Source organism: Camelina sativa, chromosome 7, assembly GCF_030686135.1.
Source record: "Camelina sativa cultivar CO46 ecotype springtype chromosome 7, ASM3068613v1".
Taxonomy (NCBI): Eukaryota; Viridiplantae; Streptophyta; class Magnoliopsida; order Brassicales; family Brassicaceae; genus Camelina; species Camelina sativa.
Genome location: NC_141886.1, coordinates 23,508,319 through 23,638,585, shown reverse-complemented (window position 1 = coordinate 23,638,585; position 130,267 = coordinate 23,508,319). Strand labels below are relative to the sequence as shown.

The 130,267-nt window shown below is 36.1% G+C and overlaps 28 protein-coding genes, 2 long non-coding RNA genes, 2 other non-coding genes and 4 pseudogenes across 53 annotated transcripts in view; 15 read left to right on the top strand and 21 right to left on the bottom strand.

Annotated features, from left to right (window-relative positions):
- LOC104701840 (cleavage stimulating factor 64-like) overlaps positions 1–3,252 on the bottom strand; it is a 3,337-nt gene extending 85 nt beyond the window's left edge. Inside the window, exons 1-10 of the mRNA XM_087456818.1 lie at positions 2,820–3,252; positions 2,632–2,710; positions 2,322–2,496; positions 1,942–2,202; positions 1,774–1,851; positions 1,436–1,471; positions 943–1,338; positions 509–679; positions 251–410; positions 1–138 (exon numbers count right to left, since the gene is read on the bottom strand). The exon at positions 1–138 is cut by the window's left edge and continues 85 nt beyond it. Coding sequence (XP_087312944.1) covers positions 258–410; positions 509–679; positions 943–1,338; positions 1,436–1,471; positions 1,774–1,851; positions 1,942–2,202; positions 2,322–2,496; positions 2,632–2,710; positions 2,820–2,853 — 1,383 coding nt within the window. The 5' untranslated portion in view covers positions 2,854–3,252 and the 3' untranslated portion in view covers positions 1–138; positions 251–257. The remainder of the gene's footprint in view (positions 139–250; positions 411–508; positions 680–942; positions 1,339–1,435; positions 1,472–1,773; positions 1,852–1,941; positions 2,203–2,321; positions 2,497–2,631; positions 2,711–2,819) is intronic.
- A 41-nt stretch (positions 3,253–3,293) lies between these two features.
- Positions 3,294–5,877, bottom strand: LOC104701838 (F-actin-capping protein subunit beta). 2 transcript variants are annotated; one of them, XM_010417586.3, is made up of 8 exons: positions 5,678–5,874; positions 5,311–5,381; positions 5,028–5,141; positions 4,685–4,767; positions 4,523–4,596; positions 4,223–4,342; positions 4,000–4,095; positions 3,294–3,708 (listed from the first exon to the last, which is right to left on the bottom strand). In XM_010417586.3, the coding sequence occupies exons 1-8, from the start codon at positions 5,804–5,806 to the stop codon at positions 3,625–3,627; spliced, it is 771 nt and encodes a 256-aa protein (XP_010415888.1). In that variant the 5' UTR covers positions 5,807–5,874; the 3' UTR covers positions 3,294–3,624. The 2 variants fall into 2 exon arrangements, with proteins under 2 accessions (XP_010415888.1, XP_087312945.1); XM_087456819.1 differs by having other exon boundaries at positions 3,336–3,708; positions 5,311–5,445; positions 5,678–5,877.
- Positions 5,878–5,982: 105 nt separating this feature from the next.
- On the top strand, positions 5,983–7,590 carry LOC104712745 (uncharacterized). Its single transcript, XM_010429710.3, has 2 exons — positions 5,983–6,434; positions 7,145–7,590. Exons 1-2 carry the CDS (start codon positions 6,057–6,059, stop codon positions 7,352–7,354), a joined length of 588 nt encoding a protein of 195 aa, XP_010428012.2. The 5' UTR covers positions 5,983–6,056; the 3' UTR covers positions 7,355–7,590.
- A 1,071-nt stretch (positions 7,591–8,661) lies between these two features.
- On the top strand, positions 8,662–11,842 carry LOC104701836 (polyadenylate-binding protein 5). The gene is made up of 7 exons (XM_010417584.3): positions 8,662–9,260; positions 9,446–10,227; positions 10,307–10,384; positions 10,465–10,554; positions 10,651–10,974; positions 11,085–11,303; positions 11,389–11,842. Exons 1-7 carry the CDS (start codon positions 8,918–8,920, stop codon positions 11,620–11,622), a joined length of 2,070 nt encoding a protein of 689 aa, XP_010415886.2. The 5' UTR covers positions 8,662–8,917; the 3' UTR covers positions 11,623–11,842.
- LOC104701835 (uncharacterized) lies at positions 11,815–13,118 on the bottom strand. 6 transcript variants are annotated; one of them, XM_010417582.2, is made up of 4 exons: positions 12,990–13,118; positions 12,564–12,882; positions 12,281–12,475; positions 11,815–12,176 (listed from the first exon to the last, which is right to left on the bottom strand). In XM_010417582.2, exons 1-4 carry the CDS (start codon positions 13,041–13,043, stop codon positions 11,914–11,916), a joined length of 831 nt encoding a protein of 276 aa, XP_010415884.1. In that variant the 5' UTR covers positions 13,044–13,118; the 3' UTR covers positions 11,815–11,913. The 6 variants fall into 6 exon arrangements, with proteins under 6 accessions (XP_010415884.1, XP_010415885.1, XP_087312935.1 ...); XM_010417583.2 differs by having other exon boundaries at positions 11,815–12,164; positions 12,990–13,116; XM_087456809.1 differs by having other exon boundaries at positions 12,564–12,918; positions 12,990–13,105.
- A 3-nt stretch (positions 13,119–13,121) lies between these two features.
- On the top strand, positions 13,122–14,536 carry LOC104701833 (uncharacterized). The gene is made up of 3 exons (XM_010417580.3): positions 13,122–13,582; positions 13,849–14,013; positions 14,221–14,536. The coding sequence occupies exons 1-3, from the start codon at positions 13,283–13,285 to the stop codon at positions 14,320–14,322; spliced, it is 567 nt and encodes a 188-aa protein (XP_010415882.2). The 5' UTR covers positions 13,122–13,282; the 3' UTR covers positions 14,323–14,536.
- On the bottom strand, positions 14,528–15,181 carry LOC104701834 (uncharacterized). Its single transcript, XM_010417581.3, has one exon. It carries the CDS (start codon positions 15,041–15,043, stop codon positions 14,642–14,644), a length of 402 nt encoding a protein of 133 aa, XP_010415883.1. The 5' UTR covers positions 15,044–15,181; the 3' UTR covers positions 14,528–14,641.
- A 163-nt stretch (positions 15,182–15,344) lies between these two features.
- Positions 15,345–16,269, top strand: LOC104701831 (embryogenesis-like protein). Its single transcript, XR_015560991.1, has one exon. It is a non-coding gene; the product is annotated as an embryogenesis-like protein (transcript).
- LOC104701832 (protein PIGMENT DEFECTIVE 338, chloroplastic) lies at positions 16,215–18,709 on the bottom strand. 3 transcript variants are annotated; one of them, XR_015560990.1, is made up of 8 exons: positions 17,673–18,609; positions 17,455–17,529; positions 17,286–17,362; positions 17,099–17,179; positions 16,928–17,025; positions 16,709–16,834; positions 16,572–16,620; positions 16,215–16,474 (listed from the first exon to the last, which is right to left on the bottom strand). XR_015560990.1 is itself a non-coding variant. In XM_010417578.3 (8 exons), the coding sequence occupies exons 1-8, from the start codon at positions 18,552–18,554 to the stop codon at positions 16,307–16,309; spliced, it is 1,551 nt and encodes a 516-aa protein (XP_010415880.2). In that variant the 5' UTR covers positions 18,555–18,709; the 3' UTR covers positions 16,215–16,306. The 3 variants fall into 3 exon arrangements, 1 of the variants encoding a protein (XP_010415880.2); XR_015560989.1 differs by having other exon boundaries at positions 17,265–17,362; positions 17,673–18,608; XM_010417578.3 differs by having other exon boundaries at positions 17,291–17,362; positions 17,673–18,709.
- A 12,794-nt stretch (positions 18,710–31,503) lies between these two features.
- LOC104701829 (type IV inositol polyphosphate 5-phosphatase 3) lies at positions 31,504–39,737 on the top strand. Of its 6 annotated transcripts, none has more exons than XM_010417573.3 (11): positions 31,625–31,858; positions 34,444–34,738; positions 36,394–36,440; positions 36,558–36,702; positions 36,787–36,930; positions 37,107–37,179; positions 37,334–37,438; positions 37,563–38,571; positions 38,654–38,838; positions 38,925–39,033; positions 39,127–39,737. In XM_010417573.3, exons 2-11 carry the CDS (start codon positions 34,696–34,698, stop codon positions 39,469–39,471), a joined length of 2,205 nt encoding a protein of 734 aa, XP_010415875.2. In that variant the 5' UTR covers positions 31,625–31,858; positions 34,444–34,695; the 3' UTR covers positions 39,472–39,737. The 6 variants fall into 6 exon arrangements, with proteins under 6 accessions (XP_010415876.2, XP_010415877.2, XP_010415875.2 ...); XM_087459177.1 differs by having other exon boundaries at positions 36,360–36,440; XM_010417574.2 differs by lacking the exon at positions 34,444–34,738 and having other exon boundaries at positions 31,504–31,858; positions 36,360–36,440.
- An 82-nt stretch (positions 39,738–39,819) lies between these two features.
- Positions 39,820–39,890, bottom strand: TRNAG-GCC (transfer RNA glycine (anticodon GCC)). The gene has a single exon. It is a non-coding gene; the product is annotated as a tRNA-Gly (tRNA).
- A 23-nt stretch (positions 39,891–39,913) lies between these two features.
- On the bottom strand, positions 39,914–42,135 carry LOC104701828 (putative choline kinase 1). 2 transcript variants are annotated; one of them, XM_010417571.2, is made up of 7 exons: positions 41,438–42,135; positions 41,123–41,244; positions 40,839–41,034; positions 40,642–40,759; positions 40,498–40,545; positions 40,311–40,411; positions 39,914–40,214 (listed from the first exon to the last, which is right to left on the bottom strand). In XM_010417571.2, exons 1-7 carry the CDS (start codon positions 41,807–41,809, stop codon positions 40,116–40,118), a joined length of 1,056 nt encoding a protein of 351 aa, XP_010415873.1. In that variant the 5' UTR covers positions 41,810–42,135; the 3' UTR covers positions 39,914–40,115. The 2 variants fall into 2 exon arrangements, with proteins under 2 accessions (XP_010415873.1, XP_087315305.1); XM_087459179.1 differs by having other exon boundaries at positions 41,123–41,231; positions 41,438–42,115.
- Positions 42,136–42,735: 600 nt separating this feature from the next.
- LOC104701827 (carboxypeptidase SOL1-like) lies at positions 42,736–46,611 on the bottom strand (annotated as a pseudogene). Its single transcript, XR_015562247.1, has 15 exons — positions 46,337–46,611; positions 46,041–46,107; positions 45,838–45,933; positions 45,653–45,683; positions 45,481–45,537; positions 45,200–45,295; positions 44,952–45,074; positions 44,722–44,826; positions 44,523–44,569; positions 44,292–44,417; positions 44,109–44,211; positions 43,969–44,031; positions 43,716–43,799; positions 43,553–43,616; positions 42,736–43,243 (listed from the first exon to the last, which is right to left on the bottom strand). The product of XR_015562247.1 is annotated as a carboxypeptidase SOL1-like (transcript).
- A 1,540-nt stretch (positions 46,612–48,151) lies between these two features.
- On the bottom strand, positions 48,152–50,908 carry LOC104701826 (peroxidase 12). Its single transcript, XM_010417570.3, has 3 exons — positions 50,275–50,908; positions 49,029–49,223; positions 48,152–48,888 (listed from the first exon to the last, which is right to left on the bottom strand). The coding sequence occupies exons 1-3, from the start codon at positions 50,542–50,544 to the stop codon at positions 48,274–48,276; spliced, it is 1,080 nt and encodes a 359-aa protein (XP_010415872.1). The 5' UTR covers positions 50,545–50,908; the 3' UTR covers positions 48,152–48,273.
- A 3,416-nt stretch (positions 50,909–54,324) lies between these two features.
- On the top strand, positions 54,325–55,541 carry LOC109125596 (uncharacterized). Its single transcript, XR_002032715.2, has 3 exons — positions 54,325–54,592; positions 54,699–54,760; positions 55,191–55,541. It is a non-coding gene; the product is annotated as an uncharacterized LOC109125596 (long non-coding RNA).
- Positions 55,542–64,898: 9,357 nt separating this feature from the next.
- On the top strand, positions 64,899–67,910 carry LOC104701825 (agamous-like MADS-box protein AGL12). Of its 2 annotated transcripts, none has more exons than XM_087456807.1 (7): positions 64,899–65,713; positions 65,812–65,917; positions 66,771–66,832; positions 66,938–67,037; positions 67,133–67,174; positions 67,313–67,354; positions 67,550–67,910. In XM_087456807.1, the coding sequence occupies exons 1-7, from the start codon at positions 65,532–65,534 to the stop codon at positions 67,649–67,651; spliced, it is 636 nt and encodes a 211-aa protein (XP_087312933.1). In that variant the 5' UTR covers positions 64,899–65,531; the 3' UTR covers positions 67,652–67,910. The 2 variants fall into 2 exon arrangements, with proteins under 2 accessions (XP_087312933.1, XP_019082794.1); XM_019227249.2 differs by having other exon boundaries at positions 67,289–67,354.
- Positions 67,911–69,309: 1,399 nt separating this feature from the next.
- On the top strand, positions 69,310–71,619 carry LOC104701824 (GDSL esterase/lipase At1g71691). Its single transcript, XM_010417565.3, has 5 exons — positions 69,310–69,670; positions 69,818–69,939; positions 70,564–70,806; positions 70,895–71,144; positions 71,232–71,619. The coding sequence occupies exons 1-5, from the start codon at positions 69,349–69,351 to the stop codon at positions 71,453–71,455; spliced, it is 1,161 nt and encodes a 386-aa protein (XP_010415867.1). The 5' UTR covers positions 69,310–69,348; the 3' UTR covers positions 71,456–71,619.
- LOC104701823 (glucuronoxylan 4-O-methyltransferase 3) lies at positions 71,618–73,086 on the bottom strand. The gene is made up of 2 exons (XM_010417564.3): positions 72,606–73,086; positions 71,618–72,358 (listed from the first exon to the last, which is right to left on the bottom strand). Exons 1-2 carry the CDS (start codon positions 72,903–72,905, stop codon positions 71,777–71,779), a joined length of 882 nt encoding a protein of 293 aa, XP_010415866.1. The 5' UTR covers positions 72,906–73,086; the 3' UTR covers positions 71,618–71,776.
- A 281-nt stretch (positions 73,087–73,367) lies between these two features.
- LOC147941610 (uncharacterized) lies at positions 73,368–74,110 on the top strand. The gene is made up of 2 exons (XR_015560822.1): positions 73,368–73,524; positions 73,794–74,110. It is a non-coding gene; the product is annotated as an uncharacterized LOC147941610 (long non-coding RNA).
- Positions 74,111–74,192: 82 nt separating this feature from the next.
- On the bottom strand, positions 74,193–76,989 carry LOC104701821 (lysine histidine transporter-like 5). Its single transcript, XM_087456805.1, has 8 exons — positions 76,808–76,989; positions 76,346–76,527; positions 75,871–76,254; positions 75,374–75,770; positions 75,176–75,281; positions 75,011–75,102; positions 74,856–74,924; positions 74,193–74,752 (listed from the first exon to the last, which is right to left on the bottom strand). The coding sequence occupies exons 1-8, from the start codon at positions 76,832–76,834 to the stop codon at positions 74,654–74,656; spliced, it is 1,356 nt and encodes a 451-aa protein (XP_087312931.1). The 5' UTR covers positions 76,835–76,989; the 3' UTR covers positions 74,193–74,653.
- Positions 76,990–77,365: 376 nt separating this feature from the next.
- LOC104701820 (putative serine/threonine-protein kinase At1g09600) lies at positions 77,366–80,275 on the bottom strand. The gene is made up of 7 exons (XM_010417562.2): positions 79,642–80,275; positions 79,269–79,553; positions 78,870–79,187; positions 78,568–78,795; positions 78,376–78,476; positions 77,927–78,299; positions 77,366–77,840 (listed from the first exon to the last, which is right to left on the bottom strand). Exons 1-7 carry the CDS (start codon positions 80,104–80,106, stop codon positions 77,634–77,636), a joined length of 1,977 nt encoding a protein of 658 aa, XP_010415864.1. The 5' UTR covers positions 80,107–80,275; the 3' UTR covers positions 77,366–77,633.
- Positions 80,276–80,634: 359 nt separating this feature from the next.
- On the bottom strand, positions 80,635–81,440 carry LOC104701819 (ethylene-responsive transcription factor ERF020). Its single transcript, XM_010417560.2, has one exon. The coding sequence runs from the start codon at positions 81,356–81,358 to the stop codon at positions 80,909–80,911; it is 450 nt and encodes a 149-aa protein (XP_010415862.1). The 5' UTR covers positions 81,359–81,440; the 3' UTR covers positions 80,635–80,908.
- A 1,245-nt stretch (positions 81,441–82,685) lies between these two features.
- On the bottom strand, positions 82,686–84,393 carry LOC104701817 (Rieske (2Fe-2S) domain-containing protein). Its single transcript, XM_010417558.2, has 3 exons — positions 83,754–84,393; positions 83,164–83,424; positions 82,686–83,078 (listed from the first exon to the last, which is right to left on the bottom strand). The coding sequence occupies exons 1-3, from the start codon at positions 84,162–84,164 to the stop codon at positions 82,890–82,892; spliced, it is 861 nt and encodes a 286-aa protein (XP_010415860.1). The 5' UTR covers positions 84,165–84,393; the 3' UTR covers positions 82,686–82,889.
- A 260-nt stretch (positions 84,394–84,653) lies between these two features.
- Positions 84,654–87,038, top strand: LOC104701818 (pentatricopeptide repeat-containing protein At1g71490). The gene has a single exon (XM_010417559.3). It carries the CDS (start codon positions 84,654–84,656, stop codon positions 86,721–86,723), a length of 2,070 nt encoding a protein of 689 aa, XP_010415861.1. The 3' UTR covers positions 86,724–87,038.
- Positions 86,768–88,205, bottom strand: LOC104701816 (uncharacterized). The gene is made up of 5 exons (XM_010417557.2): positions 87,668–88,205; positions 87,473–87,587; positions 87,297–87,378; positions 87,128–87,179; positions 86,768–87,033 (listed from the first exon to the last, which is right to left on the bottom strand). The coding sequence occupies exons 1-5, from the start codon at positions 88,019–88,021 to the stop codon at positions 86,971–86,973; spliced, it is 666 nt and encodes a 221-aa protein (XP_010415859.2). The 5' UTR covers positions 88,022–88,205; the 3' UTR covers positions 86,768–86,970.
- Positions 88,206–92,486: 4,281 nt separating this feature from the next.
- LOC104704827 (uncharacterized) lies at positions 92,487–93,095 on the bottom strand. The gene is made up of 2 exons (XM_010420855.1): positions 92,966–93,095; positions 92,487–92,749 (listed from the first exon to the last, which is right to left on the bottom strand). Exons 1-2 carry the CDS (start codon positions 93,093–93,095, stop codon positions 92,487–92,489), a joined length of 393 nt encoding a protein of 130 aa, XP_010419157.1.
- A 3,591-nt stretch (positions 93,096–96,686) lies between these two features.
- On the top strand, positions 96,687–98,003 carry LOC104701815 (putative F-box protein At1g71320; annotated as a pseudogene).
- A 3,736-nt stretch (positions 98,004–101,739) lies between these two features.
- LOC104701814 (pentatricopeptide repeat-containing protein At1g71460, chloroplastic) lies at positions 101,740–104,165 on the top strand. The gene has a single exon (XM_010417554.3). The coding sequence runs from the start codon at positions 101,842–101,844 to the stop codon at positions 103,954–103,956; it is 2,115 nt and encodes a 704-aa protein (XP_010415856.2). The 5' UTR covers positions 101,740–101,841; the 3' UTR covers positions 103,957–104,165.
- Positions 104,166–104,219: 54 nt separating this feature from the next.
- On the bottom strand, positions 104,220–105,448 carry LOC104701813 (ethylene-responsive transcription factor ERF021 pseudogene; annotated as a pseudogene). The gene has a single exon (XR_015562904.1). The product of XR_015562904.1 is annotated as an ethylene-responsive transcription factor ERF021 pseudogene (transcript).
- Positions 105,449–107,401: 1,953 nt separating this feature from the next.
- PFI (tubulin folding cofactor E / Pfifferling (PFI)) lies at positions 107,402–110,611 on the top strand. 3 transcript variants are annotated; one of them, XM_010417550.2, is made up of 15 exons: positions 107,402–107,808; positions 107,909–108,079; positions 108,173–108,219; positions 108,331–108,477; positions 108,567–108,641; positions 108,837–108,946; positions 109,057–109,175; positions 109,246–109,307; positions 109,433–109,540; positions 109,615–109,649; positions 109,723–109,785; positions 109,862–109,953; positions 110,035–110,111; positions 110,195–110,272; positions 110,343–110,611. In XM_010417550.2, the coding sequence occupies exons 1-15, from the start codon at positions 107,499–107,501 to the stop codon at positions 110,439–110,441; spliced, it is 1,593 nt and encodes a 530-aa protein (XP_010415852.1). In that variant the 5' UTR covers positions 107,402–107,498; the 3' UTR covers positions 110,442–110,611. The 3 variants fall into 3 exon arrangements, 2 of the variants coding, with proteins under 2 accessions (XP_010415852.1, XP_087315301.1); XR_015562246.1 differs by having other exon boundaries at positions 107,429–107,808; positions 108,567–108,746; XM_087459175.1 differs by lacking the exons at positions 107,402–107,808; positions 107,909–108,079; positions 108,173–108,219; positions 108,331–108,477 and having other exon boundaries at positions 108,615–108,746.
- Positions 110,484–111,084, bottom strand: LOC104701810 (uncharacterized). Its single transcript, XM_010417551.2, has one exon. The coding sequence runs from the start codon at positions 111,082–111,084 to the stop codon at positions 110,575–110,577; it is 510 nt and encodes a 169-aa protein (XP_010415853.1). The 3' UTR covers positions 110,484–110,574.
- A 338-nt stretch (positions 111,085–111,422) lies between these two features.
- Positions 111,423–113,900, top strand: LOC104701808 (Tetratricopeptide repeat (TPR)-like superfamily protein). 2 transcript variants are annotated; one of them, XM_087456804.1, is made up of 2 exons: positions 111,423–112,118; positions 112,196–113,900. In XM_087456804.1, exons 1-2 carry the CDS (start codon positions 112,102–112,104, stop codon positions 113,820–113,822), a joined length of 1,644 nt encoding a protein of 547 aa, XP_087312930.1. In that variant the 5' UTR covers positions 111,423–112,101; the 3' UTR covers positions 113,823–113,900. The 2 variants fall into 2 exon arrangements, with proteins under 2 accessions (XP_087312930.1, XP_087312929.1); XM_087456803.1 differs by having other exon boundaries at positions 111,447–113,900.
- Positions 113,901–113,990: 90 nt separating this feature from the next.
- On the top strand, positions 113,991–119,144 carry LOC104701807 (SCY1-like protein 2 B). Of its 2 annotated transcripts, XM_010417548.3 has the most exons (14): positions 113,991–114,748; positions 114,875–114,979; positions 115,074–115,181; positions 115,274–115,456; positions 115,624–115,750; positions 115,848–115,909; positions 116,016–116,102; positions 116,200–116,286; positions 116,374–116,487; positions 116,846–116,974; positions 117,144–117,206; positions 117,349–117,510; positions 117,630–117,748; positions 117,855–119,144. In XM_010417548.3, exons 1-14 carry the CDS (start codon positions 114,257–114,259, stop codon positions 118,747–118,749), a joined length of 2,733 nt encoding a protein of 910 aa, XP_010415850.2. In that variant the 5' UTR covers positions 113,991–114,256; the 3' UTR covers positions 118,750–119,144. The 2 variants fall into 2 exon arrangements, with proteins under 2 accessions (XP_010415850.2, XP_087312928.1); XM_087456802.1 differs by lacking the exons at positions 113,991–114,748; positions 114,875–114,979 and having other exon boundaries at positions 115,146–115,181; positions 116,374–116,680.
- A 74-nt stretch (positions 119,145–119,218) lies between these two features.
- RLP12 (receptor like protein 12) lies at positions 119,219–122,059 on the bottom strand. The gene has a single exon (XM_010417547.2). It carries the CDS (start codon positions 121,910–121,912, stop codon positions 119,402–119,404), a length of 2,511 nt encoding a protein of 836 aa, XP_010415849.1. The 5' UTR covers positions 121,913–122,059; the 3' UTR covers positions 119,219–119,401.
- A 1,012-nt stretch (positions 122,060–123,071) lies between these two features.
- Positions 123,072–125,510, bottom strand: LOC104704826 (receptor-like protein 30). The gene has a single exon (XM_019227115.2). The coding sequence runs from the start codon at positions 125,130–125,132 to the stop codon at positions 123,231–123,233; it is 1,902 nt and encodes a 633-aa protein (XP_019082660.2). The 5' UTR covers positions 125,133–125,510; the 3' UTR covers positions 123,072–123,230.
- An 877-nt stretch (positions 125,511–126,387) lies between these two features.
- Positions 126,388–128,998, bottom strand: LOC104704825 (receptor-like protein 11; annotated as a pseudogene).
- Positions 128,999–130,267: the final 1,269 nt, after the last annotated feature.

The following is a 130,267-nucleotide window of genomic DNA, read 5'->3' as shown; positions in this document are numbered from 1 at the left end:
AAATAAATGCTACACTAATCTTACAATCACTCGCCTCAATTCAGGTGAGAGAGCCTTCTTCTTTCTATGGTGTGATTTGCATGCAAAAAAATCCTTTTTGATCTCTGCAATGAAATCGACCAACCGAGTTGCTTTCCCCTGTGTATAGAAGAGAGGTGAAGACGAGAATCAGATCAGATCACCGAAAAAATGAAAACAACGCACGTAACAAAAGAGAATCGAGAAGGCATGATATTATAAGACAAACTACCTCAAGGCTATGAAGGCTGCATCATGTGGTCTTGCTTGAGTGCTTGTTGCAGCTTTAAGACCTCTTGCTGTTGCTCTGGAGTCAGTAATCTCAGCTGTTCTGGTGTAAGGTTCATTACTTGCTGGAGCAATGTTGACTGAACATCGGGGGAGATATGTGCCTGGAGAAAGAAAAATCAATCAGGAAGCAAGATTTTGCAGATTAATAATTTCATTCGAGGCATTCCCGAGCGAGTCCAAATTATGTGATTGATAATACCTGGGGAGCTTGTACTTGATTCGGAAGCATTGAATTAGAAGCATGACCTCCAGGGAGTGGATTGATTCTCCTATCCTCAACTTTCATCATCTTTAATGGTCTGTTCATTGATTGATGAGGACCCTCGTTTATTCTTTTGCCATAATTTAAAGATACAGTTTGCCCACCTTGCTGTAAAACGATAGAGAAAAGAAAGTACGTGATTAAAAGTGTCATATTGTCCACTAAACACCCTCTGGTGTTCAACTAGGAATAAGCTCTCCGTGTAAGAGATGGCAACTAATATAAAACATTAAACATTCCTTTGGTGTGTGTTTGTGTACTAATAACACTGGAAGTTAACATTCAAATGGCTAAGCCATGCAAAAGCTTTCGAACTAAATTTATGGCTTCATTCTCTAAAAAGAAAGGTATTGTGGAAACTGGAAACTCACCTGCATCACAGAATTTGTTAATGCTGGGCGGGGTACTTGAGATGGCTGGATAACATTATTCGGAACTGAAGTCTGACTACTATAACCTATGTTGGAAGAAGCTGGAACCACGTGTTGGCGTTGAAAAGGAGCGGTTTCAGGGTTGAGACCTTTAACTTGGGATCTAGAAGGAGGATTCACTGAAGAAGGACCTGATTGTGCTACTAGTTGTGGAATCTGACTAAAAGGTTGTTTAGAAGACTGTTGAACGGGAAACTGACTACGGGGAGGGCGACTCTGCTGCTGGGGCCTTTGTGCAAGTGGCGGTAAAAGGTTTTGACCTGATGATAATTGCGTGTCTTGATTTGAAGACCCTGTCATATGACTTGGGGCTTGAACAATATTTGGCGTCTGCAACTGCACAATTCAAGAATGGCAATAGTCCTCTTCAGACATTACAGATAGATAGCAAAAGGAAGAAACACAAAACTGTTCAATAAGATAGAAAACTTACCACTTGTGGACTCACAATCCCAAGCAGTATCTGCGCCTACAACAATAAACAAAGTATAGGTTCAAAAGATGGTGTCAGAATCATAATGATATAAGAAATAAAAATGAGAGATCATAAAATAGTAAAGCACCCTGGAAGAGACGTTTATCAGCTAGTTGAAGGACAATGAAGGTCAGAATATGGTTCATATCATGACACATTAGATGGCAATGTAAAACTAATATTGAAGTGTATAGCATATGCATATATAGATATATGAGCACACTTGCGAAACTTAAACAGATTTTTCCTTCCTCGTGAAATAAAATAATTTGCAGAATCAGGGGATGAGTAAGTACCAGGAAAACAGCTTTTAGTAACTGAGGTCTTGAAACCAACAACTGTCGAGCTTGTTCCTTATTCTGTGTAGCCATTAACTGAAATTAAGAAAACACAATCACATCACACCACTCGCTACCAATAGTATAACAATGCGTCAAAAAAAAAAGAAGAAAAACGATTCACACCTTAATGGACGAAATAATTTCAGTAAGCTGACTTCTAGACATCTTGGCAAGATGAAGAGTCAGGGGATCAGTCGCTGGAACCTGCAGATTACTTTGTGTAAACTGAGAACCGACCTGTGGACCACCTAGTGCACCCGCCATAACAGATGCAGCAGTAATAGCAAGTTGGAGACCAACCGGCTGATGTATATTTGAATCTACAGGCCCTCCAATCTGCTTTTGAGTTTCTGTAGTAGCAGGCAAACCAGGTCCTCCTTGACCCTAATAATATCCAAAGTTAGTTAACCATTGTTAGTTATAACGTCTTGACAATGAAAGCTTAAAAAAACCATCCAACAAACAATGAAAGAAGTTAAGAGAGAGGAGTAAACATAACGAACCTGATCACGGGTTTTGTCAGTGCCTTTGTCATTCTCAGCAAAATCAACTCTTAACTGACGGCCATTGATTTCGTAACTCTGAAGATTACGACGAGCACTCAACGCCGTTTCTTCGTCCTTATACTCACAAAAGCCGTAGCCTTTTGGTTTACCAGTTTCTCTATCCGTAACTAATCTGAAATCAAAGAAAGCAAAACAGTTAAGAAAAAAGAAAAAAAAAAAAAAAAAAAACCAGACTTCTCTGTTTCGTTTTGAAGAAAGGTGTTTCCTTTAACAAAACCCTAAAAAACAAATGGAAGGATAAACTGACCTAAACGAGACAACAGGTCCAACCTCTCCACAAATATCTCTGAGTTGTTCCTCGGTCGCGTCGTAAGGGATGTTCCCAACTAAATTAGACAAAAAAAAAAAAACAAAAAAAAAAAAACAAATTAAATTAATTGAATCCAAATTCAAAGAGAATTGTAGAGTGAGAAGGGAAGAAGAAGAGTAAGTTACCAAAAACGCAGCGTCTTTGGGATGATGAAGCCATCGAGAATTTAACAAAAGATAACGAAGAAGAAGAAGGTGAAGCGCTGCTTCATCTTCTCCCTCGAAGAAACGGGTCTTTAGAAAATCGAATTCGAACCAGCGAGTTTCGTGAAATCCTCAAACAGAGAGAGATCCTTTTTCGTATTGTTGGTTCGATAGGACTTTGCCTTAATTTTATTTTTTTCCGTTTTGCTCATAAAAAGAAATTAAAGACTAACGAATTTAATAGTACCATCGATCGATATATTTCATATTTCCCTTTTTTTTTTTTTTTTCTTCTGTAATTTCATATTTCCCTTTTGTTTTACAACTCACACAACAACAACAAAAGAAAAAAAAAAAGGAAAGCAGAAAATGGAAGTTTAAGTTACATATTACACAGGAAAAGGAAAATGTCTTCTTTGAATTTGAAGTCTATCTATGCGACTATGCCTAAGTCATCTCTTGTGTTGTTTAAAAAACATTTTTATGTTCAGTAGCATGTTAAACGAGTTTGGTCTTAACACTGACCAATGTTTCTGTTATTCTATAGTTTTGGACAATTTTTTTAAAAAACCGTATCATTGTTGCATATCTATGGAAAAAGATGGTTACATGATGGTGTGAAGTCAGAGAAAACACTTGGACCAAGTAAGAGGCATACACACAAACCACACGAGGGGGAAGCGTTTGAAATCATACGAATGCGAAACAAAACAATACAAACAAACAGACAAAAAGTTCCGAGGAGTTATTGAAATGTTCTGACATAAAGTGCGATGGGAGGAGCATATCAGGTGTCAGGTAATCTCATCTGTACTATCTCAGCTGGTGGACGCAATGTGCAAACCATTTCTCTTGTCTTCCCAAAGTATACCTGCGGTTTCACCAAACGACTAATTAAACCTTGGACCAACACACTATCATGACTTTTGAGATGATAGAAAATGATCTGATCTGAATCCTCTCCTAAAATTCTCGCATACGGTTGTTATATGATGACTACTCTATACAATTCGGGGTTTGCCAAGCAGTAACAGAACTGTAAGCACGAGATTAACTAACTAAGCAATCCGGATGCGGGTTATTTAAGCAACCACACAGCATATATGGCGGTTACACAAGTAAAAATAGTTTGTGGAATTGGTACAGGGGTTGGAGGTAGAACCTGATCAAGTGAGTTCCTCAGTTTGCCTTCCAATTCTTCAATCATTCTCCCCATATTGCACAGATGTCCCTCAGCTACTGCTAGATCCATTTTCATCTAGTTTCAACAGTAGCAAAATAATGTTGTCCTTTTAGAGATATTTGGTATTCCACCATTGAATCACTATTCCTACCAGGAGCTATTTATCTATGAAGGCATGTGTTTAATAGAAGCTAATACTTACTTGTCTTCTAATTGATCCAGATAAGCCGAATTTGCCTGACGACTCATCATCTGTGGCCAGAGAGAGCATGATAGTACTCGTTAAGCAATAATGTGCCATTCCCTCCTCCTCTGGACCAACCTAGGTTTAGAACCTCAGGAATTAGAAATATGTAAATCTCATGAAAGAGATGCTTAGGAAAATATGATATGGTTACAAGTGTGGGCGGTGTGTGTTACAAGATGGCCAACATTTGTAACACCATCTCGTAACACATAAGGCGCATGGTAATTTTATGTATAAGTATATTAGGAGAGTCACCTGTATAACATGAATGGCATCCCATGCTCCTTCCTCCAGGCATCCCCTCCGACCATGACCTGACTTTGACCCATCTTCAAGAACCAAAAACCAGAACAGCACAGGTGAAGAGTTTGTATTGCCTAACCTTCGGTGTTATTGAACTCTACAGAAATAAAATACCCTTTTTAATAAGGAAACATGCCACAAAGCCTTCATTATCATCCTCCCACATGTAGACTGAAGATATACCACCTTCATAATACCTGGAAAAATTATACTGATCAAAACAGGTGTTTTTTTGGTAACTTTGCAAGTTTATTCAGTTACCTATCTCATGGATACTTTCTCTAGTTCAATGAATCAATCAAACCTCAGGAGCCGCGTAGAGATTAAATGCATGAAACACCACATATTTTCAGATCAGATGCTAACTATGTCTCCGTTTTAGACAACTCAATCGCTTAACAAACTAGTATGACTACATGGTTTTTGCAAGTTGAACGAGATAGGTGAAGAACCTCACTGGTCACGGTAGATTGCAAAGATATCGTTGGCTTCAACTTCGAGCTTTCTTAATTCTGACGACGGGTAAAGAGCATCCTCTAGCGGAGGAAGGTATTTATTCGACCAAGGTGACCTGCAAAAGTAAAGATCACAAGATACAAACAAATAGCAACTCAGATACCAACACGAAGTAGTGTAGCTTCCTAATTATCACACACTATCTTTTAATCCTATTCAATTTCCAAGCACTAAACCAAAACCATAAAACATTTAATTCTCTCATTCCACAAAAAAAAAAGTACCTGTAGGAATCTGCATCTCTATTGTACTCACACAAGATGAAATCTTTCCCACTTTCAATATCACGTAACACCTGTTGCATTTCATGGATACTCATTCTCCGTCATCAACCATTTACAAAGAACTTACATTTCTTTCTACAAATTAACCAAGGAGACAATTGAATTAGACCCAGAAGAGGTAAACCAGATGTGTAATTTACTCATTCAGACTACATAAACATAATCAACCGAGCTAAAAACCTATCAGATTATCCAAATATCTGAAATTTACATAACCAAACCCTTGTGATTCATACATTGGGAGACAAACAAACACGGCTCAGGGCAACAAATTCACATTTCCAAACTCTCGAGAAACGAGAAGTACCTGAAGAGGGAGATCGACTTGAGAGAGAAGATCGGAAGAATGCTGAGGAATGAGGCTTAAGAGTGCAGAGAGAGCCGTCTCCGACTGCTTCGGCGGCATTCTCCTCAGAAGTCCCAAAGCTGCCTCCATCTCTTCAACCTCTCCGCACGCACGCCGGAGAAATCTATTCCTCCGATAAGACAAACTGATGATAAAACCACATAACCAAATTCTCAAATTGTCTATATTATTATACCAATTAGGCCCATAATAAGGCCCAAACTTAACCAGCCCATTTTCACTAATCAGACGACGACGTTTAACACGGAATGTTTATTTTTTGCTTTCTTGAGGATTATAAGAAGCAAAAAAAGTGATCGGACCGGTGAATCGTGAAGTCATGTCATCGATGACGGAGAACGAGAAGGAGGAGAGAGATCCACAGCAAGAGATTGAAGAGACTACACCGCTGTTAGAAGAGTCTCAACCGGACGGTGAATTGAGATCGAAGACCGCGGCGGCGAAGGTGCCGGAAGTGGAGATCCATCTGTATAAGAGTGGAAAAGGTCCGATCGATGTGTTCAAGTCAAATCTCGGCGGTTATGAGCAGGACCAGCTCGAGGTTCGATCTATTCTTGAGAAATATGGACTCAAATCCATCTTCGCTTTCAACGTTGAGAAAGGTCGTGCTGTTCCGATCCGATTTCACCCTAGGAATGGCCGGTCTGTGCTGCCTTACAGGGATGGTGCCGTCATTTACATCGACGGTGAACCTCAGGTACTCTCTGTTCCTATGTTTGAATCTTGGAATTGTGAGTTTGACTTAGGCAAGAGGAATTAGGAAAAGTGAACGATCTCCTTAGCTTTTAGTTGTAGTTCGCAACTGATTCTTGAATGAAGTCTTTTGAAATTGTGGTGGATTGTGTGTGCTATATGACATAGTAATGTTGAAATCAACACCTATGAAGTCACGATATATAAGTGTCGCTATGCATCAGCTGGACCTGCTTTTATCCGTTCTTCATCCTTGTGGATAGTTGAATTACTCGACATTAGCTTTCTACATTCATTTGTTTGTGTTTATGATTTTCTTTTGCTTGTTATACATGTCATCAATAGTCTAGGCTTCTTTACTCTTCAATTGCCCTGGAACTTTTCAATTCACTTGGATTGGATTCGGACCATTCATTCAGTGTCTCATAGAACCTTAGCTTTATTCTTGCTGTAAGTAAACAATTTCTTGGAATTCCACCTCTATGAACTACAAGACGCGTGTAAAAGACCATAGATTTACAAGATGCATGTAGAAACTAGAATGGATGACATGGTACTCTGAATTCGTTGGAGTAGAAGAAAGTCTCTGGATACTATGGTCGATGGTCGATGGTTAAGAGAAAAAAAAAAACGTTGAAAACTTGCAGCTTTAATCATGTGACTCATCTGATGACACTATGTCTTTGAACACTTTTTATTTTTTTGTTTTTTCAGGATTCTCTAATCAAACCCATCACAAGAATCATTCTTGGAGTCGTGATTGTTACGCTCTTAATAACATTTTTATTGAAAGACCCTCCAGCGTGGATCAAGAACAACATCTCCATTGGGACCTTTCCTCCGTGGGTGCTCGCTTGCATAGTAATAGTATTCACTCGAGCTAGGAAGAGAACCAGAGATTTTTTAAGGAAGTATGGCTGGTGATATGATATCACAGACCCCTAACACTGGTCTCGTTTTAAATGTGGGTCGAAATTGTAGTCTTTTTATCGACCATATATATAGAGGTTCTTTTGTCTTAACCCAACAAGTTCCTTTCTCTGGTAACACTCTTTTGTCTTTGATAAGCCTTGAGGCACCTATTTGCTTGCTTTCAGAACCAAGGAGAGAGCAAGCATTTTCTCAATCTGCATCTTATTAAAATTTAAAAGTTTTATGCATTTTCATGTGTAATGCGATGTGGTCTTTATGGAAGCTGATACTATTGGTTTTTAAAAAAACAAAGCTTTAGTAATGCAATATATGCATTGCCCCTGTCCCCTGGTAATTTAACTTACAAGCCTGATGATAACTTTCTTGTTATTATTTTGTTGTACCTTGGTTATTGGTAAGATGATTTGTCTGCAATTTTAACATGAATCGGTCGACCTCACCCGTATCTAACGTATTTGTAGTAGAAAATAAGTACCTACTAGCTACCTATTAGGAAGACAAAAGTTGGGCATGTGGCATCCATTTAACTCATACGAGGTACCAACAGTACTCCAAACATTCCGACATAAGCTTATGTCGAGAACTCTTTTATTAGCTTTTAAAGAATGATGAATTTCGTACATGCCCTGAAGACTTTTTCTGCATCCAAAATTGTCAATCCGAAAGCCCAAAAAAAAAAAAAAAAAAAAAAAGATTTTGATTAGATTAAATGAATTTTGACATTATTACCAAATGAAAGATGCACACAATAAAGCAAAAAAAAAAAAAAAACTACAATTTCATCATAAAACTATCCTAAACTCATTTTCAGTTTTAGGATATCATATATATGCATTATATAACCAAATAACTATGTATGTATCTGTGTAATTTTATTTTCAAAAAAAACAAATTAGATGATATCAGTTCTTCTTTTTTTTTTTTGGGTACAAAAATCATCAATCTTAAATCAAATAGAAGAGTTTGTCTGTATATAACGTGGTCAAAACTTTTTATAAATTTAGTTCTCTTCCGAAATGTACCTCTCTACGTGTGGGTTTGAATTAAGTTTGGTCAAATCATAAACAACGAAGAAATAGGTTACCATTTGAATAAAGATTAAATGAATATACTCTTCACGTTATTGCAAAAAAAACACACAAAAAACATGAATCTTACGTGGCACTTGTCTACTGGTCAGAACAACAAGAAAAGCCCATAGGCCCACAAAAAGATCCAGATATAATAAAATAAATAAATAAAAAACTCGGTCAAAAAAAGCCACGTCAAATCGAACTCCGATCCGTAGGAACCGGTTCGTTAGCGAATGGTATAAATACAAACACCAAACTCGTCGCACCCTTTCGAGTCTCTTTACTCCTCTCTTTCTTATTCACCGGAGTAACCCAAAAAAGGAAAAAACACAAAAATAATAAAAAGGAAAATATAAAATAAAAAAATCTTCCCCTTAAATTTTTTTTTTTGTAAAACCACACAAACTTGGAAGAATCAATCTCTCTGCCTCTCTCTCAAACCAAAAAAAAAAAAAAAACCTAGAAGTCATCAAGAGACGCTATGGCGGCGGCGGTTGCATCTGGAATTGCCCCGACGACTGCCATGGTTGATCAGGTTCCTAATCAACCGCCCGTTGCTGCTGCTCCTGCTCCTCCCGCGGCGGCTCCCTTCCCTGCTGTGAATCAGGTTGCTGCGGTTGCGGCTGTTGCTGTCGCTGCGGAAGCGTTGCAAACGCATCCAAACTCGTCGCTGTACGTCGGAGATTTAGATCCGAGTATCAATGAGGCACATCTGTTTGATCTGTTTAGTTCAGTCGCTACTGTTCAGACAGTTAGGGTTTGTCGTGATTCGACTAGTCGCTCTCTTGGTTACGCTTACGTCAATTTCTCTAACCCTGAGGATGGTAAACAATTATATAATCCCTCTTTTATTTTTATATTCACTTTTGAGGAATTTAATATTATTATTATGGATTACGACACGACAGGATTGTAATGTATATATTGTTCATGTGTTTTGCTTTTGTTCTTAATTATTTGGTGTTTTGTTATTATAATAAATTTGTGTTTTTTTGGTTGCTTGGATCAGCGAGTCAAGCGATGGAGAGTCTCAACTACACTCCGGTAAAAGACAGGCCTATAAGGATCATGCTCTCGAACCGTGATCCGAGCACTAGGTTGAGTGGAAAAGGCAACGTGTTCATCAAGAACCTTGATGCATCTATCGATAACAAAGCCTTGTATGATACTTTCTCGATTTTCGGGACTATTCTCTCTTGCAAGGTTGCAATGGACGTGGTGGGTCGTTCGAAAGGGTATGGCTTTGTCCAGTTTGAGAAAGAGGAAGCCGCTCAGGCTGCTATTGACAAGCTTAACGGCATGCTGCTTAATGACAAGCAAGTCTTTGTTGGCTATTTTGTCCGCCGTCAGGACAGGTCCCGTAGTGAGAGCGGTGCGGTGCCTCGTTTCACTAACGTTTATGTCAAGAACCTCCCTAAAGAGATCACTGATGATGAGCTTAAGAAGACGTTTGGGAAGTATGGTGAGATCTCTAGTGCGGTTGTGATGAAGGACCAGAGTGGGGTATCGAGGTGTTTCGGGTTTGTGAACTTTGAGAGCCCTGAAGCTGCTGCGGTTGCGGTTCAGAAGATGAACGGTATTAGCCTCGGAGAGGATGTGTTGTTTGTTGGTAGGGCTCAGAAGAAGTCGGAGAGGGAAGAGGAATTGAGGAGGAAGTTTGAGCAAGAGAGGCTTAGCAGGATTGAGAAATTGCAAGGATCCAATCTGTATCTGAAAAACCTTGATGATAGTGTGAATGATGAGAAGCTCAAGGAGATGTTCTCTGAGTACGGGAATGTGACCTCTTGCAAGGTTTTGTCATTATCACAAAATGATATTCATTAGTCTATTCTGCATAACATTGAACGAAAACGTTTTGTTATATTTTTAGGTTATGATGACCGCTCAAGGTTTGAGCAGAGGGTTTGGGTTTGTTGCTTATTCTAATCCTGAAGAAGCTTTAAGAGCTGTAAGTTTCCAACTAAATTTACAATCTTTTAATATATATACAATGTTCATCGGGGATGCTTAACGATTATTTATATGCAGTTGAATGAGATGCAAGGGAAGATGATTGGAAGGAAACCTCTTTACATTGCATTGGCTCAGCGCAAGGAAGAGAGACGTGCGCACCTCCAGGTTCTTAATTACCTCTCTCTTTGAACTATAGATTGTAGATTGCACCCTTGTGATGACACTGATTTTCAAACTCTTTAATTTATATACCTTTTTCAGAGTCTGTTTACTCACATCAGATCACCTGGGACCATGTCGCCAATTCCATCACCAATGCCTGGGTTTCACCATCACCCACCAGGAGGGCCAATGTCGGGACCACACCATCCAGTGTTCATAGGACAGAACGGTCAAGGTCTGGTGCCGTCACAGCCTATGGGGTATGGGTACAACCTTCAGTTCATGGCTGGGGTGCGTCCAGGTGCAGGCCAGGCCAACTTCATGATGCCTTTCCCTTTTCAAAGGCAAACTCAGCCTGGTCCCCATGTTGGGTTCAGGCGTGGTCCTCCTGGTAACATGCAACAGCACTTCCAGCAACAACAAGTAAAGTTTTATCATAAGTTCTTATATGTCTATTAGCAAGTTTGTTATCTTAAAACAATCATACGAACTTGAATTTGTTGGTATTCATTATATATCTTTGGAAATGTCAGATGCTGCAGCAAAACCCAAGCTCGGGAATGAGATACATGGGAGGCGATGGCAACAGGAGGAACGGGATGGAAGCATCTGCTCCTCAAGGCATCCCTTTGCCATTGAATGCATCTGCAATCTCTCACAATGCTCCTCAACACCCGCACAAGCCTGCTATCATCCCCATTTCTAAGCTCACATCGGAATTGGCTTCGGCTAGCCCCGAGGACCACCCACAGGTTTGTCCTTTCTCGTATCTCATTCTGGCCATTGCATTAGAAATAGATTTGTTAACTATATTATTGCATTGTGGATTCTTGACAGATGCTTGGGGAAAATCTTTACCCACTTGTGGAGCAGCATGAGCCAGTTCATGCAGCTAAAGTTACTGGTATGTTGCTGGAGATGGATCAAGCAGAGATCTTGCACCTTCTTGAGTCACCTGAAGCTCTTAAGGCCAAAGTCTCTGAGGCTCTGGCTGTTCTCAGGCTCTCTGCAAATCCACCACCAGTTGGGTCATCGGTCGATGACCAGTTTGCTCTCTCTTCAACTGAGTGAACTTACAGTTTACTCAAGACAATATTCATTTGGCTTTTTTAGACAGTTGCTTTAAAACCTTTTAGGAACTCCTTAACTAGTTTTTTTTTTCTCTCTCTCCTTTGCAACTTCTCTTTGATAGGTTTGTTTTGAGTTTTTTACTCTTAGCATTAAGACAGTACCTTTTTCTAGTTTCGTTTGGAGTCTACTTAATGAGTTAAAACTCTTTTGCATCTCTAAATCGTTTCTTTTTACATTTTGCATCATCTAACAATCTGCAGCCTGGTTAAACATAGTAATTAATACCTCTGATCACATGAAATCTGGATGTACCTCCTCGTCCACTATCTGGCATTCCGTACTCATCTCCATTACTGCTTTGTCCCATTCTCCTACATCATCATCCTTCAAGCCTTTTTGGCCACCAAATCGTGGTGGTGCCTGGCGTTCACCTTCGTCATCGATCAAGTAGGCCTCCCATTTTGAAGCTGGCTTAGTAACTCTTTCTGACTCTGACTCTAGATTTCTCTGTTCTATGTCCTCCTTCCTCATCATTACTTCATCTGCAACACATTCTTATTGAAAGCATCTCTTAGTTAACAAAAAAAAACCATTCATGCTTTCTACCAGAACAGTGTCTGACTGAATACACACTACACAACATTCGTAGCGGCTTTACCTGAATCCCTCTTCCCGGAACAAAAATCTGGCTTTTTGACGCTGCGTCTAGACAAGGGAGGCTTGAAAAGGCCAGAACCATCTCTCTTCTTCCCTCCTCCTGTCACCGATGGTGATGATCCACCAGGACTAGAATATTTGATCAGCTTTGGCCTTTTGAACATGTCGTTGGGCATCTCAGTCACAATCTTAACATCTACAACAAAATTTCAAAACAATTTCACTCTATATATACAAAACATGTCCAATTAACACAACTGATTACTACATCGATTTAGACTCACCATCTTCTTCTTCTCCAGTTAATCTCCGGCAATCATTTGACAAATCACAATCGAGATACTCACTCCAATCAGATCGCTTCTTCTCACGAACATCTAAAACCTCCTCACCATCAACCTCGCCTTTAACATCAACCTCCGAACACGAGTCTACAATAGCAAGTGCCTCGTCATCGCTAACTTTGCGAGACATGTTAAACGATTGGACGAAGAAACGAAGATCCTTAGCCTTAAAACCCTGAGCAAACACTTTTTTCACTGATTGCTTCTGATTACAAACCACACAAACCCACTTGTTGCTGCTCTTCTTCTTCTGCTTCACCTACGAATCCCCAAAACCAAAATCCCTAAAAAAAAACTAACCAGTATACGCAAAATTAACAGAGATAGAGAAGAAGAAGAAGAAGAAAGAGACGAGAGAGTTTGAACCTGCATCGTTGAACACTCGAAACATTGTAGAGCGATGAAGACTGTACTCGCCATCTTCGTCTTCGTCTTCTCTCTAGGGATTTCGATTTTGTGTGTTTTTATTAAAATGGATTTTCAATTTTTTTTTGTTCTAGCGCCAATTTGGCGAAATTTTGTACCGGGTTTGGTTTAATAGATTCGGTTTGATATGTTGGCGATTTCCAGATTATTTTGTACCGGATTCGGTTGAGCTCCCGCGTTTTGTACAGTTAACCCTAAAATCCCAAATCCTAAGATTTTCGTGAAGAAGATTGATGGCGCAAGAGAAGCACATAGAGAAGGTGCTTTTTAGTGCCGAAGTAATAGCGGAGCGGGTGGGTCAGCTTGGATCCGAGATTACTTCTGATTTCTCCGGTGAATCGGAATCGCCTGTATTCGTCGGTGTAGCTACTGGTGCTTGCGTCTTCTTGGCCGATCTCGTTAGGCGAGTGGACTTGCCTATCGCTATCGATTTCATTAGAGCTGAGTCTTATGGATCTGGTACTGTCTCTAGTGGAACTCCCAGGATTTCATTTGACTTGAAGCTTGACATCACGGACAAGCATGTAGTCTTGGTAATCTCCTTCCCCTTCATGTACAATTATGTATGTGTTATGTGTTCTGATTCATATGGATTTTAAAAAGTTTTTGAGTCTTTTACTGAAATTAAAGTCTTATCTATGGAGTTTTTAACATTTAAAGAAGACTTGCAAATTGTGATGTGAATAGCATTTTATTTTTAGACAGTAGACTACTCCGATGTTTTGATTTGATGATAGTATTGTTAATCTTGGAAATTTTACTGCCTCTTTAGATCACCAGCTTATTTGTTTTCTTAAAGGTTGAGGACATTGTGGATACCGGCAATACACTCAACGGCTTGATCGAGCACTTGAAAGCGAAAAAGGCATCATCTGTTTCAGTTTGCACTCTACTAGACAAGCCATCGAGAAGAAAGGTTCATTTTAAGCTGGTTGGAAAGGGCAAATTCTACATTGGTTTTGAAGTAAGCTGTCTCTTGTTTCTCTCCGTTCAAATATGCATTTTATTATGATGCTTTCGGATCTTATTAAATTATTATGGCTATGCTTGGCTAAACCATGGTAGACAGAAGTATTTGTTGGTGTTAGGATAGGAACTAGCCTCACTTAAGAATATATATTTTATGGCTTTGTGTTGAGCATGCGTTGTTGTATCTTTTGAATATGCGCAGTGTCCAGATGAATTTGCCGTGGGCTATGGCATGGACTTTGCAGAACAATACCGCAACCTATCTTACATTGGCGTATTGAAGCCTGAATATTACATGAATTGAAAAAAGTCAGTTCAAGGAGCTCATACTTCTAAAATATGACTGGGCAACACCAAAGTCATGACATCTTTTATAACGTGCCCCTGTATTTCTGTTCAAAGCAGTACCAAAGTTATTCTACACTTTGATAACAGTGATTCTGATGTAAAAGCTAATGCAATTTGGTGTATATGTTATATTATGATTAATGAATTTCTTGAGAAAGAGCTTCACACAATTCATATTTCCTTAAATCTTTTAATAGTAGAAAATCATAGAGCGATACCATACATTCAAGAAATTGATGCAAACAAACAAATAATAAGTAGGTTTCCTTTTTCATTTACTTCCAGGTGAGCAAAGGAAGAGAGTTCTTGGCCGGAGGAACAACTTGTCCATCAGCATCATACAATATAACACCGGAGAAATCTGGAAGCTGGCATTTTCCTCCCATGAGAATGTTCTTCTGCCACAACGGACCTCGTCTCTGATCCCCGCTCAAGAGCATGCTCGGTTCACCTTCGTTTGGCTCATAAATACCACCATTGTTCATCATCATCATAGTCCTGTCGTTTTGGAGATGTATAACAGGTTCATGATACCCAGAGCCATAACATGCAGTCCAACGAAAAAGTTTCCTCTTCGAACGAGAAGCAAGGCTAGCCAAACGGATGCTTGCGGAGGCTAAACCCATCTTGAATATTGTAAGGGGCTTTGTGCCAGATGGTGGAACGGTGGTATCCATTGGATGTGGTCTAAAAGGCAAGATTGTTGGTGTTGCAGCTCAAGGGTTTGTGGGTTGATGATACTGTCTTTGAGCTCAAGGGTTTATGTATGAGTCTGGTTTGCGTAAAAGTCCAAATGGAAATGGAGTGGTTCGCCAATGGAGAGGTCAGTGAGAACTGAAAACCTTCTAGTTTATGGTTCAGGTGCTTCTGTGGTTTGGTTGATTGATTAGTTTGACTTTGACCTTCACCTGTCTGATTCTGACTTCTGGATCTCATGGTGGGCTTTATTATGAAACCCATTAGGCCCAAATCGTATCTTCGTCTTCATGATGCAACCTGAAGTAGTTTTGAACAAAAATCTCACAAATTGCCCCACTTATCTCCGCCGCCGACCTACAAGAAACTCGGAGAAACCTAACCGGCGGATTCATATCAGAAGATACCTAACCATGCGTCTTCACTCAGCAATTACTCTCCGAAACTTCTTCACCAGAAAGCCTCTCCGAATCCCTCAGAATCTAAGCATTATATCTTCTCCGGTCACCATAAACTCGCTAGCCGATGTCTCAGGTCCTTCACCGTCTCACTATTCGAAATCAAGTCTCTCAGAAGCATCATCTACTAGCTCACGAATATTCCGTATCCCAAACGCTTCATTCTCCAAGTCCTTCCTCGAGAATCAGAGGAGTTTCAGCACCGACTCTAGCAGCGGCGGCGGCTCACCGCCAGATTTGAACAAGGTAGTGGACGAGATCAACCTCAAGTTCGCTGAAGCTCGTGAGGAGATCGAAATGGCGATGGATTCGAAGGAGACGGTTTACTTCAACGAAGAAGCAGAGTGCGCGAGAGCCGCCGTAACTGAGGTTTTGGAGATGTTTGAAGGTTTGCTCAGAAAGGTAACAGAGAAAGAGAAGGCTTCTCTGCAGCGATCCATGGGACTCAAGATCGAACAGCTCAAAGCTGAGCTTCAACAGCTTAACGAATGATCGATTGAGGTCAGCTTGGTCACCGAGCCATTGTTTATCATATCTGTGTGGTATCCTTGCATTGTCCCTAAGCCTCTATTGTTCTTTTCTGGATTAGAGAATAGAGCAATGAAACAATTTCTTGTTATAAGTTCAGTGAGCTTCTTTGTGTGTTTTGATCTTTACATAGATACATCTTTTCTATAAAGGAACAACAAGCTTCTTTTGGAGGAAACATTTACTCATAATAATACAGTCTCAAAATTTCAAATACAAAACTCATTGTACAACATGTAACAAGATTTGTGAATTTTGTCACTGACTCTCAAACTTGAACCAGTCCCAGTTAGCATAAATTTCTTCATCCTTGCCCTGAGGGAAACTGCTTGTGATTGGAGGTCGATCAGAAATCGGGATTGTAGCTACTGAAGGCATCTTTTCTCTATACTTCTTTGCCATCTCTTCAGCCTCTGTAAACACTTTCTGCATTGACAAAATCGCGGTATATGAAATGGCGTTTTAGTGATTGGTATTAAGAGGATAAGTTCTGTGCATAGATTAAAAGATTTGCTAGCTATACCTCTTTGTTTGAGATAAGCAAACCCGGTTCGCTTTCAAGATCTGCAATGCTGTATAAAAGACAATAGAAGAAAATGGTTATAGTTGTTACTCAGGACCGGTCAATTTTGCAATTTGCGTTTCTATTCAAGGTTTAACCTGAGAGAGATCTTGTCTGGAAATAGAGATTTCACAACCAGAACCCTCACGCTTTCGTCTACCTGAAGCACATCGCTTACCGATCCAATTCTTCTGCGAGTTATGTTTGATATGTGTAGCAGTCCACTGTGGAAACATGTATTAGCAAACGGAATGAATACAAAAACTATAATCACTGAGAAGAAGGACAAATTTAAGAAAGCAATAGATAGAACTAACCTTCTGCTACTATCCCCGAGTTTGACTTGAGCTCCATATGGTAAGATTTTGGCAACTGTTCCTTCTAAGAGTGTTCCTTCTTTAAGGTACAGCTTCTCCTGAGACATTATGCGATAGATCATTAGTCTCGTTGGGTTTTTCTTATAAAGAGAAGACAAAAGGGAAACTAACCCAGGCTACTTTTTCACTCAGTATCAAGTCGTTTTTGTCTTCGTTCAATCGCGTAATCTGCACAAAAAGTCTACGACCCACCTGAAACACGGAAAAAAGCCTGAGAAAACGCAGAACCATGAAACCAAAAAGCCTACTGCGATTCAGCAGAAAACAAAAGTGTTACAGTGGAAGAAGAAACTCTTGCTTTACGTTTTCCTTCAACTCGGTGAAACTGTTCACTTTCTTCACCAGTTCTTGCTTCGGAATAAAAGCCCTCAACCCCTGAAATTAAACCAATATAGAGATACACTTAGTCTTGAGGTATGGAATCTAAGCACATTGGAATCCCAAAATCAAGATGAACATTTAAGTACCTCAATTCTGGTGAGAAGCCCTCCTGTATTCCACTCTGTAATCTTAACTTCAATAGGCTCATTAAGTTGCTTAATCTGCCACAGAACAATTTCACTCTTCATTAGAAGATCCTTATAGATAGTACCTCAGCATCTAAACAATACAAAACACTTCAAAACCAAAGAACAGACTTTGAATCCAGAGAATGAAGTAAAAAATCAAGGAACAAGAAAAGAACCTGCCTCACACGATGCCAAGCGATTCTCCGAAAATAACGTCTAGAAGAAAGCAAAGGCCTACCACTCAACGTCCTCCCTAAAACCTCGGCGAAAACAACCGTCCCAATCTCCACAACCGGCCTACCTTGCTTAGCAAATTCCGCAATCTCAACACCACCATCATCATCACCATCCTTAGCAATCCCCATTTTCCCATTAACCAAAAACTCTTCAGCATCATACTTCAAATCACACAACAAGTAATCCAACTCTTTATCATACAAAGGAAGTATCTCTTTCGTCAACATAGTTCCCAACATATCCGCACCTATACTCACATCAAGCTTATTCTCATTACCCGAAACCACAACACCAACCACAAAATCACCTTGTTTAGGATCGTAATACTCTACACTGACTCTACCCGTCTCCTCCTCCTCCTCCTCCTCGGATGCTTCTTCCGACTCATCTCCTTCGACTCCTTCTTCTTCTTCTTCCGGTTTGAAGAATTTCAAAAACGGCTCAAGGATCTCGTCATCGTCAGCTTTACCATTTTCCTTCTCATTCTCTGATTTCGGTACAGGACTCGGCTTGTTCAATAGCTCAAGCTCCTCCTCCTCTTCCTCCTCCGCAACGATTCCTCCGTTTTTAACACCGTCTCGTGAGCAAAATCTAATCCCATAAGCTCCACGAACAGCGAAATCGCGACAAATTGCGAAACTGCGAAACCGAAAAGGGGTTAGGGTTTCGCAAAATCGAAACTGCCAAGCTTTCTCCGATGCTTTAAAATTGATACATTCTCTCACATCACCACCGGAGCTACGAATCGACGACGACGACGACGACGAAGCAGTGAGTATAGGAAGAAGAGACTTACATGGCTGACTGAGAAGCGTTTGCATTTTTTTTTTTTCTTCTTCTTTTTCTTCTCTTATCTTCAAACGGTTCTTTTTATCTTTCTTTTCTCCACTTTTATCAGAATTGTCCTCTTTCTTATGGAAATTTATCAATTGAGATACGAAGTTTTAAATGTGACAATGAAACCCACTCAGGCGACAGCTAAGAAAGAAGCCCAAACATACAAATGATAATGGACCTAATTAAATTGTGTGGTTAGATGTTAAATAATAATAGACCCGTCGTTCCTAAATGGACCGTCGCATTTATTAAACTCATGTTATTTATTAATAATAACGTTTTTAAATAATGCGGTCGGCGCGATACGATTTAATGCATAACGACGTCTCTAGACTGTATTAATCTAAAGTTGGTAAGTACGAACATTTTAATGAACACTCCTTTGGTTTATATCTAAAGAAACCATATTCTAATTCTAACCAAGCAAACAAAACCCATCATACCATCTAAAGTTGGTATGTACGAAAATTTATTATTAAAACATATTTTGATTGATATTCAAATTCGAATAAAAACCAAAACCATAACAAATAATCCATATTTATTTCCAATATGATATTTTAAATCATATCTATAGTTTATCCTTAAAACTACTTTTTAATTTAAATCATTATCATCTATCGAATTATTTATTAAACAAATGTACATAAGCAGATATAATTTGTGTAAAATATGTCGTGATAATATCTGTGAAATAAAATAAAATAATACTAATAAGGTTTGCTTTACATACTAAAGCTTAAAAGCCCCCAAAAGAAAAAACAAAATTAAAAACTCGAACAAAAACTGTATACATATGTATTCAAAAACTGTTTTGTATCTTGTAAACACACAAAAAAAAATGTTCTCAACTCAACTAAAAAACACCTAATGGTAAAATCCTTTAAAAATGAATAAAACTTAATAATGTACGAGGAAATTACTCTATGGCTTATACATCGTTTGCGTCGGCCAATAAAAAACAATATATTCGCATTCAATTTCAATATACAAAATTTCAGAAAGTTTTTTTAAAAATTAAATGAAAAAGAAGTTTTGTTCATATATACATTTTGGATTTGGATCATAGTGAAAACTAATAAACACTAGACAACGATTAGACAAACTGCATAATTTCAAATCCCCATTATTAAAAAAAGTGGGGATGAGATGATGCTTCATATGTACTAGTACTTTGTTTATATGATGATCAAAGTTCTAACCTGACGACAACCCATCAGCACGGCAAAATAATAACTTCGATTTTAATTTAAATAATTGTGACTATCATGAAAGCTCTATATACAAATAAAAACTCACCGATCGGGTATTCTGATTAATCGCCGCTTCGCCACCTATCAGAAATGAAATAATTAATTATGCGTACTCAATGTTTAACTAATCAGTGAGTCATTGTCAATCGTAGCTTAAAAAAATAAAATAAAACTATATATAAAAAAACTCAAATCAATAATTTAGAGGTGATTTACTTAAATATTATCTAAATTAGTAATATTACGAGAATCTACAAACAAAAATTTTATTATTAGAATATTTTGGATATTTTCAAAATACTCAATGTACTCTTGTTTTATGTTACCGGAAAAAACGTAATTATAAAAATATTATTGTCACGTCAAACGCTACATTAAAAACGCTATGTGTAACAATAACTCAGTCATAACGCGTTACAAAGGTATGTTGCAGCTGAGTTATAGGTATATTCCGGCTGAGTTATGGAAAAAAACATTTGAGTCAGACCGGACGGCTGAGATAGAGCATAACTCAGCCAAGCGTTACGGCTGACTTATCAAAATCTGGCTCACTTATCAAAATTTGGCTGAGTTAGAGCATAACTCAGCCAAGCGTTACAGCTGACTTATCAAAATCTGGCTGAGTTATGCTCTAACTCAGCCGTCCTTACGGCTGAGTTTTCACCCGATGGTTGAGTTGTTAAAATTTTGGCTGAGTTATCACTACGACACGGCTGAGTTATCACTACGACACGACTGATTTATCACTACGACTAGCTGAGTTATCGCACAACTCAGCCGTGATAGGCTGAGTTATCGTACAACGCAGCCGTGATAGGCTGACTTATCGTACAACTCAGCCGTGATAGGCTGACTTATTGTACAACTCAGCCATTCGACGGCTGACTTAGTAGCAAAAGATTAATTACTAGAATGTTATTCAGTTACAGCTGAATTAGTAGCAAAAGATTAATTACTAGAATGTTATTCAGTTACTGGAGCTTGTTCTTGAAGACTACGGATTGGACGCGTTTAGCCATGAGCTAAAGCTGAGCTACATGTTCTCGAACAAGGCACTAAAACTAATGGCGCATGATACTCCACCAGTTTTTGTCTCCAATGATCGACAGTTGCAATGTTTTTTGGGGCTATGGAAAACCGATCAGCTACGTCTCTGTGTAGAGTTTTCGGCGAAAGAGTCTACAGAAACTAGTAGAGCTAGAGGAAGGATGATTCAGCCAAGCAGTGAATCGAAATTAGAATCTACATACGAAGTGTACGGTGGGGGATTTGAAGGCACTTGTTTTGATTATGGTAAGATCGTTGACAAAGAAAACCAAGAAGAAGAAGAAGTTGTCAAAGTAGCATATGACGAAGAAGAAGACGATGAATTTTCAAGACGTTTTGATTTTTTCGACGACTCCGATGGTGAGTCATCTGATGACGAGTAATTTTCTGTATTGGGCGAGCCTCGGAGTAAAGAAGAGGAAGACCCACCTACTCTGCCTCCTCAGAAGAAAGCTCATAAAGATGATAATTTTGCCGGATCGAAGATGAATCCGGAGGCTATTAGGTTGGAGGTGTCAACGCTAAAAATTGTTGTAGGACAAAGATACAAAAGCAAAAAGGAGTTCAGGAATCACGTGAAACTTATTTCGGTTAGGGATTGATTTGATTTTAATGTACCAGTATCAAATCCGAGACAGGTGGTTTTTAGGTGCTTGGTTGAAGGATGTCTTTGGAGAGTTCGTGCATCTGTACAAGGGGATGACCCGAATTTTCATGTTCGTCTATACGATTCGGAACACACATGTTCTGTGAGGGAACGTTCTATTAGATCCCGCCAATCAACAGCTGATGTATTGGCAGGTCTATACAGGGACTATCTTGGTTATCTTGGTCTGGATGTTAAACCTAAAAGTGTCGGAGTCATTTTCAATAAGCAATTTAGTTTAAAGGTAATAAATATTGATAATAATGGCTGACTTATATGTATTTATAGGCTGAGTTATTTACATGTTACAGCTGATTTATTGATTATTTACGGCTGACTTATTCGAATGTATCGGCTGAGTTATCTATATTTTATGGCTGATTTATTAATTTGTTTGGTGTCAACAGATGGGTTATTGGAAGGCATATCGAATGCTGCTGAATGCAAGGCTGATCGATCAGGGAAATCTTGAGGATAGTTTTAACGAGTTGCCTTCTTACATATACAAGTTAAGAAGGGAAAATTCGTTTACAGTCACGCGTCTTCAAATAGATGATGAAGACAAATTCAAATATGTTTTTATTGCTTTTGGTGCGAGTATTGCTGGGTTTGCTTTCATGCGCAAAGTTGTTGTTGTTGACGGAACGTTTCTCCATGGTAGTTACAAAGGGACGCTTCTACCAGCCCTAGCTCAGGATGGTAACTTTCAAATTTTCCCATTAGCTTTCGCTGTTGTTGACACTGAAAATGATGAGTCTTGGCGTTGGTTTTTTACACAACTCAAAGTTGCCATTCCTGACGAAAAGGATCTTGCGATAATCTCCAACAGGCATAAGTCAATAGGGAAAGCGATTGGTCAAGTGTAACCGTTGGCTTTGCGTGGAATTTGCACTTACCATTTGTATAAGAACATTTTGGTGAAGTTCAAAGGAAAACATTTGTTCCCTCTGGTGAAAAAAGCGGCAAGGTGTTTTAGGCTGTCTGATTTTAATGAGACTTTCAATGAGATTGAATCACATCATCCCGAACTACATGGATACCTCCAACGAGATGGTGTCCGAATGTGGGCGCGTGTTCATTTCATGGGTGAAAGGTACAATCTAATGACAATGAATATTGCAGAATCAATGAACCATGCACTATCAAATGCTAGAAGTCTTCCCATAGTTCGACTGCTAGAATCGATACGGAATATGATGACCAGATGGTTTTCTGAACGGAGAGAGGATGAGAAATCGCAGCTAACAACGCTCACTCGAGCTGTTGAGAAACTGTTACAGGTAAGTCTACATAACTCAGCCATAACAGCTTTCATATATTAGCCGTAACTGTTTCCATATATCAACCAATACCATTATAGTTTCCATAACTCAGCCATAATTGTTTTCATAACTCAGCCGTCATTTTTTTTCATAATTCAGCCTAAAACGATTTTTTTTTGTTCTACTCCCTACTAGGACCCTGTCACCGCAGCAAGACTTATGGAGGTACTAACGATTGATGCTGTACGTGTGCAAGTGAGATATGGATCATCTTTGCATGTTGTAAATTTGGAACTAAAAAAATGCACATGCCGTCGTTTCGACCAAGAGAAAATACCATGTATCCATGCAATCACAGCTGCAGAGCATATGGATGTGTCTCGTATATCCATGTGCGATCCGAAATTTAGGAGTGTCGATTTGGTTAACGGATGGGCTGGTTCAATCATGCCTCGAGATGAATCATTCCCTGCTCCTGAAGCTGTGGATAATCAGAACTGCTTGCCTCTGATTGTTGTGAACCAGCCAGGAAGGACCAAGAAGCGTAGGATTTAATCATCTTTGGAAGTTGCCATTGAAAATAAACTCCCTAGGAAGCAACCAGCATGTTCGCGATGTAAGCAAGTTGGGTACAATGTGAAAACTTGTCGGATGTAGTTAGGGAGATTTGTTTTATTTTGTGTAATAACTCACCGTCAAGTCGTGTAAACCAGTCGTTTGCTCTCAGATTGTTCATAACTCAACCGTCAAGTCATATATATCAGCTATCTACTTTCAGATTATTTCGTGTGATAACTCAGCTATTACTTACTATAACTCAGCCATCAACGAGACCTTCGTTTTCCCGTAAAACTATAACTGAGCTGTTAAGCAATATTTTGGCGGGAAACCGTAAGTTAACCTAATAAACGCGACCTTTCTTTTAATAACTCAGCCATTATAGATTGTTCATTTTGATAACTCAGCCGTTATTCACTACTCAGCCATCACGAGAATCAACGTTACCTTTCGTTTTCCTGTAAAACTATAACTCAACCGTTACTTTATTATAATTCAGCCTCAAAGTGAGAGTAGATACTAAAATGTGGAAGCATAAAAGGTGGATACATAGCACATATTAAGGTAAAACTGGAAATCACTGCTGGAAATCCTAAAGGATCTTAGAGACTTTGAGGGACAACCACAAAAGGTAACAGTTTTTGCACATGATTTCATAGTCTCCATAGCGGAGAGAATGGAAACCATAATCCAAACAACATATCACAGCACAAGCGGGTGAAGGGAGTAACGGGCTGTCAGGATAGCGATGGGAGGCTGCGTATGAGTTTTTCCGGGCCGTCTTATAACGAGATAACTCAAACAGAAAATCATTACCGGTTACCATGGCAACCAAAGACATCAGAGGATAATGATGTGCATCAAACAGCTGGAGGTAATGGACGACAATAACCTCATTCCCTTGACAAATACTCAGCATCGGCCGGTACAATACGACTGAGAATATCAATCCCACGATGGATATCTCTATCCTCAGCCACAACCCTTAGCCCTTCGTAGTAAATGGCAATGGGGTTGCCGACGTCAAAGCATTTGACGAAGAAAGGCATGTACCGCCCTTCAATTTGGAGGCCACCATTAGGGGCACTGGATGTGTTGATTTGTGATGGATCAGTACAAAGGCAATAGATAGCCGCTGTCTTTAGAACTTCTTTATTGTATACTGCATTTTTTCCCCTACGACCAGCCCTTAGAATAGAACCAAGTGACCACCATCGATCTTCTGCAGCAAGGGAAACGATTTTTATGAAAACATCGTCGGGGAGATCTGGCATCTTGGGTGCTCGAGCGGACATAGGGCTCGAGCGGAGCTTCTTGGGTGCTCGAGCGGACATATTATTTGGTTGGACAGAATACAAGAAAGTTATTTGGAAGATGACTTTAATGAGTTAATACATATAGCAGCCAGAGAATGAGTTAGTAGGTACAGACATATTGTTTCTTGTGATAACTCGGCCAAAACTTTACTTTAAATCAGCCGTGACATGACTCGACGAGACCTTTCGTTTTTCCTTAAATACCATAATTCAGCCATCATATGATTCGACTTTACTTTTCGTTTTTCCAACTATAACTCAGCCGCTTAGCAATATTTTGGCGGGAAAACATAAGTTAACCTAATAATAGACGTGACTTTTCGTTTTCCTATTGTTTAAATTTTAAGTTATAATAATTGTAATATTCAATTGTTGGAATAATACTTTTACAAAAAAAAAATCTAAATTCAAATATTAATTATTTAATTATTTTGATAATATATTGTAAAAAAGCTCACTTTATAAATTTATTATCGTGTGGATCTGAACCGACCAAACCGTACCAAACCGGAAAACTAATTTTTGTGGTATCACTTTTTGTGATATCGAGTGACGTTTTAATATCTCATAACTCAACTGTAACTTAACCGTAAATCAGCCATAATTTTGAAAATAGACAAATCAAAGTTTTACAAATCCAAGTACAATTCCTACCAAAAGAAATCCAAATGTTTTACATATCATAGTACAATTCCTACCAAAAGAAACGAAACGAAGGACGTAATTCTTTCTTATTTAACCTTACTCATAAAATCAGGTGCCTCATCGTAGATTTATGCTGTCATTTTAACCCGTATAGCTTGGATATTTTGATCATATATGCCATCGAAAGTCAAACCAAGCGCTTGACATTCTACAAACTTTAGAGCGTACACGCCACAGTCACTAACCTGTACGTTTTGAGGGACCTTGGAGACATTCTTCCTCCTGAAACTGAACTGACTGAAAGTAGGTGTACGCCATTTGTCAGGAACGTTCTCTTTCATCATTGCTGGAATCATCCACGCAAACGCCCTACAAGCATTCATCATTCTAATATCACTGTCTTTGTTTGCTTGACCCACGATGCTATCATAGCAATCAATATGCCTTCTGATGAGATCCACGTGCAGCGCCACCCAGTGATTGCCTCCAATTTGTGGAGCATTATACAGGTGATCCACATCTTCTATCCACTTCAAATTAGTCGGTTAATCTGAAGGTATCAAACCTTTAACTAACTCTTCGTAACAGTTGCCATTGAATTTAAACAGTTTGGGTTTCATCTCGAACTGAGCATAGTCACGAACCATCGTTCTGGTGAACCATCGTTCTGGTGAACCACGGGTCTACAACTCCAATGCGTTTGTTGTGATATGGAATGGATCTCGGTTGTACCTAATACTGAGGAGTCTCATAAACGCGCCCATGTGCTGTAAAACAGAAAACTGAGTAAAGAACAGCAACTCAACCATAATGTAATATAAGTCAGTCGTAAACAATAACAAATCAGCTATTATGTATTATAACTCCGCCGCCAACACTAACAACTCAGTCATTATGTATTATATCTCAGCCGTAAACATTATTACTCAGCCGTCAAGTCAGTATATCTCAGCCGTAAACATAATAACTCAGACATCAAGTTAAACTTACTTCATCAAACAGCCACCCAAATGTATCATGCTTCACTGGCCAGTTCTTTCTTTCAGTGATGAGAGTCCTATAGAATTCAATATTTGGTGTTGACTTGCCTAATGGTGTATCCCTAAGAAACAAATAAGGACAGGTTAATATAATGTTAACAAGCTGTGATTAACAAGGGTCTAAAGGGTCATACTCGGATGTCTTTAGGTACTCCAAAGGTTTTTTCAACTTGATCAGATCAACAGGTGCCAGAGGATCATATATTCCAGCTCCAGGTACAGAGTTCTTCCTCATGCACGTCAGTCCGTTGTCTCCAATATAAGGAAAAATTCTCGCTTGTGTAGCTTGTTGTGTATTCAATGCACTTCCATCCGGGGACAACTTAACACTCTCCAGCCTTAAAGCTTTAATTCTATCAAGCATAATCTTTTCCTCCTCATCATCCTCAGATTCAGGTTCAAGGACATCGTTTTCAGCCATTAACTCGGCTGTCATATCACATATACTGCTGTCAGCAGCGTTGGCACCAGCGTTTGCATCAGCTTTTGCACCAGCTTCGGCTTCTCCCTCATTCAAAACAGGTTCTACAAATTGCAACGGCTTCACGGCAGTAGGCTTAGTAGTCTTTCTACCTCTTCTCTTTTGCGGATTATCTCCAACTTTCTTTTCCGCCAACTCTTTGACCTTCTTTGCCGCCAACTCTTTGGCCTTCTTTGCAGCCGCCGCCTCATATTTGGCCTTCTTTGCTGCAACCTCTTTGGCCTTCTTTGCATCTAATTCTTTGTCCTTCTTTGCATCTTTGGCATTTTTCCACGTGTTCAGCCGTTGATTTGGTTTCATAGCAGTTGGAGACTTCTCAACAAAATTAAGAGGATCATCTTTATCAAACTCTTTATTCAGATTCCTACTGAACCCAGCCAACCCACTGCCATCTACCTGTATGACATAGCGAACATAATTCAGATAATGATAACTCAACCTAAACATCCTAGAAAATCAGGAATAAAATTAAGATAAATTAGACATTATCGGAGGACTGTTGACAGAGTAGTTTTCTTGCTTTTTTCCTGGAATGACTGGTGGACCTTTTGGTGTCTGTAGATTTTCCCGAAGGTTTATTGGTAATAGGCTCGTTATTTTGAAATTTGAACACGCATCATAAGTGTTTTGGTCAGTTTGCCCAACACCCATGGAAAGCACGAGCTCTTTCATCTGTTTGAGTTCACTCTCAACAAATCCAAATCTGGTATCAATCCTTTCATTCATCCTCTTTTCAATTCTGTCTCCAATCTTATTCTCCAGATCCAGAGCAATGTTTTTTTCAAAAGTGTCAAACCTTGAGGTTAAATTAGACACCAAGTCAACGATAGTTGCAACCGACCCATCTTCTCCAGCATCTTCCTCCTCACTAGCACACTGAAACAAATACATAAACCGTCGTAAACAAGCTAACAAAAGATTACATATAATATAAACACACTATACACCATATCACTTACCTTTATTCCTTTCTTCTTCTTCTTCCTCTTCTGTGCAGCTCCTTCACCAGATTCACCACCCTGACTGTTTGAAACGTCCACCTTCTGGACTGTCTGCTTTTTTTCGAGAGGAGATTCAGACTCAACATTTGTTTTAGCTTCTCGCTTTTTCTTCTTATCACTCCCCTTAACATCCCAAGAACCTTTTACAAACTTACCCTCATGTATGTCTTGGATAAGGCGATCAAGTGCAGGGTCATCTTCTTGACCTGGCCACGTATGAAATAGCTCGCTTACATCATCCTTCATAACCATTTTAGTCAAACGCAGCTGTTACATAAGAGATTATGAAACCCATCAGTAAGTTTTAACTCAGCCATCACTAAAACATAAATTAGTCAACACAAAACATTAACTCAGCCATCACTAAGTCATACCTCAGTCGTGACTTAAAAACCTTACCTCACCAAGCACTTTGATCTCTTCAGCAATTACGGTTTCTAGCGTTGAACGTGTACGGTTTCCACCCCATTGAAGCAACGGTATGCCACCATTTTTTTATTTTGTTGCATTCCCAAACCGATCTCCAAAGCATTTGATGGACTCATACACCCAAGCCTGTAACACCGGTGTAAAACCACTCAAGGTGTACGACTTTCCCGTAGGTTTCAACATCTTTATAGAATCAACAAGAGCTTCAAATGCTGACCGACCCCACGAATAAGTCTTCATGGCTTCATCATCAAAAACTCTTTTCGCACTTTCATATGGAATTCTAGAGTTATGATGCAAACCATAAAGTCCAATGTGTTGAAGAAGCAACAGCCCCAACCATTTACGATGATTAGGGATTTTCCATCCCCGGCACACTTTTAATGCTTCCCTGAGTTCATTTAATGATGGACCTTCCCCACCAGGCACTTGCAAAAGTCTGAAGAACGCTTTGTGTTCCTCTTCAAGTTCAACCCGTTATGTCGGCATTGGGTCTATGTTTAACCCCGTGACATGAGCAAATTCATTCAACCCAAACCTGATAGGTTGACCACCGACCACAAACCAAAGCTCCTTCTTATGTACCCTTAACTGGTTACATAGTAGGAAATGTACAACCTTACCAGACCAGACGAATTGGCTATCAAACTAGCTTAGAGATTATTCCAATAGGTACTTTCTTCGTTTCATCCCATGCATCATGTCCTATTGATTCTCTAATCGTAGGGAAATCTCCCATCCTGAAATTGGTATTAAATTCTCTAAACTCTAGATTAGAGTTTCCTTCAACGTATAGTCTTGGGGGGTAATCCCTTGCTTGTTTTTCAGAAATAATCACCATCGACATCTGATAAATAATATAATTCATAAGTAAATCATAAAATAAATCAGCCATAACATAAAACAAACTCATACACAAAGCATAACATAGCTCAACCACAAATACATAACTCAGACCTAAAGCACAAAATAACTCAGTCACCAATACAAAACTCAGCCGTAACTCAGCCATATCAACAAACAAATCAGCCATCGAATCGAATAGATCTAACAAACCAGCCGTCATTAGAGACGGCGACAATCAGCCATAAATCATCGATAAAAACCCACATTCAGCCGGAAAACTCGAAACTAAACATTTGACACATACCAGAGCGTTTAAACGAAGACGAAGACGACAAAGAGAGAGAGAGAGAGCGACGACGAAGAAAGAGAGTGCGACGACGAAGAGAGTGAGTGCGACGATGAATAGAGAGAGAGCGAGCAAATATGGCGAGAGATGACGACGAGAGATTGACGGCGACAGAGTGGACAATGACAGGTGTGACCGGCGACGAGAGACGACGAAGAAGAGGTTTTTTTTTTTAGTATTGGCGGTTTGTGAACAGTGAAAACTGTTCACTTTCCCTCTCTTTGATATAAACAAGAAAAAATAAATGTTGATCTGAAAAAAAACTGCTTAATGACATGTTAAATCATATTTGATGTGTATTTTAATTTGTTGATTTGTTTTTTTTTTTTGTTCTGACCAAAATCGAAAAACAAAACCCAAGAGGTAAATTGTAATTACACCCAGGACACTAAATATTTGAGTAATTTTCAAAAAAATTATAGATATAAGTAATAAACCAACTTTTGGATAACATTTGAGTAATTCTTTCATAATTTAGTGATTGATTAGCATCAGAATTTAATATTGTTCCCTCGTAGTACACTGATTTAATAGATGCTTAGATTGAGATTAGTGGTCACAAAACCTAACAGTATTTAGGCTGTATTCGGCTAAGACATAAGTTGCAAGATTATGTTGGGCGATCGACAAGTTTGATAAACGTTCCAAAATGTTACCACTATCTTGGTCTCTTGCCAATAAGAAAATACCAACATAAGTGTGTAACTATATGTTTTGCGTTAAGCTATGATATTAATCTTAAGTGTGTAACTATATGTTTTGCGTTAAGCTATGATATTAATCTTTATCATTCGGTGATAGGTATGTGAAATACTGAACGAGGGCGTAATCATCGCTGTAGAGATAAGTTTAAAAAATGGAGTATGTATAACGTAAGACAAGTCTCCTCCTTAATAGTTCATATATCGATCCTCTCCTCTTCCGGTAATAACGAGATCAACTATGGTCTTAAAGTTTATATTAATCACAGATCAAATAAACATTGGACACGACAACAATGAACAACGAATCAATATTTGGACTTATTTTTTGAGGGTTGACGTCAAATGACATGTGGTAACATGTACCATAAAAGCTGTTGTGGTTACAAAAACCGGAGGTCCAAACAGGCGAAAATGTCTCCATCGGCCACCGGTTTATTTCTTTTTGTTTCTTCGCCTGTTAAACAAGTGATGTGAATGGCGTTTAGTAACACTATTTTACCTTTGAAATATCTGTTTTACCAGTTGTCTGTCACTCACGAGGAAAAAAGTTATGTTCCAACTTTTTTTGACGTTAAAAACAAAAATAGTGTAAAAAGGTGTAGTTGACTAGTTGGTAATCTTTTGTAATCTCCCCTTAACTAATTTGTCATTATTTACCAAATATTTCTACTTAAACAGGTTTATGGTACTGCTAATTGGAGTATTGCACCAACAAAACAAACATTTTAAAACATTATTAAAAATGTTTTCAAATATCAATTTTTCAGCCAGTTCTTGGAAATTACTTTGTATTCTTCAGTAAATGAAGGTAATTTTAACCCCACAAATAGTTTATATATTTTTTCTTTTTTCTTGCAAAAGTAGTTTTCATAGATATCTTTTAAAACTAGTACACCTTCATTTTCTTCTTTCCTTATAATTCTTTAAAGTTTATGTTTATATTCCCCTAATAATAATAGCTGAACCCCATATTTCTTGTTGGTTGGACGACGGATCTAGAAATGGGAAACCTAATTTTGACTTTTTAATCCTAAACAAATTATACCCACAATGCACCTAAATTAGAAAAAAGAAAAAAAAAAAAAAAAAAAAAACACATCTTCGGTGATGTTAAATAATACAAAAATAGAAGCTAATATTCATAAACATTTCCATCATATATCGTTTTCGATATTTATAAAATTTGTCTTCTACGTTGTCAAAAAAAAAAAAAAAATTGTCTTCTACAACAACAATAAAAATAAAAATTAGAGCCAAACAAAACAATAATAATGCAATACAATTACCATCTTGTATGAAAAGGACCGGGTCCTATGAAAGGGTAAGAAACTTCGAGGTCGATTGGAAAAAAAAACTTTTACTTTTGAGAATGAAAAAGAAAAGAAAAGATGAAAGCTTTCTTAGAAGAAACACGTGGCAGAAACGTGTACATTGTAAGAAATCTATGAGATATATAATTAAAAAAAATATGAAATAACATGTGAACGTAAACACAATATAAATGGAGAAGCAATAGGGTCAGAGCAAGAAAGAGATTTGTTTTTTTTTCTCGACCTTCCAAAAAAAAAAAAGCTCACATTCACATTCACAAGACACCCAAAGAAGCATTAAGTGCCTTCGTTCTTTCGTGTTTCTGTTCTCGTCGTCTTCTTCTCTTATTCTTCGGTTTCGTCATCTCTTCAGCACGGACACGGAGCCAGCCTCACAGTTACAGGTACTTTCATCTGTATCTCATTATTTTATTGTATTTTAGATTTTTTCTTTACTTCTCTCTCTCGTTTGGATAGGTTTAATCTGACCACAAAATTTATTATTTAATGAAATTTGTCGTTGATCAAAATAAAAGTGACATAAAAATAATTAAAAAACTATTGTTTAATTGAGACGAGAAAATGTTTCAGTTATTGAGATCCAATTTCTGAACACTTTTTTTCTTCGTGTCCAATAAACATTACCAATTTGGTTAATTCATCATTACGTTCTATGTAACAAAACTAAACATTCGAATTTTTTAACTTCAAAATGGATATGGTATATATATATATTTTTTTTTGTCGACCTCGGATATGGAATATTTGTGTGAACATTATCTAAAGTCTAAAACACAAGGAATAAAACAAGTGAAAACAGAGAAGAACAGTGAGTTACTGTGTTATTTGGGACCATATATTCCTAAAATAAAGGTTATATTTAGTCACTTGTATTGTACTTTTTTCGTTATCTACACAATCTCTCTAATATGAGAGAATATATGTTGTTGGCAAAACTATTGGTAGATAAAACTTGCGTATCATAGCTTTTGCTATTATGTGATTTTTGTTTTTTAGTCTTTCCCCCATATTGTTCTAACTTCTTTAAAAGAGAAAATTCTGAAGTCTTTTGTTTAGACGAGCGATTTTTTTTAAATATTTTAGTCATCTTCCTTAAACAAATATAAAGTTAATGGAAAATTAATTCAGCTAAAACGGAGATGTCATCTGAAGACACTAGTTGATTTGACTATAAATTTTAATCTTTCGTGTCGTTTTCAATATGAGTGAGTTCGAATTCACATAAAGTTGAGTTTAAAGTGGCATATATACTCCCACTAGCTAGCATGAAAAGACAAAAAAATATCAGTAAAAGTTTGGATTAATTTCTGAAATGACCTACGTAGATAACGTCAGTACGAAACTTGTAAATATCTTTGAAATTAAAGTATAACTCATCTTTTCATTTCAAAAAAATATCTTTATAATTACGTTTTAATGAATTTCATAAGAAAATATGTCAAAAATTCATATTAAAACCATCTAATTACGTTTTAATGAATTTTATTAGAAAATATGCTAGAATATCATTAAAAATTGTGGATGTTTACATCATACATTCTACAATCTTCCAAAATTATAAAATAATAATATTTTTTCTAAAAAAGTTAGTTTTGGATTATATATTATTAGTTTAGGGGATAAAGTATAGTGTTTAGAATTTAAGGTTTAATTTTGAAGATTAAAAGTTAAATTTTGATTCATATTTTAATACTAAAATTTAAGTTGAAAGTTTGAAATATAATGTTATTTTAAAAACTTTAGAATTGATATACTTAATTTAGAAATAAAAATTATTTTTGTGTTATGAGGATTATCCATTGTTTAAACTTGAGATGTTATCTTATCATATAAATATCATATCAAAATATAACAATGTATGTGACTGGCTAAAAATTCTTGAGTCGACCATTGCGTAATCGTATATTGTGGAATGTGGATTCTAGTCAAGATTGATGTGATCCCAAAAGGGACCAAACATGTTTTCTTTTCCTTATGATCTATTTTATCTCTATTCTCTCTTAATTTATCTTTTTTTCTTTGTTTTTTTTTTTTTGCTCTTTTATTTTTTTGTTCTTTCGTCACTGACCCATCATCGTCGATATTTTTTCCTTTTGAATACATCTCGTTAAAAAAAAAAACTTTCTACTTGTTTATATATATTGGCTAAGGGGATAGCCTAAACATATGTTGATATATTAAATGTGCTATAAATTCCAAAGAAAAGAAACATGTTTCTGTAGCAATGTTTTGTTGTTTGGGGTTATATGAAACTTAATAGAATAGATACCAATAAATAATTTCTTTTTCTTTTGTTTACGAAAACATCAATGATGATGAAGAATGAAGTATGGGACTTGCACCCTCATTTTTCCAACACATTAGACGTGTTATGTTTATTACAACATCTACTTTTTTTTCTTCTTGATTTTAACGAATTAAGTATATATCATTTTAAACCTATTTTGTGTTGGTATAAAGAGGATACTATTTTTGCAAATATTATTCATCCAATTATCACTAAAAGGAAAAAAAAAGTGAGTCTATTTCCTTCCTTCTTTTAGTCAACACAACACACTATTCAAAAATAAACATTGAATTAGTGAACTGTAATAACTAATAACTACCACAACCCAATTAAACGTTTCACTTTTCTATTTAAAAAAAATATATTAAAAAAAGTAATCTGCATTTTTCTGTAAAAAGTGACTAAAAATATAACATTTTAGTAGGAGTGATGTGTGTACACATATATATAAGTTATTTAATTGAATGCACATTTTTCTGTATACTTTACTGTATATGAAAAAGTATATGATAGTTGATTGATGTAGGATTAAACTTTATATTTAATATGAAAAAATATCTTTGAAGAGATAATGTATTATTGAATGAACATTTGTTGTGATATAAACTTGTGTCAAATATAGAATTAAAGGAAAAATTTGAGTAAAATTAATTGGTTGATTAAAATTGATTTGGATTTTAGGTGAGAATTGGAAGCTATGAAACAAATAGGGTTGGGGTACAACACGTAGAGCCAAGTCTAGTTAAAAGTGGGTGGACCCAATAGAGTCCAAAAAACTCCTTCGTAGGCTTCTTCCGTGGTCCGTGTTATTTTTTGGGGTCCCGCACCGCACCACACCACACCGACCCGATGACCTTATCCAGTAACCGGGGGACTCTAATCGGGCTTCCGGACCGGATTTTTTTATAGATTGCTTTTACACATTATCGACCAATGTGGCGGGTGGCGGCGGCTCCATGTACTTGCGTTCTTTTTGGTATCTCGAATATAAAACTTACTTTTCATATTCTTGGTCTAATTTTGATGGGTTTTATGTTTTTTTTTCTCTAATAGTTATGATTATGGTCATATATGTTTATGCTTTTCGCAAATCATGCACACAATTTCCTAACCTTAACCTTAAGTACTCTACGCAAATTTACCTGAACTAAATGGTATCCAAACCGATTTGTATGGATATCAATATGAATTATAAATATGAGAACTGAACAAACCCAAATCAAGTACCCGAATAGGAACCGAAGAAAATATCCAAAGTTGTTTTTGTAAAATATCGTAATGGATTTGGGTGATTGGGTCTATATATATGCTCATACATTTTCTTAAGACTAATATTTTTATCTGATTTTTTTTTAAATTATCATATGAACTGATAATCTCTAGGTTTTGTCTGAAATTTTTACCACTTGAGTTATTGACACGATATATAGTAGTAATTCAATACCATATACAAAACTTGATATCAAAAAACATGCAAATTCAAATACACATCAACAAATACATAATTAATCATAATAATAAACACAAATACATAATTAATTATAAGAATAAACACAATGTAAATCTTTAACTCTTATCTTATCCTGATTCTTATATTTATAAAGAAAAAAATTAACAAGAAAACAAAACATTCCCGTATATTCACGTTTGAACCATCTTGTTGATATGTGATCTCACCTTTCTTGCTCGGCTATTATTATATTACCCACTAAGCATACGAGCCACACCACCACCACCACCACCTGCTGGCCACCACTTCTGATTTTCCCACTAATTTCTCGATTAACTTTTTATTTGTTTAATTGAAACACCTGATTAATAACTTACCACGTTAATAATGTGAATATCTATAGTTAAATAACTATCAACGAATACGTAACACATAACATAACTCATTTTAATATTTGTAGAAGCAGTTGTTAAGTGGCGGTCCAAAAGTAAAAATCCAAATGGCTGATGAGAGCCTGCGACCAATTAGTTTATGTCAAGATCCCGTGAGAGAGTTGTTACACCAAGTCCAGTATTATGCACACCCGGCACCCCTAGTGTGCATAGTTTAAAACTTCTTTACTAATCTTTATAAAATGTAAACTCGTTTTATAGTGGCCAATAAGAATATATCAATGAAAAGCCATCGCGATCACCATAACGTAGTAACAAACTAGTTCTACGTTATCTTATAAAATAATTAGAGACCCAAATCCGGATATTCCTATAGTTTTATTTTAATCATCATAATTAATCATTGTAGATATTTTTTAAAAATAATATAAATATCCTGTTTTTTTTTCCATAAGTTTCCAAAATCAGTCTAAAACTTTGAATTTGATTATTAAAACAAAAAAAAATTGACCATAACGTGAGAAAAAAAAAACATTATTGTTACGCAATTATTTTTTTAAAAAAATTCTTACATAAAATGATGAAAAGAAAGACGAGGACTGACTCACGCGTTGTTTCCCAACTCTTTCAAGTAATTTTGGATTTATAGTCTGGCAAAAAAAATATATATAAAAAATCAAGATTTATAAAAAAAAAGTTTCATCACTTTCCTCTTTATTTATATAAAAATAATTTCTCTCCTTTTTTTTGTGAAGAATTTTGAAGATTATATATTTTCCATGTCTCCAGTTGAACCTACCGGAATAATGAAGAAAACCCATCGTCAGAAATCCCAGGTACTTTTTTTGGGTGTCTTTTTAAAGATTTTCTTGTCTGAAAAAGAAAAGGTAAAAAGCTGATTTGGGTTATAAGGTTTCTGATGATATTGAGTGTGTGGATATACATATATACAGAGATTATGGGCAAAGTTGGTGATGAGAAAGTGGTTGAACATAAGTGGTAGAGATCCTGAGTATGGTGCTGATAGTGAAGACGAATCCGAAAACGAAGATGCTCGACAAGTTAACGACGATGATGCTTCTAGCTCCGATGAAGAAGGTCCTCTCTCTCTCTCCTCTCCTCTGATGATGTTCACCGGTTATTTATTTTTTTCCGGTTATATAAACCGGTTTTATATAACAGGTAGTGGTGATGGTGGTAGAGAATCTAGGTCGAGGGAAAGAGAATCATCATCCAAGGTTTGTGAGAACGCTGAGGACGCCATCGCCGCGGCTTCGGCTACTGTTGTAGACGCAGCCAAAGCCGCTGCTGAGTTTATAAGCAATGGTAATGCGGAAATTGCATAGGTAGTTATAATGATCAGTGTGAGATTCAGTGTGGGGTGTTTTCTTGGTTTTTCAAGATCCCTTTGTTGGAATTTCAAAATCTTTTTTAACAAACTGAAAAAAAAAAAAAAAGATACAAATTTGTGAATCTTTAATTTTTTATTTTGGTTGGTCCAGATGCTCCAATGAAGTTACGAAGAAGGAATTCAGAAACATTAAGAGCACAGTACATTAACAACAAAGAAATAAGGTACAGTTCTTTTTTTTTTTTTTTGTATTTTTTATATAGTACTATATAATATATAGATTCGGATTTTTTATATAGTATCTTTTTCGATATGTAAATATTTTTTTGTTGTTGGTTGGGTAAAAGGAGACCCTAACATGTCGGAATTTGTGTGCAGAGTATGTGTTGGTACGTGGAACGTTGGAGGAATCTCACCACCATCTGATCTTGACATCGATGACTGGATTGAAATTAATCAACCAGCTGATATCTACGTTCTTGGGTATATAATAATTTTGACTTTTCTAACGACATGGACAAAACCAACTCTGTTCAATATTTATGTTCTTGTGTTAGAGGATTTTTTAATTTATGTTTTCTTGTTTTGTTTTTGTTGGGTATGAAAGTTTACAAGAGATTGTACCTTTGAATGCTGGAAACATTCTTGGAGCTGAAGATAACCGTCCCGTTGCTAAATGGGAAGAAGTCATTAGAGAAGCATTGAACAGAGTTAGACCAAAACTCTCTGCGGTGAAAAGTTACAGTGATCCACCATCTCCTGGAAGGTTTAAACCTTTTGAGGAAACACATGATGTTATAGAGGAAGAAGTAGCTTTCGAGAGTGATAGCGATACTGGTGTTGAGATTCATCCCATTGACGAGGACGATGAAGAAGAAGAGGAAGCCGATAGGCTCTGGGCGCTGAAACATGACGGTGGTGTTATCGGTGAAGTCAAGACTCTTGTTGATCCCAATACTGGCTTACCGGTTGTTGAGATCAAGAGACAGTTCTCGTCTCCGAAGAAGGTAGACAGACAAATCTGTTTACGCGTTGATGATAGCTCTAAGGAGGATTCTACTCAAAATGATATTGAAACGCTTAAGCGGATGTTAAGTGGGAAAGAACGGATGGGTTTGAGCTGGCCTGAGCCACCGTTGACCATGTTAGATAGACAGCCGCCAATGAAGACGGTGAGGGAGAGGATGAACAGTGAGTATAGTGCTGAAACCGGTATGAGGACGTTGAATCGGATGTTAAGTGGGAAAGAACGGATCGGTTTGAGCTGGCCTGAGCCGCCTTTGAACATGTTAGGACCGTCTTGTGTTCTCGATAGACAGCCGTCCATAAAGACAACGAAGTCTTTGAGAACAGCAAAGTCTTTCAAGGCTTACAGTTCGTTTAAGTCTGTGGCCGGAAGCAACAACGGGATCCCGGAGGAGGTATTGGCTCTAGCGGAAATGGACCTGAAGTTACTAATGGAGAGGAAACGAAGACCGGCTTATGTGAGGCTAGTGAGTAAACAAATGGTTGGGATTCTTTTGACCATTTGGGTTAAACGAAGCCTGAGAAAACACATTCAAAACGTACGAGTCTCTACCGTTGGAGTTGGCGTAATGGGATATATTGGTAACAAGGTATATATAAAAAAAGCTTAGATATATATGCATCCATCAAATTTATGTTACAATATATTCAAAACTCTGAAATGGTCTGTAGGGAGCTGTGTCTGTGAGCATGTCGATAAACCAGACGTTCTTCTGTTTCATATGCACGCATTTAACGGCAGGGGAAAGAGAGGTTGATCAGATCAAGAGGAATGCTGATGTACACGAGATACATAAAAGAACAGTCTTCCACTCTGTCTCAGCTCTTGGACTTCCCAAGCTTATCTATGATCACGAGTAGGTCTTGTTTTTTTACTCTTTTACGAATATTTTGGTTTTTATACATATGTTTTACTTTACTTGTGTGTTTCACCTCTTTGCAGAAGAATAATCTGGTTAGGAGATCTCAACTATCGGCTTAACTTATCATATGAGAAAACTAGAGACCTCATTTCCAAGAGAGAATGGTCCCAGTTACTTGAATATGATCAGGTAACATATACACAGTCACACACACAATCTCAAAATGTGTTCTCTCATATTTTGGAACATAATGTTTTGTTTTCGTATGAATATGTATTTCAGCTAGTAAAGGAATACAGGAAAGGTCGAGCGTTTGATGGTTGGTCAGAAGGAACTCTACATTTTCCACCAACATATAAGTACCAAGCGAATTCGGATGAGTATACCGGGAACGATGGAAAGGCACCGAAGAGAACACCAGCTTGGTGTGACAGAGTACTATCCTATGGGAAAGGAATGAGGTTGGTTCATTACAGGAGAACCGAACAGAAATTCTCAGATCATCGTCCAGTTACCGCGATATACATGGCTGAAGTGGAGGTGTTTTCTGCTAGAAAGCTTCAGCGAGCGTTGACATTCACGGATGCAGAGATTGAAGACGAGGGACTTGTGGCTGTTCTTGTTTAAAACGAAGAAGATTTTGAGATTTCGTGGTGCTTGGTTTGTGTTTGATATTGCATATATATATATATATAATGCATATGAAGTATTGGCGAAAGAGACATTCTCTTTCTACCTACGGATAGGTTTTTGAATCTCATGTCGTTTTATACTGATGCATCCCATCACAGTGAGAAACGTTTACATTCTTATATCTTCTTTCTTTTGTGTGTGTTTGGTTTTACAGTTGTAAATTTAGTTGATATATAATGAAATCAAGAACATTTCACATCCATGCTTATTATTATTCTTAGTCCTAGTTATTTTAAAATTAGCAAAAAGAAGGCCATTCCCTGTCAAGGCCAAAAAGAGAAATGCACCAGCCGGGAATCGAACCCGGGTCTGTACCGTGGCAGGGTACTATTCTACCACTAGACCACTGGTGCTTCTTGTTTACCTTATAAAAAACTTCCGTCAGAACAAGTTTTATTCAATGTTGTGTTTTGAAAGTTTACAAACCTCTCTATATATACAAGGAAAGAATAAAACATGAACTGTAGATAATTAAGAATTGCAATATAGATAGTCTCCTAGTTTTTCTTTTTTTCCTTTTATCTATTTGGATAAACTTTCTAGGGATTCAATGCAAGTCTTGTTCTTCTTCATCTTTTTTAATGTAAATCCAGAAGCAAAGGCTTTCTAAGCCAGTACTGTTCAAATCTCTGCCTTGCATATTCCGTATAATCGAACTCAATCTTGTTCACATGTCCCTGCTTTGCATCAATATACACTAGAGATCAGTACTGGTTTCAACATTAATAGCTAAAAGTGTCTTAAAATAGGAATGAAAGAGTGAGAGAACGAACCGAGATGATTCCCCATAAGCCCCAGAAGATATGGTTTGCTAAAGTGTAGCTCTCTGCATCATTCAGCAACCTCTCCACTTCTTTCTCACTTGTTGCATTCCCTGAGATTAACAAAAAAAAAGATGAGGAATAAGTTTTATATGTGTAAAGTATGAAGAAGTATAAAATGGTTAAACGGATAAAAAACCTGTAGAGCCAAGGTATGTGCTAATGAACCTTCTCCGTTCTTCTTCTCCTGTTTTTTTTATCATTTATACACATATACACAATCAAATTCTGAGATACCTCGAGTAACAACATATTATTAAGTAGATGTTTATATGATATGGACCTGGATATAGAGTGTAGTCCAGAACATGAGGAGTGTCTGAATGATAATTAGCAGCCATTTCACAAAAGTGGTTTGCAATGTCATAAGCAATTGGGTTGAAACTCGAATACTCATAGTCCTGCAATCATCAGATTTATCAAAAAACAGAGCACTTTCTTGATGGAAAAAGGGAAAAGCTTCGGTTCAAAAAAGCTTACTATGATGGTAATAGCGTTGGTCTCTTCATCAATCATGATGTTACCGTACTGAAGATCATTGTGACAGAAACCAATCTCTTGATCATCCATAGTCAATCTATCCTCCAACAAATTGATTTCACCTTCCAAAGCTTCCAACCGAAACTCATCAGTCTCTATTGGTGAAGCCAAGTTCTTAGCCTCCTTGAGCCAAGTCCTGACAAAACAAAACCCACAATAGAGATTAACAAGAAACGTTGATTATACAAAATAAATAAATGAAAATTTGTTTTTTTTCTCTGTACCTAAGTCTTTCCCAGAGGATGATGTTCTTTGGACCAGGCATATCAAGCATGTGAAACTCTCTTAGCTTCGCAGCAATGAAACCAGATGTTTCAGCTATACGAAGATCATCTGCAGAAAGAGTCTGGTGAACGAACCAAACCAACAAATTTACGTCATACACAAAATCTCTCTCTCTATATATATATCATCCCCAATCTTGATTTCTTGAAACGCAAACAATATCACTAACTAAAACCTATCTTCCTCTGTTTTTCCTAAAGCCAAGAACACAAAAAAAAAACAAAAAATCAAACATTTAAAGAAAAAAAACGTACTCTGGCGTGGATGAACTCTTCAAGACGACCATCAGAGAAACGACCAAGAAGCTTAGGACCATAACCATGATGAGACATACACTCAAAGGTTTTGATTTCATCATCTCTGTTAAAGAAAAGGTCAACGCCGTCACCGTAGATCCGAACGAGAACTTTCCGATGAACATCATTATCTTCACCACCACCGTTTAAAGTAGGCCAATTAATCTGATAAACCTCGTTCGTCATAGCTCCTTTTAAAGGAACAACCTCAAGCCGCTCTAGATCTTCGACTACATCTCCCCAGCTTGAACCTAACGTTGTCAATACACGTTTTAGATCCTCTGGTGATGCACAACTCGGGATTAAACTAGTCTTCGTTTTGATCGCCATTTTAACAACCCAAAAAACAAATATTCTCAAAAAACCCAGAAAAAAAAAAGGTGAAGATTCGAAGGGTATGAGATTCTATCTGAGAGAGAAGATTTATCCACACAAACAAAAAAAAAGCTTTATGGAATCTTTTTTTTTATGGAAAGAAATGATTCTGGGAATTGAATTTTTGAACTTGACGAAATTACGTTTCTGGGTATTTTTTATTTATTTATAATCGAGTAAATTTATATAAATAAAATTAAAAAAACCCAGAAAGATAAGAATGCGTAGTTTCGTTGTTCGTCCCGTGTGCGAATGTGATACGATCTTTTTCGAGTGACGGTGTTTTTATATAAAAACGGTTATGGTGACCGACGGTTTTGTCGGAACCAATCAGGTAAATACACGTGGTTATTTACGGGCGTGCTAAGTCAACGGCGTAATGAGGCGGTCATTGTAAATAGTCAAAGTCAACGAATGTAAAATTAAATAGTCTTTCTCTTTTTTCTTTTTTTCTTTTTTTTTTTTCTTTTTTTTTTCTTTGGCGGCGAGACAGCAGTGTGTGACTGTTGTGTCCGTGTGTATTTTTTGTAACAGGTCATATGTAAAAATTTCACTAGTAAAAAGAGTGATTAAATTTATAAAAACCAATTGGTTTCTACATATAGTGGTCCAATTAGTATAATAGATTCTATGTATCATTTCTAATCACTATTATAGGAAATGAGTGAACTTTTTAAAGAATATGATTTTCTAATAATAAAACAGAATTCTACTTTCTAAATAAAGTACACCTGCTTACAGATTAGATAGAAAAATATATTTTCATGTCTATAAAACGTCTTACGAAATCTAAATGAAAGCTATGGATAACAACAAATATAGATTTTATTACATTTTAAAATGTTTGTTTACTTACTTCTTATATGCGTTTGACTTTGACATTTAAGATGTGAACGTTTCTCTTTACGAAAATGTTGCACTTCTTGACGTAGTACTACAAGGCTTTGTAAGATGATGATAAGATCAACCAAAACAAATACATAAAGTACAAACTTTTATTTTCCAAGTATGGTTTTTTTTTTTTGCTTATTAAGAGAGTTGTGTTATTATTATACCTATATAAATCATACTGTTATCGGTCTTCTAGAGGATTGTTTTTGCTTCAAGAGGTTAAATCTCACCCTTCTTTGCAACAAAAAACACAGGAACACTACAACCACGATAAGCGTAAGCGTGATTCCGTTGTTTGTCTCTGTGAAAAAGTGTGCTAGAAGCGGCTGACCGCAGCAAGCGGCTGACCGCAGCTTTTACAGCTACAGTCACAGTTGCTTCTCAGTAGATTGCCTCGGGAGCTTGCTTCTGGGATGAGAATGAAATCAGCGGTAACTGCGTTGTCACCTAACCAAACACTTGTTGTTTTCGGTTTGTATCCCGGGGATGATGCTGTGACTGCGAATCAGAAAGTGAAACTCAAAACGAGGCAAGTAATCAACAATAACAAAGAAGTTGAGATCAAAAATAGCGTCAACTTATAACAGCTAATAGTCCATTTGTAAGTGGCACGGTCTTAAGGATAAATCTCTAAAATGAGCTGGTAATAACAATAATCATCTGCTCATAACATGATAGTGGACAACTCTAATTTCATACTGATAAGAACTCAATCGGATTCCTAGTATAAAAAAGAGATTGCAAGTTACTATTGCAACATAATCACACGTATTTTAAGCTAATAAATGTGAGGAAAGAGCATCAGACCTTCATATATCTGTCCAGGTGCAAGCAACCGATGGTAGTCTGCGTATTCTTGATGAGCTTTAACCTGAACAGCACAAGGACTACGCTGAGTAACTAAGAGCTAACAAAATTTTCCAGATTTAGTTATTTTGAAATTTTAGAAGGCAAGATACTATGCGTATACCGTATAGTTAATTCCCTTGACCACAACAAGCCCAGGCAGTGGCTTTCCCTGGTCTAATGAAAAGATCCGTCCATGAAGTCCTGTCTAAGGTCAAGAGATGAGGGCTTACTTAACAAAAGACAAAAAATATTATATATAACGATGGCAGTAAAGGCGCAAACTTCCATTAATGTAACCAATCTCAACAGGATCAATCTAAAATGATACAACAAGATTAAACATATTGGGTTCTAAAGAAAAGATTAAATAATACCTTCACTATGCTTGCAACAAGATTCAGCATACTCTTTCTATTGTAATCCCAAATGGTAGGAAGCTGTATAAGAAATGCAAACTCTATCAGCTAACTATCTTTGCATGAAACAGTTATCACATAGGTATATAAGATTGGACCTCTGAGGCTCTAGGCCACTTGTTGTCGCTAATTTCCAGAGTCAATTCAAAGCACCCTCCATATATGTAATTCCAATCTTGCATACCACCATAAATTGGGTACCTGTAGAGCGTTTTGCATAAAGCATTAACCTAAAAACTCATTTGTTGCAGAAGATAGAGAGAGTGTACTGGATATGATACCAGGATGCTCCATTTGTGATTCCTTCTGTAAATTCTTTGCTCAAAGACATATTACGGTGAGATTTGCTATATATACGTGCCAAGAACCGGTATGCCTCATCATCAGGACATCCATAATAGTATTTCCTGCAAGAAGGGTGCAGAACAGCTACATGATTTTTGCATCGCATAAAGGACAAAGCAAAAAGCTTTGCATTATGTAAAAAATCATTTTGAATAGAAAGTAGACACCTCCTATCCTCCGTACCATCCCATGGAAAATTTGCGACCAGCGCACCCTGAAAGAAAACCAGGTTTAGCACTGAAGCACGATTTTACTTGATAATAATAAAACCCCTTGGAAATTCTTAAAAGTAAACTGTCACATTGGACATATTTAAGACGCTACAACATGCACAAGTCTGCTACGGAGAAATGTCAGGTAAATTACCCCGTGCAGAGTAGCCGACGCTGTGAATCGTGTATCTCTCAGCCAAGTCATGATTGCCCTAGTTTCAGGTTGCCTCAAACTTAAGTCATCATTTACGGGAAAGAACTGCATTATTAGGTATGAGTTAAGCAAGCCAAACGTGACTTTCAAATTGAATCAACTAATCATGCAAATCACAGCATCGAAGAAAATACTACTTCTGAGTGTGGAAGTCACCATCAGAGAATCACCTGGTCAGGGAAGTCGCGATTCAAATCCACATCGTTTGCATTATTACGTTTCCTAATTGAAAAGCCATCTGGATTCAATGATGGCAATATATGAAGGTGAACATTTTCTACAATCATTTGAGCCTGCATATTAAAATGGACAATATCAGTATTTGCCTATAACCTTTTTCTTAGGCAATTTTAGATGGGTGAAAAAAATAAAATCATTGCCAAGGCATGGTGGACAAGAAGCAAAAAAAATCACATACCAATGGATCCTTCTTATAGTTATCGCAAATCCAGTTTGCAAGACGTATTAAGAGCTCACGCCCTACAGGTTCATCTCCATGTACATTCCCAATGTACTGCGTGACCATTTGTTTAACAAATTAGATTCCAAGAAGATAAAAGCACTACCAATCAACTATCAGAAAGAATCCCAGTCAAATTAAACTATAAAGGTTTCATCTAGGCTTTCACCAGCGAAAATCATATATCTAAAAATGATATCATGTATAGCCAATATAGCTAATCGAGCAGATGTTTTTACCTTGAATGCAGGTTCAGCCTCTATCTCTCCAGGCCTGTCTGAAATCTCTATGACCCACTAAAAAAAGACAAACCAAGAAACAAACACCACAAGGCATCAATTATACTGATTCCTAAGAGATGCACATTGTAAAGTCAGAAGAATTACTTCTGATTAGCTAAGAGGGCATTACCAAAGGAAATCCATTGACACTCTTTCCGATGCTGAAAGCACGTTCCAGAAAACCCTCAAAGAGAGAAATAAAGAACAAAAATCAACAACACCATAAGAAGAACTCTTAAGAAAGAAAAAAACAGAGAGAACAATTTACTGACTTCTCCAACATTACAAGTATCAGCCAAGTACGAAATTAATTACCTGTATAATCTCGAGATCTTGCTACATCTTTTGGTAAAATCTTTCATTGCTTTCTCAAGATCATTATTTGTCATGTAACCTCGAGTTAATTCCAAACTTTGAACAATGAGAAAACAAAGTTATCATCATTACACACATAAAAATAAAAAAAACAATAATGACATCCCTAAATAACAGCTTGAAACCTCTAAACGACATTTTACCTCGGTCGAAGCTCTTCTTGAGCAAATAAGTTCCTCGCAATACCATGAAAACTAAAATTTCCATAACCTAAAAATTAATACGCAAATTCCAGATTAAGCAAGTCACTAAATGCAGCAGTTATGCATAAACCTCAAACTAAAACTAGTATTCTGAACCAATAAATATGATCATTGTTAAACTTATCACCAAATCAAGCGCAATTAATGACGGAAACAGAAAACTACAGATTTGTGCGGTACGAACAGTAACCAAAAAGAAAAGAAAAATTGAAGGTAAGAAAAAAACGTCGGCGGACCTGGGTGGATATAGTCGGAGTGACCGCCTCGAGCGGCGGTCGGAGGAAGGAAGATATAGATCGCCGTCAAAAATAGGAGGCGGTGGACGAATCTGAGCTTGATCATATCTAGAAAAGAAAAGAAAAAACGCAGATCTCTCTGTCTCACTCTCTCGGTTCTCACTTCCCTTTCGGATTGATTCGATAAAGTAGTGCCGGGTTATCGGAAATGTCAGTGGGAGTGGGAGAGGGAGACAGAGACCGTTGAGTTGACCCTGAAGTACTTGGGCTTGAGTAAGTTTCAAAGATTGGATTATGGGCTTTTATATCTTAGTGGGCCTATATTATATTCACTTAACCCGTTAAAATTCTAATAAGTCTTGTTGTTGGAGTTGACTATTTTCTTTCACAAGTGGGAAAACGGCCAAAATCAACCTCAACTATTTGTCAAATGCTTTTTCATACTTAAACTTTAGTACCATGCAAAAATCAACTTAAGTCATCTAAAAATTCAAATTTTAAACTTAAACTATGTGTATTTGGCCGATTTCAACATCTATTTAAACGGTGTTAATTAGTGGGTTAATGGTGCTGAGTCACATGACACTGTGGCAAACACATGGCAAAAAATTCCATACGACATCGTTTTAGTTTTAAAAATTGTATAAAATCAAATGTTGTAGGGTTCGAACTCGGGTGGATGAAGCCCAAATAAAATTGACTTCACGCTATAACCACTGGGACACAACGACATATTGTGTTATGTTTTGTAAGATACATTATTAAACAGAGTTATCTGTAAAGCAATAATTTAATCTTGTCGGGCTTGTCATCTTCGTCTCTCCTCTCTACCTGCAACCATCTCACTATTGTTCTAAAAAGCATCACTTCCTGTAGCGAACCGTCCGCTTTGTTCATTTAACACCGTTTCTTCTTCTACTATGCCGATGAATCTCCGGATCTGTGGAATCTGGGGAGAAGTGTTTGGTTTCTCTCCGTCGAAGCAATTGACCTCGTGTCATTTCCAAATTAAGAGGAGAGACAACCAATAGCGGACCCAGGATGAATTTTAAACCAGGTCAAACACAAGTAAAAAAAAAATTGATGAGGGTAAATGTGTTTTTTTCTTAATAACCATAGGGAAATTTAAAAATTTACCCAGGTCATATGACCTGCCTTGCTTGTACGTAGGTCCGCATCAGACAACCTTTCTAGTTTTGATTATGAGTTGCCAATTTATGATTCAAATTGTTATGGAAAGGCTGAACACAAATCAAATTATGAACAGAGGCTTCTTTTCCAATTTGATTTTTGGATTCTAAAGTTTTTGTTCCGGCGGCTGGTAAGAAGAAGAGACAAATGGAAAAAGATATATTAAAGCGCTGTGAGCTATTAAACGATGAATTAATATGGCTCAATGGTATGTGATAAATTTAGGTGGTGTACGCTCCGCAGGTTCGAGTCCACCTTGTAACCGTCAATATTGTTTTCACTTCAAAACGACGTCGTTTTGAATTATTTTAATTTTATGTGTTTGCCATGGTGTCATGTGACTCAGCACCGTTCACCCGCTAATTAACCCCGTTTAAATAGATGTTAAAATCGGTCAAATTCACATAGTTTAGGTTTAAAATTTGAATTTTTGGATGATTTAGATTGATTTTTACAGAGTACTAAAGTTCAGGTATGAAAAAACGTTTGACAAATAGTTGAGTTGGATTTTGGCCGTTTCCGTGACAAGGTGGCAAGGTGACTCAATTTTATTCATCAGATGGTCTCAGATATTCGAATTTGAACAAACCACAAGTGCGTGAATAAAAAAAAAGAAAGTTAAGATTGAAGCCAAGCAACGCTCTTATTTATCAGATAGTCTTCTTAAGCATTCGACAAACCCATGCACAAGGGCGTGAACTAAAATAAAAGAAAAGAAAAGGTCGAGAATTATATATGGTTATTAATTAGATCATGGTAATAGCTTCTTCTATGCCTTCTTCCAAGACTGACATGAAACTTCGGGTGTTTCTTGCTGAACAATTGGAACGGATCTCTCCTTGTGTCCCAGTCAAGACACTCATCTGACCCATCTTGATCATCGCCACCGTAAAATCTTCAAAAAACCGCTGCTGGTCGATCGCATAACTCTCCACGATGCCACGTGTCCTCTTGTCTACGAAAAGATCCTGGTCGGAAGTGAATAGCCCTTGTCGGTTCATGAGGTCAACGTAGTACTTGTTGTCGAACACGTCGGGACTCCTTATGTCTAACACTTGCGTGTTGCTCGAGTTCGCGGTGGGACAAGTGCGTTTGAGTTTGTTGGCGAAGGACTTGTTCATGGTTGGGTCTTGGTTCGGGTAGAGTCGGTCTGTGAAAGACGGACAATGCGCAATTCCGATGGTGTGACCGCCAGAGAGTGCCACTAGGTCGGTGATGTTGAGGTTTCTGTTGGCGAAGTCGGCGATGAGCTGGCTCGCGTTGGCAAACGGTGGTGGTAAGTTATTTAATGTGGTCTCCTGACTCGCGAACGCTAGTGAGTCGCGTCGCCCAAGTGGCACAGCATAGTCTGGCCCTCCTGACTACATTGATACACAAAAATAATAATTATCTACGAGAATAATATATATGAAATTATAAGCTAAAACTAATTATAGGCTAATGGTTTGTATATATTAGTCATCATCCAGGTTTTAAACTAAAGAGAGAGAGAGTTGGTTACTAGGACGACGGAGTCTCGAGCCGCGAGAGCGAGGACGTCAGAGCAAGAGACGACTTGACCGCACTTTTTCTGGACAAGGGCACGAAGGTTATCAATGACAACAAAGGCTTGTTGACGGAGTGTCAGGTTCGGGATTGATGATTGTTCTCCTGGTCCACTTGCTGATCCAGCTAGCAGCACTGATGCTTCACATCCCTGTTTTTCTTAAGACATTATTTTATCAACCATTACAGAAAATATATAAAAAAAATACATTATAATTTTTCCTCCGAAATTATATGCATCTGATCTGATCAAACTTATTCCGCTTTTCGTAATTACTAACAGTTTTAATAAAAATTGAAGTATATAAAGGTGTGTGCAACTTCCAGGTAGCACTATAAAAGTATAAATATCTAATTAGTATATTGCAGCAAAAGTGCTATACAAATCCTGTAAGTAATTTGGCTAGAGAGGAACATCAGATATTTTCTACAAAAAAAACTATATATCAAATATTTTTATCCAAATATGTAGTTCACATGTACATGCATGATGTTGTGTTTATACTATCATAATCCTGATATTCCCCCTCCCCCCTCATTTATTATTGATTATTTTTTGTTATTGGTGTGCAAATTAAATTATTTACATTTTATAACTGAGATCCAACTAACCTACGGAAAACCGGTGAATAGTATTAATGCTACATGACCCTATATATTAAAGTCTATCCTAATCCTATTGCATAGGTTATTATTTTTTTTTGGTAAAACTATTGCATGAAATTAATGTAGTAGTGCTTGTAGTATAAACTAGTCCATCAAACAATATGACTATTCGATAATATCTTTGATAATTTAGTTACTGATTACACTTAAGAAACCCTTACGTTTTGAAAGAAAGTACGTAAGTGAAAGTAAGAAGCGGACAACCCTTATCTTGTTCGTGAGAATTTCGAGGCGATGTTGTCTTTTTCTTTAAGGTTATTTTGGTCGGATTATTAAAAAGAAAAGTCAAACCTGTTTATTGTATACTTTATGAATTTCATTTTCATACACAACCCGAGTACTTTTTTTTTTTTTTTGTGTGGTTCACAATGAGTGATGAGTGGGTATGGTTTTTTATATTCTAAAAACGAGTTTTCAACTATGAGAATATATATATGTGCTGTTACTAAAAAGAATGTATATATATGTAAATTACATTAAGGTTTCTTAGGTTTTAGCACAAGAAACAAAACAAAAGGAAGGAAAAGATATCGAACCTGAACGAAGCAATCATGGAAATGTATACGAAGGATGGCTGCGGCTAAACCAATATCTCTCTTGAAGACTTTCTTGAGCTCTTTTCGGATAATGTTTTCGACTTTCGGACATGCTTTCTGGTAAAAGCTCCATGAGAGACCTTTCACTATAGGAACATCTCTCCTCCGCTCCTTTGCCTCTGCAGTAGAAGACACAAGGTTCAGTGTCACCGCCATTAGCGAGATCAGCATCAGAAACGTTAGCACACGTGTCGAATAACCCTTTGCCATTTTTTTGGTGTTTCAATGAAAGCCTCTCTCTCTCTATCTTCTCTGTTTATTCTTGATCTTGGGAAATAGATATGGACTTTGTTTTTATAGGCAAATGTAGTCCTTTTTTTTTCTTAGGTTAAAAGGATCACTGAAGCCTTTTCCTTATATATATATATATATATATATATTTTTTTTTTGCTTAATAAAAGAGAGTATTTTTATCTTGACCCAAAAAAAGGAGAGTATTTTCATTTTATTTTTTCATGAAGAAAAAATATTATTTAGAGGAAATTGTACGTTTGGTGCGTAGGAACAACGATTAAGGCAGATAACGTGTGAGGTTTATATGTTTATATCTTTTAGAAAAGACATAAACGTATATGTCATCTTTTTTTTGAATTTGACAATTAAGATGTAGTCGATCTTGGAATATACGAGTTATTATTAGTCGCATGCATGCGCTTTGGATTGTTATGAACGCGGAGACCGCAGATTATAGTGAACGAGAAACTACGTGCTGCAACATAACAAAAGCTTTGTGTAGAAAGAATCTAAAAAGAATAAATAATATCACCGTCAATTAATATCACTCATCTTTAATTTTTTTTGTTAATGCATGATAACTACAGTACACTTGTACAAACTAAATTGTGTGTTAGTCTAATACCATTTTAATCTATACTAGTATTTTTGCAGCAGTTTTTGCTTAAAAATTGGTTTTGGAAAGTTTTTACATTTAATGTCATTTAATGTTTATATTCATATCTAAACAAGTATAGTTAATTCTCTCTACTATCCTTATAACCAAATAGAATAAAATATTTTAAATATTCATATATATAATATTCTATAACTAATATAGATATTTAGAATATTTATTCTATATTAAAAAAAAATATTCTATCATCTTTTTTTTATTTTAAAATTTAAATATAGTGAATCATCATATAATATATAAGGATGATAAAAATGTATATTTTTTCTCCATATATTGTGATTTGAATTTTTTTAAACGAACATCTATTACTCAATTAATATAAAAAAGTGTGTGTTCAACATACATATATCGTAAATTTACCTTATATAATAAATTATAGAATTTTAAGAAGTTTATAATTGATATATCTAAACTTAATAAAAAATTTAAAATTATGAATATTTAAATATATTAAATTTTTAAAATAACACAAACGAGTTATATTACATGACGGGTTATATGATATTACATGACTGAATTGATAATACTAAAAAATAAAATATCATTAATATGATATTTCAATACAGGTTAAATCCTTATTTTATTATTTTAAGAACATCAATATAAAAGATGTCGAATCAAACTGATTTAATTAAGATTGTATTAAAAAAAATTGATGTACGGTATACCACTAATTATATACTAAATCATTAAAATTAACAAAAAAATTACATTAGTAAAATTAATATTAAAATAGTATATTGGAAAAAATAAAATAAAAAAACTTGCTCCATGGTATACCGCGGGTGTTAATCTAGTTTACTGGTATAAGAAAGGAGAAAAAGAATAGTTACTCTGTAAAGATTTCTTAACTAGCGACCGACAACTCTATATCGCGGAACTAATAGTTAAAAAAAAATATAGATTTAGTGATAAGTTGTGTATACTAGTTATTGGTCTTAGAGTCAGAGACCACAAAAATGAGTTGATCCATTTTTATAAAGAAAATATCGACGTAAAACTTTTTTGAAGAAACTCGCTTGACACTTCGACAGTGGACGAATCTCATTATCTCAACACAATCACGCTCGCTTGTGTTGGCATATTCGTTGAGTCAGTGGATCGTATATGGTTTATGAAGATTGTGACTTAGCAGAAATGGTGGGGCATTTGAAATACACCAAAAAGGGTAAAAAGACTGAAGTTTGGAAGAAAAAAAAACTAATGCAAAGTGAGCACGTGATTGTAGAGACCACCAATGACCAAACAAGTGTGTGTTCTACAGAAGCTAACATCTGTATGTGTTTGAGACTCTTTTAGTTTGTGTTCGCCACGTTCCTCTTCTCTTCTTTCTCACTAGTATTAATTAGATATACGTTACGTCCAGAAAACTCGACATAAATTTTGCTTATATATAGTTGGAAAAAATTAGCAGAGCGCTTTTGCTTATATATAGTTGTGTAATATATACAAGAAAGTCGTAGAAAAATAAAGCGTCTCTGTCGCACCGCGTTAACACATGAACAAGTAAAAGAAACATTCCAAAAGCATGGTAAATAGGTAAATTAATCTCTTGTCTGCTTAATTTGTGCTAAGTATATTGGAGTGGAGGGGGTAGTTGGCTTGAACATTAAAATGTCTTTGAAGTCCTCTTCACCTAATCCATGAATGGTTATGTTTTCGTCAACCAAACAGTAAGGTCACTATTATTTATGTTTTATATCATTCAAAAACGTGATATGCTCGGCCTCGCTGTCCAAAAAAAAAAAACGTGATATTCTCTCTTTTTAGTTAGCAGCATAATTGTGTTTCCAAAAACTTAAAAAGTAATAAGTAATTAAAATATATACATCACCTTAAAAAGGTACGGTAGGTATGAACAATCCATACAAGGTGATTTATTTTAATTACTTATTACTTTTTAGTTAGCAGCATAACCGAGATTTCATTTGTTTGTATCGGTCTAATTGTCTGGATTGTCTCCGAAGGTTTTGGGGCGAAGTAATGATAAAAAATAATGGCTCCAAGCATGCAAAAAGCTAAAGAAACCACCTTTATGTTCACACGAATCATGATGGTCTTTGATTACATTATAAAACACTCACATAAACTGTAAAGCTGTCAAAATATATACTATTACAGTATTACCTTATCAGACAGTAGACATCGATTCCTACTCTATTCTCCAACGAAAAAGAGCCGAAAGCAAATTCTATAATTATGCAAAAGAAGACCCCTCACCATTTTTGTTTTTCAAATGCAAATGGTTAAAATTAGCAGCCCACGAGCCAAATTGAAAAAGGTAATAATTTACAAATTAAAAGTAATACAATGAAAAGTACTGGATTAACAAAAGAAAAGTAGACGAAAGTGTTAATAAATAAAGAGAAGAGTTTTGAACCAAAAAAATAATAATAATAATAATAAAATAAATAAATAAAAGAGTTGATAAAAGGAAAAGAAAGACAAAGATAACGAAAACAAAAATACATATACACAAAAAAGAAGATGAGTAAGATAAACTTATAAGAATAGAAGTGTAAACTAGTTTAATTGTTGGAGGAGAAAATAAATTTAAAGAACTCCTGATAACAAAACCAAAAAGGAAAAACAACAAAAACTTTCAAAAATAATTAAATTAAGAACTTAGGCCCGAGTCAGGATAAAGACTTGGGCCTTAATCAAATGAACTGAGCCTTATCTGAATAGCCTGTTGGAAGTCATACAAGACTAGAAAAAGGAAATATATGAAAAGCGATGATTTACGTAGTTTCTTCTTTTCGCATAAGTATTCCCAAAAACAGCTTACACAAAAGATTTATTTTTGAAAAAAATGGCAACTTTAGTCAGTGGAAACTGGAAACAATTATAAATAGTTTGAAGAAAAGTTAATATACTTAAGTAGGCCTATAAAAGTGGCATGAATTGTTAAATTATAATTTAACCAAAAAAAAGCAATTTTCAAATATAGCACCTTAAGTTTTTGTTCCAAAACTAGCACATACTCTTAATTATTTCAAATTTAGCATAATTTTAGTTTTAGAGAAATTATCTAAATTAAAAAAAACTATATTAAATAAAACTAAAAGAAAAGAGAAAATGCAGCAGTCACCGTCTATGCAAAAAACCTAAAAACTTTCAGTTGAATTCGAGAGATTCAGAGGAGAGGAAGAGAAGGAGAGAGAGAAAAAGCTTTGATTTTGAGGAAGAGCAACATAGGGTACATATGGGGAGAAGGCAAGGAGAGAGAAGAAAAGCTTTGATTTTGAGGATTAATGCAGCGAATGAAATCAGAAATGATATTGATTGCCGCCAACGATGCTTCTCTCTCGCTGTATTTCTTTTTCAGTCTCAGATTTTAAACACACGGTAAGATCAATATTTTGGATTTTGGATGTGAAACTCGATTCTTAAATCTCATTGCTTTGTCCGATTGAAACCTCTGTTGTGATTAACTTTCCTTTTTAATTTTCAGAAAGTTTCAGATTTTCATTAGATTGGATAATTTGTGATTTGGGTCTGTCAATTTCCAAACCGGTAAGCTTCTCTTCCACTTTTCTATGTTCACTGGATTTAATGAGTAAAAGATATATATGAAATTCAGGAAAGCTTATCTGAAATTCAGGACGACCTTCATAAGCATAGATATAGACTATGATTTGATTAGTTAGTCCTCGATTAGTCTATTTAAGACTTTCTTTTGTTAGTTAACCTTGCTTTTCTTGGATTGCTTGTGAATCTTAATTTATATCAAATTTCTTCTAAGCTTCCCAAACATCTACTATACTTTGATACATTATCTAGACACAACAAAAATAAGGAAACTCAATAGCTTGATTTCGTTATATATCAAGTGTTTGTTTGTATATTCTGTTTTAATTGTTCTGAGTTAACCATGTGTGATAGTTTTGCTTTGCTACTTAAGACACACTAAAATATTTGGGAATTTTGTCTATTTTCTTTACAGAATGCAAGAGTTATCTACTGTTGATAGTTTTGCGGAGATAAATGAAAGCTTAGCCGAGATGGGGTTTTACTACATCCAATATCACGCCCAAAATGCAGTACCAAATGTTCTTAATCTCAGCATCAACATTTTGGAGAAGTCCCGTCAAACATTCTTGCATACCGAAGACTTGGAAGATTCTATATCCATGGTGAAATCAATGAAAAAGTGTGGTTCATCTATCATCTATATCTGTTGTTAGATATCTATGATGGTTGTGAAACATTTTTATATTGTTTTGGTACTCGTTTGATGTTTATGCACTATAAGAGTGTCAAAGATTTCTATTTGACAAGTTAATAGTTGTTGAGGTAACTGTGTTTGAGTTTGCTACATGTTCTCTTTAATTCAGGAAGGATCTCACGAAATTCATGAAAGATTTCTTGAATTTCAGGATGACCTTCATAAAAACGTTTGGATTTTATGATGAACTCAAGAATAGATAATCATATAACACTAATGCTTTTTTGGCTTCATGGTATTTTCTTCCTTTGTGGTATGTTGGTGTTAGTTTGCTACTAGATTATTGTTGGATATGATTGGGTGTTTTGGGTCTACTGTTGCTGATGTTGGGATGATTTTTCATGCCATTTCTGGGTATAATAGAACAACTACGTAAAAACACTCTGTTTTAAAAATTTAGGAAATATTCAGTACTACTTAGGAATGACTTTTAGCAATTTAGGATGACCTTCATGAAAATCATTTCTCAAAATATTATATGATGATTACATCTTTAAAGTGATTTTGAATAAATCTCATAATGGTTGTATACAATTAATCAAGGATTCAATTATATACAGGAATGATTCAATAATATTAGTCCATATGTTTGTTAAGTAGAATGTTTTAGGAAAGATTCTATAATATTCATGAAAATTTTCTTTGAATTCATGAATACTTTCATGAAAAAGGTAAAAAAGTATTAAAAACAAAAAAAATGGCCAGGTGAAACTTATCTTCCTCTTCATCTTAAGCAGGGCTGTGACTGTGGGTTAAAAAAAAGGCATTTGCCTCAGGCCCAAAATATAAAGGATTTTTAAGACCCCCAAATCAGAAAAATATAGTGTATTACAATAATTTAGGGTGACCTTTTATTTCATGAATAACATTGATTCTATTTTTTTTGTTTTGACTCTTTAACATAAGAAGATGTATTCTTCTTAAAAATGATAATCTAGTTTAGAACTCTTTTGTTTATTTACTTCCTTTTCTTTAAAACGGTTAAAACCTGCTTCAGTGCTTCTAAATCTTCATTAATATACTAATTTATGTTTATAGTAATTTTTGTTTATGAATTATGATTGTGATGATTTGATATATTATTTTTTCTTAAATTTTTAGAACCTAAATTATGAGCATTTGGTGAAAAAGTTTATTGAAATATAAGAAAAACTATAATATTGTTTTATTTTTAATAATTTATATTATTTTAAAATTATTTTACATTTATTTTATTTAATTTTTTTTAAGAAAGTTTTTATGTCAATCTCGCCTTAAGCCCCGGTTAGTCTGAGCACAGTACTGTTCCTAAGAAGAAGAAGCGTACTGGTTTTGTTTCATCATCAACATCTGGCACTAAGAAGAATCAAACCAATCTCATTAAACCCATTTGTTCTTCTTCTAAGAACCAAACTAAACTCACCAAGACCTCCATGGATAAGTTTCACAAACTTAACTCCACCAAATCTTCTTCTAACACGACTAAGACCGGCTCCGAGCTCATGAATCTCAATTCCGGAACAAAACCCACAAATTCCACAAAACCCGTTAATTCTTTGATCAATAAATCAGCAGATCTGTCCAAATCAGGCTCATCCAAAAACAAAACCACCACAAAATCCTCAAGTTCCAAGCTTTCTTCACCTCTTATAGAGAATAAATCACCATTCTCAAAACCAGTGACCAAATCAAAACCAATCGAGAAAGAAATCAAACCATTTCTGCTTAACAACAAAGAAGACGAAGAGTTCGTCAGCTAATTCAGAGATCCACCAACTAAATTTCAAAGATCCTTGTTCCCAGAACTAGAACGAATCTCAACCACATCCAAGAACTAAATCAACAAATCCAACAAAGAGATTACCAAAAACTTCAAACCCTACTTCAGCAACAAATACGTACCAACCATAGAATTACGAACAGATTCACACAAAATTGTCTGATTCCTGAATTAAAAGCTATAAGAATCATGTCGAGAAACTCAAAATCTGTAAACAGAATTGACACACAAAGAAGAAGTAGTGTCGATGGAAGCTTCGCCGGAAGCTCTAGCGCAAGCATTGCCGAAAGTTTCATTAAAGTTCTTAAAATCATTAAGTAAAAATTATACTTATATTACTTATTTAAGATAAAATAATAATAATACTACTTTTGGAACATGTGAGCATGTGTACTAACTTTGGAAGAAAAACCTAAAATAGTGTTATTCTAAGGTATTTCTCAAAAAAAAAATCTGAAATTATAAAGATACGTTTAAATATGTACAGTTTCAAAATTACTATCTCGTACTAAGTTACTACTAACCCATTCTATAAATTAACATACCAACATATGCTTTATTTTGTGTTCTTAAATCTTAACGAATTTATTTTATAAATTGCTGGCATAATTTAATAAATTTATGTATGACTTTTTTACAAATGATTTCAAATTATTCGTTTTATATATAGTGTAAACAATATTTCAGATAATAATTATATATGAGTAGTATGACCAAAGAAAAGACATATCTCAACAAATCTATGGTGAACTTATTTTTGGGATACGAATCAATTTTGTTAAGTATCTTCTACTTATAATTATGATTTCTGTCATGTCTGCCACTAATTAAGTTACTCAGATTTGTACTCTACTTTGATTATTGTTGATGATGTCCCTAGACGCATCGTGAAAACTATCCGCGAGTCATCACTTGAGACCAATATTGGTATAATGGTATTGATGATCAAATATTCTAACACAAACTAGTATATGTTTGGTATGTATATGTTTCCAATTCGTTGTTGTTAAAATCGTACCGCACTTCTCTTGCAATTGTTCCGTCTGTTAGTATTCGATGCTTAAAACAAACTAGTACACTACATGTTCTGATCAAAACATTTTCTTCTGTTTTTTATTCATGCAATTTTACATATACAAAGAAAAATAGGACTCCGAATCTCTTTTAATTAGAGTCTAGTTAATATACTATAGTTTAAATCGATTTAAATAGTTCTTATAATCGGACACTAACCGGGGAGAATCACATAATTGACTATAAGCCTTTCGGGGTATCATCTAATTGAATCGGGCGAAAGACGACACGTGGTGCCTTAAACTTTATTCTCAAATTGTCTTTTGTAATTTGTAAAGATTCTGAAATTTAGTTTTTAGTTTAATAAAATCAAGACTGTGCGCTAGGGGTTTCTTTTGGTAGGACCGTTCCTTGAAAACAGATCGCTAACCAAAACCTGATGTTTTATTTGATAATTATTATTACGTACGGATAAATATACCGCAATTTTAGGTCAATGAGAAGCCAAGTTTATGAAACCGGTGAAGTGAGAAAGTGTGGATCTCCGATCTCGTGTGCAAAAATAAGTAACGAATTGTGTCGATTATACTTATTACTTAAGGTAAGCTAGCTAGGCTGTCAAGTGTATTCGTTAACGCTGTTTAATTTTGATGTGTGGTGTGACATCGGAACTTATATGTAACTTATGTAAGATCCCATGCAATATATATCAACGTAATGCATGCTAGCTATGTATTGATTAAATTTATATGACTAACGCAAAATGTTAATATATAATATGAAATGTCCATTCATGTCACGTCATGCTATATAGTGTATGTTGTTATTGGTAGAATCCAACAGTTTGCATATAAAGTAAATTAATGTCATGAGTTTTGGGTAGAAAGAAAAATAATCAATTTTCTTTTTGTTTGAATTATAGTTTTTCCCAAATACGGCATATGTCCCAAAATAATTGTGTTGGAAGCATAAAACATTGTTATATACAATAGAACGGATTAAAAATTCAAATGCGTGCGTACATCTCGTATAATTAAATCAACTTGGAGGTTATTATATCAACTTGGTGTACGGATTATTCTTTTAGCTGTGAAACCATATTGTGGATGGTTGGATGCTCCACTAGTACTTCATCCCATTTCGCATCATTACCAAACAATTCTAACATTAAGAAAACTAAATTATCTGTTAATTATTTTAGAGATTTATTTTTGATCATGCATCATATCACATTATCACTGATCTGGTCGTGTTACTTAGAGGTTTTTAGAGAAAAGGGTTTTTTTAGAGGAAAAAAAAGAGTTTTTTTAGAGAGATAAAGGTCTCTCATATACATAGATCATATAATAAAGAACTATATATATATATATATATATTATACAATGTAAAATTTAAAGGAATTTATTAATTGGCGATGATAATTATTCTTAAACAATACACTAATAAACATTACTTGAAACCCCAATGGCTGACCAAAGATCGCTATGTTATGGTCAAAATTCTCTTATCAAGAATAAAACTTTCTTTAAACTTTTTTTTGTCTTTTTTATTCCTGCATGTTTATTGGAGACCAGTAAAAGTTTGAGAGGGACTAGAGACTTCGCTCGTTTGTGTATCTCGGTATTGTATCTAGATAGATTCAACATTTAGATATATGTAGCATCGATATTTAACATATTAGATATTTGGTTCTAGCCTTCTAGAATTAGTTTTTGCATATGGAAATTGCATTTGAAGAATATCTTCTTCCTACTATGCAACATTGTGGTATTTTAACAATAAATCAATTAATATATATACCACAATGATTCCTCCAAAATAATTTTATTTTAAGAAATTGTGCATGATCATGATTAATCAAATATTGATAAGAGTATAAAGGGCAACCTTAATTATCCGAAGGCATCTTGTCCTTCTTTTAAAGATTCAATGTCCGTCGATGGGACCATAAGTTTAGTGCTTCTTGTAGATTAGATATTTTTAATATTTATGTTGTATTCCTCTTCTTTTCACACATATCCATCATCTATATAATGATTACATTTTGTGTTTATTTTTTAGTAATAGATATGTTTTATTAATTTTAAGGGGGGGGGGGGGGGGGGGGGGGAAACAACGTAAAAATGGATTTACATAAAACTAGCTAGCCATTAAAAATAACTCACTAAAAATAAATAAATGAATTTTGAATCAATTTTTCCATTAAATGGTTGCATATATAGAGAAAGAAACATCTGTAGATTCATGTCATTTTCTTCAAAAAGGAGTCTCTCTCTATTGCGAAAGATTATATTCAAATCAATTTAGGAGACATGGGTGACCGATCTGGTGAACTCTTATATTGATGGACCTTCCTATTTATTTTTTTTTTTTTTCTGTTGCCAGGGTTGAGAGTGACAGCCGTAGCCATGCCGCATGGTAAGAAGGCGGAATGAGAACGTAATGGAGATACTTACAAGTGAGACGGATTAAAGTTTGGTGGTGAAGGCGGATTTGAACGAAGGGGGGAGGCCGACTAGAATGGTTGTTACTAGGTGGAGAGATCTCAATTGGTGAAGAGATTGAGAGTTATTAAGCAACACAACTATGGCTTAGGATACGTCACATGCATGGGGCTGAAGGCTTAGGATCTCTATGACCAACAAATTGAGTGCCCCCATTTTGGCAATAACAACGAATATGAGACATCGACATTTAAATTCATGCTTTCTTCTGTTTTGATTTCAACCGTTTCTACAAAAAAAAATCAAAACATATGTATTATATATGTTCTAGATATTATTATATCATGATGCCATTGACTTAAGTGTATAGTGATTGATTGCATATCGATTGTTTAACAAATATGCATGCATTTTTTCCATTGTAACATAAACACTAAAATTTTGAACATATTATAGTATTACTGATTTATGTTTTATCTAATTAAAACTTTGAATTTTGGTAATCTAGTATTTAGAATTGGATTCTTTTTTTTTTTTCTTTTTTTTTGATAACCTTAGCTAAGGCATCAGACTAATCATAGGAATGAGCCAGCCAACAGAGAGAAAGTTTGGCCACCATGGTTTATAACTTGCTTTGTAATGACCAAACAAGAAAATCAGCTGGCAACAAACAATAACAACTCATGCTTCTTCTTATATACGAATGCAATTTTTTTTTCAATCAGAAACCGAACTCAAGGAGAATCGAGTTAACGTTTTACCCTAAGATCCAAATACCACTAGATTATAGATGGTTTGAATTTTCATATTAAAATTTAGTTGGTTCCTTATTCTAAGATATCCATATATTAGAAGAAATAATTGGTCCGAATGTCTAATATAATAATACTAGTTTAATTAGATTTTCCATCATTAATATATCAATTAATGCATATATTAAAGTTATCTTAAGAAACCCACCTTCGCATATCACGGTGTACATAAAGCTCATACTTAATTTAAAAGCATGCATTTAGGATAAATAATATACAGATAATAAATAAATAAATTTTAGGGAGTGGAGAATCAAAAGAAGCTTTATGCCCTTTAGAAGGCTACAAGACATGAAAAACAAACCAAGTGTCAATCATGGATACGATCCTGAGAGCCAATGAACGCAAATATGCGAGGAAAAAGAAGCAACAGATCGATCATACACTTTCTGAGTTTTGCATGTTTGATGCATTTTGATTTGACAAAGATTCTTTAGTTACTTCCTTCTTACTTACTTAACCTGACCCATCTCTCTCCCTCTTTTATAAAGATATACTATTGCTTAAATCTAAGGTTAAAGTTTCGTCTTAGGGTACCCTGAGTTATTAAAAAAAAAAGTTTCTTTTAGGAAGTATTGAAATTTGCGTGCACACCATTTTCTGTATTGTAATGGCAAATGTAAATTATTTGACCCCCATTTTAATACTAACTTTGACTTATTAAAAAACATATCTAAATGAATACATTCACAACAAAACTATTATATAATTCATTTAATTAAAGAGAGTATAGAGCTAGCGAAGGCAAGGGATGCAGGCTCTCTCTTGGCCTTTGCTCTTACATTAGGGCATATGCATTCGGATAACATTTTTGGGTCTTCTTAGAATAAAAATATTATGAAAATAATGTAAGATCATTAGTTTAGATCTTTTGTTAAGAAGTTGGTTATTGGGAGAACATGTTTAAGATCATAAGATTTAATAATATAATAATTTTAAAATATATCACAATTTTAAAACTTTAAAAAATAACATTTAAATTGCAAACTTAAAAAACTTATACTAAAATTCAAAATACAATACCAAATTTTTATGAAACAAAAAATATTAAAGATATAAATAAATAAAAACAAACAAACATATTACAATTTTAAAAACTTTAAAAAATAACATTTAAATTGCAAACTTAAAAAACCTATACTAAAATTCAAAATACAATACCAAATTTTTATGAAACAAAAAAACATTAAAGATATAAATAAATAAAAAACAAACAAACATATTACAATTTTAAAAACTTTAAAAAATAACATTTAAATTGAAAAATTAAAAAACTTATACTAAAATTCAAAATACAATATCAAATTTTTATGAAACAAAAAACATTAAAGATATAAATAAAAAAACAAACAAAACTTTCTCCAAACAAATAAATGTTTTCTCCTTTGCAAAAAATTGTATCCATTCACGAATTGCCACGTCACCCAAGAACTGGCCCAAAATCAGTTCTATATCAAGAACCAACAATATGTTCTTCACCCACTATTCACTATATTTTTGATTTTAAAAAGGCTTAGAACACCCAAAGTATTCTCAGATGGCCTTAGCAAAATAGAAAACAGCAGATTAGGTTGCTAAAGACATTATTTATGCATTCAAGATTGATCAAACCGTACTTTCTTCATGGTGGAATTTATATTTGAGGATATATTTTAACAAAATGCCAGCTTAAGAAAAAAAATACAATAATTGGTAATATGATTTACTTCATGGAGATATTTAATTTTGGAAAAAATCATTAGTAAGAGGGAAATTCAAATTTTACTCATCTTCTTAAATCAATATTGCCTAAACGTTAAAGGATCACAAAATGTTAATGCTTGGAGCGCTCTATACCAAAATCTTTTGACCGGCCATGATTCTAACTGATATTAAATCCGTATGCCACTTGTGTTTATTTCTGTATCTCTATATGCTGTGTGTATACATGACATGATATAAGAGATAAAGAAACAAAAAGAAAATGTTTACAACATTGGTCTGAAAATTCAGTGACCTTAACCAAACGTGCGGTCATTCAAGTAATGTGTAAAGATCAGTCAAACGTCTAGTGTCTAGATATATCTTATATGATGGCAAACCTTCGAAGTTTTAAGATTAAACTGGTGCAGTTTCCATTTTGATATGAGAAAAACAATCCCATATTCCAAGAAGCAAAAGTGAGTAACCACGTACTACTGTTGAAGAAGAATAAGATTCAGGAGTTTGTTACGTAGACTGAGGGCAAAGCAAGATGGCCAAAAACATTTAGAAATGGAAAAACAATTAACTTAATCAATTAACAAAAAAAAAATGATAACTCAATAAATAAATACACATAATAAAAGAAAAGCTACATTGTCACCTAACATGGGCAGGTCATTGGTTCTCCACCACGAGGAGATGCACATGATACCCTCTTTAAATATTAGCTAAGTATGCTTATTAGTGACCTTTTTTTTTGCTTAAGGCTTAATGACCATCACTTAATTGTTCTTTAGTGGTTAAAATGGGTTAACAATTATGGTCGATAAATGTGACAAAACGTATATAGGATGTTTAAACCAACCTATTTATTATTTTTTCTGTTTCATAATATAAGATGTTTAAATTTACATATGAAATAATATGCAAAATAAATAAATAGTTATTATATTTTTGTAATGAAAACATTATTTGATAAATGTATCAGAAGTTTTTTTTAGGATGACTGCCATGAATTAGTTAAATTAATTCTAAATCAAAAAATATATTTTGGGGTGGGAGGGGGGGGGGGATATGGAGAATGCTATGTGGTATAGAAAAAGATCTTTAGAAAGCTCCAACATATAAAGGATATGTAAAACATTATTTGGAAAAATCATTCAATTTTCTGTATACATTCTTTTATTAAAACGATCAACATATATTGTTTTAAAGTATTTTGTAACTAAATATCAGAAAAAGTCTGTGTTTGTTTGTTTGTTTTTTCTTCTTTAACTCTTCAAATAATAGTATATAATATGAATATATGATACATAAGATGTATACCAAAAGAACAAAAATAATTTTTATTTTATTTTTCTTCAACTCGTATATAAACTCAAAATCATTTATTTAGAACGTGTTGTTTATAAAAATGGGACGTGATTTTTTTTTTTTTTTTGTAAATTACTTTATTCTTTACACAAGGTGTTTTGTGTGTCACTCCGTTGCAAAACTACTATCATGTAATTTATTTTTATAATTTCTCCAAAGAAAAGTAATTTCTTTATATATATATATATATATATATATATATATATATATATATATATATATATATATATATATGGAAACAGTCGATTGATGGGTAGGTTCTTTATTCAAATGATGTTTAGTCATTCATATTGTTGGCCTCCTTAATTTGAAATTTTTTCACATAAGTTTTTTTTTTTTTTTTTTTCATGGCTACTCAAACCTTCCTTTTTTTGGTTATAGGAAAATTTTATTTTTCACGAGTTTCATTCTTCACCAAAACTTTCAAATAACTTATTAGATTAATTGTTGAATAGATTTGGATTTTGTAACATTAGTGCATGTCAGGTCATCTGTCACATCGAATGTAAGATCAATCAATCAAATATAACCTAGGAATTAAATTATACTACAAGCTAGAGAGGAAGAAGGGGCTAGTATAATACAAGCCCCTTAAATAACAAACAATGTTTTTTGACGGAGCTTTCGCATGTAAAGCTATATACTTTGTATGAAGGCATACTTAACATATAACATATATGAGCATATACATATAGATTTATAATAGAAAATGAGGCTGATGTGGAAAAAGGTGCTTTAAGAAGCAGAGAAGTGAGTGGGAGAATATGATAATGGAGATTATATATAAAGAGAAGAAGGTGGCATGGGTTTGGTTATAGCTTGACAGTTTTCTCTGAAGAAACAGAGAAACCAAAGAGTTAAGTGGGGAACCTCGAAGCTAGTTCAAACTAGTGGGAGGTTGTTTCACGTTCGAAGTTCCTAATTTAAACGCAAACCACAAAGTTAAATCATCAGTTAGAAGGAAAGATCAGAGATGGCTCGTGGAAAGATTCAGCTTAAGAGGATTGAGAACCCGGTTCACAGACAAGTGACGTTTTGCAAGAGGAGAACTGGTCTTCTCAAGAAGGCTAAGGAGCTCTCTGTGCTATGTGACGCCGAGATCGGTGTTGTGATCTTCTCTCCTCAGGGCAAGCTCTTTGAGCTCGCTACTAAAGGGTATTAACTATACCTCATATATAGTGTTCATATTCGTATTTGTGTGTATATGTGATGAAAGAGTAATTTATATATATGGGAATTTGATTTAACATTAGAACGATGGAGGGAATGATTGATAAGTACATGAAGTGCACTGGTGGTCGTCGTGGTTCTTCTTCTGCTACTTTTACTGCTCAAGAACAACTTCAACCCCCAAATCTTGTACGTATAATATTTTCTCTTCCGTTTTCACTAGTTATTATGTTGGGATTGATTATCAAACGTATTTTTTTTTTTTTGGAACTTTTGAGGTTGATAAATAACAGTATATAGCTCAACGGTCTTTAATCACTGCATTCCATTTCGTTATTTTGGGGTAATTAGTCTTTTTTTTGTTCCGCAAAGGTAATACTATATTATTACTTTTGTATATAAATTATAAAATGATACACGTGTTGACATGCAAAGGGAAACTCTGTTGGACGTTATTAATTGATTTGAAATTAAAATACTCACGAAGTTAGGTAGGGCACCTGATTCCGATTCTACATGAAATAGTTAGTGAAGTACAACATTCAATGCACCTAGCTCTCCCATTCTCTGAATTAGTATTCATTTGTCGATTACGACTAGTGTGAGAAACTGACATATTGTGGAACGTTGTACTAGCAAGTAAAAAAAGTGGAAACAAAACAAGTCAAATTAATTACTGTTAAAGTAAAAGATGCTTAGAGGCAATTATATACCCATATTACAATTTAAAATACTTGTATATCTTTGGTTATTCAGTCACATCTTTAAAGGAAGTTGTACTATTGGTTTATAATCAGCACAACCTTTTGATAAAAGTTGATAAAAGTTGCTATGACCACTTTATAAAGGTTGCCCTAAACTGTTGTTATTGACAAGCTCTGAGCTACTGTTATTTTATTGATTCATATACGTATTTTATGTTCTTGAGTATATGTGTGTACGCACATATGGTCACTAATTGGAATTCAACATCTTCCAAACAAAATTCATCCACTTTAAAATACTATGACTTACAAATTATTAATAAATTTTATTTTTCTAGGATCCAAAAGATGAGATCAACGTGCTTAAGCAAGAGATTGAGATGCTTCAGAAAGGGATAAGGTATATTATACATATTGATTATTTACATACTATCTCCTTACTAAGGTGTCTATATGGGTTTATAAATGCATATACGTATAAGTAAATAGAATAAAATGGATTCAGGTATATGTTTGGAGGAGGCGATGGGGCGATGAATCTTGAAGAACTTCTTTTGCTTGAGAAGCATCTTGAGTATTGGATTTCTCAGATTCGCACTGCTAAGGTATACATCCAATAATGCATATATATCATACATATGTTAGGGAGAATATTGATAATAAAGTATTGACTAGAACAGTTTATATGTCAAATTTTCAGATGGATGTTATGCTTCAAGAAATTCAGTCATTGAGGAACAAGGTAAGCACACAAAATCATTAGAAATTCAGCTTTATACCAGTTAAATATATGAGTCAAGATTTTGGTTGATACGAATCGAATACAAAAAGTTAAATTATTGTAACATAAGATTAGTTCTTTTTGTTTTTGTGTGTAAAGGAAGGAGTCCTCAAAAACACCAATAAGTATCTCCTCGAAAAGGTAACAACATCACTAGTATAACATTGATCTACTTCATAGAATATTTTGTGAAATTGAAGATCTTTCCGTACAACTATATCCATATTATCTCTTAAAGCTAGACGACGCACTATTACGATGATCTTTTTAGATTACTTTTGCTGAAATATTGTCTAATGATTTGTTATGTTGTTTTGTGTTGGTAAATGAATGCAGATAGAGGAGAACAACAATAGCATATCAGATGCTAACTTCGCAACAATGGAGACTAACTATTCTTATCCACTAACCATGCCAAGTGAAATATTTCAGTTCTAGACCATAGGGTATTTGAAGACTATGTCTTACGAATTTAAATAGCCTTGGTAAGTCAAATATAGTGTTGTTAAATCACACATAATTATAATAAAGCCTGTGGAACTTTGCTAGGCAGTTGAAAATCTATCTGTATGTTTTTTTTCCTCTGGTTTTTCATTTGTTGGTGTGAACATGAAATAACTACAAGTGTGGTGTGTACTTAAACTCTTTCTAGTTTCTATCTATGTTCTGGATTTATGGATTATTTGGTTTTGGGTTTGATCGATGCTATCCTCTTTTTTAGTGTAATTTAAATGTTTTTCTTTCTTTTTTTTTTTTGGGTGCAAATTTGTACATTGTTATCCATGATGAAAAATATAATGTCGACAAATGATATTCTATGGAAAATAAAAATTTGTGATCTTTCTCCTATGGCCTACCAAAAAAAAAAAAAAAAAATTGTGATGTTTGATTCGATTCCAAAACTGATCATGAGCATGAAATTTGAAACAAAAATAAACAGATGTGGAACATTTTAACTATCTACCATTTTATTGGGAAATAAAAAAGACTTACCATTTATTTAAGTCCCACTTTTTATTACACAATCTGAGAAGTCAAAACATTAAAGTCAACCCTGAAATTAATGACACGGTAAATCTTCAACCATCACTTGTAATAGAAGAGACTTATTTGATGCTTTCTCTGCCCTCTTCTACGACATAATTGGTCTTCACTATTTAAGCGTGGAAGCGTATTAAACGTCATTGATAATAACGATGAATTTTAATACAGCGTTTTTTCTGTTTTTTTTTTAAAAAGTGATCTTCATGGTTTACTTTTTTCTATATCAGTCAACCACAAGTATTTACGATAATTTTACATGATGAGCTTGATGAAATAGTTTGGGTGTAAATTATACATACATTTTGTTTTTCATTGTTGAATCTAGAATTCACACAATGAATTTATTTAAGTGGGGAACAAATTCACTTAATATCTCTTTCTAAAAACTGGATTAAAGCTAGAAAATAAAGAGAGGTTATGATCTCTTGAAGAAAAAGTTAGGGTTTATCTCAAGAACAATGAAGAATTTAGGGCTTTTGTATTAATTGTCGGATGTCTTACAAGGAGGAGGTATCCTTCTATTTATATGAATGCATTAATTACAAGATAAATCTATTTTCCTTAAATCTCAGATTGAAGATATGGTAAACTTCCTCTTTTGATGACCAAGTCGGGCTCATGGAGGCAGTTGAATGACTTCGTCGGGTTTATGCTTATAGACCCGTTTAGCTGTCCCAAAAGAGAGGATTCCTCGGTTTAGTTGATGAGCAGAGTTACTCGGTTTACCTTCGGTTTAAGTCGATATGTCATGGGTGCTAAATCCCGCACCAACATTCATCTAATTCTTTGGGTTTTCAATATACATTAATTGCTACATTTTAAAATGTTTCTCAAACATTTTGGCTCATACAATTTACATATCTAAAATAATGTAGAATAATTCTGTAGACATGCATGAAGAAACAAAACATGTATACGGTAATACCTATTGTGATTATCATCACTACTGGCTATTATTACTGTGTGGTAGAAGACGGATAGAGACATTTATTACTCTTCACCGAACCCTTTGCCTCTCTGTCTATAAATGTGTCCAATTCCATATTTTTCTTCACCCCAAAAATTAACCCAACACAAAACTATACTTCACAATGGCTTTCCACTTCCGGCAACTTTGCTTTTCCTCAGCTCTTCTTGCGGTGGTTATTCAACTCCTTCATGGTGTCTCCAGCCAACTAGTTGTGGTTGAGGAACCTATTTCTGCTCCTCCGCCTCCATTGGTCGACCTAAACGGCGGTCCTGGTTATGGCATTGTTCCGGCGCTGTTTATCTTCGGTGACTCTCTTATAGACAATGGGAATAACAATAACATCCCTTCCTTTGCCAAAGCCAATTATTTTCCTTACGGCATCGATTTCAATGGCGGTCCGACCGGTCGGTTCTGCAATGGTTTAACCATGGTTGACGGGATTGGTACGTTTATTTAATTTTAAAAATCTTCTTTCTCTTCAAAACATGTTTTCTATCCTCCTTCAAAATGGGGGAAAAAATGAATACAGATTAGATGAGGCTGCTACATGAAGTGTTATAAAATGATGCATGCATGCACTGATAATATAGCTCAACTATTGGGGCTGCCATTGATTCCTGCGTACTCGGAAGCTACCGGAGATCAAGTACTTCGCGGTGTCAACTACGCTTCTGCAGCCGCCGGAATTCTTCCTGACACCGGGGGAAACTTTGTAAGTTGAACTTTGTAAAAATATTCGTAACTTGCAGATTTCCTTGCCAAAAAAGGTTGCATGTTACACATACTCTTTTTGTTTTAGGAAATGTATGTTTGCCCGAATAGAATAGATCTACTTGTAAGTTGTATCTCTAATATAATTAACCAGCCAATATTTATATTAGAGGTAAGCACTTACATGATTTTGAAGTTTATCTAAATTTCTGTTATGATCTTACAAAAAAAAAAACGTAAATCTCAAATTTATTTCTTTGTGTGTTTTAATAACTTGAAGGGCGGCTTACTAACAATCACGTAGCTTGTATTTGAAACTGGTTATTGAAGGACAACGAAGGTTAAATCATTAATGAAATGGTTTTTCATATTTTGATTTCAAACTGATAAATTATTGATTTTTATTTAATTTCAAAGAATGTTAAATCATCGATTAGAAAAAGACAAAAAAAAAAGACAAAAAATAATCAATCAAACCAAATATTTACTTTCAGTGGTGGTCACATCACATGAGGTTCATGATTTACATATAGTTCCCAAGAAAAATGGTTGTTGCATGCAGCGGCTAAATGCGAGGATTAATTACGTAACGTTGATTAGTTTGATGATTTGATTTGGTGGTCAGGTGGGGCGCATACCTTTCGACCAGCAGATTCATAACTTCGAGGCAACGTTAGATCAGATAGCGGGAAAGTCCGGTGGTGCAGTGGCCGTTGCGGATTCGGTGGCTCGAAGCTTGTTCTTCATTGGAATGGGAAGCAACGACTATCTCAACAATTACTTGATGCCTAATTTCCCTACCCGTAACCAATTCAATTCCCAACAATTCGGCGATCACTTGGTTCAACAATACACCAACCAACTCACCGTAATACATCAAAAACACCTCTCATACTAAGAAATAAGCTATAACATGTAATAAAAACTGTTGTTCTTTTTTTCTTTTGGTAATGCAGAGACTGTATAATCTCGGTGGTAGGAAATTTGTAGTGGCCGGACTTGGAAGAATGGGATGCATTCCAAGCATTCTAGCTCAAGGAAACGACGGTAAATGCTCCGAAGAAGTGAACCAACTTGTTGTTCCTTTCAACACAAACGTCAAAACAATGATCACTAATCTCAACCAGAATCTTCCGGATGCTAAATTCATTTACCTCGATATCGCTCAGATGCTTGAAGACATTGTTGCTAACCAAGCAGCTTATGGTAATTACAACAAACGCTAAACTAGCTAAACCCACTCTAACTAACATCGATAGCTAATATAATGGTGTGTTGTCGTTGTATATATAGGGTTTACTACAATGGACAAAGGATGTTGTGGGATAGGAAAAAACAGAGGACAAATCACTTGTCTTCCCTTTGAAACGCCTTGTGCTAACAGAGATCAGTATGTGTTTTGGGACGCTTTTCATCCTACGGAGAAAGTTAATCTCATAATGGCAAAGAAAGCGTTTGCTGGTGACCGCACTGTTGCATATCCCATCAACATTCAGGAACTGGCTAGTCTCAGTTAGTAGAGATACCATCCATTATGAAAGCTATGAACAAGAAATATGAAGTCTTTGTAACTTTTTTTTCTTGTAAGGTTTTGAGTCAAATCTGTTTTTCCTTTTAAGACGTTTTGAAAACATTTACTATGTCACCAAACGGTCCAAATCAATCTACTTGTTGTTGTCTTTTCTTTTCTTAACAAATATATATATATCAATTATGAAATTATAAAAAACCATATACATATAATAACAGCTGTCCAAAGCTCAAACTAATTAATCTCTGAAGGCTATGGAGCTCCGGACATATACTCTTACCATTTTAAGCATCAGCAAACCATAAAATTAGGGACATAATTTACCGCCGGAGACACCATAGCCCCGGTGACTAGGCACCGTGAAATGGCGGAGCCGTCCTTCTTGCTCTGTCAAGTAATCTGCCATTGAGAACTCATCCTCCACTTTCCTATCCACATCGTGCACAAACACATCCGTCGTCTCTCCTTCATCCTTCCATCTCCTCGCCATCATCCCCGCCGTATAAATCGCCGTCATCCGCCCCAGAGCTTCTTCATGAAACCCCGTCGGAGCATCAACCATTATCAAATCCCACTCTGTTTCGTAAACCACCTCAGGTAAGCCTTTCAACGCAAGATCGCACGCGGAAACCCTAGGATCAGTCGACACGCTATGGCACTCTTCTTTATCTCTCGCCGCCGCCATCAGAGCCTCCGCGTCTCTTACCTTGGTATTGTACCGGACGTGGTACGATTCCAGAGAAGGGAACTTCTCAGCGATTTGACGGATCCATGACTCGTTTTCTTCTAAGAAAATGGTTCTTCCTCCGTAATTTAACGTCGACCACATCAAGCTGTCGTAACCAAGACCAAACACGAGGAAGTTGCACGGCGATTTCTTCTCTAAGACCTGATGCAATTTTTTTTTTTTTTTGTGTCATTACAATTCACACTATCTTAGAACACGTACGGCAACAACAATATAGTACTAAAGATTTAATTACGGTTCACATTCATGACTACTAGATTTGAATGTGATGATCCGGTAGCAACACTAGTACAAGTGATTAATTAGACTAGGGGGTAAGTGACTAATTGAGTTCTTGATTTGGAATAATTAACAATTGAAATTGCATGTAAGTTTAGTGTTTTGTTACCTTCTTGGTGACGGAGATTTCGGAGTGTGTTTGCTGGGGAGTGACATTGGAGGCGGCATAGTGGATCAGAGCGTCGGCAAGCGAAGGAGGGATCTTGTTACAACTTACGGATTCTTGGCTATGTGATTTAGTCCCGGTGGAGGAGTTGGAGATCCGGAGAGTCTTGTTGTCCGGAGGCTGAATTGAAGAAGACGGTGAGAAACTGGTTCTGGTGATGAAGAAGAGAGTGATTAAGACGAGAGATGCGAAGCTAGAGAGTATGTGTTTCAGGGTAATTGAGAATGGGAGATTAGTGGTCATTGTGAGAGGCAGAGAGATTGTGTTCAAAGAGTGAGAGAGACGTTACGGTTTTCACTGCAGCTGAAGGGGGTTTATTGTGTACTTAAGGGGACAAAGAGACAAAATATTTTAATTTTCTCTTTTTCTTTCGAGCATTGTCCATGTGTGTTGGTTTGATTGTTGTTGTGTCCTACATTGATTCGTCGATACTAGCAATAAGAGTATCATAATTAAATTGAGGCGTCGGTGTCATCATCACCTGATTGGACCAAGTTTGAAATAGTTAAAGCGTTTTAGAGTAACAGTTACGAACTACAATACTACTTTTTTCACTCCATTACAAATTACAAGTCAAGTTATGTTTTCAATAAATTAAAATTTCATTTTTTTAATTGTAAAACACTGTTTATAGGAAACTCCGTTACAGTTTTTTAGCTGAGATATTTTCTTTGGGGTAATTACCCTTCCTTGTGCAATTTCAATGACAAATATCTCTATGAGTAATTAAGGCACAAGTCAAGTGACTCCATATACATAGTAATATTTTAGAAGCGAAAAACCTAAATTAAGCGACAAGTCTAAGCGGTTCATTAAGCGAAAAAGGATGAAGATTGTTAGGGGTGCGGCGGCAGAGTGATAGGTTTGAAAGTGAATGATCTCTTCTCTCTTATCTCTTCTCAGTCCCTAATACAAACGATGAACCTAACTGATAAGATCGGAGTTACAGACTTACTTACAGTTCTCCTCTCTTATCACCATGAACAGAGACGCAACTCTGATCTAACAAACAACATCAATGTGATCACCCAGGATATTGTTTACAATAGTAATCTATCTCTAATTATACTCTACATTGTTCTTAATCTTCTCTTTAGGTCCTCACACGTGCCTCTCATGTGCTTATCACAGAGCTCTGATGGGGTTGTTACGGACTTGACATGTGATGGGCAACGTAGCTTGAAACTTCATCTGTTCTTCGATAAAAATTAGGGTTCGAGTTGAGAGGTCTGATTTTGGCAGCTATGAGTTGATTGCACTGCAAGCAAGATAGAAATATTGAGGACTGCATAAAGCTTCTGCATTTTTCTGAATACGAATACGTTTCTGTTCTTAGGAATATACTCGGGCAACTTTGGGTGTGGCCATTTGGCCAAATTTGTTTTTTTTATTCTTTTCTTTTAACCATGGCAGAATCATATTTTCAGGTATTTTCATCTTATGCGCTTCTCTGTTTTACATGTATATCTCTGTTTTGCTACTTTTTTGGGGCTTGGTCGATATGTATATAAAACACACACAACACCAGGAAAACGGAAAAGCCAATCTCATTATTCAGATGTTTTACTACAATCCAAAATCAAAAACTTCTGATACAGCCGTTTAGGCTTTTTACCTGCTATAGAAAATCTATAGACTTTAAAACAAAATATGCTAAAAAACCAAAAACCTAAGTTCAGAGCCTAAGGTTGACCACATAATGTGTATGGTGTTCCTTTTTTCTTTTTGGTGATTTTACATGACGGCTTAGAGAGAACATCATCCGTCACAGCCTCAGGCCAAAGCGCCGTAGAGCCTTCACAGCAATTCGGAAGACAGTTCTTGATGGAATGGTTTATAAAAAAAAATAAGAAACGAGAAGCCAAAAATAATCAAATATCTAACTATATTTGTTTCCCAACTAAGACTGCTACTTTAAAGTTTTAAAAAGGTAAAAGACTTTTTTGCAAGTTTGGTGTAATGGTTATTGCAGGGCTTTATTTTAATAAAGCCTATGAGAAGAGCTTGTAGGTTCTTGCTGAAAGGATAATGTGTCTCATTCCTCCAATGGGTGCAAGAATTGCTATCGAGATTCCAACGACTATTGCTAGCTGTTGTTGTTAGTTAAACAAACGGATTAATAAAGAGTTAATTTCTTGGGTTAATTAGCTTGTGACTGAGAGAGACTTGTTAAATCAAGAAAGAAAGACTAACCCAAGAGCAAAACCAATGGATACTATATCTTTTTGGTCGCTTCATGATCAACCATATAATGCAAGGCAACTGAAAAATTAAAAGAGGTACTCATTATCCATCTTTATAATATAATGTTTGTAAAGAACTAGATATATTTGTCTATGGTGACTTACGAAGTATGAGGTTGATGAGAAGACGAGGCCACCGAAGAACCCTAAAAGACCTCCGAAAAAGGGGATACAAACTGCTACCAGACAAATCAATGCTGCACAAAACCAAGAAATCTCAGTTTCCATTTCTCCAGGTTAAAAAAAAAAAGAAGCTAAATGAGTACTAACCAACATATGTACTACGTGCCACTAGACGCAGCATTGCTGAAGGAGTGAATTTCAGTGTCTTCACAAGATACGACTCTATGGTGTCAAACACGGTCATAGCAAAAACCTGTCAAGATGATCATTGTACTCAAAGTTGGAGAAACTTTTTTCTCAAGGGAGCAAAAGATATATTAAAAAAAAAAAATAAATAAATAAGACCTGATAACTTCCAATGACATGGATAAAAACCATGAAATTAGCAGCAGCTATAAGCCAAACTGGTCTCTCTAAGGAAATGAGAACATCATCCTCAACATGAACACCAAAAGCCCAATAACCGGAGATAGCCACAAAGAGGTAACAAACAATGACGATTATGTAAGCCACGACAACTCCTTTCCACATTGGTTTCTTGGAAGGGACTTCAGGTGTTGAAGGAATAGTGGCTTGTATCTCAAGCACCACACTGTGTCCTGCAAACGCAAACGCTATGGTTCCAACGCCGTTAAATGCATCAAAGACCATTGATGCCACCGTGTCTCCTCTGACGCCGTAACTTGACGGACGGTGTTGCGTTCCTTTAGCTATTGACACTACGGACGCTATCATTGAGTAACTGCACCAACAAAAAAAAAATCAAATTTTCTTAGATATATAGATCACAAAACAAAACGTAAATCTTTTGTCTTGTTTTATGTTGGGTTTGGTGACAATACAGGAAAGACATGAGGGCGGCGAGGAGAGACACGATCTTGATCGAGTTGAAATCAGGAGATTGAGAGAGCACAAGTTGGAGGGCGGCGAATCCTAAGATGTAATAAGTCTGACGGATATGTTGGAGATTAGGAAAGAGAAGCTCGACAAATTTCTTAAGCGATTTGCCTCCGGTCACGTTGTAGACTATGTCGGAAGCGATCTGCACCAGAAGCTGTTGTGGCAAGACGATCCAGTAACCTAGTCTTGGCCCGAAAGCTTCTTGGCCTAGCTCGGGGTAACGGTCTAACCGTTTCCCGGGAACTGCTTCGTGCAAATTCACCATTTGCCACAACGAGTAGAATGTTATAGCCCATGACATTATTATCGCAATAAGTCCAGGTGCCCTGTTACATAATCAAATGTTAATTATCGTCAGTTACTACTTTATCTTATGAAGAAGACAAAACATTTTCAAATCAAACAAAAAAAAATTACCATCCAAGTTGTGACATGGCGAAAGGGAGACCAAGAACTCCAGCGCCAACCATGGCCGTGACATTGTGGAAGGCGGAGTAATACCATTTGGCCTCTCTAGACGCTGTGACTGGTAACCAATCGTTGTAATCCATTTCCCTGTTTTTTTTGTCCGTTGATCTTCCTTTGTTCTCCTCATCACCCTGATCAAGATTTGTGGCATGGTAAATATAGGAATGTGAATGTTGAAGAATAAATAAGCACTAAAAGCGATTAACGTTACGTTTTGATTTTCACAGGAAAATGTAACAAACGTAAGGAAATGAAAAATCGGATAAAACTGTTAGAGCCTCATTGATGAAACTACATTATTCATGTGTTCCAAACTTAGTGAAAAGACAAATCGGACCAAAACTCCACACTCTTGCCATAAGAAAAAGAAAAAAAAAAAAAAAAAGAGAGTTACAGACAAAGCATACTTACTGCTGGAAGAGGTACGTCGTATGTCATTCTTGTCTTGTGTTTTCTTTAATATATTCCACAAAAATAAAAAATAAGATACAAGAAAATGTATTTATTTTTTGTTACAATATGTATAGAAAAGAAAACAAAAAAAAGAAGGAAAAAAAAAAAGAGAAGAGTAATTTACTGGTTTAATGAGGATTACAAAAAGTGATGTGTGTTTGTTTTTATAAAGTAAGTAATTTGATTACTTGGATCCTAGGAAAGTGAGGATGGTCTTTTGAACGAGTCTGCGGTTAATCTCACAACTTACAAAAGTCACTCACAAATCCAACGACTCTGGTCTCTTCCTAATTTATTTTTCTTTCAGATCTTTTCTTCTTTACCCTCATTTCTAGCCTTACTCGTCCCGATGTTCCAGCTTTCCCACATTTCTATAAGACCTTTTTTTGTTTACGACAATTTTTTAAAAATAGGTCCACAAATAACTTGTATAACAATTTTAAATGAGAAATATTCATAAAAATACACAGGTTAATATGGAAATCTTGGGACTGAGCCAGTTAGTATCATAGAAGATTTTTTTTTTTTGTTTTTGGCACTTGGGAAGACTTCACTTGCAAATACATGTTTGTTGCTTGACTCAACTCAATAATGACCATTGGGTATGTACAAAAAGGAAGTTTGACATTATAGTGTGGTCACTCTTGTTGGTCTAAGAAACAAGTGGACTATACATTGCATGTACAGAACAAAAACGCTTATGAGTTCTATGGCTTGATGAACCTCAAACATGTTGCTATGTATTGTTGTTTAAAATCTCTTCTTTGTTTCTTTCTCTTTTTAGCTACCGAGCATTTCTTCCTGTGTATCTCTGCTGCTGTTGTCCTGTTGTTAAACCTTGGTTTTTCCTTGATGCAGACTTTTCAACACGGGCTTTTCGGACAGCTTGTTGGATCTGCTTCTCGTGCTCTTTAAGCAAATCTTCAAGATTTCCACCAGGAGGCATCAATGGTCCTGAGTAATGAATTCTGTTTTTCCTTGGTGCGTTTCCCTGAAACCCCACCAAAACAACTCAACAGTTTACATACCAAAGGCTTAGATACTCAAAAGAAGTAGAGCGGAAAGAAAGAGGCTTACGGTTGAGTAATCTCTGTTGGAATCTCTCCTATAAGATTCACCAGACAAGTCTCCTGTTTGAGATATTCTAGACTTGAGCTCTGCATTAGTTTGCCTTTTCATGCTCCCACCTCTGTTCCATTCTTTACCAGCCACTGTTGGGTGAACCATTGAAGAAGCATGAGCTTTACCATTCTGTTGAATCCCTCTTCTTGGTGGTTCAATCCTAAACCCGGTTCCACCTTCCTCATCTGTTTTAAACTTATGGCTGATGCATGTGACTTTGGACTGCCCTGCAGCCATAAACTCAGGTGTCTGTGCAGTTTTAAGATCCTTTGGCCGTCCTCTTGTTACAGTTTCTCCCCCTCTTCTCTTGCTGTCCTCTGCCCTTAGCCTGCAACCAAAAAAGATTCATAAAAAACTCCTCAAGAAATGAACCAGTATATGAAGATGTAATGTAGCTTTTTTACCTTCTTGCTTCTTCATTACGAAGCTTAGCATCAAGTTCCTTGCTTGGTGGGTATCTAGGTAAGTTTGATGGATTAGCAGGGAGTGGCTCAGTGGTGAAGAACTGTAACAAGAAAATTCAAAACTGGTCACTGAAAAGTTTGTAAACTTATTTAAGAAACATGGATTTATGGTTAGTATCATTATATTATTACTTCACTCCTCAAGGTAGAAGCTGCTGATCCACGTTTCTCAGGTTCTATAGCCAGTAGCTTATTGATAAGCATCAGAGCTGATGCAGGGAAATGCTTAAAGGTTTCAACAAGTACAGCCTTGTAAGGATGACTTGGTTTAAAGCTTGTTGCTAGTGGCAGTGTTGCTCTTCTCCAGTAATCTTCCGAAGGTGAACCACAGAGTTTAAAGATCTTGTGCATCTGCTCCACCTGAGAAGCAAAAAAAAAAGGAGAATGATCTCAGTAGCTGTGTTTCTAGAATCTGAATCAGAGAGTTTTCTTACTTCTGTGCGTCCTGGCATAATAGGCTTTCCAGCGAAGAGCTCAGTGAGAATGCAACCAGCGCTCCACAGGTCTATTGCTGGTCCATACTCAGTGGCACCAAGCAAAAGCTCAGGTGCTCTGTACCATAAAGTTACAACACGACTTGTCAGCTGTAAATCTCGATCACCCCGGTAAAAGTTCGCCAATCCAAAATCACCAATCTTCAAGACACCTTCGTTGTTGATCAAAAGATTCGATCCTTTAATATCACGGTGTAGAATACCTCGTCTGTGGCAATGTTCAAGTCCACGGAACAGCTGTTGCATATAGCACTTGATCTGCAAAACCAAAACAAGACTCTCTCTTCTCACTTTTAATTTTTCCAAACTTTTAAAGTCTGTCAGAATATGTAATAATACCTGAGGTTCAGAGAATTTGATTCCAGGAGTTGCGGCTAGACCTGCAAGATCATGTTCCATGTACTCAAAGACAAGGTAAAGACTACCTGAGAGTCTTGACGTGACTAAACCTTCAAGCTTCATAACATTTGGGTGGTCAAGTTTACGAAGAATAAGAATCTCCCTAGCCATAAACCGGACACTCTCTGGATCCATGTTCACAAACCTAACCTTCTTCATCGCCACAATCTTCCCCGTTTCCAAGTCTCTAGCTTTGTACACGCTGCTGTAAGTCCCTTGTCCAATCTATAACCAATACACAAACAACATAAGTTGTTATTTCAGATGATCACAAGTCACAAAACGAAAGAAAACAGAGAAAGATCAAACTAACTTTGTCCAACTTCTCAAAAGACTCTGCGCAACGAGGAACCCATCCTTTAATGGCTTCACCGGCAACAGAAGCCAACCAAGAGGGCCATTCTACGCCGGTGAGTTCCGTTTTATTGCTGGCCACACGACCCGGCTGCTGATGTATCGGCTGCCCAACGGGCATAGCTGTGACGACTCTTCTGGTAGGGTTCCTGGTAGGAGCTCCAACAACAACCACCGGTTTGGTGCTGTTTCGATCAGATGATGACGTGGAGGGACGACGCGCCGCAGGGTAACCATTAGCCACAATGGTGATGGAAGCTGCCGAAGTCGTACGTGTGAAGGAACCTCCCTTTTTCGATGAAGACGAAGACGACGACGGTGGAGGATGAGGTATGAGTTGAAGGATTGATTTGCTCGAATCTAATAGGTCTTTATCGGTAACGGCGGCGCTAGGGGAACGTGCGGTGGCGCAAATACAACCCATTACATAAACAAAACCGACCACTCCAAACTCCTACTTAATGGGGAAAAAAATGTTTTTTGCCGATTTGCTTTTTATCTATCTATCTATCTTTCTACTCTGGTCTGGTTGATATGGTCGGCGACCCAAAACAAAAAAAAAAACTTTCGTTTTTGTTGTTGCTGTTGTTGTCTCTCTCACGTTTTTGTGAGTTTGTTGTTGTCATAGAGAAACTGGAACGTGCGTACCACTTAATGTTTATGACTCCCTTATTTTTTTCTAGAATCTAGATTCAAATGATGATGAGGAGGAGCCGATAACGGAATAGGTCAACGACCTTTCACTGTCTGATTTTTTTTTTTTTTCTCTCTTTTTTCTCCCTCCGGTCATAATTGGGTCTCAATTATTTCATAAACTGGGCCTATTCTTGATTGTACGTAAGGCCCGACAACCTTTACTTTTGGTGTTGAACATAATACGAGTACGAGAATTTCATAATCATTATTTTGTGGTGATTTGTTGTTCTAAATACGTGTGTATATACAAGAGTGCTTTGTGTAGTTTTAAACCGCATTACGTCTGCAAAGTGTAAATGATCCCTATCAAAACAGAACAATCAACTCAAACTCGGATATGAAACACCAAAACAACATTTCTAACCGGTTGAGCTATTTGGGTATATAACTAACATCATAAGAAAAGAAGCCTGAGATATGAGAGCTCACGTAGGGCAGGGGAAAAAAGAATCAGAAGTGTAACAGAAAATAATAAAACTTTAACAAATCCTAAAACTAAGCACATCCTGTATTAATTGCTAAAAACCTACTCAAACGTGATCGTCTTCCAAATAATCGTACACGGAGATGCTAAGTTCGCTCTCGTCTTCCATGTCCGCCGTTGGCGATCTATCTTCATAGGTGCCACCACTACCAGACACAGCACCGTCGTTGTTTAGGTTGAATCCGGCGTCCACGGCCAGGCCAGCGTCAGAAGCAGCTTTTTGGATAGATTTAGGAGATGTGGTGGAAGCGAGGGAGGTTGGGAGCAATTGAGGGAAGTTAAAAGATTCGTCGTCGAGGGTAGATGGTCGGTGCAAGCAGTAAAAAGCGACGTCGTGGGCTACGGCAGCGCCTTCGGCCGTCGAGAAAGAGCCTAACCAGAGACGTTGGCGGGTTCCCGGAACACGAATCTCCGATACCCATTTTCCCCATTTCCGACGACGGATACCTTTATATTTGCTCTGATAAGTTTCTCCGGCGTCTCTTGATGAATCCATTTTTTTTTTCTTGGCTGGATGTAAAGATGATATGTTTTGATCATGAGAGGAAGTGTTGTATATTAATACGTTACAGGGAGTGGTCTAGAGTTGGATGGGAATATAAAATCGCATGAAATGTATAATAACTTTAAATTGGGTTATGAAGAAAAAAACTAAAAAATATATGGTCAAAGTATGACCAGGTGAATATGTGATATGGCCATGTGGCTCACACTGGTTGACGTTTTCTATTATAGTTTTCATTTTTGGGGTCTTTGGAGGCTTCTAGTCATGTTTTCAAGTTTCTCAAGTTGTTGAGGTTTACATCAACTAAAAATACCCCATTTGGATAAATAAATGAATTTTCAACGTATATTAAAAGCGGTGGGTAATATGGATCATTATAGACATTAATTATGAGATGATTGGTGGTGAGTTAGTTGCAGATCTAAAATTGTAAAATGTAAACTAAAAGCTACACGTAAAATTATTTTATTTTTTTTCTCCATTTTACGTCGAATATTAAACAAACAAAAAAACTAAACTGTTAAGGCTTTAAGCTACAAAAAGCTTGAAATTTATGAAATATCTCAAACAAAAAACACTTACTCGAAAACAAATTGGTGCAAAATTCATCATATATTAGTTCTATATACCTTGGTAGACCAATGACCAATGATGTGCAGTGTGGATGGATTATCAACTTTTAAATTGCTGCTAATCAGAATCATGCTTTTATATTTAAGATATACAGTACATGATATCAAAAATTAAAATAGAAATATTCGTGGTAAACAAAACTAGATGTAGCCTACAAATGAGATGAGGAGAGTCATCATATCATCGATGACCTATATCAATAAAATTCACACACACACAAGTTTCATCACGACATCGCTCACGTGCTGAAACTTGAAAAAGAAAACATGAGACTTGCCTCTATCTCTCTCTCTCTCTTACAATCCCATCAGGCGTGACGTCACCAAATAGTCTTAAACGAGGGGTGCTCTTTTCTTGGCCTTCTTAGTTTGACTAGAAGACAGAAAATATTTATTTTGTCCTTGTCTCGTGTTCCACACCGAAAACGGATTTGTGGTCTCTTAAGTTAATTTGTTAATGGTTTACACAAAACTATAACTAAGATTCCCGCAGCACACGGAATCACTCACCTTTGGATTGGACAGGAGCAACCCAATTTGAATGCAATGAACGTAACTCTCTCCTTCACTATCTTATCTATTTATCTACATAAGAGATATTCCTTTCTTCTTTTAGTACACAAAACATTATTCCTTACTCTTGCTACAAAGGTGACAGGGTCGATGATACTTGAGTTGAATATATCTTGCTTGAAAATTATAATATTAACTCACGGAGAAGAAAGAATCTCGTATAAGAGGTAAAACACACAAACAAAGACAGAGCATAAGCAATCTCTATATACTAAGACATGGTGGGATGTCCACAGAAGTATTTTTTTTTTTTTGATTATCGGCAAATTGCACCAAACGAGGCAAGCAAAACCAGACCAACGATGTAATAATATTCTCTACTTGAAAGCATCTGAAGCAGAGTAAAGGAAGTCCAAGAACCCTGTCCCCTTCAATAGACCTTTACCTGTCAATAGCTCAAAATCTAACAGCAGCAAGAATCCTATCACTGCCGCCTTCCCGTTTATTATTTCGTTCTTCACCGTGAAACCAAATCCTTGTGAACCCTCGTCCACCACCATTCTCACCTGTGAATCACAAAATTCATCATTATATCACTCTTTCCCCAAGATGAAACATGTTTACCTTGGACAATCTATCATTTTGTTTTACCTCGTCTACATTGACATTTGTTGCTGTAAGCCCAGGCTGAGCTTTTCCACTGAAGACAATCTCAGCAGCTGCCTCTGCTTTCCCGCTGTTTCTAATGCTGATGTAGATGTTTTCTTCATCGTATTTGACAGGGTATACAAATAGTTTCCTCAGTGCAGGTGTCAAGACTCTGAGAACCGGGTTTTTTGGGTACCATTCCCGGATCTCTCCAGTTCTAAGATCAAATGTACTTTCCGTTGCTGGGCACACAATGCAACCATCCTGTTGTAATTGCCAAAAAAAGAGATCACTTACCGTTAGAGAAACCAAGACCCTGACACTACATTATAGCAATCGTTGAATCCTAGAATGTGATGTGCAAAACCAATTTATGTTGATTAATTTGGTCCACATGAACTCAACCTAGATTTAAAAGCAACTCAAGCCATGTGTTGTTCAAGGAGCTAAAGATGTATATCTCATAAACTTCGTTTCCTAAAGCTGTCACACTAACTAACTCAGTCAAGCATTTTCACAAACACCTTATCTGCTAAAAATTCCATTCAGAAACATCAAATTATAAAAAAGTAAAAAAAAAGAGACGAAGAGACCTGAGTGAGCCTAGCGTTGAGAAGTCCTTCGCTATAAGCTCCTTCAGCTGGAGAACGGTTCTCAATCACAAACACATCGTTCTTATACCAAAGCAACAATATCGTCTCATCGTCTTGAATAACCACTCGTCGTTCACCTTTAGGAAGCGCTGATAAAGGCACAACCGGCACCCAATTCCTTCCAGGTGAGGAAACAGACGAAGAAGATGAAACCTCCGTCGCCTCGCATCTGATATTTCCAACACCACTCCTCTGCTTCGAATTCTGATCCAATCGGTATGTCAAAGCTAATCGTCGGTTACGGCGGAGGTACAGCGGCAGCGTTCCAGGTCCGCGGATTGAAGATGGAGGAGGACGAGGAGGTGTGAATGAGTAATTACGGGGGAGAGATGAAGATGCGGTGGTCGCCATGGACGAGAGTGAAAGAAGAGAATGGAGGGAAATGCATTTGACCACACAAAGGGACTATAGTGGATAACGAAAGGAAGAAGAAGGATGACGGTAGCCACACTTTTTTTATATGGGCTTCTATTTTGCCAACACGCCCCTCACTTCTTTTAGATATTTTTTTTTGGGAACTAGCGTTAATGGGCCTTTGATTAAAAGGCCCATAATGTTCAGTCCGAGAAGTTTGACCCCAATATGACAAGCTATGGAGTCTTCTTCTTCTTCTTCAGAGTCTCGTTGCGTTTTTTCGCGCGTCTTCTTTTGCTTTTGCTTTTGCTTTGTTTGTTTAAATCTCTTCCGTCTCTCTTACCTCTGTTCTCGGCCATTCTCAAATCATATCTTCGATTCTGGTATGAATCGAAGATATGATCAGCGCACCATGTGTTCGATGTTATGCCTCAATGAAGTTTGATCCAAATAGCTGTTCTAGTGCTTGAATATGCCGCACTGCGCATGATGTTGTTACACAGAATGCAGTTCCTTTTGAATTCTGTTGAACATTTGGCCAGCCGCGGTCATTTGCACGATGCTTTCAAAACCTTTTCTCTTCTTCGTCTTCAATCTTATTCTTATGCAGTTTCAGATGACCTCGTTCTGAACTCCGTTGCTTCTCTTTTATCCGCTTGCGTTGATGTTCGTGCATTTGTGCCAGGGCTTCAAGTACACGCTCACTGTATTTCGTCCGGTGTTGAATACCACACTGCTTTGGTTCCAAAGCTGGTTGCTTTTTACTCTGCTTTTAATCTCCACAATGAAGCTCAATCCATTACTGAGAACTCGGGAATTTTGCATCCCTTGCCTTGGAATGTACTCATCTCTTCGTATTCCAAGAACAAGCTATTTGAGGAGGCTGTTGCTGCTTACAAGAGAATGGTGAGCAAAGGAATTCGACCCGATGCCTTCACTTATCCATCCGTTCTCAAGGCCTGTGGTGAAACGTTAGATTTTGCCTCTGGAAGTGTTGTTCATGGATCCATTGAGGTTAGCTCTTATAAGTGTAGCTTGTATGTCTGTAACGCATTGATTTCTATGTATAAAAGGTTTGGAAATGTGGGTATTGCTCGGAGGTTGTTTGATAGGATGTCTGAAAGGGATGCTGTCTCTTGGAATGCAGTAATAAGCTGTTATGCGTCTGAAGGCATGTGGAGTGAAGCGTTTGAGCTTTTCGATGAAATGTGGTTTTCAGGTGTAGAAGTTAGTGTCATAACTTGGAATATTATCTCTGGAGGTTGTTTGCATACAGGAAATTACGTAGGAGCGTTGAGTTTGGTCTCTAGGATGAGTCATTTCCCAACGAGCTTAGATCCTGTGGCTGTGATTATTGGTTTGAAGGCTTGCTCACTCGTACGAGCAATACGACAGGGGAGAGAGATTCACGGTTTTGCAATTCGCAGTTTTTATGATGGGATTGATAATGTTCGAAACACATTGATCACAATGTACTCGAGATGCGATGACCTTAGGCATGCCTTTATAGTGTTCCAACAGATTGAAGAAAATAGTTTGTGTACGTGGAACTCTATCATTTCCGGTTATGCGCAAGTGAACAGATCAGAAGAAGCCTCTCATCTGCTGAGGGAGATGATGCTTGATGGCTTTCAGCCGAATTCTGTTACACTTGCTAGCATTCTCCCTCTTTGTGCTCGAATTGCAAACCTGCAACATGGGAAAGAGTTTCATTGCTACATCCTAAGGCGCAAGTGCTTCAAGGACTATACAATGCTTTGGAACTCCCTTGTCGATGTTTATGCAAAATCGGGAAAAATCGTAGCTGCAAAGCGAGTATCTGATTTCATGAGCGAAAGAGACGAAGTAACATACACGTCCTTGATAGATGGATACGGAAATCAGGGTGAAGGTAGAGTTGCATTGGCCCTGTTCGAGGAGATGATCAGATCCGGTATTAAACCTGACCATGTAACCATGGTTGCAGTTCTATCGGCCTGCAGTCATTCCAAGTTAGTCCATGAAGGCCATAGGCTGTTTATGAAGATGGAGTTGGAATTTGGTATAAGTCCTTGTCTTCAGCACTTTTCTTGTATGGTTGATCTCTATGGCAGAGCAGGTCTTCTGATGGATGCCAGAGACGTAATTCACAGAATGCCATGCAAGCCGTCGGGTGCCACATGGGCTACTCTACTGACTGCTTGTCATATCTATGGGAACACAGAGATTGGTAAATGGGCAGCAGAAAAGCTCCTAGAGATGAAGCCAGAGAACCCGGGATACTATGTGTTGATTGCAAATATGTATGCAGCTGCTGGTTCTTGGAGCAAGCTTTCTGAAGTGAGGACTATCATGAGGGACTTGGGTATAAAAAAAGATCCTGGTTGTGCTTGGATCCATACAGATTCTGGGTTTTCATTGTTTTCAGTGGGGGACACATCAAGCCCTCAAGCATGTGATACATATAGTCTGTTAGATGGACTGAATCAGCTGATGAAAGATACTGCTGGTTATGCCATTAGTGAGGAGCAAATTTCAGAATCAGCAGATGAAGAACTTCTTCAAGAAATAGGATAAGGTGACCCTCTGGATCACATCTTCTTTTTTATCTGATCTGAGGATGATCAACTGGAGTGTTATTTTAGTTAATAGCACATATTCTATATACATGAAGAGTTTTGGTTGGAGTGGAATACGAATGGTTCTAACATATACATATCCACAAATTTGACAATTGTGGGGATTGCTGCCGCTGTGTTTCTATATACCACAAGGAAAACTTATATTCTCATTCGCTTCACCAAGCGCAAGCTTTATAATTACATCAGAATTGGTCAGCCAGTTGAGGAAATTTCTGAAGCAGCCAGGTAACTCCCTTTATAGCAACCTGAATACAAATGCGAGAAGATGTAAAAAATCTGCACTACCTCTGCAATTTCAAACACATCCACACAATCAAAATTAATAGTAGCTCATGTTACCAGAACTGATTCTCCAGGTTTGATTGCAGGCTCAACGCAGTCCCTTCCATATCTGCAGACAAAACCCGAGAAGCAAAGGTGTCGCCCAGCAAGAAAAATTGGCATTACTGTCAGTCAACTGTAGTAGTAGCAGCAGGAAAGTTGTGTAGAGAAGAGGAGTGGTGCTTACACAATCTGTCTCTTGCCATCAATCACTTCTAGCCGGTAAAAGCTGCAACCTTTGCTAAATGGAAAATTCTTTCCCTTCCACTCTGTAATGGTTTAAATCATAAAGAAGTCTGTTTTTCTAAGGGTAAAATGCCTTAAATTAGACGTTAGGTCTGGTTAGAGAGTTTAAAAACTAACCTAAATGCCATGAAACTCCAACAGCTGTTGAGTCCTCTGTTGAGATGTCATCTATCACGAATTGCAGATCTGTACTTGTTGATTCAATGAATTTTCCGAAGAAATCAAGAATTGCCTGCCAAGGTTTCATCAAGATCAGGCTCTGAGGAACAAAAAAGAACGAAAAAAAGATAGATTGGTTCATAGGAGTTTCACCTTCCGGCCAACGAAGGGGGATGAGAAGACAAGATCCTCATAGACGCAGTTTTGAGCGATGAGGTCTGTAACAGAGGATAAATCATGGACGTTAATAGCGGCGTAGAAGCTGGAGACAACCTCTGAGGCTGATGTCGGAGCCGTTTCGGGAACAACATCGTTAGCTGTCGCCAGCGACACAGCTTTTGTAGCGGGAACAAAGGATGCAGACAATCGAAGAGGCCGTGAATGAGTAAGACTTGTTGGCTTGACGAGTGTAGTTCCGAGGAAGAAGGAGGGAGGAAGATCGTTGAGAGAGACGAGTGAGGAGGAAGGAGACGTTAAAGAAGAGATCGAAGAAGCAGTGAAGCTCATCTTCGTTGTTTCTTGATATGATATGTCTTCATTTTTTGTGGCTCATTTTGGTTTGTGATTAAAGAAAAAGCAAAAGAGTTCAATGTTGGAATTTGTGGCCACCAATTTTAATTAGTCAGTCGCATGATTATCAAGTAGTGCAACTATGTTCAACAATTGATTTTTCCTTATTTATTTATTTCTCTCCTTCTCTCATTTCTTCTTTTAACATTTCTTCTAATTTGTTTTGCAATAACCATTTTTAGAATATTGGTTTTGGTTTAAATTTATTCTAAAGAGTTCTCATAGAAACAGGATATTTTTCTAAATTCGTTTATCTTATTATAAAAATAATTTGTAGTAATTAAATAAAATATAGTATTTGATGTTTTAGTTTTACTTAGATTGTAGTGTCTTTTGCTTAGCGGAATTAATTTTTATTTATATGGCTAAAATTTGTAATTATAGTTATGTTTTCTATTTGTCAATGTTTATATCTACTGTTGTAAATGTAAAAATATAATATATTTTTAATTAGTAATTATTTTTTTATTTTCTGATATGTTAAAATTGCTTAGTGAATACAAAGCTTTTAGTTGCTGAGCCTATATGTTTTTGTGTAACCTCAATATTTAGGATTTAAGATAGCTTCATCGTGATATTTTTCGAAGAACACCAACCACATATATAAGCATAACAATGCACCATATTATTTTTTAATATAATTTTTTTTGTAAACAATTTTTTAAAGAACACACGTTATGTAGACAAATCAAGTTCATCTTTATATTTTTAACTAAGGGTCTAATTGGTGACCAATTTTTAGAACAGAATGTGTTGTTGCTTGTTGTTTTCATTTTTGTTACCATTTAAAAGTAATTTATTTTCCAAATTTTAACATGTAGACCCCACACTATTCCTAGTAGTTCATTTTTTTAGAATCATAGAAGAAAATTGTTCCTCTTCAAATTTGATAAGGAACAGATTTCCCTACTCATTAGTGTTATATCATTTTTTCTTTTCCTGATCATTTTTCTTTAATTCTTATTCTTCATGTTCTTTTTGTTCCTCAATAAGTTACCAATAGGAGCCTAAGTTTTGAAAAATAGCTTTGATCAGAGCAATAATTAAACTAAACCATAGCAGTTTAATAATAACAACTCCATTTTAATATATATTTTTTTTGTCAACACGTTTTTTAAAAACACATATTTTATAGACACATCAAATTCATATTTTATATTTGTAACTAAGTTTTGAAAAATAGCTTTGCTCACCTCAATAATTAAACTAAACCGAACTAACAATTTAGTAATAACAACTCGAGTTCTAACTAAAAAAAACTCTATTTACGATCTTATGAATCTGGTTCAATAACTAATCCCAAGTCTAATTTAATAACCTCAAGATCACAACCAACGTCATGACTGCACACCTAAGCTGCATGGAATTGGAAGCGGGTATGCGGAAGCGGAAGCGTATGGAATTATAGAAGCGATTTTTTTGAAAATTGAAAGAAGCGGGTACGTGTTGGAAGCATTTTTTCATATATATATATATATATCAAAATATTTTTGATAAATGATTTATTATTTTAACACTGTCAAATAAAGAAAAATATGTGTTTGTTATTCTATAATATTATTACAAATACAAATAATCAATAGATCAAAATTTGAAGTTAACAACCGATTAAAAAAAAATTAGATACCATTAATTATGTCTTTAAAAAAAATACAAAATTGGGCCAATTGTAGTACAACCAAACTCTTTGGGTCCGAATGGTAACCGCGGATTTAGTAGTGCAGGACAAAAAATTTGTTAGTGCGGCACGGTTCAACTGCGGTACGTGCGGAACAAATGTATTTGCGGGACAAGTGCGGTTATTCCAAAATAAGCGGTACACAAGATTGTTTGATTGGTGGTAAATTATTTGCGGTGCGGATTTCATATTATATTATTAATAATTGATATAATTATATATTTTAGTTTGTTTTGTATTAACAAATAAATACTTTTTATACAATAAGCAGTTCTTAAGATATAATAATTTTATAAATAAGAAACAGATATATTATATAGTTATAAATTTAAATTGTTATTTTTAATAAAATAATATTTTCATCTATTATTTAAATTTATTTTGAAGTAAATAAGTGAATTTTGTTCATTAAAGTAGTAAAAAACACATATTTTTCAAAAACAACACATTTAAGAAATAAATTATTTATGAGAATCTATAATAGCTTAAATTAAAATGTATCTTTAGCATACAGTCATTTGGTAAAACTTATGTTGGTTATTATTTGTTTTATTAATGGTTATATATGCATATATACTACTAAATTTACTACTCTATTATTAGAAATGATTTTGTTTTTTTAATGCATTCTAAAAATTAATTGAATAAGAAAGAGAATACAAAGAAGTTATTTTTTATTTATTAGTTGCATAGGTATTATGTGGATATAAAAGTATATAATTATTATTATTATTAAAATCTATGATATTATATATATATATATATATATTGGCGTTTTTGTCTTGAAAACCGCTGGGTAAATTGTGCTTCTCTTTAGAAAGCGGTCCAAGGCTTTATCCAAAAGATAAAACCGCTTTTGTTGTGTTTTGTTTTTTTTTTGAAAGCGCAAATTCTAGAAATACTTATGATTGGTGTAAAGATTGCGTTTTTCACAAAAAACGCTTTGAATTCCGCATATGGCTGTTTCCAATCACAGCCTTTAATGGACCACTTTTTCTTTTTCTTTTTTATTCGATCCTATACATACACATATGTACTGTATGTATCTCCTTTTCTTTATCGAAAATCCATTTTCCAAACAAAGATTTTGTGACAGAAAATCAAACCGATCGGAGAAGCTTGGTCGAGACTCGAGACAATGAAGACAGGTCGAGACAGTGTTAAGATGAAAGCGGCGGATCGACGACGGTTTTTCTCGATAATGGAGACGGGGAAGATGACGACCTGACGACACGACAGCGACTGACGAGTTTGGCAATATATTTGGAATGGCACAAGTAGATCAACACTAAGTTTATTGACCTAAGCTTTGTCTATTGACTTAAGCCTAAGCTTGACTCAAACTTTGTCACTGAAACTCTTTTCTCAAAGAAAAACTACCTCATTAATTTTTTTTTATCAGTCTTTGTTTATTGTTTTCTGATCAGATATGAAAAACTTTGTCACGGTCGCAAATTGGAAAAATACTTTTATTCCTTCCACGGGAAACCTAGTTGGCTAATATTGTGAGTCACCAAATATTGTGCTTAGCTGTATTAATTGTTTTAATTTGATTGAATATTCATTTTAATTGATGTGTCAGTCTCTACTTCAATACAAAAGCTGAGGTTTCATGCTCTGATGAAAAACAAGGAAATTTTATTGTATTGATTATCACTATATATATATAGTAATCTTATTTATGGAGTATATAACAATTTGAATTCAACTCTATAAAAATTATTATAGAGAAGCAGTAAATGATAATCATCAATTCAACTTTTTTTTTTCTTGGTGGAATCATCAATTCAATCTTCTTGTAAAAATTGATAATAAATAGTAATTAGAATATCAAAAAATATTTATAATTTATCGAAAATAACAGAAACTAGATAAAAATTAAAAAGTAAAAGTGTGTAGGTGGGGATAAAACGTTGATTGGTTTCTCATATTTTTTTTTGATCATACATGTTTCTATTCCAAATAGTACTTAGATAGTTCGTTATCAAATCCACATGAAAAGAAGCAAGAGCAAACATTTTACAATATTTTGTTTTTCTTTCCAGAATTTGTTTTCAAACAATTTTGTGGAAACCTCTACAGCAGTCAGGCAACTCCCTTAGTAGCAGCCTGAATACAAATGTAAAATGTTAAGCTTACACACCTTCCACTCAGTCGTAATTAAAATAGTAGGCTCATGTAAAAACGAGTAAGACGATTTTTACTTGGCAATATAAAGTTATGGACCTTATGGTAATAGCAGCAAAGTTGTATAGAAGAGAGTGTGCTCACTAGTCACTACACAATCTGTTTCTTACCGTTGATAACTTCTAACCGGTAAAAGCTGCAACTTTTACTACACAATCTCTTCCTCTCTGGATTTTTTTTCCTGTTTAGACTTGTTATTAGACTTCTCATTTAAATCAAAACGAGTCTTTTTTTTTCTATTCAATCGGTACAAATAGTAACTCCTTCCAATACTAATTTTCGAACAATTTTGTTATTACAATATCATAAATAAAGTGATAAAACATTAACAATAAAACAAAATAAAGAAGAAAGTTAATCATTCAAATATTCCATTAATATTGAACAATCATAGAGATATAATAAACACATAAATTAAGTTCGAATAAAACCAAAAATGAAAAGGAGTTCAACAAAACAAAAAAAACACGAACCAAAGTCCCACAGATTTAAAAATTGGAAAGAAAGTTAACAAGCAGAACAATCCCTCCCTCATAATCAGGGTTTCATCAAGGACAGAACATCAGAAACGATGCTTAACTTTAAGCTACAATACTCCAACTCCTTAATACGCAAAGCCTCATATTTATCATTCAACTCTTTGGCCACATCATCTCCCAAAAGTTTGGCTTTCTCCAAAAGATAGTATTCGGATATATTATCGTTTCCAAGAAAGCGTGCCATTCTGGGCAAAAACTCCTTCAAAGCAGGATACTGAACCCAAAACTCATCTTCATTACCATTTGCATTAGTTCCTGTAGCTGTAACAAGAGTGTAAAACCAAATAAACAAAGTATCAGAGACAGGACACACAAAAGACACTATCTTACATAACTTTTCCGACGAAACAATCTCGAAACCTAAAAGAACTAGACATATATACAAGAGAGTATTTCCTAGCTAGCGAACGAAATGGCTTCGTTAGAGTAGAAACAGGGGAAATGGGAAAGATTGTGATCATGCATGTATATACGTACCTCCATTGGTGTTTTCCGAATCAGACTGTTCGACTTCCATTGAGTCGTCTTCATACGAGTAGGAAACTTTGGAGTTGCTGAACTCTTCTTCAGATGATTCAGGTGGAGTGTTGATCGGAACAGCCGCCATCGTCGTCAAGATTTAGCTCGAAGAGACTAGAGTTTCTAGAGAGAAACTAAAGAGTCGATGATTCATAAAGAAGGATAGACTTCATATTTATTTATATTGTTCAGGGGAAATCAAAGAGTCGTTTATTTTACAGAGTATTTCTAATGAAAATATGAAACGTTTTTTTTTATAGAATTTGTCCCTGCTGACGTGGTGGATTTAAACGAGGGAGATGGAAATGGAAGTACAACCAAAATAAAATCCATTAACTTAAATTATATGGGAAAGCTGAACAAAAATTAATGTATAACCATGATAGATCAGTTAAAAAACAATCTTAGTTTTTATCTTATACTAATGAATGAATTTTGATCAGTATTTAATTACGATAAAGAAGTAGATACAATACCAATCTTAGGAGAATCATAATCTTTGAAATTTAGTTCTTAAAAATAATTATATTGTGTACTTGGATATAAAATCTTAGTTTTTGAAATTTTGATTAGTTTATATTTTAAAAAAATATTTAGTAATTTTCGTCCATAATTTATTAGAGAGAGAAAATATTTTTTTATATATATTTTTCTAGATTTTTTTTATATTTGATCTGTTAGCGTTTTTTATTTTCTAATTAATTATCTTTATTTAATTAATTAACTAATTAATTAAGTTTTTCTAATGGTAATTGAATGTAAGTTTTTACACATTTTAAGGTTAGTTTCATATTTTTACTTCCCAATTAATATAGTAGGATTATTTATTTATTCTATACATTTTATAAAATTATATTTTTAATTTACTTAATTTCATATTCCGATTTCAACCCATAGGTTGTACTACTATTTTGGTTTGGGTGCAGTATCAAATTCGTTAATTATAAATTCGGTATAGTCTTAAAAAAACCCAACAAAACATGTATTGACCCGTGATCTGGTATTACAAATTGATGTGATCTTGTGTAGAGATCTTAATATACCAAATTTACAATAGTGATTGGTGTTAATATTATCATCATTGCAATTGTTGGTATAAAATGTTAGTATATATTAAATTTCTATGTGAAAATTATAATCAGATTATGTATATGTATATTGTCAACATTATACACTTAGTATTTTTTGTATAGTGAATATTGTGTATAAAAAAATAAGTTTTAGCCAGTTAAATAGTTTTGTATTATTTCCTAAGAATTCTGAAACAATAAATAGAATCTGTTAAATAATTTCATTAAATAATTTCAAAAATATTGGTTTATTATTTTGTAAACAAATATAAACTTTTCTTTTGTTAGTTATTAGATTAATTAAAATGCAATAGCATTTTCGTAATATGCCACATCAAAGTTGATTAAAATTCTAACAACATTGCTTAAATAAGTATATAGATATATTTTTAAAATATAAACAATGTTGTATCTTGTTTTTAAAATCTATATATTATTATTAATCGATTTATATATGCAAATATTTAATCTTAGTTTTATAAATAAAATTAAGTTTTATAATTTTTTTAAATAATTTGCTATTTTTCCTAAGATTTCCGAAACAATAAATAAAATATGTTAAATAATTTTATTAAGTAATTTCGAAAATATTTTTTATTATTTTATAAACCAATAGTTATTAAATTAATTATATTGTAATGGCATTTTTTGTAATATGTCACATGATAGTAGTGTTAAATTTTAACAACATTGCTTAAATAAGTATATAGAGATATTAAGAAATAATTAAAAGTGATTAATTGTTAAAGAAAATTATATGAAAGAATATTTAGTCATAAATTTTCTCATTTTATTCACATTAATTTTAGTCAATTTATTAATCATCATGTAATTTTTTCAGGAAATCAACATTTATTTCTAGGGTTTACAGAGAAGAAGAAATAAACTCTATTTATTTTTTGATTCTGTATCCTACAGAAAATCTGAAATTGAAGCATAACCAGAAGCAGAGCGAAAGGATTCAGCAGGGCTTGCCTGGGGTGAGCCACAAAGAAGAAGTAAACAGAAAAGATGGGTTATTGAGGGAGACGAGGAGGCTTTGTTACATCACTGGTCCAATGGTTCTGGTGTACTTGTCTACGTATGTGTAGATGATGTATTTTTAGTTGTTTATATATTTTTATTGATTTGTGATTATGATAGAATCACATATATATATATATATATGTATATATATGATTTGATTTAATTTGATTGTTTGATATATATTGAGTATAGTTTATATTAAATTCTATATAAATATAAATTTTAGGTGTGATTGTTTATATATGGCCGCAAATTAGTCATTTTTTTTGTTCTTTGAAATATTTAATATATATAGTTGTTACTCACAATAAAATCTTTTTATCTTGTTGTGAGAAACATTTTCTTTTCCAAAAGAGTGGATGAAGACAACAAATTCCATGTTGCTAAAAATTCCTAAAACATATCAATTATGATTTACATATTTATTATCTAATATCACCTTTTTCTATATAATATTTATTACTCACAATAAAATCTTTTCATCTTTTTATGAGAAACATTTTCTTTTCTAAAAGAGTGGATGAAGACAATAAATTCCATGTTGCTAAAACTTCCTAACATATATCCAGTATGATTGACATATTTTGTATCTAATATGACTCTTAAGAATTTTCCTCAAAAAGTTTTCTAACATCATAAAACTGAAAACATATTACATATAATCATATATTTTCTAACTAATTTCACTGATAAGATTTTGCATTTACGTAATATCTTACATATATTTTCAAAAAAGAAAATAGTAAACAAAAAAGAAAATAAGCAAAACATATGTGAAATATAAGCAAAATATAAGTAAAATACTTTTACATGTGTTATTTTATAACAGATAAAATAGACTCTCAAATGTCATACCATCTCTTTTTTAATGTCACACTAGCTTTTTGTTTAGTTTATTAAAAATGTATTTTTGTATAAAATTTTAATACAAGTTTTATGTGTTATGCTTTATTTGAATCATTTGAACCTCTTATAAATATAAAAATATCTACAAGCGAATTTTAATACAAGTTCTCAAGTTTCATTTGTCATGCCTTATTTGAATCATTTGAACCTTTTATTTTAGTATATATTTGTTTAGTTAAATTACATATTAGTGTGTTATTTGAGGAAAAAGACACATGTATTAGGTTATTACTAAATGGAGAAACTTGTATAAAACTTCTTGGAGAATTTATAGAAGATTTTAAAATCTATCAATGTTTATAAATAGATTAATATCAACAAATATTTAAAAGTGATTAATTGTTTAAAGAAAATTATATGAAAGCATATTTAGTCATAAATTTTCTCATTTTATTCACATTAATTTTAGTGGTGATATATACATATATTAATCAACATGTAAGTTTTTCATGAAATCAATATTTATTTATAGCTTATATATACACATTTATTTATTTACTCTTTATTATTCTAAAATGAGTTAAATGTGTAAAATCTTCTTTCCTACAATTAATTAATGATAACTCTAAAGTTAATAATCCAAGATTATATCCATATTATATATATATATATATATATATATATATATATATATATATATATATTCTAAACTATGTATTATCATCGCCCGGAAAAAAATGGAGGATAACAAACATAATAATCCTAAGACAATTATAATATCAGAGGATATAGTTGAAGAGATCTTTTACCATCTTCCAATAAAACCACTCGCTAGATTCAAAGTCTTGTCGAAAAAATGGAGATCGATGATCGAATCAGCTTATTTTTCCCACAAGCGACTCGTTCGTACAGGATTACCAACCCCTAATGTGAAACTTCTAGTTGTTAGCCAACAATTGTCAGCCAAGTTTGATAAACAAGATTCAGACTCAACAACTTTGTGTTTGAATACTTTTTCTAGATATGATGATCACAACAATGGAAAATATTGTCCTTCTTCTTCTAGTTACTACACTTTTCCTGATGATCCAATTGACAAATCACAAAAGAAAACTATTCAAGTCTTTGGGGTCTTGTGATGGATTGGTCTTGATTCGTATCTACGACGATTTTAGGTACATTTACTTGATCAATCCGACGACTAAAGAACACATGAAACTTTCTCCGGCGTTTTCGCAATGGCCATTTACTCTTAACTTCACATTAACTACAATGGTCGATAGACCATGGAGAGAACTTTCTCAATCAGTCATAGATTATGAAGGTGAATTAGTGAAGATAATGCTGTTTCTTGCTGGATTTGGCAAAGATATTGTTACAAACTCTTATATGGTGGTTTTGATTTATTCAAGACTTGGAGATTATGATTCTGATTGTTTCAAGGCCAATGTCATATCCTTTGATAGCGGTAAGCAAAGCGACACAGGCTTTTATAGTTTAGATAATCATAGTTTCTGCAAAGAGCAATCATCAGTCTACGCAAACGGATCCCTCTTTTGGTTGACAATAAAATATCGAACATTTTCAATGCTACTACTAGCTATCGATCTTCATACCGAAAAATTTCGATGGATAATGTTACCAAAGTGTTACACCAATTATACTATGCCTACTAGTATAGAAATGTGGAATCTCAATGATCGTTTGTGCATATCGGATGTGCTAAACGGTTCAAATTTGGGCGTTTGGAGTTTACAACAAGAATATCCTCCTGACGAGAAATGGGAGATAATATATTCTATTAGTTTTATAAGTACCAGCCAGTTACATAAAAAGTATTGGATGCTTGGTCTAGCGGCTGCCTATTTTGGAAGTGTTAGAAAGAATCGATATCAAGTTTCTTTAGCTAGACAAAGAACAATTTTTTTTTCGCCGACAATGATTTCTCCTGCAAGTTTGATGCTTTGATGTTGTTTTGACTTTCACTTGGTCAAATTAAAACTGTTAACTTTTTAACAATATTATATATAATTTAAAAAGAATATTTAGATTTATATTTATTATAAGTATATTGTTATTTCTATTTATTTGAGCTATTTTTAAAATTGTTGTCATTTCTCTTTTTTTAAGCTTTTCCTAATCAATATATTACATATTTGGATATAGATAGTTATGATGAATAAATACAATATTTGGAACCAGTTTTCACGATTTTCAAAACGAAAGTAGGGATAAAGAGAATTATTCGAAGTGAAGAGTTACTGTAAAAAAACTTCTTGGATGTGATTTAACTAACCAATTTGTTGACAGTGAGAGCATTTAGGAGGAACCCATAGGTATTTTTACTTACTATCACATTGACAACTTGACTTAACTAGCTCTTTAGTTCCAGTTGACTAGGCAGCGGTTCGGTAAGGTTGGCTACACGGACATGAGCTTCACTAACATTTACCAAATCCACAGTGAAGTCATCTCCATCTATAGGTTCACCCAAGAGACCAGCTATCCAGGCTCTGACCCACCCTATGCGCTAGACTTAAAGGGAAACTATATATTCCAGTTTGCATATCCCAAGACTTGTGACAATCATTATCTAATCCAATGGGCACTCTGACCTTAAGAATCTACACAACTATAAACAGAATCTGAAACATCTACTACAATCTTTAAGAATGCTTGAGTTTGATGAATCACATTAAAACAGCTACTACAATCTTTAAGAATGCCTGAGTTTGGTGAATCATATAAAAAAACTAAGTTGATCTCAGACTAACTATTGTGTCTTAACATGAAACTAATATCAGTTTAAAATTCTAAATAATATAAATAATTAAAATAGTTTGAGTGATCTATGTTAGTTATCATATTTTGAATGGTGAAATTTGTTAAACAAAGTTATTTCCAAAAAAAAAAGAAAAAATATTAATCAAATGCTCAAAATTAAAATAATAAATATTTAAGAGAAATGTATAAGGTTACTGGAAATAAAACATATTAAAGAAAACTTATTCTGAACATCACACACACCAAAAAAATAGTGAAAAATACTAAGAAAAAATTGGATAAAGCCATTTATAATCAAAATAATTATAATAGTAGTGGTAGATTGTAGAATTTTAATTAAATTTTAAAAAGAATTTTATTTTTGAATAAATACACATATTTACAAGTTAGAATAATCTTATGAGTTTGTAAATTTAGAAAAAATCAAAATAAAAGAACATTATATAAAAATATAGTAGACTAATATAGTAGACTATACATATTTTAAAGTAGAAAAAATTATATACATGAACATAATTTTTCTTTTGTTAAACTGTTAAGATAAAATGTAATATTTGATGTTATAATGTGGTGTTTATGGATGGAAACGAGTCCAATTATGAGATTCATTACTAGGAAACAAAATTTACGTGTAGTACAATACTATCAAGTAAACTTAATGACAAAGAGTAGTGGGTATATTTTCTAAGATTTCTTTTAGGTTTATGTTAGTAAGTAATATCAATTAGCTGATAAAAAAAGTGTTGGAAGATGAAAAAAATGAAAAATAGTTATGATATGTCTTCATAATCAAAATAATATAAGTGAGATAATAAAATTTGAAAAGAGAATAGATGCAAGAGATGATGAGTATATACCAGAAAATAAAGAAAAAATTAATGTTAAAAATATTTAAAGAAATAGATAACTTATATATCGCTTAATACAATAAATTTCACATCTATATAGATTTATATATTTATATATTTAATGTTGAATAATTATAATTATATTCAGTAGTTCGTATTAATAAAAAAAATTATAGTCCCGCACGTGCGCGTGTTATAACTCTAGTTGGATGTGCAAATCCATTATTTTCTTGCGCCACTTGACCATCTCTATTTAGTTCTGAAAAATAAACAAATTAACTTTTAAAATGTAATATTTAGTTAATAAAATCAAAACCACTCTAACAAACAGTTTTTACCTTTGCAAAAACAGTTGACTCTTGAAAACTATTTAGCAAAGTTTTACTTGAAAAATCGTCTGTTAAGTTATTTTGTAACCACAAGTCAGACGAATTCTCTAGTAGTTGTTGTTGCAGGATTTGGTGTTGTTGTTTTTGTTGTTGCTGCTGCTTACATAAAATACATGAAATTACATTTATTAGAATATAGATTACTCTCAGTAGTTGATTTAGATTTCCTGATCTATGTTGAAGTGTAAGTAATATACCATTTCAAGTGGATCTTGTAGTAGTGTTGATATCCCTTGATATGCCACTAGATTTGATTGTTGAGATGAAATTAAGGGGTTACTTTCGTTCATCGAGTCAGAGGTAAGTTTGATAGATTCGTTCTCTAGAAAATCTTATATATTTCACAAATCCAAAAGTTTTATCATTAATAAATATTTTCAGAGAAAATTTAGTAGTGAAAGAAAAAAGGAGAAGTATACCATTAACGAAATATATGGGTCTGGTGATTCTGGAATACATGGATCTGGTGATCCTGGAATACGTGGATTCGGTGATCCCGTAGAACAGAAAGGACTTAACTGCAATGTTTCGTCGTCAAACAAATTGTCAGAAGAAGACATATTTGCTGATTCTCGTGAGTAGGAGGATACTCTTATCTAATGAGCGTCAAACCTAAACACAAAATGCTGATGAAAATAACCTATAAGTTCCAATATATTATTGTTTTACCATTAAAATAATTTTTTATATACATTATACATAGATTAAAAATCTATATAATGTGGATTAAATCAATAACTGTTTTCATTAATACATTTTTTGTTATTCTCCTTTTCATATTTGTGTTTATAAATATAAAGGTGGCCAACTAATGGGCGTTGATTTCCTTCTCATCGACGAAAAGGTTCCCTCAATCTCCATTCTCCGATTGATTCAATCTTATTTATTTAGTTAACTCTGTATTAAATTGGAGAAAATAATTTCAAATAATATTATCTTCTTATTTTTAAATATTAAAATTAATTTTTTGCATGAGGCAAGTACCACTATACCAGCATGTATTTACAATTCATACATACCCAAAAAAAAAAGAATAAAAAACAATTCATACTTACACTTACACATGCTAAAAAAAAGTTATGTAAATTATTTTAAGTGAGGAAATATTAATGTGTACACATGCTAATTAACTCTTGTATAAATTATTAAAATGTGGCTTATTATTATTATTATTATTATTTTTTTTTTTGGTAAAAACACTGGGAGATTAACCTCCCAACATGATTATTATTAAAAAGAAAAGAGAAAACTACACCCTAACTCGGCGTACACAAGAAACACCAGCTACATCATCGTTCAAAATTGAAGCAACAACAGTAGGAACTGAAGAAAAAGAGTGAAAACCTAAAGATAAAGAAAAAGCATAGGTAGCTAGTCCATTCGCAAGGCGGTTAGCTTCCCTATACACATGAGTAATACGGACTATCCAGTCCCTCGCAATAAAGCCATGGCACAGACATACCAGAAAGGACAGATAATGGGTCTCCCCGATCCCTGACGTTAAAAAACCGACCATAATCTCAGAATCCATCTCAAGCTCCACTCGCACCACCCGCTTCTTCCAAGCAGTGACCAGCCCGTAATACACTCTCCATAACTCTGCCACGGGAGCCGTACAGTGACCAATATTAAGAGAGAACCCACCACACCATTCCCCTTCGAAGTTCCGCAACACCCCTCCTACTGTAGTAGGACCAGGATTGCCGTGACACGCACCATCCGTATTAAGCTTATACCATAGAGACTTGTCGAATTTTTACACCATTTTTTTTTTTTTTTTTTTTTTTTTTTTTTAAATTGATTCGCACGCAGAGGAAAATAAAATTAATGTAAAAAACTTTAGTAAAATTGCCAGATAGTCCCTAGTTTTAATGGTATTATATACTAACGACCTTAGCTTAATCAAAGTGGTGAGTGTCACCATGGAAGTAGTTTCGTCTCTCGGATTCCGAGAACTCCCTTCACTTCCCGTGACGACGAGTCTCAACAACCATCGTCCTCAACGTTCCTATAAAGACGGAGCTCCGGCGAATTCTCCGTTTAGACCAACCCGAACCAGACGACCTTCTCCCGCCAAAAAGCCCAAACCTTTTAGGGAAAGAGATGCTTTCCCTTCTTCTCTTCCTCTCCACTCCCAAAACCCCAACAGTATCCACAGAGACATCCAAAGGTTTGCGAGGAAGAACAATCTCGAAGACGCTCTCACGATTCTTGATTACCTCGAACAGAGGGGCATACCTGTGAATGCGACGACTTTCTCGGCTCTTTTAGCCGCGTGCGTTCGCCGGAAATCGTTAATTCACGGTAAGCAAGTCCATGTTCATATCCGTATCAATGGGTTGGAGAGTAATGAGTTTCTTAGGACCAAGCTTGTTCATATGTACACTGCTTGTGGTTCGGTTAAAGATGCACAGAAGGTGTTCGACGAAAGTACTAGCTCAAATGTTTATTCTTGGAATGCGTTGCTTAGAGGGACTGTGATATCAGGGAAGAAGCGGTATCAAGATGTTTTATCTACGTTTACGGAGATGAGAGAGCAAGGGGTTGATTTGAATGTTTATAGTTTGTCTAATGTGTTCAAGAGCTTTGCTGGTGCATCTGCTTTGAGACAAGGATTGAAGACGCATGCACTTGCGATCAAGAACGGTTTGTTTAGCAGTGTCTTTCTTAAGACTTCTCTTGTTGATATGTATTTTAAATGTGGTAAAGTAGGGCTTGCTCGTAGAGTCTTTGATGAGATTGTAGAGAGAGATATAGTCGTTTGGGGGGCTATGATTGCTGGATTGGCTCACAATAAAAGGCAGTGGGAAGCTCTGGGATTGTTTAGGACGATGATAAGTGAAGAAGGAATATATCCAAACTCAGTTATACTTACAACGATTCTTCCTGTACTTGGGGATGTTAAGGCACTGAAACTGGGAAAGGAGGTCCATGCCCATGTGTTGAAATCGAAGAACTACGTGGAACAGCCGTTTGTTCACTCTGGTTTGATTGATTTATACTGCAAGTGTGGGGATATGGTTTCTGGGAGACGAGTGTTCTATGGCTCCAAACAGAGGAATGCCATTTCGTGGACTGCACTGATGTCTGGATATGCAGCCAACGGAAGATTTGATCAAGCTTTAAGGTCGATTGTTTGGATGCAGCAGGAAGGTTTTAAGCCAGACGTTGTTACAATTGCTACTGTTCTTCCTGTTTGTGCAGAGCTGAGGGCTATAAAGCAAGGAAAGGAGATTCATTGTTATGCTTTAAAGAATCTCTTCTTGCCAAATGTATCCCTAGTCACTTCCTTGATGGTGATGTACTCAAAGTGCGGTGTTCCAGAGTACCCTATCAGATTATTTGACAGGTTAGAGCAAAGGAATGTGAAAGCATGGACTGCCATGATTGACTGCTATGTGGAAAACAGTGATTTAAAAGCAGGGGTTGAGATATTTAGATCAATGCTGTTATCAAAGCACAGGCCAGATTCTGTTACGATGGGTAGGGTTTTGACTGTTTGCAGTGAGCTCAAAGCATTAAAGCTGGGGAAGGAGCTTCATGGGCACATTCTGAAAAAGGAATTTGAGTCGATCCCCTTTGTTTCCGCAAGAATCATCAAGATGTATGGACAATGTGGAGATCTCAGAAGTGCTAATTTTTCTTTCGATACTGTTGTAGTCAAGGGCTCTCTGACATGGACCGCCGTTATAGAGGCTTATGGATGCAACGGACGCTTTAGGGATGCAATAAACTGTTTTGAGAAAATGATATCAGGAGGGTTTACTCCCAACACCTTCACATTTACAGCAGTTTTATCTATTTGCAGTCAAGCCGGATTTGCTGATGAAGCTTATCGCTTCTTCAACTTGATACTCCGGATGTACAATCTGCAGCCATCAGAAGTTCATTATTCACTGGTCATTGAACTTCTCAATCGGTTTGGTCGTGTTGAAGAGGCGCAAAGACTTGAGGCCATGAGTTCTTCGTCATCCCTACAAACCTGACTGCAGATTCAGGCATATTATTTTCTCTTCTCAAAGTTACCAAGTAAGTTGTTCCAAGAATTCTGAAAAGTACATTCTGTTCTCTTGTTCCCAAGAACTTGCATCAATAGTACTGTATATACTGAATTTGGTTCCAGAAATTTATTAGATTGAATTTGTTCAACTTGTAAAAATCTTGCAGTATCAAATGTAGTTTTATTTCTTCTGAAGATTATTAGTCAATGCTGCGTTAAGGTAAGAATGTCAAGAGAGAACACAAAGTCTTGTAAGAATAAAAATATCTTATAGCTTTCAGGAATCCGTACAAGATAATATCAAATAAACAATTTTAAAAAATAATAATAAGTCACACCCCACAATCTCTAAACACAGCTTATAAAATAGTAGCTGTGTGTCTAATAGTACAAAAAAAAATTAAAATATATGTGAGGAGGTCCATATTTGGGACCCTTGTGCTCTTCTTCCCTCCAAAACCCGGATGAGCTTTATTCTCTACTATAACGTCAGAGTCAACAACCCTTGTGCTAGACTCTGAAAACTAAACTCCAAGAAATTAAGCATTCTAGGCCAGTAACTTATGCTGGTAATGGTATGAACCCAGTTTTGTAAGACTGAGCTGTAGAAACTCTCCATGAGTTGGGTTTTGGGGTTAGGGGTCCCAAAGAAAGTCACTCTGGTACGTTTCCCAAGCATACATCTCCACATCATTAGCAAAACCCATTGAGTCGTATGTTGAATGCATCAATGTAGAAGGAGATCCCAAAGTTGACTCGTTGATCGCTTGAATTTCCCTGGGAGAGAGACTGACCATTGTTGGTCCTACCGTGGAGGAGCTAGGTCTGTCCACTTGCATGGCTGACTCTGATGCTTCCGTTCTGCGGCAGAGTGTTGCCTCATGAGCTGCCATCCGGATGCTGTCGGAGCTAGAGTCTATAGGACGTGGCAGGCTGCTGGCGAGCTCCGGAAAGTTGAGACGAGCCTCACGTCCCCTGAAATGAAATGCTGCCACGTCATAGGCGGTTGCAGCCATTTCAGGAGTCTCGAAACTGCCTAGCCAGATACGGTTCTTGGTCCCCGGTTCACGGATTTCAGACACCCATTTCCCCCATTTTCTCTTCCGGACACCTCTGTAGGCAGATGGTACACCTTTTCCTTCGTTTTCCGCTTTGTCGCTGTTACCGGAATTCCTAAGACCAGCCATGAACACACAAACACACACACACAAAAGTAAGTTTTTGCTCTAGAGTGTTTGTTCTTTTTTGTATTTTTGTCTGCTTGGATTCTGATGTTGGAATGTTTGTAATTGTCTTTCACTTATTTATAGGTGTGGATTTAGTATCTTAACAGCAGATAAACTCCTGTACACGTTTTAAAATCTCAGAGCTTCAAATTGTGGTTTCCAGGAAACTTCAAAAGGTGGTTAAGCCTTGTGGGCTTAACAAGTGTTATCTATTCAGAATCAATGGCACTGTAGATTCACTTAAAGAGTAATATGATTAAAATAAGAGAGACTCTTTATGAAGGGAGGCAGAATCTGTTGTAGGCTTTTGTTTTAAATGAAAGCCACTGTAGTGAAGAGGTAGACGCGGTTTCTCTTCTTGCATCATCTTTGGGGACCCATATTTCTGATCCATTCCATAACTTTGTGATGCAAAGAGTTGGTGCAAAAAGTGGGATTTATCCTAGAACAAAAATGTCAAAGATCATTGGATCAAACTATTCCTTTTTCCTAGGTCAATTCGATTAAAAAAAAACAATTTAAATCTTTTGTCGTCGTAATGTTTTCTTTTACCTCATTATACCAAGCTCATTCTAATTCTAAGACTCGTAAAATACTGTCTATTTTTTTTTTTTTTCTTTTTGTTGCTTTACCTCATCATAACGTACATATTAACTACTAAGTCCTTAACCAGTAGGCTACCATACTTGGTTTTTATTGATAGTTTTTTAGTCAATGCTCTAAAAAGAAATGTTAAATTTCTATTTTATGTCAACATGTGTTATGCAGTTTTATCACAACCATGTTATATTAACATACACTATTAGGCGACATAGTTTTTTAGACACAAATAATGTAAATCGTTATATGTCTTTGAGTGGTAGAGCGAAATGGTACATTGCTACAAAGTACATACCTATCTGCTGTACAAAAGAGTGTAGGATGGGAAGAGTCTTGGTTTGAAAAGGATAAAAGTTTTGGTTTCATCTGTCGGAAAAGACAGGAGATATAAAGTCAAGTTCAAAGGAGACAAAGACAGAAGAAACAGAGGAGTTTTAACTTTTAATAACCAAAAACAAAAGAACTAATCTTGTTAAAACATGTGTCACTGATTATGAGTTTAGAAAGTTAGAAACAGAAGAAAACAAAAGTTTCTTTAGACCACCGACTTAATCTGTCTTAGATTTTCTGATTTGATAAAAAGATGTAAGAGATGTGCATTCGTACTTGTAAATAACAATGGAATGCAAAAAGAAGAATACAAAATCTAATGGATTCTTCGTACTACCTTTTTGTCGTTTGTTTTTACTCAGCGTAAGCACTAAAATTGGGTCGTACGCGTTGTGGAAAACAATGAATCGAACCCCCAAAACTATCTTCCTAGGAAAAACATTCAATGACGTATGCTTTGAATCATTAAATATAAAACATACAATGTACCTTGACACTTCTGTTTGTTTATATTTTTATCAAGTATTTCATATACTTTGTCCGTTTGTCGTTACATATTTGGAAAATAAAAACTACGCTGAAACGAAGTTTATATGATTTTAGGCGGTCGTATAGATGTCACATAAGCGCTCTACATTTAAACGGAATTTAGACGATCGCCTAATCTGTTTATAGAACTACAAAAAACTAAACTGTTTCTGAAATAACAATCTTTTAAAAATTCTAATGTTATACTGGAATCTCGGAACTAAATTGAAACCTTCAAATCAAGAGATTAGAGCTTCAAGTTATTTTTATCTAGTAAAAATACTAAATTAAACAAAAAGAAAGTGTGGTTATCACTACTTCTCAACAATGGAAGATGTTCATTGGGCTTCCTAAAGATGAACATTGGAAGAGAAAGAGATATAATGTGTGTGTGCGTGAATGTGGAATTAGTGGTGAATTGCAAGCTGGATTCCTAATTAGAGAGGATCTAGTCAGTACTAATGGTGTGCTCTGCAGCTGGATTCCTATTTTGAAGACTTAAGAATCTATTTTTCAACTATATATAAAAAAGTCTTAATTATTAATTAGTTTAATCCAAAAATTTAAGTACACTCTTTTCGTCCGAACAAAGCCAAAAACAAAAGTGGCAGCTTTAAGTTCCTTTGACCACTCGTTGTTCTGTCGGCGTGAGCATCGTTTGACATCTTTGTTTAATGGGCTTAAATTTGGCCCATATATAGTATTTTCTGTTACTAAGGATTTTATAAGCCCATTAAGTTTCAGCCCACGTTAGACGTCCGTAAATCTTGATTGACGGCAGGTTGATTTTTTTCCGGCGAGTTTCTCAGATCGACAAGTTTGTTTTTTCAGATGTGATTTCGAAATGAACGCTGAGTCAAGAAACGAGTCTTTTAAAATCGGGCAGCGAGTCCACTCGCTCAACGATGCGCGTCGGGTTGGCACCGTGAAGTACGTCGGAGGTGTGGAGGGATACTCCGGGACCTGGATCGGCGTTGATTGGGATCAAGACGGTGATGGGAAGCATAATGGTTCCGTCAACGGCGTTTTCTACTTTAACGGTCGTTCACAGACCTCCGCTTCTTTTGTTCGCTCTCAGAATCTTAGTAGTGGTATCACATTGCTTCAAGCCTTGGAGCTTAGATACCGAACAACTTCAACTAAAGACGAAGAAGGTCTGAAGAGAATGTTCAGTTATACAATTGGTAGAGATAATTGTTTTTTTGGAATTTGAAATGATGAATCTTTTTTTTTTTTTTTTTTGGTTGTTGTTAGATGAAATGTATGTTCTTTCTGCTGGGAACAAACGTGTTTCGATTCAGCTTTTGGGAGGAGACAAGATTCAGGATAAGTTAAGTCGGTTCGAGGAGCTCACGAGTGCTTCTCTTTCTTATCTTGGTGTTAGCTCTCTTGGAGTTTCACCTGACTTGGGCTCAATTCTACCAAGTAAGAGATTCATTCTACTTTCAGCCTCTGACATTGTCGTAAAACACTCGCGACTCTCTCTTGCTCAGTGCCTTTACTTGCTTCCTGTTACAGATTTGAAGCTGCTGGACTTAACTGGAAACTTGATTTCTGACTGGGAGGTATCAGTCTTTACTGCTTGCCTGTTTTGTGACATTGCTACTAACATCACCTAAAAATACGTATTTAGTTTCAGAGTTTATGATGATCGTTTGTTTTCTTTTGGTTTCCAGGAAATTGGTGCTCTTTGTGAACAGTTACCAGCTCTTACAACACTTAATCTGTCTAGCAATTCATTGTCAAGTGAAGTCACCTCTCTGCCACAGTTAAAAAACATCCGTGTTTTGGTTCTGAATAATAGTGGTGTGAGCTGGACTCAGGTGAAATGTGACTACATGACTTGTTACTTTTTTCTCACGAACTAATTTGAGCTCCATCTCAGTTTCCGACTCTTGCCATCATGGATCAGGTTGAGAATCTTAGGCGCTCGTTACCTGGAATTGAGGAGTTGCATCTGATGGGGAACATGATATCTTCCATAACAGTAATGTTTTCTTTTGTAGTTCCAATGCTTACTGAGATTCTCCAAGTGGGATATAGTTTGGACGTGCTTGGAAAACGCTTTGGTCTCTTTGAAGATTATACTTGAGTTGCACTCATGCCAACGCCTTTTTTGCTTTGAGAACTTGGGTGTTGAGTTTGTAAATTGTTTTTAACCCTCTCTGGTTTCTTCTTGCAGTCGATGTCGTCCTCAGATGATCAAGCATTTAATTCTCTGGAACTTCTGAACTTGGATGATAATTGTATCTCCGATTGGAGTGAAGTATTAAAGCTATCTCAACTTCCATGGTCAGAAAATATTTTCCCTTCTACTCCTAGTTGATGGACCTGTAAATACTAAATATACATTGCGTCGATGATTCTTATTATCAATTGATCATCTAAACGTTGTTTCTCAGCTTGGAGCAGCTTTACCTGAACAAAAATAAGCTGTCACGCATATTTCACTCTGTAAATAGCAATGAATCACCAAAGAAAAGCAGCGACCCATTTCCAAGTCTACGTTGTCTTCTTCTAGGTAATCTTCTCTAGTGTAATGTCCCTTTCTTGAAATTTGGCCATTTATTTCACCCCTTGTGTTATTTCAGGAGCCAACAACATTGATGATCTGGCCTCGATAGACGCACTGAATGTGTTTCCTAAGTTGGTGGTATTGACTTTTGTTCTGTGTTCTGTGATTCTCTAATAGATCAGTATCCTTGTTATAGAGGCTAAGCACTAGGTAGACCATTAAAGTTCATGTCCTTTAACTGTACTCTCCTCTTCAACTAATAGGACATCAGGCTTTCGGATAACCCAATAACCGATCCTGCAAGAGGCGGTGTCCCGAGATTTGTTCTCATTGCACGGTTAACGAAAGTACAAGTGCTGAATGGGAGTGAGGTAGAACAACTGCCTAATAATGTTCAACATATTACTACCTTTCATTGCTCTTTAAATCTGAATCTACCTTTCAGGTCAGAGCTCGTGAAAAAAAGGATTCTGAGATACGGTAAATCATCAATCCCCTCTGTTGTTTGATTTTAGCTGAAGGACTATCCTTATTTTGTTTTGGATGATCGCAGCTATGTCCGGATGGTGATGACAAAACTAACTGACAAGTCTGAGATTGAGCTGCTCCACCCTAGGTACAATTTTGGTTTCTGAATCCTGCTGCCAAAAGAAATTGATATAAGAATATTAACCTTGTTTTTGACATTGCAGGTTTTATGAACTCAAGAAACTTCACGGAATTGAGGATGAAAGAGCATCAACTGAGAGCAGCGGCCCTAAGAACATGGCATCTGTACTTATCTGTATGACTCTTTTAAGCCGTTTCTTATGCATGGTTCATTGATTGTATAAAATTTGCTATTATATAACTATGAAATGTGCAGCCGTTACTCTCAAATGCGTTGGTCCATCAATGGGTGAAAAGCCTGAGTTGACAAAGAAGTTACCGGGCAGTATCACGGTAGTTACTTCTTGTATATTGAGAACCTGAAGTCTAAAAACTGTGAAAATGTGTTAAAAGCTTTTAATTCGTGTTCGTAACAGGTTGGGAAGATGAAGATCTTATGTGAGAACTTTTTCAAGCTCAAGAACATCAAGCCAAGACTATTTCTGCAGGAGGAGGTATCTTTCCTAAAAATTAGTAAGTAATGAGTCTTTGTATCTCTATGTAATTCTATATTTTCCATGGCAGGGCTCACCTTTTCCTACAGCACTCGATGAAGAGACATCAACATTACTGGACGTTGGAATCTGCGAGGGCTCTACAATTCTAATAGACGAAGAGATTTAAAAGACACATAGCGAAAACTCTTGCATTCACGATCCAAAATTGTTTGTTTTCAAAACAGATGCATTATATTCTCAACGATAACATGAGGCAAAAGTTTTCATATGTAGAAGAAAAATATTGAAAGAACATGTTTTTAAGAAAGCTCAATGATCTTGCTTCTTTTTCTGCTACATTCTTTCTCCTCTGCATCACTCTCGCTATCATCATCGCTGCTAGAATCTCCACCTCTAGTGGCCAGACCAACGCCTGAAACCGCTGCTTCAGCGGCACTGACAGCTTCAGGTGTGTTGAGATCAGCTACGCCGAGCATCAAATCCATTTCGATAACTTGAGATTCGTTTCCTGTTAACGCTTCGATATCAAAAGCTTCAGAGTTTCCCTCCGCTGCTTCTTGCTCCAGCTTTTTGTTAGCTTCCGCCATAACCCCCAAGAAGCCTTTCACTTTGTCGAGAAATTGGCTTTTGGCAACTGGAGCAATAGTTGGTGGCTTCGATGGAGGTGCCGCCTCTTCCCTCTGCTTCTTCTTATTCTTCTTCTTCTTCTCTGTACAGATCAAAAGTGCCGAATCCATAGCAGAGGTAGAAGAAGATGGATTCTGGAGCTCCAATTTCAGAAGATCTTTGCAGTTTTCTTTCCCTTCCATGATTTTTGCTTGCTGATATCAAAGAGTTTCGAAACTAAGTTGAAGAAGAGCTTCAATTTTAGGGTCCACCTGTGAAATAGAGCCGCTCTCGCTTTAGGGTTTTGGGACAATCAATTTATAATTTGCAAAGTATATATATTTACACTTAAATGGAAATTTGTACAAACCTACAAAATAGCGTATGTCAAAATTGGTAACTTCGACGGGTCTGACTAATTTGGTTTAACCGGTGAAAGCGACTGATTGCCGATAGTATTAATTTACCCGGTTGGTCATTAAACCGATAGATTTATCTTCGACTCTTTCTTTGGTCAAGCATACCCGGTTTATTTGGCCTTGTTCCTAAAGTTGTGTCTTAACGGAAAAACAGAGGATTTTTAGAGAGACAATTTGATTAGTTTAACTCAATTTTACTACAAAAACAGTTTCTGTTAGACGAAACAGTGGTTGCTTAATTTGTGTTTAAAAAGCAAGGTAATGAATTTGGAGCGTCGATGATTACAAGCTTGTCTCATACTATCTCTTTTAGGACATTGATGCGCTTTAGCTCTGCTGCTTTACCTTCTTCTGCATTGAAACACAACCTTGTTGAAGGATTGCGTACGTTAGTGAGGTCTGGTGATCTCCGTCGAGCTGTTTCCTTGTTCTATTCTGCGCCGGTCGAGCTTCAGTCTCAGCAAGCTTACGCGGCTCTGTTTCAAGCATGTGCAGACCAACGCAATCTCCGCGATGGAATCAACTTACACCACCACATGCTTGCACATCCCCATTGTTATTCCCAGAACATTGTCCTTGCTAATTTCCTCATTACTATGTACACGAAGTGCGGGAATATTTTATACGCACGCCAGATGTTTGATAATATGCCTGAGAGCAATGTAGTTTCGTGGAGTGCATTGATCTCTGGCTATGCGCAGGCAGGGAACGAACAAGAGGGGTTGAGTCTTTTCTCTGCTATGTTAGCTCATTGCTGTCCTAACGAGTTTGCGTTGTCAAGCGTGTTAACTTCGTGTCGATATGAGCATGGAAAGCAGGTACATGGACTTGCTTTGAAACTTGGTTTACATTGTTCGATTTATGTGGCGAATGCGCTTATCTCTATGTACGGTAGGTGTTATTATGGTGCCGCCGCATATGAAGCTTGGACTGTGTTTGAGGCCATGGAGTTCAAGAATCTTGTTACTTGGAACTCAATGATTGCAGCCTTCCAGTGCTGCAACCTCGGGAAACAGGCCGTTGGTCTTTTTATGCGGATGCACAGAGATGGAGTAGGATTTGATCGTGCCACAGTGCTTAATGTATGTTCTTCCTTGTACAAAAGCTCTGACTTGGTTCCTGAAGAGGTTTCAAAGTGTTGTCTTCAGCTGCATTCTCTGACTGTAAAATCCGGGTTGGTGACTCAGACTGAAGTGGCTACCGCATTAGTAAAAGTTTATTCAGAAATTTTAGGAGACTTTGATGACTGCTACAAGATTTTTATGGAAATGAAACACTGCAGGGACATTGTTGCTTGGACTGGGATTATAACAGCGTTTGCAGTGTATGATCCAGAGAGGGCTATACTTCTCTTTGGTCAGTTACGTCATGAGAAGCTAAGCCCTGACTGGTATACTTTCTCAAGTGTACTAAAAGCTTGTGCGGGACTTGTCACTGCTCGCCATGCTTTGTCTATACACGCTCAAGTGATCAAGGGTGGTTTTGCAGCTGACACTGTGCTGAACAACTCTTTAATCCATGCGTATGCCAAGTGTGGCTATCTTGACTTGTGTAAGCGTGTATTTGATGATATGGATTCGCGGGATGTGGTATCGTGGAACTCAATGCTCAAGGCGTACTCATTGCATGGCCAAGTAGACTTAATTCTACCAGTCTTTCAGCAAATGGACATAAACCCTGATTCAGCGACTTTCATATCTCTTCTCTCGGCTTGCAGCCACGCTGGACGAGTAGAAGAAGGATTGAGTATATTCAGATCCATGTTTGAGAAACCTGAAACTCTTCCTCAGCTAAATCACTACGCTTGTGTGATCGACATGCTAGGCCGAGCTGAACGTTTTGTTGAGGCAGAAGAAGTTATCAAGCAGATGCCAATGGAGCCAGATGCTGTAGTTTGGAGTGCATTATTGGGGTCATGCAGGAAACATGGTAACACCCGGTTGGGTAAGTTAGCAGCAGATAAACTGAAAGAATTAGAACCGAAAAACTCATTAAGTAACTTCCAGATATCAAACATATACAATGCAGAAGATAGCTTTAACAAAGCCTATAAAAGTATAAAGGAGACAGAAACATGGAGAGTAAGGAAAGAACCAGGCTTGAGCTGGACCGAAATAGGAAACAAAGTTCACGAATTCCCATCAGGAGGAAGGCACCGTCGTCCAAACAGAGAAGCCATAAGCAGAGAATTAGAGAGGCTGATTAGTCGGTTGAAGGAGATAGGTTATGTTCCAGAGATGAGGTCAGCTTCACAAGATATAGAGGAAGAAGAACAGAAGGAAGAACATTTATCGCATCACAGCGAGAAACTAGCGTTAGCATTTGCAGTGATGGAGGTAAGAAAATCAGGTGATCACGGAGTGAATTTGATACAGATAATAAAGAACATAAGGATATGTATTGATTGCCATAACTTCATGAAATTAGCTTCAAAGCTTTTGGGAAAAGAGATTATTGTGAGAGACTCGAATCGGTTTCACCATTTCAAAAATTCATCTTGCTCCTGTAATGACTACTGGTAATCTCACCGACGATGAGGCTATGTTAGTTATGTTACTTTCATCTCAAGACAAGGATAAAGGACTGATTTGGCAAATAAATAGAGTTATTGTATATATATTAAAAAAAAAAAAAAAAAAAAAAAAAAAAAAAAACAATGAGGAATGGAAAAAAAGGACTGTTGTGTTGTAATTAAGGAAAAAAAAAAAGAAAGAAAAAAACAAACAAAACAAGTTGCTCTCCAGAGAGGTGAGAGAAGTGGGGAGGAGGAAGAAGAAGACGATCTTTCAGATCCCAGACTTATGCTTCTCTTCCACAATCGTCTTCTTCCTCGATCTCGGTTAAATTACGCATTTACCACTTCGCTTTGGTTGTAGATCTCTCGTCGGATTACTTGTTTTCACGTCGTCGTCGACCGACAACAATTAGGATTAGATTTTTCCGATCCAGCAGAAAAATGTCGATAAACATGAAAACGTTTACTCAAGCTCTAGCGAGAACGGCTGCTGTGATTGAGAAGACGGTTCATACAACAGTTCAGGAAGTTACGGGGCCTAAGGCTCTTCAGGATTACGAGCTTCTCGATCAGATCGGTTCCGCTGGACCTGGCCTCGCTTGGAAGCTATACGCAGCTAAGGCGCGTGATTCCACGCGCTCACAGCAGTACCCGACGGTCTGTGTATGGATGCTTGATAAGCGTGCTTTGTCTGAGGCTCGTGTTCGAGCGGGGTTGTCTAAGGCAGCTGAAGATGCGTTTCTTGATTTGATTCGAGCTGATGCGGGGAAGCTTGTGCGGTTGAGGCATCCTGGTGTGGTTCATGTGGTGCAAGCGCTTGATGAGAATAAGAATGCTATGGCTTTAGTTACGGAACCGCTTTTTGCTTCTGTGGCTAATGCGCTTGGGAATGTTGAGAATGTGGCTAATGTGCCCAAAGATCTCAAGTCAATGGTTAGCTATTTATGTTCTCTGTTTAGCGTCATGTATCCGTTATGTCATGTTGCTTTGCTTTGATTTAACTCAATTTGAGTATTAATCTTGGATTTTCTAAAAATTGATTGTTTACAATTTGATCAGGAGATGAGCTTGTTGGAGGTGAAACATGGCCTGCTCCAGATTTCTGAGACACTGAACTTTCTCCACAATAACGCAAATCTCATACATCGAGCCATATCTCCAGAGGTTTGTTTTCCAAAATTCTTAGTCACATACTTGTCTTCTTAGAAGCTGTACTTATATGGTTTTCTTAACTTGTGGAATTGTAACTTTTCTGCAGAATGTTCTTATCACTTCGGCTGGTTCTTGGAAACTTGCTGGGTTTGGGTTTGCTATTTCGACAGCACAGGCTGGGAATTTGGATAATATGCAATCATTTCATTATTCTGTGAGTTAAAGCTCAAATTTATTACTACACGGCTGTGTTTCTGACGTATTCAACTCTACAAGCAAGATGATTTCTTTCATATGGCCGTGCAGGAATATGACGTCGAGGATTCAATACTGCCAGTCCAGCCATCCCTAAATTACACTGCACCTGAACTGATGCGCAGCAAAAGTCCTTCAGCTGGAGCTTCGTCGGACATTTTTAGTTTTGGATGCCTTGCCTACCATTTAGTTGCTCGGAAACCGTTGTTAGACTGCAATAACAATGTCAAGATGGTAACTCTTAAACCCGAGCTTGTTAGCTTTGATATTCAGATATATGCTGTCAGATACGTTTCGTCTCATGCTTTATGTCTTAGGAGTAGTTTTAGTTATTCATAAGTATAGTATTATACTTTTGGATTTTCCACGGTTGATAATGGTTATCTTGAAATTCCTTGCAGTACATGAACACGTTGAACTATATAACAAATGAATCTTTTTCATCTATACCCTCGGACTTGGTATCTGATTTGCAAAGGATGCTATCAACGAACGAGTCCTTTAGACCAACAGCATTAGATTTCACAGGTAAGTGGAAAAATCTTGACGAGGTTTCCTTATTTCTTGTGACAATTGTCTCTTTTTCTTGTTACTTACATCTTTAACTTGAACTATCACTCTGTAGGATCAAATTTTTTCCGAAGTGACGCTAGATTACGTGCTCTCCGTTTCCTTGATCATATGCTTGTACGTGTATATGCTTTCAATAATTGTTTCAGACAGACTGTACATAGATGAGAAAATGTATCTCCACATTTGATAACCTTTTCGGATCATTTTTCTCTTGATTCAGGAAAGAGATAACATGCAGAAGTCGGAGTTCTTAAAAGCATTATCAGATATGTGGAAAGATTTTGATTCCCGTGTATTACGGTATAAGGTAGTCACTTTACTGGCGTAGCCTGTGTCTTGATAAAAAGATTTGATGCTCAAATGATGTCTTGCTACAACTAAGCAAATCATGTTTTATGATGTAGGTGCTTCCACCTCTTTGTGGTGAACTTAGGAATTTGGTTTTGCAACCAATGATCTTGCCAATGGTTTTAACTATAGCAAAGTCTCAGGTAAGTCTGAGTGATAAGGAAAACTAAGTTTATCTAGAAATCACTGATTGAATGCTTGAAAGTTGAAACCTGAAATTACCTTTGCAGGATAGAACTGACTTTGAGCTGATAACACTTCCGGCTCTTGTTCCTGTTCTCAGTACTGCTTCAGGAGATACATTACTGCTGCTTGTAAAACATGCAGAGCTTATTATTAACAAGGTAAAGTTGATCAGTTGTATACATTACTGACTTATGTTTTTCTTAATCTGCACACGTTTGTTTCTGCTGAAGTTCTTCTGATTGGACACAGTAGGATGGAATAAAGGATGTATGTGTAAAATATGGTCCACTTTGACAACACAGCAGCTCGATATAATAGTCTTTTGTGCTGCCATAAACTGAATGCATGCAGGTCTAGTCAGATACATATTTGGTTGTAAGCTTCCACGTTGAAGTTAGACTGACTATTCTTTGTTTTGTATCCAGTTGTAAATATGCATTGAAATCAATATCCCTTTTTTCAAATGCATATAGGGTGAGATCCTTACTCGTCTTACGTTTATGTCAAAATTTTCAGACTGATAGTGAGCATCTTGTATCGTACGTCCTCCCTTTGCTTCTACGAGCCTACAATGATAACGATGTCCGCATTCAGGAGGAAGTTCTTAAAAGATCCACATCTGTTGCTAAGCAACTCGATGGGCAGGTGATGCTCAATGTTTTGTTTTAGTGTTATATTGGAATAATTTGTTTTCTCCCAAGAAGAGTAGAATCAACTTTTGATGTGGCTTTGTGGTTGTGCAGTGTAGTGTCGGTTAATAACGCTGGATGAGTTCTTTTAATTAACTTTTTTTTTCCGTTTTTTCTTTATGTAGGTTGTGAGGCAAGCAATTTTGCCTCGTGTTCATGGCTTGGCTCTCAAAACTACAGTTGCTGCGGTGTGTTATACTTTGTTAGATTATCTCAGCTCGAGTTTCTTCTAATGCCAGTGTCTTTAAGAGCTTGAGAAAGAAAGAGAAATATGAATTAACTGATTCCATCTTCTCATAAATAATTGACTTGAATGCACTTGTTGCGCAGGTCAGAGTAAATGCTTTGCTCTGCTTAGCAGAATTGGTGCAAACGCTTGATAAGCCTGCCGCTATCGAAATTCTGGAAACGATTCAACGGTGTACTGCCGTAGATCGTTCTGCACCCACCCTAATGTGTACCCTTGCTGTGGCAAACGCAATCCTCAAACAGGTAAGATTCAGGTCAAATTTTCTCTTTTATCTTTGAAGTTTGAATGTCTTGACTCTCCCTCGTTTCTATATGTGGTGCATTACATCTTATTATCTGCATTATTCATCTTTGTTCTCTAGTATGGAGTTGAATTCACAGCAGAACATGTGCTTACCCTGATAATGCCGCTGCTTACTGCCCAACAACTGAACGTCCAGCAGTTTGCTAAATATATGCTATTTGTCAAGAATATTCTCAGGTGTGCCTGTTGTTCTCAGCCAGTACTTCTGAATAGTGTTTTCACGTCAGTACCACAACATAATGTTGTTGTCTTTATTGTGATCTGTATTCTTCTCCTGGAACAGGAAAATAGAGGAAAAAAGAGGAGTTACAGTGAACGATTCCGGAGTCCCAGAGGTGAAACCGCATTCTGCTGCCAATGGAATCCAGTTTCAATCATCGACCCAAACACCTGAGAAAGTTGCTTCTGCAGTCAAGAGCAGTCCTGCATGGGATGAAGATTGGGGTTCACTGAGTAAAGATTCTGCTGTGGGAAATCCTGCTTCTTCTCGTCATAACACAAACCATCAGTTAAACAAATCCACAGATCAGACACAGCCATCAATCATGTCTACTACTCTTCCTAACAAGGCAACAACACCAACCACATGCCCTGCAGTAGACATCGAGTGGCCTCCAAGACAATCTTCAAGCCTCACCTCTCCAGCAACTGATGATAAAACACAACTAAACACAGGAACATCATCTACTCCGGGTTTCGATGAGTTAGATCCGTTTGCTAATTGGCATCCACGTCCCAACAATGGTACTTCTGTTGCTTCTACCGGACTCAAAAATGGCACTGCATCCAATTTTAGCACCAATTTACCAGGCGGCACCCATTTTCAGACAACTAACAATGACAACTGGGCATTCAGCAATGCCCCCTTGTCTTCGCTAAAACCACCCCAGCAAGGTAATCCAGGTATCTCTGCACATAATCAAGATCCAATCAACTCTTTCGGTGTACCAAAACAGAGCCAAGGAATGCAATCTTTTACGAGTGGTTCATACAATAACCAGAAGCCAGCAGACATCAGTTCCATATTCGGTTCAAGCAAAACCGAGCAGTCTTCAATGAAACTTGCACCACCACCTTCAGTAGCAATGGGAAGAGGAAGGGGGAGAGGTAGAGGTGGTACTGGCACATCTACCTCAAAGGCCAATGTTTCACAACCATCTCTATTGGATCTATTATGACCACAGTTCTCGGTTATGGACTTGTTGGTGTTGGTGTTTGGTCGTGCAGTAAAGAAAAGCATATACGCATATGGAGATTGTGCTGCGTTCTTTGTGATGCAGAGAAAAATTGTTCAGAAAAATGGAGATGTTATGTAAAAAAACATCTTCTGGGATTAGCTTCTTCCACCATATAAGCTTCACTACGGCTTCAGGCTGTTTTATGTCTTTCTCAAAATTGTGTAAATTTTTGTTTTGTTTTCTTACTTGCTCTCACCATTGCTTCATTCGTCACGCATTATATTATTTTACGGCGGCTACGCTATTTTCATGTATACGTTTTCTTTTTTTGGCAGTTCCTGGATCCTTCCATACATATGAAGTTTGATTATATTTTAAATGTCGGAATTTCTACATTTGTCCTTTTTAGCTTCTTTTTTACATTTGTATTTTTTAGCTTCTGTGGTAAGTTATACTACATAAGTGAGAATTGCTGAATACAACGTTTACATTTTCAAGCCGAGATATATACGTTTATTACATAAATAGAAAATATAAACAAATCACAAACGAGTCTTTTGGAAAACACACATGAAAATTTCAGTACAAACACGAACAAGACGTTACACAACATTTGCTTCACAAATGCTTAAAGAGACTACAAGAGATGGGTTTAACGAACACTTGTAATGACTAGTTTCTTTCGACCGAACTTTTCTGTGAACCAATTATGATTATGTGCAATGTAGATATGTCCAATCACCAATCCACAGAACACACCAGGTCCGTATGCTATTGCAGCTGCTACCCAGTTGAACATTTGTTCCTCAGCCTCTGACAATTCCTCGGGGAGCTGCGACGTAGGATTCAAGGCATGAGTATCTCTACAAATTTCTTCGAGACCGTAGAGTCTTGGGTTGTCCAAGAATGAAGAACATTTCTGCCTTTGAAATTGTGTGCCTCGTGGCACTGGACCTTGGAGAATGTTATGGGAGAAATTCATGTATGATAAAAAAGAGAGTGTACCAAGACCTAGAGGAATTTCGCCTGACAGCTTATTACGAGACAGGTCTAACGTCTCGAGTTTTGTCAAATTAGCCAAGATTCGTGGGATATCACTTGTGAAAGTGTTACCTGACAAGTTGAGAAGACGCAGTTCCTTCAATAAGCCAATGGACTCAGGGATTTTGCCATAAAATTTGTTTCCAGAAAAATCAATGGCTCTGAAGTCATGTCTGATCCGCTCAAAGCTCGTCTCAACTCCTTTATTCACCATATCCATCTCGTGATAATAGCTATCAGCATATCTCCCAAATTCTGCCATGTACTGGCCATTTTCTTCGGTTAATGTGGTCATTTCTTTCCAGTTGGAAAAATAGTGAGGTGGGATGGTTCCAGTGAAGCCATTTTGTGATATATCGATGACTCTTAAACTCTGAAACCCGATAGACACGTGGCCATGATACAACGGCCCATAGAACTCGTTTGATCTGAGGTTGAGAACATGTAATGATGGTAGAGATCCCAACCATGATGGAAACATGTCCTTGATTTTGTTGCTCTCCACATTCACAAGTTCAAGGTCATTGCAATTGATCAAAGACTTTGGAAACTTTCCCTCCAGCTGGTTGTGACTAACGTCCAGTGATACTATCTTGGTAACACCTGAAAATATATCTGGAAAGGTTCCACTGAAGTTGTTGTTCCCCAAGATTAGCTCTTTAATAGAACCACTAAAGTTCTTTATACATGAAGGAATCGAGCCGCTGAAGAGGTTGTTGGACAAATCTAGAAAGCCTAACCATCTAAGCTTGCAGATCATATAAGGAAATGGTCCTTGGAATGAATTCGAATTCAGATCCAACTCTCCAATTAGTGCTTCTTGTGAAGAGTTTTCAAAACTGGTGAAAAAATTGTGAGAAAGCATCAATGTATCCAATCTCCATAAGCAACCTGGTACTTCACCTTCCAACTCGTTGTTGGAAAGATCAAGATGAAGGAGGTTGGTTAGCTTTGATATAGATCCAGAGATTGGTCCAGTTAAATTGTTGTGGCTAAGATCTAGCTCTTCAAGGTTGAGAAATTTAAATGTAGATTCGGGGATTAGGCCATCGAATTTGTTACGAGCAAGGATTAGGGTTTGAAGCTTAGCTGATGAAGATGTATTTGCAAACTCTATAGGTCCTGTAAATTGGTTTCCTGCCAAATAAACATCTTGTAACGAAGGAATCAAGAACAAAGATTTAGGAAAAGGCCCGCTAAATGAGTTTTGAGAAACATCAAAGTACTCCAAGTTTTGGAATCCACTCATGTCAAACGGAAACGTGGATGTGAAGTTATTAGAGCTAAGGCTAAATTCAGAAAGCTTAGTTAAATTGGCTAACGAAATAGGAAGAGGGCCACTTAAGCTATTGTTCTCAAACGACATGACTCTTAGTTCGTTTAGATTTCCGATGGAGACCGGAACTTCACCTACCAAATGATTATTGAAAAGCCTAAGATGTAAGAGATTAGAAAGGTTTCCTAGTGAAGAAGGAATCTCTCCTACGAGACCGTTGGACCCAAGGCTAAGGTTTCTTAGCTGGTTTAGATTTCCTATTGAAGCTGGAATCTCACCGACCAAACTATTAGAAGAGAGCTCAAGATTTATGAGACGAGAAAGGTTTCCTAGTGAAGAAGGAATCTCTCCTGTAAGATCGTTAGCCATAAGGTTAAGGGATCTTAGCTGGTTTAGATTGCCGATTGAAGCCGGAATCTCTCCTACCAAGTTATTAAAGAAAAGGTTAACAAGTGTGAGGCGAGAAAGGTTTCCTAGTGAAGAAGGAATCTCTCCGTGGAGATTGCAATTCATAAGGTCTAGGTGACTAAGATGTTGGAGTCTAAAAAGGCTACTGTTGGTTTTCAAAGATCCGAGGAGAACGGTGCTACTAAGATCGAGTGATATCACCTGGCCAGATTTAACGCTGCACGTGACACCCTTCCATGAACAGCAATCAGTGCTCTTATTCCACGGGATTGGTTTTGAATCATAAATTGGAAACTCGTCTCTGAATTCCAAAAGAGCATCCCTTTGGTCCAGATGGCATAAGTGGAGCGACGTAGAAGCTAGAGTCTGTACAAAGAGGGAGGAAAAGATGATAATAACAACTGAAATCCAATTAAAACAATGGCTTCGGATCATCATATATCTTTCTTTTTTGAGTTTGAGTTGTTAGTAAAGGATTGTGTGTTTCATTGACTCTCTCTTCAAGGAGAAGAAGAAGAAGAAGAAGAAAAACTTCCTTAGAGTTGGTGGGAATGTGAGTTAGCAAGTTTTGCGTCAACTCGTTTAAGATTCGGTTCTGATTTGTCGTCTATGAATCACTTAACATGTGCCTTTTGTCCAAAAAAAGCAAATAAAATAAAATTACTTTTGCTACTTGTCGCAACAATCCACGTAATAAAATTACGTAAACCATTGACTCAATTTTAATAGTCCCAACTTGCATTCCGCATATCAACTTTTACCACAAGCTTAGCCAATCTTTCGTCCATGAACTGTTTTCTAACAATGAATCATTATGACATTTAGAATCGGATTTTGAATTTTTGATTAAGAACATGGCTTTGAAACTGAAAATATTTAAGACTTTACATTAATATTTAATTAATCGAACCATTCATACATTAAAAAAAAAAAAAGAGTTCTCTTAAACTGTCGGAATGATCGTTCCATTAGTCTTTTTATAATAGCACGAGTAACGTCTGTTGACGGTGCTGCCGAGCGACCGTTTAAACCCACACAATCAATATATGCCATGAATCATGAACTGTCGTTATATGTATAGTCATGATATATTATCAAATACCACTATTTTAAAACGTTTCTTACATAAAGAAAATTACTAATAAACACAAAAGTGTCTTTTGGAGAACACACGTGACTAATTCGAAAATGAACAAGACGTTTACACAACATACAACATGTGTTTAATTAACCATTGTTTAGAGAAACTGCAAGAGATGGGCTTAACGAGCGCTTGCTTGTGGTGACTCTGAATTTTCTTCGACCAAAATTTTCAGCGAACCATCCATGATTGCGTGAAGTGAAGATGTATCCGATCACCAAACCGCAAAATACACCAGGTCCATAAGCTATTGCAGCTGTTTTCCAGTTGAACATTTGTTCCTCTTCGTCTGACAACTCCTCGGATATCTGTTGTGATGTAGGATTCAAGGCATGAGTTTCTCTACAAATTTCTTCAAGACCGTAGAGTCTTTGTATAGTTACGATCATAAAGTCAACTAAATTTATATTTTGTAAGAATTGCAGAACAAAACGTATACATTTTCAAGCCAAGATATATCGACTACCACCAGACGTTTTATTACATACATAGGAATTACATACAAACAAACACAAACGAGTCTTTTGGAGAACATACACATGAAAATTTCAGTACAAACACGAACAAGACGTTACACAACATCACAAATGCTTAAAGAGACTACAAGAGATGGGTTTAACGGACACTTGTAAGGACTAGTTTCTTTCGACCGAACTTTTCTGTGAACCAATCATGATTATGTGAAGTGTAGATATATCCAAACACCAATCCACAGTACACACCAGGTCCGTATGCTATTGCAGCTGCTACCCAGTTGAACATTTGTTCCTCAGCCTCTGACAATTCCTCAGGTAGCTGCGATGTAGGATTCAAGGCATGAGTTTCTCTACAAATTTCTTCAAGACCGTAGAGTCTTGGGTTGTCCAAGAATGAAGAACATTTCTGCCTTTGGAACTGTGTGCCTCGTGGCACAGGACCTTGGAGAAGGTTATGGGAGAAGTTCAGGTATGACAGAAAAGAGAGTTTACCAAGACCTTGAGGGATTTCGCCTGACAGCTTATTACGAGATAGGTCTAACGTCTCGAGCTTTGTCAGATTAGCCAAGATTCGTGGGATATCGCTTGTGAAAGCGTTACCTGACAAGTTGAGAAGACGCAGTTCCTTCAATAAGCCAATGGACTGATCAGGGATGTTACCATAAATTTTGTTTCCAGAAAAATCAATGGCTCTGAAGTCATGTCGGATCCGCTCAAAGCTCATCTCTACTCCTTTGTTTACCATTTCCATCGAGTTATAGACCGTAGAATTCAAGAAATCATTCATATACTGGTCATATCGGTCATTTTCTTCGGTTAGTGTGGTCATTGCATCCCAGTTGGAAAAATAGTAAGGTGGAAGAGTTCCAGTGAAGCCAATGTGTGATATATCGATGACCCTTAAACTCTGAAACCCGATAGACACTTGGCCATGATACAACGGCCCATAGAACTCGTTTGATCCGAGTTTGAGAACATGTAATGATGGCAGAGCTTCCAACCAAGATGGAAACTTGTCCTTGATTTTGTTGCTCTCCACATTCACAAGTTTCAGAGCTGTGCAATTGACTAAGGATTTTGGAAACTTTCCCCACAGCTGGTTGCGACTAATGTCCAATGACTGAAGTTGGAGAGCATCAGAAAATATATCTGGAAGAGTTCCACTGAAATTGTTGTTCCTCAGATTTAGGTCTACAAGATAAACAAGATTCCTTAAACATGTAGGTAACGAGCCGCTGAAGAGATTGTTGGACAAATCTAATAAGCGTAGCCATCTAAGATTACATATCCAAAGAGGGAACGGTCCTCGTAATAAATTCGAATGTGAGACCAACGACTGCCTTTGTATTATTACGTCGGAATACTTTTCAACACTGGTGAAAGAATTGTGAGCAAGAGCCACCTCCATAATTTTCCATAAGTAAGCTGGTACTTCACCTTCCAACTTGTTGTTGGATACATCAATCTCATGGAGGTTGACTAACTTTGATAGAGATCTAGGGATTGACCCAGTGAAACTGTTGTGGTTAAGATATAACCGTCTAAGGTTGGGAAATTTTGACAAGGATCTCGGGATTGGGCCATCTAATCTGTTACGATCAAGGCTCAAAAAGTAAAGATTAGAGGATGAGGATGTATTGGAAAACTCTACAAGTCCTGTAAATTGGTTTTCTGACAAATGAACATCTTTTAAGGAAGGAATCAAGAACAAAGATTTAGGGAAAGGTCCGGTAAAGGAGTTTTGAGAAACATCAAAGTACTCCAAGTTGTGGAATCCACTCATGTCGTCAAATGGAAACGTGGATTTGTAGTTATTAGAGCTGAGACTAAATTCAGAAAGCTTAGTTAAATTGGTTAATGAAATAGTAGGAATATTTCCACTTAAGTTGTTCTCATCAAGCGACACGACTCTGAGGTCGTTTAGATATCCGATGGAAGCCGGGATTTTACCTACCAAATGATTTTGAGAAAGCTCAAGATGTAAGAGACGAGAAAGGTTTCCTAGTGAAGAAGGAATCTCTCTTCGGAGATTGCAATGCATAAGGTTTAGGTGACGAAGAGATTGGAGTTTAAAAAGGCTACTGTTAGTTTTCAAAGAGCCATTGAGAGAGGTGAAACTAAGGTCGAGTGATATCACCTGGCCAGATTTATCGCTGCACGTTACACCCTTCCAAGAACAGCAATCACTGCTCTTATTCCACGGACTTGGTTTAGACTCATCAACTGGAAACTCGTGTCTGAACTCCAAAAGAGCATCCCTCTGATCTTGGCGGCAAAAGCGAAGCGTAGGAGAAGCAAGACTGTGGAAAAGGAGGGAGAAATAGATGGTAATAAAACCAGAAACCCAAGACCAACTGTTTCCGGATCACCACCATATCTTTTTTTTTTTTTTTTTTTTTTTAAGTTTGTGTTGTAAGAAAGGGTTAGGGTATGCTTCATTGGCTCTTCTGCTTTAAGAAGAAGAGACTCTTTAGTGGGGATGTAAACTTAATAAGTCTTGCGTCAACGGTTGACTTTACACAATATGTCTTCCACTCCACATAAATCCCCTCCAAAGTCCAAATATCTCTTAATTAATGTTGTTGACCTCCATGACGGTGCTTCGTTTCTTCTTCATAGATATTTGGAAGTCTTCTCTTCCACAACTCTTATCGTAGAGAAGACGAGAAATATATATTACTCTATGAAGAGAAGACCCGTACACAATATTTGTAAGTCTTCTCTTCCACGAGTTTACCGGTTTTTAGCAGGTTTTTCTGTTTTTTTTTGCGGATTTTTAGTTATCCGGTTTATCCGGTTTTTAGAGGTAATCTGGATTGGAATGTCTACTAGATCGCAGTTGGATCGGTCTGTGTTTAAAATTATTAAAGAAACGAAATAACACAGTTCCGAAACTAATTTGATTGTTCGACGATAGATTAATGTTTCATAAAGACTAATGATTTGATAATTATGGAAATTACTTGAAATGATGGATTGATGATAAATCGTAGAATAATTTAAAACCAATAATTATAAGATTTGTTGAAATTTTTATAAATTTAAGGTAAACAATATTTAAAAGTGATTAAAAACAAATAAGAATATATCTAAGCTAAACAACAAACAGGATTTTTAAAACCACACATTCCTAACGTTGTAAAAGAAACAAAATTAGGGCTGGCTCTACCTAAATATTAACATATGTGATGATTCATCACTGTCACTATTTGTATAGTCAAATTAGTCATGATCATAAAGCTCCGCAAAGAACAAGACAATCGATATTTGAAAGCAGCACACTGCACACTAGGAACTAGAAAACACAACGTATACATTTTTTAGCCAAGAGATATATCGAATACCACCAAAGACGTTTATTACATAACCATAAAACAGAAAAGTACAAACATATATATATACCAGTATATTGGTGAATACCCCTGGCAAATTGAGTACGAACAGGAACAAGACGTTGGACAACATATGCGTCACAAATACTTAGAGAGAGAGAGAGAGAAACGGCAAGAGATGGGCTTAACGAGCACTTGTGGTGACTCTGAGTTTTTATCGACCAAACTTTTTAGCAAACCATTCATGATTGTGTGAAGTAAAGATGTATCCGATCACCAAACCACAAAATACACCAGGTCCATAGGCTATTGCTGCTGCTACTCGGTTAAACATTTTTTCTTCCTTGTCTGACAACTCCTCTTGCTGCTGTGATGTAGGATTCCGAACATGAGTTTCTCCACAGATATCTTCAAGACCGTAGAGTCCATGGTTGTCCAAGAATGAAGAACATTCCTGTCTTTGAAACTGTGTGCCTCGTGGCACTGGACCTTGGAGAAAGTTATGGGAAAAGTTCATGTATGATAGAAAGGAGAGTTTACCAAGGTCTTGTGGGATTTGACCTGACAGCTTGTTACATGATAGGTCTAACGTCTCGAGCTTTGTCAGATTTGCCAAGAATCGTGGGATATCGCTTGTGAATGCGTTACCTGAAAAATTGAGAATACGCAGTTCCTCCAAAGAACCAATGGATTCAGGTATTTTGCCATAAATTCTGTTTTCCGAAAAGTCAATGGCTATGAAGTCTTGTCGGATCCGCTCAAAACTCATGGCTACTCCTTTATTCACCATTTCCATCGAGCGATAGATAAGAGAAAAATTCTGAATATCTTCGATGTACTCATAACTTCCATTGACTAACGTAGCCATTTCATGCCAACTAGAAAAATAGTGAGGTGGGAGTGTTCCACTAAAGTCGTTGTGTGATATATCGATGATTCTTAAACCATGAAACCCAATGGACATGTTGTGATGATACAGTGGCCCATAAAACTCGTTCGACTTAAGGATGAGGACATGTAAAGATGGTAGCGATCCCAACCAAGTTGGAAACTTGTCCTTGATTTTGTTGCTTTCAACATTCACAAATTGTAGGGCTTTGCAGTTGATCAAAGACTTTGGAAACTTCCCCTCCAGCTGGTTGCGACTAACGTCCAATGAATGTAAGTTTGTAGCATTGGCAAACATATCTGGAAGACTTCCGCTGAAGTTGTTGTTCCGAAGTATTAGCCCAGTAAGTTGGAAGTTTCGTAAACACGAAGGAATCGAGCCGTTGAATAGATTGTTCGACAAATCTAAGAAGCCTAACCCTTTCACCTTGCAGATCCAAAGAGGAAATGACCCTCAGAATGAATTGGAACTCAGATCCAACACTTGGATTAGTGTTTCTTTTGAAGATGGTTTTTCCAAACTGCTGAAAGAATTGTGTGAAAGCATCGCTGACGACAATCCCCAAACCCAACTTGGTACTTCACCTTCCAACTTGTTGTTGGAAACCCCAAAAATACGGAGGCTAACTAGCTTTGACATAGATGTTGGGATAGTCCCACTGATATTGTTGTGAGCAACATCTAATAATACGAGGTTTATAAATTTGGATATGGATTCTGGGATTGAGCCATCTAATCTGTTTTGAGAAAGGACTATATTTTGAAGCTTAGATGATGAAGATATATTATTAGCAAACTCTATAGGTCCTGTGAATTGGTTTCTATCCATATAAACCAATGTTAGTGAAGGGATCGAGAACAAAGATTTAGGGAAAGGCCCGGCAAATGAGTTTGCACTAACTGAAAAAGTCACCAAGTTGTGTAACCCACTCATATCAGATGGAAGTGATGTGAAGTTATTAGAGTAGATGCTAAAAGCGGAAAGCTTCGTTAAATTAGCAAATGAATTAGGAATGTTGCCACTTAAGCTGTTACTGTCAAGTGACATGGCTCTTAGTTCGTTTAGGTTTCCAATGGAAGTTGGAACTTCACCTACCAAATGATTACCCCAAAGATCAAGATCTAAGAGAAAAGATAGGTTTCCTAGTGCAGAAGGAATTTCTCCTATGAGATTGTTAGCTCCAAGGTTAAGGTTTCTTAGTTGGTATAGATTGCCTATTGAAGACGGAATCTCACCGACCAATCTATTAGAAGAAAGCTCAAGATTAATGAGACGAGAAAGATTTCCTAGTGAAGAAGGAATCTCTCCTTGGAGATTGCAACCAGAAAGGTCTAGGCTACTAAGAGATTTGAGTCTAAAAAGACTACTGTCAGTTTTCAAAGAGCTGTTAAGAAGAGTTGTATGAAGGTCGAGTGATATCACCTGGCCAAATTGATCATTGCACTTGACACCCTCCCAAAAACAGCAATCAGTGTTCTTGTTCCACCGACTTGGTTTAGACTCAAAGATCGGAAACTCGTCTCTGAATTTCAAAAGAGCATCCCTCTGGTCGTGGCGGCATAAGTGGAGCGAAGGAGAAGCAAGAGAGTGTATAAGGAGGGAAAAATAAATTGTAATAATACAAGAAACACAATAACAATGGCTTCGAGTCATTATATCTATCTTTTGATGAGCTTTTGTGTTGTAAGTGATGGGTTATTTTGCGCTTCATTGGTTCTCTTTAAAACGGAGAAGTGAAACCCCTTTACGGGGATGTTCCTTAGCTAGCTAGACTTGCGTCAAGTCGTGAAATCGGTTGATTTGTTCAAGTCTTCTTCAAATTGTACCATTTGTCTCACAATCTCCCCGTAAAATATGCTCGAGAGAGAGAGAGAGAGGTCTTGTGAAGGAATCAGCCAAACTCCAAAAATAAAATAAAAAATAGTCGTCCTACTTTGTAATCTTTTGCTGTGAAAACGACAAAACAAACAAAAGTCAAAGAGTGTTGCGTGTTTGATGAAATCGTAAGAGAAAGTTCCAAACTAGCTTTTTCAATATTACGATTCATATTAGTAACTTCATAACCCTATCTCATTAAACCCTGTGTATTAGTCGAGTACTTTCTTGATTAATTACCACTTTAATGTGTTGTGTGACATGTATAAAGACTGAAGCTCAAAACGACACTGTTTCAAGAACAGGCCTGAAGCCGAAGCCCAGCTCAAGCCTAACAAAGTCCAATTCCATTTCTGTGCAACGGCTATCTGCAAAAGACAGGAAAGAGATTAACACAATAAGTACAGTCTTAAAATGGTACGGAGGTGACGACGTGGAATCGTTTTGAGCTCCTACAATTGTGTGATGATAGAGATGCCACGTGAGAGTGCAGCTGGAACACTCCAGAAGACTCTAGAGTTTAGGTTAACTCTTTGTATCTCTATAAATATGAATAGTAAGTGTAATAGCAGAAAAGATAGAGAAAATAAGAAAAGAACAAAACTTTTTATTTCTCCTTCATTTCTTTCATGGTATCAGAGCCATGGATGGAACCATGGAACTCTATTCTTCTCCTTCGTTACATATCTCAAACTGTGTTACCATCAAGCTCACTGAGCAGAACTATATGATTTAGAAATCACAGTTTGACTCGTTCCTGAGGACACAAGCCTTGCTAGGGTTTGTAAATGGAGTTGTCAAGCCACCGCGAGAAACGATTCCCATCTGCAACAACACCGAGGGTAAAGTTGAGGAGATCTCTAACCCTGACTTTGAACTCTGGTCCAGATCTGACCAAGTTGTCAAAGCATGGCTACTTGGATCTATGAGTGAGAATGTTTTAAGACTGGTGGTTGGCTGCTCTACTGCACAAGAGGTATGAAACACTCTGGTTTCTCATTTCAATCGCACCTCATCTTCTAGGTTGTTTGAGTTACAGAGGCGTCTCCAAAACGCTGAAAAACTAGAGAAGAACATGTC

What these genes read in the sequence shown, in the direction of transcription:
- LOC104701838 (XM_010417586.3), bottom strand. Translation starts at nt 5,806, where the DNA reads ATGGAGGCAGCTTTGGGACTTCTGAGGAGAATGCCGCCGAAGCAGTCG. An exon ending in TTTGCAATCTACCGTGACCA is followed by an intron (nt 4,768 to 5,027) that starts GTGAGGTTCTTC and finishes TAATTTTTCCAG; the next exon opens with GTATTATGAAGGTGGTATAT. An exon ending in TGAGGAACTCACTTGATCAG is followed by an intron (nt 3,709 to 3,999) that starts GTTCTACCTCCA and finishes GTGAAACCGCAG; the next exon opens with GTATACTTTGGGAAGACAAG.
- LOC104712745 (XM_010429710.3), top strand. Translation starts at nt 6,057, where the DNA reads ATGTCATCGATGACGGAGAACGAGAAGGAGGAGAGAGATCCACAGCAA. An exon ending in ACATCGACGGTGAACCTCAG is followed by an intron (nt 6,435 to 7,144) that starts GTACTCTCTGTT and finishes TTGTTTTTTCAG; the next exon opens with GATTCTCTAATCAAACCCAT.
- LOC104701836 (XM_010417584.3), top strand. Translation starts at nt 8,918, where the DNA reads ATGGCGGCGGCGGTTGCATCTGGAATTGCCCCGACGACTGCCATGGTT. An exon ending in TTTCTCTAACCCTGAGGATG is followed by an intron (nt 9,261 to 9,445) that starts GTAAACAATTAT and finishes TGCTTGGATCAG; the next exon opens with CGAGTCAAGCGATGGAGAGT. An exon ending in CTGAAGAAGCTTTAAGAGCT is followed by an intron (nt 10,385 to 10,464) that starts GTAAGTTTCCAA and finishes ATTTATATGCAG; the next exon opens with TTGAATGAGATGCAAGGGAA.
- LOC104701835 (XM_010417582.2), bottom strand. Translation starts at nt 13,043, where the DNA reads ATGGCGAGTACAGTCTTCATCGCTCTACAATGTTTCGAGTGTTCAACG. An exon ending in TCGAGTGTTCAACGATGCAG is followed by an intron (nt 12,883 to 12,989) that starts GTTCAAACTCTC and finishes GGGGATTCGTAG; the next exon opens with GTGAAGCAGAAGAAGAAGAG. An exon ending in TTCCGGGAAGAGGGATTCAG is followed by an intron (nt 12,177 to 12,280) that starts GTAAAGCCGCTA and finishes GCTTTCAATAAG; the next exon opens with AATGTGTTGCAGATGAAGTA.
- LOC104701833 (XM_010417580.3), top strand. Translation starts at nt 13,283, where the DNA reads ATGGCGCAAGAGAAGCACATAGAGAAGGTGCTTTTTAGTGCCGAAGTA. An exon ending in CGGACAAGCATGTAGTCTTG is followed by an intron (nt 13,583 to 13,848) that starts GTAATCTCCTTC and finishes GTTTTCTTAAAG; the next exon opens with GTTGAGGACATTGTGGATAC. An exon ending in AATTCTACATTGGTTTTGAA is followed by an intron (nt 14,014 to 14,220) that starts GTAAGCTGTCTC and finishes GAATATGCGCAG; the next exon opens with TGTCCAGATGAATTTGCCGT.
- LOC104701834 (XM_010417581.3), bottom strand. Translation starts at nt 15,043, where the DNA reads ATGGATACCACCGTTCCACCATCTGGCACAAAGCCCCTTACAATATTC.
- LOC104701832 (XM_010417578.3), bottom strand. Translation starts at nt 18,554, where the DNA reads ATGCAAACGCTTCTCAGTCAGCCATGTAAGTCTCTTCTTCCTATACTC. An exon ending in TGAGTGAAAAAGTAGCCTGG is followed by an intron (nt 17,026 to 17,098) that starts GTTAGTTTCCCT and finishes ATAATGTCTCAG; the next exon opens with GAGAAGCTGTACCTTAAAGA. An exon ending in CTCGGGGATAGTAGCAGAAG is followed by an intron (nt 16,835 to 16,927) that starts GTTAGTTCTATC and finishes ATGTTTCCACAG; the next exon opens with TGGACTGCTACACATATCAA.
- LOC104701829 (XM_010417573.3), top strand. Translation starts at nt 34,696, where the DNA reads ATGTGGCGGGTGGCGGCGGCTCCATGTACTTGCGTTCTTTTTG. An exon ending in TGGGATATATTGGTAACAAG is followed by an intron (nt 38,572 to 38,653) that starts GTATATATAAAA and finishes AATGGTCTGTAG; the next exon opens with GGAGCTGTGTCTGTGAGCAT. An exon ending in AAGCTTATCTATGATCACGA is followed by an intron (nt 38,839 to 38,924) that starts GTAGGTCTTGTT and finishes ACCTCTTTGCAG; the next exon opens with AAGAATAATCTGGTTAGGAG.
- LOC104701828 (XM_010417571.2), bottom strand. Translation starts at nt 41,809, where the DNA reads ATGGCGATCAAAACGAAGACTAGTTTAATCCCGAGTTGTGCATCACCA. An exon ending in CCAACGCTATTACCATCATA is followed by an intron (nt 40,760 to 40,838) that starts GTAAGCTTTTTT and finishes TGATGATTGCAG; the next exon opens with GACTATGAGTATTCGAGTTT. An exon ending in CACATACCTTGGCTCTACAG is followed by an intron (nt 40,412 to 40,497) that starts GTTTTTTATCCG and finishes TGTTAATCTCAG; the next exon opens with GGAATGCAACAAGTGAGAAA.
- LOC104701826 (XM_010417570.3), bottom strand. Translation starts at nt 50,544, where the DNA reads ATGGCAAAGGGTTATTCGACACGTGTGCTAACGTTTCTGATGCTGATC. An exon ending in TCCATGATTGCTTCGTTCAG is followed by an intron (nt 49,224 to 50,274) that starts GTTCGATATCTT and finishes TAAGAAAAACAG; the next exon opens with GGATGTGAAGCATCAGTGCT. An exon ending in CTCGAGACTCCGTCGTCCTA is followed by an intron (nt 48,889 to 49,028) that starts GTAACCAACTCT and finishes GTATCAATGTAG; the next exon opens with TCAGGAGGGCCAGACTATGC.
- LOC104701825 (XM_019227249.2), top strand. Translation starts at nt 65,532, where the DNA reads ATGGCTCGTGGAAAGATTCAGCTTAAGAGGATTGAGAACCCGGTTCAC. An exon ending in AACTTCAACCCCCAAATCTT is followed by an intron (nt 65,918 to 66,770) that starts GTACGTATAATA and finishes TTATTTTTCTAG; the next exon opens with GATCCAAAAGATGAGATCAA. An exon ending in ATAAGTATCTCCTCGAAAAG is followed by an intron (nt 67,355 to 67,549) that starts GTAACAACATCA and finishes AAATGAATGCAG; the next exon opens with ATAGAGGAGAACAACAATAG.
- LOC104701824 (XM_010417565.3), top strand. Translation starts at nt 69,349, where the DNA reads ATGGCTTTCCACTTCCGGCAACTTTGCTTTTCCTCAGCTCTTCTTGCG. An exon ending in AACCATGGTTGACGGGATTG is followed by an intron (nt 69,671 to 69,817) that starts GTACGTTTATTT and finishes CTGATAATATAG; the next exon opens with CTCAACTATTGGGGCTGCCA. An exon ending in TGCTAACCAAGCAGCTTATG is followed by an intron (nt 71,145 to 71,231) that starts GTAATTACAACA and finishes TTGTATATATAG; the next exon opens with GGTTTACTACAATGGACAAA.
- LOC104701823 (XM_010417564.3), bottom strand. Translation starts at nt 72,905, where the DNA reads ATGACCACTAATCTCCCATTCTCAATTACCCTGAAACACATACTCTCT. An exon ending in AAATCTCCGTCACCAAGAAG is followed by an intron (nt 72,359 to 72,605) that starts GTAACAAAACAC and finishes AAATTGCATCAG; the next exon opens with GTCTTAGAGAAGAAATCGCC.
- LOC104701821 (XM_087456805.1), bottom strand. Translation starts at nt 76,834, where the DNA reads ATGACATACGACGTACCTCTTCCAGCA. An exon ending in ACGACGTACCTCTTCCAGCA is followed by an intron (nt 76,528 to 76,807) that starts GTAAGTATGCTT and finishes AATCTTGATCAG; the next exon opens with GGTGATGAGGAGAACAAAGG. An exon ending in GCCGCCCTCATGTCTTTCCT is followed by an intron (nt 75,771 to 75,870) that starts GTATTGTCACCA and finishes TTGTTGGTGCAG; the next exon opens with TTACTCAATGATAGCGTCCG.
- LOC104701820 (XM_010417562.2), bottom strand. Translation starts at nt 80,106, where the DNA reads ATGGGTTGTATTTGCGCCACCGCACGTTCCCCTAGCGCCGCCGTTACC. An exon ending in CTTCTACCTTGAGGAGTGAA is followed by an intron (nt 78,477 to 78,567) that starts GTAATAATATAA and finishes TTCTTGTTACAG; the next exon opens with TTCTTCACCACTGAGCCACT. An exon ending in CCAACAGAGATTACTCAACC is followed by an intron (nt 77,841 to 77,926) that starts GTAAGCCTCTTT and finishes GTGGGGTTTCAG; the next exon opens with GGAAACGCACCAAGGAAAAA.
- LOC104701819 (XM_010417560.2), bottom strand. Translation starts at nt 81,358, where the DNA reads ATGGATTCATCAAGAGACGCCGGAGAAACTTATCAGAGCAAATATAAA.
- LOC104701817 (XM_010417558.2), bottom strand. Translation starts at nt 84,164, where the DNA reads ATGGCGACCACCGCATCTTCATCTCTCCCCCGTAATTACTCATTCACA. An exon ending in TCAACGCTAGGCTCACTCAG is followed by an intron (nt 83,425 to 83,753) that starts GTCTCTTCGTCT and finishes CAATTACAACAG; the next exon opens with GATGGTTGCATTGTGTGCCC. An exon ending in CAAATGTCAATGTAGACGAG is followed by an intron (nt 83,079 to 83,163) that starts GTAAAACAAAAT and finishes TGTGATTCACAG; the next exon opens with GTGAGAATGGTGGTGGACGA.
- LOC104701818 (XM_010417559.3), top strand. Translation starts at nt 84,654, where the DNA reads ATGATGTTGTTACACAGAATGCAGTTCCTTTTGAATTCTGTTGAACAT.
- LOC104701816 (XM_010417557.2), bottom strand. Translation starts at nt 88,021, where the DNA reads ATGAGCTTCACTGCTTCTTCGATCTCTTCTTTAACGTCTCCTTCCTCC. An exon ending in CCCCCTTCGTTGGCCGGAAG is followed by an intron (nt 87,588 to 87,667) that starts GTGAAACTCCTA and finishes AAACCTTGGCAG; the next exon opens with GCAATTCTTGATTTCTTCGG. An exon ending in TGGAGTTTCATGGCATTTAG is followed by an intron (nt 87,379 to 87,472) that starts GTTAGTTTTTAA and finishes AAACCATTACAG; the next exon opens with AGTGGAAGGGAAAGAATTTT.
- LOC104704827 (XM_010420855.1), bottom strand. Translation starts at nt 93,095, where the DNA reads ATGGCGGCTGTTCCGATCAACACTCCACCTGAATCATCTGAAGAAGAG. An exon ending in TTCGGAAAACACCAATGGAG is followed by an intron (nt 92,750 to 92,965) that starts GTACGTATATAC and finishes CTCTTGTTACAG; the next exon opens with CTACAGGAACTAATGCAAAT.
- LOC104701814 (XM_010417554.3), top strand. Translation starts at nt 101,842, where the DNA reads ATGGTATTATATACTAACGACCTTAGCTTAATCAAAGTGGTGAGTGTC.
- PFI (XM_010417550.2), top strand. Translation starts at nt 107,499, where the DNA reads ATGAACGCTGAGTCAAGAAACGAGTCTTTTAAAATCGGGCAGCGAGTC. An exon ending in CTTGGGCTCAATTCTACCAA is followed by an intron (nt 108,080 to 108,172) that starts GTAAGAGATTCA and finishes TTCCTGTTACAG; the next exon opens with ATTTGAAGCTGCTGGACTTA. An exon ending in ATTGAGCTGCTCCACCCTAG is followed by an intron (nt 109,786 to 109,861) that starts GTACAATTTTGG and finishes TTGACATTGCAG; the next exon opens with GTTTTATGAACTCAAGAAAC.
- LOC104701810 (XM_010417551.2), bottom strand. Translation starts at nt 111,084, where the DNA reads ATGGAAGGGAAAGAAAACTGCAAAGATCTTCTGAAATTGGAGCTCCAG.
- LOC104701808 (XM_087456803.1), top strand. Translation starts at nt 111,579, where the DNA reads ATGATTACAAGCTTGTCTCATACTATCTCTTTTAGGACATTGATGCGC.
- LOC104701807 (XM_010417548.3), top strand. Translation starts at nt 114,257, where the DNA reads ATGTCGATAAACATGAAAACGTTTACTCAAGCTCTAGCGAGAACGGCT. An exon ending in ATCGAGCCATATCTCCAGAG is followed by an intron (nt 114,980 to 115,073) that starts GTTTGTTTTCCA and finishes ACTTTTCTGCAG; the next exon opens with AATGTTCTTATCACTTCGGC. An exon ending in GCAATAACAATGTCAAGATG is followed by an intron (nt 115,457 to 115,623) that starts GTAACTCTTAAA and finishes AATTCCTTGCAG; the next exon opens with TACATGAACACGTTGAACTA.
- RLP12 (XM_010417547.2), bottom strand. Translation starts at nt 121,912, where the DNA reads ATGATGATCCGAAGCCATTGTTTTAATTGGATTTCAGTTGTTATTATC.
- LOC104704826 (XM_019227115.2), bottom strand. Translation starts at nt 125,132, where the DNA reads ATGCATTGCAATCTCCGAAGAGAGATTCCTTCTTCACTAGGAAACCTT.